The following is a 144,179-nucleotide window of genomic DNA, read 5'->3' on the forward strand; positions in this document are numbered from 1 at the left end:
ATCACTGAGGAAAATGACTTTGCTAAGGTGGGAAAAAAAGTAATGGAATGTAAGGTTTTAATTTAACAAGTTTTAAAAAACATTAATTTCTTGATCCTTTTTGGTATTTTGTAATGAGGTGGCATTGTAGTGGCCCGTGCTGAGGATTCCGCCTTATGACTGCTCTAGGATAAAATGAAGTTTATTTGGGGCATGAGAAGTGAGTGGAGGCAGAGAAAGAGAGGGGACAGAGAAGGACATGGGGTGGGGGAGCCAGGCAGGAACATGGAGGGTGGGGATGGGGGGGAAGAGAGAGGAAAGGAAGAGCAGGAAGAAGGAAGAGGAGGAGGAGGAGAAAGGGGGGAAGGCCTTTTGCAAACCAGGCTCTTATCTGGCGAAGTTAGGTAACTTTTGGGCGGAGCCTAGAAGAAATGCCAGCAGGGCCAAGTCCTTTTCTTCGGTTCTGTGTCCACTTAAAGTTTTTTGTTGAAGAGGTCAGCTCAGGAAGTTTGGAAAAGTCATGGAACACTTGCCCCTCAGGAAGGGAGAGGCTCATTAACATTCCTCAGACCACAGGAGGGGGAACAGACCTACACAGGTGGAGACACATTCCAAAGGACGGACCATTGGCCACCTGTCTCGTTCCCTAATGACCAATCAGTTTAAAAGTCACACTGCTCTGCCAATCACATTGTGCCTAATGGCGGCTGCCCTGATGACTGTATAAAGGCCCGCTGGACGAGCTGGGTGTGGTCGTTCTCTCCCCATGTGCAGGGCGACCTCAGCATGCTGGATTAAATAAAACTCCTCTTGCTTTTGCATCAATTCCAGTCTCCACCTTGTTCAGTCATGGGTCTCTGAAAAGTTAAGGCCTGCCAGAATCTTACACTCTCATCCTCAAATCTTTGACTTTGGACTTTATTTAAAATGTACTTTTCCTAGTCACTTGTGAAACTAAAAGAGACAAGGAGAGGTGAAGGTGTCAACAAAAGTCAGAGGAAGGGGTACAGGCTGTACCTGAGCCAACCCTTATCCAAACTCCCTCAGCTCTCTCCTCCCTGACCCCTCCCACTGGCCTGTCTGGAGCTGAGCAAACACTCCGTTTCTGACCACTCAAGGTCACAACCCTAGGATGACCTTCCTCCCACAAAGTGCCTCCCTGCGTGAGCAAACACAAGACTGCACGGAAAGAACTCGCTGTTTGTTCCACTGGACACCTGAGGCAGGGTCTCCATTCTCCCCGTTCGCGCCTTAGTAAACCCAGGTGGACATCAATAAACCAAGCCTCCCCCAGCCCTTCCATGCCTTCGAATGAATAGAGGAGACAGGTAAAAGATGGGACTGTTGTCCAAAAACGGATTACAGAAAAACTCGTCCGAACATGGAACAAAAAGCAAAAGGCTAGGCATGAGGGGGAGAAAACTAAAGAGCGGACCCGGGATGGAGGATGGGGAGTCTGCCTGGTGGGAATCCCGGAGAGAAGAGCAATGAGGCCATCACAGACGTTCTCACACTCCCAGTAACTACCTGGTCACCCGTGTTGGGAGTGGGATTCACGGAAACACATATTTCTTTGTAATAACACACAAAAAAGAACCTTAAACAATAATCCTAAAATCTTCCAGAGAAGAAAACAACAAATAAAAGCAAAGGAGTAAACAAAGAAAAAAGAGGGGGGGAAGGGGGTTGTACAATGATTCTTGGGTGTACATCTAAATATTTGGGACATTAACTATGATAGATTTTTAACCAAGTCTAAGTTGTTCCTTGTTGATCTCCAGTGCTATGAACTGGGCCAGACACGCACAGCAACTTTGAATTGTTGGACTCAAAGGAAGATTCTGAAATAGTTGAATGTGAAAAAGGTAAAATAAGGGAAAACTATATATTCATGAACTCCAGGAAAAGCACAACGTCCTTTGGGGGAGGGGTCTAGCTACAGAGTGCCCCACATGTTGCTTTGTTTTATTTTCATACTTTCAGGTAAATTTTATTTCTCAGCATTTACCAATGTACTTCCTGCTAATCTTTTTTACTTTATTATTTTAAAAAAAACTTGGACATAAATTTTAAAATATTCACCGAAACTGACCAGACCCAAAGACTCTACAACTTAATGAACATCCATAGCTGGCATTCACAATGGAAGCTGTGAGGCTTCGCACTAAATCTTAGTTTCATTTTCAAATGTGTTTTATGCATTTTCCGCCACCAAAGTGAAAATAATCTGTGACAGCTCATTCAGCTTCGCAGTCTCTTTCCTAACTCGTGTGTGTCACCTGCAGTCCTTACGCAGCCCCTACATTTAGACTTCCCTGTTCTTTTATGTTATACTATAGCCGTATGTGCATTTGTTTACATATATGCATATAGCATTGGCCAGATTCTGCATGAGAAAAACCATGAGGTTCGTTCTTTCTGAGACTGTGTGACCACATACAGTCTAAGTCCATGCATTTCCTTGCAAACTTTTTAGCTTCATTTTCTGTAGAGCTGACTGATATTCCATTATATGTATTTCATACATATACACATATACATGTGTGTTGTATCTATAAGTGTATATGTATTATATATAGTTGTATATAGTTACATATTTAGATTAGGCGATATGTAAAATTTATTTTATAATTTATATATGCACATATTATATATATAATTTATATGTATATACCAAATTTCACTGTCTATTCATCTGTTGATGTGCAGTGAGGTTAATTTCGATTCTTTGCTATAGTGAAGAAAGTGGGATGCAAATCTATGGTAGGGTATGGAGTTCTCTGGACATATGACCAGGAGTAAACAGCTAGATCATATGGTAATTACATTTTTAACTTTTAGAGAAAAATTTAAACTGATGTTCAAAATGGCTATATCAAATTGTACCCCACAGCAGTGATAAGGTGTCCTGGGGTTTTACTGCTGTGAGCAGATACCATAAATGAAGGCAAGTCTTCTAAGGACAACATTTAATTGGGGCCGGCTTACAGGTTCAGAGGTTCAGTCCATTATCATCAAGGTGGGGAGCAAGGCAGCATCCAGGCAGGCATGGTGCAGTTTTACATGTCATCTGAATTCTACCGGAAGACTGGCTCCCAGGCAGCTAGGACAATTATCAAAGCCCACAACCACAAGGCCACGCCTACTCCAACAAGGCCACACCTTCCAAAAGGGCCACTCCCTGCGCCAAGTGTATACAAACCATTACTTAAGGACTCCTTCCTCTCCACACCCTCTCCAAGGCTGCCATACTTGTTGATGGTAGCCATTCTGACTGGGGTGAGGTGGTATCTCAAAGTACTTTTAATCTGCATTTCCCTGGTGACCTGGGACATTGAATACTTTTTGGGGGGAGCCATTGGTTATTCATTTGTCTTTGAATTTTTGAATGCTGTCTATTCAGTTCACGTCCCCATTCATCAATTGATCATTTTATTCCCTTGGTGCTTGACTTCTGCAATACTTCATACACCCTAGGCATTAGCTGGGCCTCAAGTAAAGCTGGTTAAGATTTCTCCCTTTCTGTGGACTATGTGCTTTGCTGATTGTTCCCTTTGCTGTACAGAAACTTTTTATTTTGATAGAATCCCATCTGTTGATACTTGAAGATAATTTCTGTTCTGTTGGTGTCCTACTAAAATGTTTGTGCCTACCCCAGTATCTTGAAACGTACCCCCTCTATTTTATTTTGAAAATTTCAGTGCTTCCATTTCTGGCACAATAGTACTATCAAAAATGAACAATGAAACAAATCCATCTTTTGGCTAAAGATTTAAACAAAAAAAAATGACTTAACTGCAGGGGGAAAGGAAGGAGAGGAACAGGAACAGGGCACAGGGAAGCAGAGCTGTCATTTGTTACTGACAGAGAAATGGGAGCATACACACAGCATCTAGGATACAATTACTTACCGTGGGAGGCAGACCCATATGGGGTCAAATAGCTGAACGGGGACGGTGGACAGTGAAAAGGTTTCTGAATGTGCAAGCAAAACTTAACTCATAACCAAATGTGTAATGAATCTGGGTGTTTCCATGTTAGCTCAAGCAGCTTCACAGCAGCTGTTTTCCTGGATGCACAATACCGTGTATGCCATCAATACCACATGGATCTCACTAACTGCGTGAAGCACCATGGTTCACGCCAAAAAGCAGGGTGTGCTATGAGCCGCAGTGTTTCTACTGTACATATGAGCGTTCTGCCCATTTAAAGCGTTGGGAGAAATAAAAGTCTTTTTTTCCGTCACCATTCCTCAAATTAGCATGTCTTTGAATTGCACTAGGTTAGAATGCTTGGCTTTAAACACTGTAGGCCCCACAAGATGGAACTTGTAACCAAACCAATAGCGTGAGGTGTCCACATAATAATGAAGGAATCAGTTCCTGCATGATGTTCTCCGACCTCCACACTTGTGCTGTGGCTAGGACAACCTCTACCCTCATCTACATACAAAGTAAATACACCTAAGAAATGCGGTCTGACCCGTTGATGAGTTTCCTAAGAAAGAAATCATTCAATATCTTTTGGTTTGGGACTGGAATAGAACTTCCAACACTTCCTGAAATCATTCAATTTGTACTATGTGTTTATGTAAGGCAATGTTCTCAGGGTCGATGATCATAAAATCAAAACATCAGGACTGAAAAGCCTTAACAATGCTGTGCATCCTGCACTATCAAATATTCAGCCAATATTTAATTATTTAGGTAAAAATAAACATCTCCATCTAATTAGTATACAAATTTGCTGTTTACTAAAAGTAAAACTCAACATTAAGACCCATCCATAACTCCAGTTTCAGACCTGATGCCCTCTTCTGAACTTCATAAGTATCAGGTACTTGTGTGATACACATATGTAGGCCAAAAAAATTTTTTTAAAATAAACAAATAAATTCATACCCTTAAAGTCATTTAAAAATAGTAAAATTATGTGTACCAAAAATTGTTTTAAAATTTCTGTTAAAGAAAAAAAAAGGATTGTTGATGTATATGTCTGTGTGTGAATCTGTGCACGTGTGTGCAAATGTCCTTGGGAGGCTGAGACATCACATCCCTTGAAGCTGGAGTTACAAATGCTTGTGTTGTGACCTGCCTAACACGTGTGTTGCTGGGTCTGCCTGCTAAGGTTACTGCCGCTGCTATCCTCCAATCATCAGAGGACTACTGAGGCGTTTAGCCTCCTGAGTGGAGCAGCCACTGGATTCTGACTCTCCAGTGCACAGATAGCCTGTTATTGTTGAACCACCCTGCCCTTGTGTAAGTTAACCTAATGAATTCTTTTATTACATATATCCATTAGTTCTGGAGTTGTAGAATGCCCCGTCCAATAGTGTCTGGCTTCTTGGTCAACATCCACAAATCCTACTCCCTTCCCTGTAGTAACTGGAACTTACTTAGGGAAGAATTAAGCCGACGGAATCGAGCCAACTATCCCTCCAGGTGTGGGGACACCTGCATGGTTCTTCTACGTAATTCAAACATCCCTACTGCCACAACCACCAAAAGTTTCTTTGTTCTTGACTGACAAGAATCCCTCCACTCCCATATTTTTCCTAGTGTGTCGGTTCTGTCTTCTTGAGCTTGTGCTTGGGACTGGTGACACAAATAGGTATTTCTGTCATAAGAAACTTTCCAGGGTAAGGTTCCTTTATTAAGAAACCAAGCAACATGGGTCATCAAATCTGAAGGACCCTACTATCCTGGACACATCTGCTCATGAAGTTGGTGTAAGCTTTACAGGACATCAGCCATGTGCCATGTGTGTGCCATGTGTGTGGAGACAAGGAACAAAATGATGTCTGGAGTCCCAAGAAGCTTTCATGCTGGTTGGAGGAGAAAATAAACATCCCAAGTGAACACGAGATCAGGTGCAGCAGATGCTGTGAGAAATCAGGTCAAGGGTGCAGATAGGGACTAAAGGGTCTGAAAATAGGAGCAGAAGGTGCTCAGAAAGGGTGTAGCAGACTTGGGAATGTCACAGGAAGTATCCCAGGCATAGGACACAACAGCCAGGGGCGGCCCCAAATGAAAGCTTGTTTGCTGATTTCAAGGGAAGACACCAGAGTCAGCATGCCAAGAGTTTAGTCAACATGGGGAGAGGGTGGACGGTGAGAACCGAGAAGCTGGGGGACTAGCCAGGGTGAGAAGCCTGTGGAAGAACTAGATGGCAAGGATTAATGTCATCTTGGAGAAAACCGTGGACTAGTAAAGAAAATCTGAGGCTGTCAGGGGTAGGGGTAGGATTCCCTGCACGAGGGTATCACCATTCCACAAGCTGGGAGACCTCAGTAAGAGTAAAGGCAGCCAGGCCAGGCGGTGGTGGCGCACGCCTGTAATCCCAGCACTCTGGGAGGCAGAGGCAGGCAGATTTCTGAGTTTGAGGCCCAGCATGGTCTACAGAGTGAGTTCCAGGACAGCCAGGGCTACACAGAGAAACCCTGTCTTGAAAGAAAAAACAAAAACAAAAACAAACAAACAAACAAAAAATCCAAAAAAAAAAAAAAAAAAAAAAAGAGCAAAGGCAGCCAAAGGCAGGCATTCATTCCCTTCTGCTTCCAGTCCGCCTGTTCTGCCAAACTCTCACTCCTTTAGAAAACTTAGTTTTCTAAGTTGATTATCTCAGGTTGTTTTCTTAACAGCAACAGAAAACTAAGATAAAACCTTTCCCCAGAAATTCAAAGTTTAGAGGTATCAACCATTTACCCACCTGGTTGAGTGGCTTGGGTAGAAAGATAGTAGCTAGGGAAATATTAAGTGTTAACTAGGGAGAAACCACATCTGTGTGGTTCAAGTCCAAAGCCAGGTGTAGACCTGCAGACAGGGCCGCCTGGCACCCTGCTTGGCTAAGTAAGAGGGTGTAAGAGTAGGTGAGGCTCCTGAGTATTCCCAGAAGTCCTAACTGAATTCAGAAGTAGCTTGAGTCACTGTGAGCTAGCCAGCTGATGTGTCTTCTTTCTCCATGTTTCCTTTGGCGTTTCTTCTTCATAGAGCCCCTGGTGGTGTGAGCATTCACTGTCCAATCTGTGCTAACTAATCACAGCTGATAAGGCTTCCACGATGTAGGTAGTTGTTCCCTTAGAAGAAGCACATGCTGTTCCCTGAAACCATCTCTGGAATGGTCTCCAGGCTCTTTACTGACCCACAGGCATTGGAGTTTTGGTGGGGGACACTGCAGTAGCAATGGCAATTGGGCAGAACCCGTGAATTTGAGAGTCTCTTCCGTATGTGTAGTGTAGGTCATGCAGAGAGGCATCCTGGTGGCAGTGTTTCAGGGGAGCAGGAGAAAGGCTGTGAATGGAGCCCGAAGTTCAGTGTCCAGGACCCAAATGCAAATGGTTACCAAGTGTTGCGAGTGGTGGGGAAGCGCATCACAGTGAGTTCTGTAATAAGTCGCACTATTGGCTATACTATGAAGGGCTTGCAACTCCACCTCCGCCCCCCCCCCCAGCTATTTCAAAAGCATAAAGTATGCACACCTTAATATATTTTTAATCTCTAAAAATACCTTTATTACAAATGTTAAAACAGAAACAATATAAGATGGCAGTTCAGGTACCCTGCCAGGCGGGCGGCGGCAAGGAGCCAGTGTTCAAACTGCATAATGGAAAATATCAACATCCCACCCCTTGGCTCGGTTCATGCGCAGGGCGAGGTTCCAAAGCATGCAACAGTGCAGGTGTGTGCCCTGTGCACGCAGGTTTCTGTGTTTTCCAACTCAGTCTTCTTCCCTCAACCCTTTCACCACCTCTGGAATTCTGCTTTCCAGCTTACCAGGCATCGACAACCTACTCTAAGAATGTTCTTGTCATCTGCTGCCATCCAGATCTGATTACTCTGAGAAAAGGAACAAACATTGCCTTCCAGGCATCAGGCTGCAGGGACATCCTGTGCAGTCCCAGATACCAGGCTGCAGGGGGCATCCTGTACAGTCTCACAGCACCAATTCCAACTCCACCCTGCATCAGACAGCTATGCTGTTCTGACTAGTTTTCTGTCAACTTGACATAAGCGTAAGTCATTCCAGAGAAGAAACTTCTATTAAGGAAAACACTTCCAAGGAAAGCCTGTAGGGCATTTTAACCAGTGATAAATAGCGGAGGGCCCAACACACTGAGTTGGGCTGGCAGTCCTGATTCTATAAGAAAGCAGGCCAAGTAGGCCAGAGGAACCCAATTAAGTAGCACTCCTCCATGGCACATGCATCAGCTCCTGCCTCCAGATTCCTGCCCTGACGTCCTTCAATGACGAACAGTGGAAACTTAGGTCAGATAAACCTTTTCCTCCCCAAGTTGCTTGAGTCATGGTGTTTTCTCACAGCAACAATGACCCTTCCTAGAGCATGGGCTCAACCTGCAATCAAACCATGTTTACTGCTCACCGGGTTTTTTCTTTTTTCCTGATTAGACTGTATGTTGGTAAAGACTGCTCTCCTGAAAAAAACCACAATTACCACAGAGATGGTGTTTTGCTTTCAAGCAAAGATTTACAAAGCACCTCTTAAGTGGATACTTTCACTTGGAGGCTGAACTGCTGTGTGTCTTGACTCTTAGTCACCTGATCCTGGTCATGTGTGAGAATGGGCAGTTTTAGACACGCAACATTTGCAGCTCCAGAGTTGGACTAGCTAAGCTGTGATTAGATATGAGGTCTTCCCTGGCATAAAGAGAGACTTAACTCCATAGTGGCTGTCAGCACATTTGCTGTGATTTGAAAATGTTATTAAGAATTACTTTTAGAGAGTGAAGCACCTTCCATTTTCCTGTTTCTGGCTAGGACCACTAGGCTTTTCCTTGCGAGAACCTGCACTCAACTGTCCCCTCCTGGAGGCTCCTCTACACATGCTGGAGAAGTCTTTTCTGGACAGGCGACACTGGCTCAAACTAGAGCCTATTTATCCAGTCCCATGGGAATGATGGCTTTAAACACTGGCCAGAGGTGCCCACGTCCCAGTGTGCATGCCGTGCCAATAGTTGTCAGAGCTCAAACTCAAGGGCCTGTGAGCTGTAAACTGCAAGTTTTGGTTCCTGCTCTTGCCCCACCTGCTCCGTGCTCGCGCTCAGACACTCCTGGTTTCTCCCATCTCCTCACCATCAAACCAGCAGACAGCGATCATTCTCAGCCACAGCTACCCCAAGGTGCTAGAAGACTTTAAAAAATCTTTTTCTTGCCAGGCGGTGGTGGTGCACGCCTGTAATCCCAGCACTCTGGGAGGCAGAGGCAGGAGGATTTCTGAGTTCGAGGCCAGCCTGGTCTACAGAGTGAGTTCCAGGATAGCCAGGGCCACACTACATTCTAAGCCAAATACAGTCTTGAAGCTAACAGCCAGAGCAGGTTCTAGGCTGAGGTTAAGCGTGTGTAGAGGGATAGGCCAAGAACAAAGCTAAGTCTTCAAGACATTCACACTGCCCTCAACCTCCACAACACAAGCTCAGTTGAGAGTGACACTAAGCTAAGACTCATCTGTTGGATGAATGGCAGAAAATAAACAATGGCAGAATGGTTTTGTTTTTCTTGGGCACAAAGGTGATATTATTTCATACTCTGGCTCATTGAGTCCTGCTTTTCGAAAGCTAACATGAGGTGTAGAAACTTGGGACCTCTACTTCAAGTTAGTATCTGACAAATGCCTGCTATCTTCAAAGGACAGAGAATGTGTTGAGATGCCCAGGACCAGTCTCTCTAATGTGTGAAGCATGCATTTATGAATACAACATGGACAGGGGACTAAATGTAAACAGTCCAGGACACCACAAAACTGACCAGCACTTTTTGTTTACAACGCAGTGTGAATCTGCTAGTTTAGGCCAGTTTCCTCACCCATGAGATGTGAAGGTTGAAACAGGAGATGGCCAGAAAGAAGACACAACCCCATCTGGGGTCAAGACCTAGGTCCCTAGCTCTGACAATTATGATGGGAAAAACCTAGTGTGTTACTTAGGAGGGCGTCTCTGGAAGATCTTGATGCAACTCTGACACCCCAGCTAACTTAAATATGTCGTTGAACAAACCCCCTAACAATACCCAGGGCAGTCTCCTCTCTAAAATATACATTCCAGCGTAGAATTTGTTGAAGTAACACAGTTGAAGAGTGGTCATTAATGTGACCTACCTTGCCAAGCCCCACCCCACCCCACTGATGTACTAGCATGCAGGGCTCCCAGTACACTAGTGAAATATTCGATGACTGAGCTGCATCCCTACCCTTCCCCCTCAATCCTGCTTCTCTCTCGTCCCTTTAGCCCAAGGTCACACATCTAAAGTACTATGAGAAACATCAACCAGGATTTAAAATGCAAGAAACCAATGGCATCAGCAGGCAGATGACTTATTTACACAGCTACTGTGTGTCTCAAGAGTATTCAGAGAAGATTGTGGTTAAATGAAACCCTATGGGCAGTGTCTATGACTGTTCTCTGGTGTGAGACCGCTGTCAAACTGGATCCACTGTGCTGGCTCCTTGAGCTTGGAATTTTCACATTCAGAGCTGTGAGAACCACTCTCCAACACTTCTACTGGGTCAATGTCATAGCAGCCCGTGTTACTCAGAATCTGTCACAGTAGCAGCACTCTTGTAGTTTTTGGTGGTGACTGAACCCTAGCTGAGCTCTGGGCCTGAACAGCACAGAACATTTAAAGATCCCAGTCTTATCCTAACCACGTCTAACTTCCTGGTTACTAGAAGATAAATCTTAATACCTGGAAGTCAGGCAGGGTAGCACACACCCATAATTACACTTGGCAGAAGAGTCAGGAGTTCAAGCCCATCCTCAACTACACAGTGCATTGAGACTAGTCCAGTCTACATGAGTCTCCCAAACAGAATGCATCAAGAGGGGAAGCAATGCCCACACTTCTAAGTAAATGCACTCCCCCGTTCCTTGTGCTGAAGCTCTTCCCAAGGACCACACCCATTTGTCTGGCTCTTACCATGTTGAGAATACTTACTTACCATGTTGAGAATGTGACAGGAGAAACCAGATTAAGAGGGCACTGTAACAACAACCTGGTCATATCCTCTGTGTGTGGGGATGGGAGTAGGGGGTGTGGCAGCAGAGGTAAGCTCCAGTAAACAGTAAATGCTTGGAGCCCTAATTGGCCCAGCACTACTAGAAAAGATGCCTGGATGCACAGTGGTGATAAACACAGGCCAAGATCACTGAGCCAGAAAGACGACCCTGCTGTGCCTGCCTCCCACTCATATCTACAATAAATGTTCACAGAACATCAGATTTTGTCACTTCCCCAAAGTCAACAATAATTCCAACAGCTGCAGTAAGTATTTCCATTAAGTATACACATTACTTATAGAACCTGCTTTACAGCTTAGCTGGTTAAGAAACCAAGATTTGGCATGTTTACTACATCCTACAGACATGGCCACACTTTAGTCTGGATTGAGTATTTCTACTTCAGGAATGTCAAGTGATCCTGCCCCTAGCCCAAGGATCCTGTGTGCTGCAGCACAATCCAACAGGGTCCCTGGGACACTTTCTCACAGCTCTCTAGATGCTTCCCTAGCCCAGGCTGGGGTGAGTCAGCCACCTTGTGGACATTTTTATGTTAACAGTGTCTCTCTCTATGTCTCAGCTGTTTTCTATACTAAGGGTGTTTTTAAGGAACTCTTTTGTGGTGGACATTTATATGGGGTTTGTCCACTGGTTGAGATTCCCCTCTGACCACTCATGTTACAGTGTGTGGAAAGTAACACGGCTTGCCTTCTGCACTGTGGTAGCCAGACAGAAAGAATTAAAAAAAAAAAAAAAAATCTTTGCTACGAATGCTACCTGCTTCAAACTACTTTAGTACAACTTACAGTTCTTTTGGAAGTGAAGGAAACACTAAACCTGAGATTTGAAATAGTATAATTTCTTCCTTTATATTTGCCTTAATATTACATGAAGTATAATCAGCCCTATTTTGGGGAGTCCCCTAAAGGCATAAACTGCTGTTATGTTTATTCTTTGGTTTCTAGACAAAAAGACAACCCTGTACTAGAAAAGCAAGCCTTTGCTAAATAAAAAGCAGTCTCCAGTTTTGTTGGGGTTGGCCAGGGAAATGTACCCTTTAGTAACAACTCCCAATCATTAACACAGTATGTTAACAAAAATTAAAAAAAAAAAAAAAACACTAAAAAGTTAACTAATTTAGCATAATTATTATTCAATGTTATGTAAAACACAAGGTAAAATTCTAGTCCACAAACTGTAATATAGAATTTAATTTTATCGTATTTTTATGAAGTATGCGAAATCAAAGACAAGGATACATGCAACGGGCACATCCCACAGAAGACATCTACAATGGTTTACATTTCCTTTTTATTTATTCCTAGAAACTGCCCGTATTGCAGAGTTTTCATGGATGAAATATGGAACTGAGCAGATTCCTTTTTCTACAAAATTGTGGTATAAACTTGCTCAATTTTCTATCTTATTGCTAATAACCCTTACAGGCGCACAGTTTGTAAAGTAAACCCCTTAAGGACTGAATGTGTAGAGCATGCTGCAAGGTACAAGAAATAAGCTAAAACCGAGCTTTTACATAAACCTACATCTGGACCGACACACTACTGAACACTGGCAAACATTTATCACGACACAGGGAGAAATTAATAGAAGGCAATACAGCTCAGTCCTGAAAAGGCTAAGTAGAAACACTAAAATATTATGTTTCTAACCATCCATCCCAAGTAACAGTGCTTGAAAAATAAATCAAAGGTGACACAGAAAATCACACATTTGTTCAATACTCACCAGAAACACAGCTGCTTTGGAAAACAATGTCTGTTAATTTGGTTAATAATCAAATAACATTTTCTTTCAAACAGGAATCTCTCCCCACAAAAAGATTTTGATTAAATAACTAGTGGATTAATTATTAAAAATTGCACTGGAAATTTCTCTGTGGTTGGACACAGACCAATTTCTCTAAAGACAAAAAGCAGTACTGGCACCCTGTCATACCTGGGCCCTAGGACCTGGAGGCTGAGGCAGAACTTTCAAGAATGCCCTGAGGGGCTACACGGGTGAGACCCTTGCCTCCTTAAAAAAACAAACAAAAAGTCTTAGCAAATAAACTTGAGACCCTGGAATTGACCCCAGGGCCACACAGAAAAGAAACAAAACCATCAAGGTTAAGCTGAAGGCATAATGACAGCTGGCTCTGCAGGTTAGCTGTAGATAAGGACGGTGTCAGGGCTTAAGAGCGGACAGCAGCAAGTTCAAAACCCCACTAGTGCTCGGCTCTGCAACTGTACAAAGGTTATCCTACAGGTTCTGGCCTGCCTTCCAATCTCTTGACAAATTCAAGGAGCTAAAGGACATGGTGGGTCTCAGATTCTGCATTTAGACATGTTTTAAGAAGCTGTGTAGACATACTCTAAACAGAATGGAAAAACACACCCACACACTGCAGCTGAAGAATTCCCGTTCTGAGAAGATACGAGGATAAAGGACCAGCATCTGCGACAGCATCAACAGGGAGGGAACATTCCACAGTAACTGGGGACAAGACTCTTGTACATCATATATTGAAATTGATTTACAAATCCACAAAAAGGACTTTTAATAAAAGCAGCTGACAAAGAACTATTAATAACACGGTAAAACAGACACATCTGTTCATACTATTCTGCGGTAGGAGTCTGACATAGAACCATAGGAAAATGCCTTTATTGATACATTCTTGAACTTTGTAAAAAAACAAACAAACAGGAAAACGACTTATACTCTAATTGTTTCAATTCTTACTAAATTAAACAAAAGAACCGAAATGAGATATAAGCATTTTAAAAAGTCAAAGTTCATTTTAATAAAGCCATGAACTTGAAAACTTACTTTAAGCTACAAAGCTGGGTAAGGAATAGTTTGTTCTTCAAAAGCATCTCATCTGTTCCCAGTTAACGACCTAACTAAATCCTAAGTCTAGGACCTCAGAAAGCACGGCGGCACTGCAGAGTGCTCAGGCTCTGAGCAGCTCGCAGGGTCTGGCTTCCATCGCAACTGAGGAGTGATGCTTAGAGAGAAGCAGATCTGAAGGAAAACCAAGAACAGTTACTGCAAAGACAGGTAAGGCCACAGTGAGCTCTGCCCTGGACCACTGAGACAGCCTGGAGGTCTGAGGTGGGGAATGGGTGGACTGCAGCTGATCTGAAGAGAAATAGCCACAACAGCTAGTGTAGTGCAGCCTGGGGTAGATTAGATGGCTGTCACCAACACGGTTTACAGGTGGCCTTCCCCTTGACAAACTGAGGAGGCGGCGGTTAGATGTTCAGAGTGGCACTTACAGTGGTACAGTCTATGAGACGGCGAGTGAAAGCAGCGAAGCTGGAAAGCAATGGTCCTGACAGAGGAGTCTAAGGATCTACGTGAAAACTTTCAGAAGCCCAGAGAGCCAGAGAGACCCCAGAAGATGCCACAGAAGTTACAGTCTGCATTCGGAAGGTACTAGTGGCTCCTGTTTTAAGGGACAGTAAAAGCTTACCACAATCTAGAGGTAGTTTTTACTTGAGGATGATGGTATCACTAGACTGTGTCCTTTAACATCACATATGTGGTTCTTGTACTAAATGTAGCCCAATGAGTCTGCTGCAATTCCCAAAAACTGAACAAGGCATTACCAAAGTGCAGGGATGAAAACAAAATAAAACTGGCAATATTAACACACAGGCCAACACACAAGCCTGAATGCAAGCAAAGCTTAACTAAAAAGGAAAAAAAAAGTTGGACAGAACATTTCTACTGAAGGAAAGAAACAGAGGGGCAAAGAGGAAAATGGGAATATAAGTTACATTTGTATTTTTATAAACTTACAACTATCTGTCTCTAAGGTACTGTCTTCTGGCTACTTAGTTCAGTTTATTATCATCTAATAAAAGTCATCTTATGGTCTTAAGTTTAAAATTATAATGATGTTCTGGCTAGGCTAAAAAAAAACCAACCAAACAAACAAAAAACAAAAAAAAAAGGAAAAAAAATACAATAAATCATCCTGCAGAGACTTTCCTCATTTTACCCTATGGGCACCATCTTGGTAGCAAATAATTCTCATGATATTTTTTGTCATTTGCCAACAAGGTGGGAAACACCCTGTTAAATGTAATCACTGGGAACATTCCAAGTAAAGATAAAATGTTTAACTTACACATAATACAAGTTATGTACAAGATTTGGGGGAAAGGGAAGCCTGAACACAGCCTGGAACACATGAACTGGAGAACAGGCAGAGGCCACAGCCTTCACACGGCGGTGCTGAGTGCCACGAACTCAGAGACACTAAATGGCCCACGGAGCTCTGTGAGCATCGCTTAGATCACCACTATAAATACATTAAAAAAGGGAAAACACAGAAATAACTCCCAACAGTGTCTGAGGACAGACTAAGCTAACATACATTGCATGTACTGCAGGCAAGGCAGAGGCATTTTTAAAGCTTTGCAGACTTCATATAATCTTAAAAAAAATATGCAGGCTTTTACAAAATTTGACTTGCTGAAATCAAAATAATTCCAACTTATGAAAAAGTCATTAAGACTTCAGCTTAAAAAAAGTTCCAGCCTTAGACCACAAGAACCTGGAAGTGTTTGGTACTCAGATTGAACAAGCATGGTCAGGCTCGAACCTGAATGTACTTTAGAGCCTACCCTCAAAGGGTGGGGAGCGAATCCTGTTTGGTAACTACATACTGTGATATAAAAAAGGCGTGGTGAAATGTACCTTTTACTAAAGCTTGTGCAAGTCCCTTGGTCCATCAATCTATGTTAGGTTTGTGTCTTCTAGCTTGACCTGTGCTCCAGCCATGCATCTATTTCCTGACCGTTAAATCACAATCAAACCAAAAACAACCAAAAAGGGGTGTGTGTGAGAGACAGACAGCTGAAAACCTGGATTTCCAACAGCCTGGACATTTGATGTTCACTTTTACTGTGGCTTCTGCATTTCACATCTGCACTTGCAGTTTTGAATAGATCGCCTGGTATGAAACGTTTCCCCAAGAAACCACAAAAGATTGTTCACTTTATCCTTGCCTTTTTCTGTCAACTTTTTGCCGCATTCAAGTCAATTTAAGTCCCAGCAAAAAGACGGTAGTTAGGACACCACAGTGGCTGTGGACGATGTGACACTGGTAGAATTTGTGCTGGCATTTGTGTAGTTCCCTTCGCTGTTTGTGTTTGACTCATTGGTGGGCACTTGGCTGGAGTTGGCTCTGAGAATCGCTCCTGCAGCGCTGCAGTGCGGCCTTGGCCCTGGTTCTGGTGTGTACGTAAAGGTAAGGCTGGTGGAGTAAATGATTCCATCATTACGGACCAAAGTTACTGGAACCTGGACTGGCTGCCGGACCCATCTCCAACCTTCTCGGAATGCAGAAATGTCTGGGACCACGCAGAGCATGCTCTCTCCACATCTGAGGAGGAAACACACACCACTTAGAAGCACTTTCAAGGCAAACACAGCTCTGCATGGACAGTCCGGTGCCCACACCCTCCCAACCCTGGGTGACAGGACAGCTCTCTCAGTACCTGTACATTGTTTCAGCTTCCACATCCCCAAACCACACTCGTAAGTTTGGAGTGAAGTTTTGTCCTGTGAGTTCAAGCATTGCTACATCCCCGCCGCCATTCAACTGCAATTTAGAAAAACCACGTAAGACAGATTCCCACTTTTCACTGAAGAACACAGCTTGGGTTATATACTTGCTTTCATTTTCATGAAGTTAACAAGTTCAGATTTATAAAAACATCTGTTAAATGAAATGACTACAAAGCTAGCTGAAATTATAGCAAGATAACATTCAATGTGATTTAAGCTTCCTTCAGTGTAAACATACTGCTTCTATTTTTATTTTCTATCAATAGCACATGTAATAAGAACCCAAATTGTAACATTTACCCCACCCCCAAAAAAAAGATCACAGAACGTTTATAGCAAGTTATAGCTAAGAACAGCAATAAAGATTAAAGTCACCTTCCAACTGAACAATCTCACCTGAAGACTTTCTACGACAGGCACAGGAGTGACTGGGGCAAGGACAGGGCCCATTCCCTCATAGAATGTATACTCTGCCTTATCTGTGCTAATGATTGTCCAGGAAGCTCCATCGTTTATCATTTCTTTATTTTGTTCTTTTGGACATGGAGTGGCCTTAAGAAAAACAAATGTCCATTGAGTTTTATAAACATCATAGTCCAAGAGAATTTACCACATTCACCTACTTGAGTTAACAGGGAGAGAACTTAGAACAATCTGGGAACATCCTAATATGCTTAATCCCTACAGTAATGCAAACAGGGTGTTAATACGAGGCTCACAGGCAGTTTTTCTAGAACAGAAACACTTCAGTGATACATTAAGTCACACCTCATGGCCATCACTCATAGTGTAGCATTACTATACTTCATTAGTGGGTCAGCACCCAATGTGAAATGCAAATGGATTCACTAAGAAAGAGAATCACCAGAGAGACCTATAAGTCTGCAGAACTAGTAGGAGCTTTGTCACTTCCAGAAAGAAACAAGGGCTGAATTGGCAGCCCCCAACCCTGACCTGGGATCTCACTTCCAAGGTGACTCTGATAGTAGGTTATGAAGAGTTCAGCATGAACCCACAGCAATCCTACTATGGTGTGGTAAGTGTGTCCTAACTGTGGATAACTAAAATGTACACCTGAAAGTAGCCGAGTAACACAGCTACATATTAGCACTTAAATTATGTCAGTGTTACTACTGAGGGACCCCATTATAAAGTTCAACCCTCTTGTTGAATGCTCTCTCTCTCTCTTCTCTCTCCTCTCTCTCTCTCTCTCTCTCTCTCTCTCTCTCTCTCTCTCTCTCTCTCTCTCTCTCTCTTTCTCTCTCTCTCACACACACACACACACACACACACACACACACACACACACGCGCGCGCGCGCGCACACACGTCATTTTGGGGGACTTATTAAATACCAGTGGTGCTCCACTGTGTTCCAAGGCTCTCTGAATGCCAGATTAAGAATCCTGGAACTTGGGGTGGGTGGGAGGACAGGGGGAGAGACGGGGGCTTGCAGGACTTTCGGGGAGTGGGGGGCTAGAAAAGGGGAAATCATTTGAAATGTGAATAAAAAATATATCGAATAAAAAAAAAAAAAAAAGAATCCTGGAACTTGCTGTAAATAACTTCCCTAAGAATACTCTCATAGTCTTGAGTTCTTTGAGGCAGGATCCTGGGCATGCTTGAGGGCAGTGTGTTAAGAACCAATGAACCTAAGCTAACATAGGAACCCAGCTTCCTGTATGTGGATATAATTAGCAGCCAATGAGAAGTATGTCTCTGTAAACTGCCAAGCCATTAGTTTTTCAGCACATTTTCATCGGTCATTGCTATTCTGCAATGCTGCGGACTGAATGGGGACCATGAAGGCAGTCATCACTGAGCAGCAACCATCCTGTTTGCACAGCTTGGATTGCAGTAGTCATTTTATAACATACCTGAAATTGGATTATTCTTTCTTGAGAAAGGCACAAGTACATCCTCTCTGTATCCTTAAGGTAAAACGCACACTTGTGGAGCTGTGATACAGGGTCGTCTGCATCCAGTAATGCTGTCTGCTTATCAACTTTCCTAATTATCTGTATTTCAACAATTTAAAAAAAGTCGGTTATCCACATACAGTCTTTATTTTGTACACTGTTACAGTCCATAGTATATACTACATAACAACATATTAGTCATTTGTCCTATACCTACACATTAAGAAACATTTATAAACAATGTTAGAAATAAGTCTACATTTTACAAACATGTATTACATGTTTAAAAGTATTATAACAGCCCTTCAAAGAATACATTTAAAAAAAATAGGGCAGGCAGTCATTTGCTGTCTACACTAGTGCTTTTATTAACGCACACAAGAATTGTCTGAGTTCTTGACTAAAAATGCCTTACCCACTATGATTTGTCTGAGGTTTGATATTCTGTACTTCTAAAAAAATGTTTAGTGTTATGAATGCTGTTAACAAACAAAAGTATTTTGATTGGCAGGTTCTGCCGATCTTTTCATTAATATACAAAGTAAATACCATAGGAAAACATCCACAGCAGGCACTAGCAGAAATTATAATGGGATTAAATATTAACATATTACAAGTCCAGCATGCTCACTGGAAAATGCGGTCAGGGAAGTGACAAAGGCCTTAATAGCTGGAAGATAAGCCTAGAGAAGGCAGGCTGCCTGTCATCCTGCCGATACGCTGCAACTATTATAGTCTAGACTCTCAACTGTAAAGTTATTTTCGTTGCTACTTCATAACTGTAATTTTGCTAGTTATGAACCGAAATACTAGTATCTGACATACAAGATATGTGGTATTCAACCCTCTCAAAGGGGTTCCAACCAATGGGTTAGGACCCAAAGTTTCCTTTGTAACTGCTTTCCAAGGCCACCAAGGACCTCCGGGCAGGTGACCCTCATGCATTTCTTCTCCGCGGTGACCTGACGAGGGCCTGACTTGGATGTTTTTCCTGGAGCAATGTCTGCTCTAACAGACCTTTACAGTGCCACACACGCCACAGCTACTCACATTTCCATTATGATATTGAGTGTGCATCTTAAGCTTACCTTAAGAAAAGCACAAGTTTGAAATTTTTTTCAATGTAAGGGAAAAATATAATGCCTTACAGTTTCACTACCTGATGGACAAGAAGGCCATCCTGTGCCTTGTTCCTAAAGAAATGCCAATGCTCCTACCTAATTTTAAACAAAAGTCTTATTCTAGTTACATAACAAAATGATGCTTGTGTGTCCAGGCTACTGAAAGCTTGCTTGGTCTTACATCCAGATATAGCCAGTAACACACAAATACAGTGTATCTGCATCATCATAAAGAAAAAAATGACAATCACACAACCAAAAAATAAACCCACACCCAATTAATTAAAATAGTGTAGGAGTTAATCAGCAATTAACTTCTAACAGGAACTTTAAGAACACAATTGGATTGTGCCAATAGCTACTAGGAATAATAAGAGGGGCACTGCATTTTCACATTAAAAAACATAAAAACTGAGCTACATTTTTCTACCCTCCCTTGACTGTTTTTGTCCCACATTCATTACAGTAGAGTCAGGTCTTACCAATCTTGGCAGTGCCATGCCAGTGACGGAGCACACAAGCTTGACAGTCTGCCCGTAATGGATGTAACCGTCTCTGACTGTGAACTCCTCGCCTTCTGATTCATCGTCATCCACTGCAGTGGGTGTGGAAAACAGATCAAATGGTTATACTTTAACAACTTAACATATTCATAGGTTATATTACCACAAGAAGGAAAATATATTATTTTTACATTAAAAATACCAAATGTACATTTTATACTCACAGAGATGAATGTAAAATGCTCCCCACTGTTGTGAACTAGCGTGGAAATTCCCTCCTTCTACATGAAGATATCTGGTACTAACTGTCTGGGATCGAAGCCGATTAAACAACGCCACCTTTGTTCCTGAGGCAATGCACACTGCCAAGACAGAAGGAAGGATTCCTATTTAAATTTGTGGGGAAGGAGTTCACAAAAGAAGGGACTTTTGCAAGGCAAATTATATTTTTTTTACAATAATGTAAATAACAAACAGATTCTGGTGGCAAACATTTTAGCCTTCCAAGATAGGGAATAGTTTAAAAACAAACAAACAAATAAAACCAAGGTCTATCTCTCTACAGTATTATCAAGATAATGACATAAAAGGGGTTTTTTGAATGGTTTTTTTTACTAGTTTTATTTCTTTTTAATTAATTTCATTTTAAGTTAGTTTAGGCTTTCCAAAAGGCTTAAGTTAGAAGAAAAATAATACGAAGAACTTTTTTGTGTTCATCACCCAGCCTTCCCAGATGTCAGCATCTCACTGAGAGCAACACAGGACATTTAATGCAATGATAATTATTAGATGGGAAATTACCTTAAAAACAACAAATGCTTAATGCTAGATAATTCATTAAAGTAACACTCAACCATTTAAATTATGTATGCATAAATTCCTGCGATATTACTGAATGAAAAGGCCAACATGAGACACTCTATCTCTACACACTGTGGTCCTACTAAGCAACAGTGCAAGAGTGCCTGCCCCCCCCCCCCCACCCCATGTGCTATCATCCAGTCAGCCAGCACTACTGCATCATGATTTTAGGGAGTTCTGCTATCTCCCAAATGCCATACAGTATTGTATTATATGAAAAGTAATAATTATTTTATAATTTACAAGTAAAATTTTAAAACGAAGATGTACTTTATGTGTAAAAAATGCATCTACATAAAAAAATCCTAAAAATGCAACAAGTTCTTTGCATTAAAAATATCAATACAAACAAAATCAAAGAACTTAAAAAGAGCCAGGAGGTGGTGGCGCAGGCCTGTAATCCCAGCACTCTGGGAGGCGGAGGCAGAGCCAGGCTGATTTCTGAATTCAAGGCCAGCCTGGTCTACAGAGTGAGTGCCAGGCAGCCAGGGCTATACAGAGAAACCCTGCCTCGAAAAAAAAACAAATCCAGAAAAACCAAAAGACAAAACAAACAAACAAAATAACTTAAAAAAATAAAAGAGTCTCCCATTCCATTTTTTATTATTATAGACACACAGTAGTATTCACATATGATGTAAAATGTCTAGGGTTACATCAAACTAAAAATAAGCACAAAGGCAAGCAGACTGTGATGAACAATAGCGTGTGATAAAATAAGACTGGTCTGAAATCAGTGTCACTACTCAATTAGGGTTTCCACTTAATGAGTAATTCTATTTGCTTTTCCTCCTATAATACTAAATTCATATGAATAAAGACTTGACTGGAAATGTGTGTGTGTTGTACGCGCATGCCATAAAAGTGCATGTTTAGCCGGTTGACTATAAAGGCCAAAAAATGACCTTTTCTAATATCACTGGTCTATCAAATACTATTGATTTATACAATGCAAATGTAAATTATAATAATTATAATAATACAAATATTACTCTGCAAATTAGTAACCAATCAATTGTTTATCTAATCTGTTGGCTATACTTAAATCAAGTAGTTGTATGTTGAAGTTCTTCATTGATAAACCCTTTGTCTAAATATGTGGAAATTAGAAATAGAAGAAGCAGAAACACAGTACTTTGTGTACCTTAATGAAGTCACAGTCACTAAACTCTGGTTACAAGTTGCTCAGGAGCCTTCGGAGTAACTTAAACAAACTGCTGAACTTAACTATAGTCTTAACAGGACAAAAAGAAGGTGTAACCAGATGCTCTATGATTTCTAACTAGTGAAATGACCAGCTGATTTTAAGTCTTTAGTCACCGGGCCATGGAAAAAGTGAGGCACAGAAACATGGGACCAGTCAAATCCAGAATATGGAAATTCCATCAGATTTAAAATGACCGTGTTTCTTTAACTAGTAACTGATATCAAAGGGGTAGGGAGGCAAGAACAGAAAAACTATTACAGATTAAAACTTACAGGTTTTATTTAATTTTATGTTTGACCATGTCGACTACAAATGGAACAAAACATTACAGTGATTATAAAAAAGCCATTGCTGAGATAATATGATTAATCTACTCACGGAATAAATATTAAATGGCATGAAAGAAAGGGATGTCAACTTTGTGAGATATGATGCTTAAAAACCAAAAGCCAAGCATGAGGAGTCACTACCTCAAAAGTGAGTTAGTGAGAGGAGAGGATGCGGACTGCCATGCGCGCAGGGCAGGGTCTGCGCCCACAGAACTGAGCCATGAAACTGCTGCGGGAGGGGAGACGGCTGCATTAGGCTGCTCTCTTCCTTTTACTTACATTTCAAAGTTTATTAATTTACAAACGTAAGAGAAGAAGACCAGACAACCAACTCAAGTTTGTTGAAATGTAGACTCACTGGGCTGGAGAGATGGATCAGTGGTTAAGAGCACTGATTGCTCTTCCAGAGGTCCTGAGTTCAATTCCCAGCAACCACATGGTGGCTCACAACTATCAGTAAGGGGACCCAATGCCTTCTTCTGGTCTGTCTGTAGACAGCTACAGTGTGTATTCATATAAATAATTAAATCTGCCAACGAAACAGCAGTTTCTGCCTTGGAGCCCTTTAGATATTTGGTTTAGTGGCTTACCTGGTTTCCCAGAGCACACTTTTAATGTGGGTAATTCTGTCATTCTGAAAGGATTGATGCTTCTGGAATCTTGGACACTGTAGGACATTTAGCATCACTGGCTCAAAGCATTATCTACCTACCTAGCCACTCTGACAGAAGGAGCAAAAAACAAAAACAAACAAACAAAAAACCCTCCAGTTGCCCAAATGCCACTGGAAACAGTAAGAAACCACTCTAAAGCAATCCTAATATAGCAGCTGAGATTCTCAGAATACTATAACTGAGACTCAATTACTTCATTAGGTCAGACAATACCCATTTATATTTAAATTTAAAACAGTAAGGCCAAAAACTAGTAGTTAACAATGAACTGGTTACTGACAGAACAACCTTTAAATGTTAAAGTTTGTCTGTCTCATTCACATAAAATGAGAACTGGGAACAAATAAGGAACCGTGAGCATACGCACAGTCAGCATTTTTCAATGACTGCTTCTTTTTGGAAGGTTTGGAGATGACCTTTATCCGCTTGCTGAGGAACACACCAATGTCATCACTGTTGCCATAGAACATCTTCACAGACAACATGAAGTGTTTTCTCTTGTCTGAATCAGATATGTACAATGTTTTGGCTGTACAGTAGTTCTGTGGAAGAAAAACAAAGTGGTAACAGCAGGCAACCCTCGGTGGGTATGCACCTTCAGCTCAGAATGGCGCGACTACATCTGATCTGATCGGACATGAGTGATAAACACTGTGCTCTAAGAGGAATCTTAAGGAATTTAAAAAGAAAATACAATGAGGAGTGGAAGGCAGGCTCATGAGAGGCCAGCCTCTTCCTAAGATAAAGGTCAGCAACAGCAAACCACTCAGCTTAGGAGCCAAGATTGGGGAGCTTTAGTCCAGAAAGCTGGACTTTAGTCTAGCAGCCCTAGACCTTGTGGGGATGGTGCTACATCTGGCCCTCAGTGTTCCACTGTGGGAGCTGAACCTTGCGACCATCAGCACAGCTGCCCCTCGGCTGGGTAGAAAATTAGTGTGTTTGTTGTTCTAGGTCTTCAGCTTAGTTTCCCCAGACAATCCATGTCTACCTAAGACAGGGAGCAGAGGAAAAGCACAGTTGGGCGCACTATCTAAGTCCACTCAAAAGAGCTGCCCAGAAAATAAGCCAAGTATCTAGGAGCCAAGCTCTGCTGGCTGTGGATAAGGCAGCACTTGAGGCCTTGGTCTTCCCAAGTGTGACCGTGGACACAAAAGGCAGCAAAGCAAGCAACACTGGCTGAGACCCGTCCAGGTGTCTACAAAAATGACCACAACATTTAAAAACCAAAACCGTGGGGCTGGAGAAATGACTTAGCAGTTAAGAGCAATGTCTACTCTTCCAGAGACTGACCCTGAGTTCAGTCCCCAGCGCTCACATGGTGGCGTGCTCTGATGCCATCTTCTGTCATGCAGGTACACATACAGATAGACACTCAAAATAAGCAAATAAATAATCTTTTAAAAAATAAAAACCTATGATCCATATTTACTTTGTTTTATATAGTTTGTTTCACAGAATCACCACTCAATGTTACAGCAATTATTTGATTTTTGTAGTTAAAAATTGATGACTATCTGTAACAAAAGGCTATCATAATTTTATTTTATATATATATATATATATATATGCCTACTGGTTGTAGTTTCAAAAGAGCTCCTACGAGGTTTCTGTTTATACAACTGAAGGCTGTGGTCACCACATATGAACTAAGGGCGAGAGTGTCAGACCAGATGGGCGCATAAACCGTCCTGGGATTGTTTAGGGCTATACTAAAGAACTATTTTAAAAATAGACAGATAACCTTTGTTTAAAAAGTTTATTCATACACTCTCCAAAAGAAACAAGTTTAAGGGCACAAAAGAAAACATGCATTTGTTAAAATGTTTAAAATGCTACAACTTCATCTGTAGGTAACAGCTCTAAAATTCCCCTATTTTCTTAATCACTGTGAACTAAGGGGCCGGGGCCAAGATACTGACCTCTTTTACCAAAAAGGGTAAATGATGTCTAAGTTTTATTTGAACTAATTCTGCTGTGTGTTCCTTTTAAAATGCAGAACAAGTACCACTCATTAGAAAGTAGTTAGTGAATTCTAGGTGTCTGTTCTTAAAATTTTACCAATACAGTTTGTTAGTAATAGATACACTACAATAGTTTGTCACCATAACAAAGTTACTTAAGAAAATTAAAATGTGATTTTGAACATTCTAAATTTTGAAAAGCCTTGCTGTGCAGGAGGCAAAATAAGACAATAGCAATAAAAATTAAATATAAATAAACTGTCCCTTGCAGTGGTGGTACCCTTACAGACTCAGATGTGGCAGATATCCACACATAGATAGGCTCATCGTATTTTTTGAACACTAGCTAAAGGTCAAAATTGGAACTGTTCTGCTTTGGAAGATAGGATAAAGTCAATGTACTACAGCAGACAGTCATAGAACAAAACTAAGACTTGTATCTAAACACGGGAACTGCATCCTGATGGGAAGGCCTAAGATCAGATCCGTTAGTTAATTTTGGGCACTAGCATTATTTCTGCATGCAGAAAGAGAAAGTACTGTGAAGCATATGCAAACCACGAAGAGGGGCTGGCGAGGCAGCTCAGGGAAGCCTCTGCTGCCCAGCTTTCAGACACTCCCTTTGGGCCTTATGTAATAAGGTCTAACACAGGACAGAAGGAAGGGCCTCATGTAGAGATAGCCCCCAAGGAACTCAGTACTAGGATCCACGGAGGGACGATCAATGATGCTATTGATTGGGTGGCTTTAGTCATTTACCTTCCTGAAAGCTAGAACTGGTTAAAATCGCTTCTCGGCCTTTTGGCTAAGATCAAAGGTAGAACTGGTAAAAGTGAGAATAAACTTCAACCAACACAGTTACAATTGGTAGCTAGATCCCTGGCTGTTTTTTTATTAACTGCCCATCTATTAAAGAACCGAATGTCTAGGTGTGCAGTGTGCTGTATGTAACTCCAGCATTTAACAGGAGAGTGAATCGACCTGTATTTTTTTAAAGCTCAGGGGTCATAATAATGTAAAATGGCTTACTGCTCTACTCTCTAACAACAAGCACTCACTATCCTAATAAATACCACACCAAGCCTTATTAAATCCATGGTCAATACACGCTATTGACTAAAAACTATAAAGACCTAATGACAAATATCCAGATTTAAAGGCTAGGTTTGAGGTCTTCTTAAACATGACTAAATATGATTATGAATGCAAACTCCTAGATTACCACCCTCTGCATTCCTGTCCTCGTGTCAAATACAAAATGAATATCAGAATAGCCAACTATGGACTACTAAATAAGGAAGCACCTTTTGTTTGATACTTTGGATGCTAGTCACTGAAATCAGAATCATTTTCTTTTTCTTTTTTTGGATTTGGTTTTTTTCAGAGACAGGGTTTCTCTGTATAGCCCTGGCTGTCCTGGAACTCACTCTGTAGACCAGGCTGGCCTCGAACTAAGAAATCCACCTGCCTCTGTCTCCCAGAGTGCTGGGATTACAGGTATGTGCCACCACTGCCCGGCCAGAATCATTTTCAAAACTTTAATATTAAGATAAAATGCTGAATTAGTAAGTATAATAAATGAACAAACTGTCCTTCTGAACTAAAGTAGTATACTGTTAGTGCTTTACGAATTCACAAAACTGTCAGAAAGCCAGTAGTAGAGCATTCTCTGCGTAACGTGTGTTCTGGACTGATGTTGGTTAGCCAAAGCCACTCTGCCCAGACCTAGGCTCTATCATTTGTCAGCAGCTACTTTCCAACAGGGAATGAATGAAAGATAGGAAGAGAGAATAAACCAAAGCAGAGAGACGCACTTTGATTACTATCTGGGTATTACAATACTGCCAGGCAGAAAATGAGGGATTAGTCTTCCAGTAGAAACCTGACTTACAACTAAGACAGCCAGGAAACTGGAGGCCTCCTGATGCTGCCTTAAATGCCAACATGCACACTCTATGAGTCAACAGGCCATAGCTGTCCTGAAGGAATACGTGTGATTCTGATATACACATTTAAACAGTTGCTGTTAAAAGCACTTAAAAAATAAGTGCAATAAACACTGGTATGGAAAAAAACTAAAATAAATATTGTAAGAATGAATGCAGATTATATTTTGAATTTACCTTCCCTTCCAAGTTTAGCTGCTGCATTTCTTGGTCACTATTTCCTATTCCAATAAATGCACAGGGTTGAGACTCCTGTTCAGAACAACCATCTCGTTCCATTTGTTCTTTTTTTTTCTTCCAACCACTGCCCATAAGATACACACAAGGAGGAGGGCAAAAAAACCTGGGGAAAAAAAGTGCCAGAAAAAAATTAAATTCAAGATCATACCTCATTTTTTAAATATATGAATTCAAAATCCTATTTCACTATACTAACTTGGTTCCTAGCAAAAAGCATTTTGGTCATTTATAAAGCAAATCATCAAATCAAAAGGACTGAAATAAAGACTTATCTGTTGTTATCTGTTCTAATAAAATCTGAAACTTATACCATCAGTTAGACTGGTCCTGCTTTAAGCAGAACTGTAAATTCTCACAGCTCACAGCTCAAAGCTCTGAACTACTCTACAAGACTTTGGCAAACAAGATATAAGTCATAATAGATCACTACAGAATCTGTGATTACTAAGTTCTAGCCAAAGCAAGAGCATCATTAATTTTAATGCTATTCTTGTTATACTACATTTAACTTTATTTGGCAATTTACCTGGAAAATAGTATTAAAGAAGGCAACAAAGGAAAAAGACAAACAGACGGCTTGATGTGAGTCCGGCAGAGTCCATGGTTTGTGTACCTTAGCCCTAAACACCTGGTTTCAGGACTGAGAAACATCTTGGACACCCCCCCCCCAAAAAAACAACAACAACAAAAAAAAACAAAACCCCCCAAAAAAAAACCCAACATTGTATTGTTTCGGCTCACGATTATTAACAGATTTGGTCTTCTGTATGCCAAACAGCACCTTCCCAAGTTCTCTCACATACAATGACTCTGTCATAGCCTAACAATGGAACTATAAATTTATCTCTTATGTAGGGCAGAATGTACTTGCCCAATGATATGTTATACACCTTTGCCTAATGATACCCACTGATACATACACATACCTTAAAATGTCTGGGTCCTGTCCCTGTTTAAAGACGCCTGCGAATTTTTAAAGATGCCTGCAAACTCAAATGACTAGTAACAAGGCACACAGTATAAACAATGAACTAGGTCTGCAGTTAACATGTAAGAGTATCTCTTATACAAAGACCTACCTTTCTTCTCCTTTCTTAAAACAAAAGGGCCTCATGGTAATTCCTACATTATGAACAGTTATGAATACAGGAAAGTGTTTCTTGATTCTGCTAATCCCACTAAAAGCAAACAGCCTAACTGTAACAACTACCTGTGCCAAGTTCCACTCATAAGAAGGCAACAGGGAAAGATGACCAGGCATGTGGATATGTGCTAACTTACACTGCTGAGCTGTGAGCACATGGGCCTCCTGTTGGCCAGTGACACACTAGTCAATGGATACTGAGAATCAAATTTAGTCTGAAACTCAGACTAAGAAAAGTAAGTTGTGTTGCTGAGCATAGTGTACTTGAGATACAGAGGCAGGCAGATTTCTGTGAATTTGATTGAGGCCAATCTAGTCTACACAGTGAGTTCCAGGATAGTCAGAACTATACAGAGATACGCAAACAATATACAACTATACAGAGATACACAGAAAGAAATACGCAAACAAACAAATAAAATATGTGACCATGCATAACGTCTCGGGTTTCTGAGGTAAGCGGCTTGCTTCCTCTTCAGCAAACCAAGGACAGCATGGACTTAAGAGCCTCCAAATGTACCGGCACCTTCTTTACTCAACCCTATCAGGTGACTTTGCAAGTAACGTACGAGAAGGGAGCTGAGATTATTTAGTATTTATTAGTTCTTCAAATACTTAGTATACCCCCAGGTACCAAGAACACAACAACAAAATAAAAAAAAAAATCGCTATCCTCATGGAACTTACACACTAATAGGAGGGGGTGGGGAGAGGATGGGTATAAAGCTAATATAAAAATAGAGACTTTGTTAGCAAGTACTAAGTACTTACAAAATAAAGCAAGGATAGGGTAGCTAAAATACAGACTGCCTGAGGCAGCCAGGGAAAACTTTGCGGCATTTAAAGTTAAAGGAAGACAAAACCCAGAAGCAATGGCTGGATAGAAAAAGGGGATCAACCATGGAGAGGACGTTGGGGGCAAAAAGGTTGAGTAGACCAAGTGTGTCCTGGAGAGGAAAGAGTGTGGAGCAGCGCAGTAAGACTCTGGGTGTTTCTGTAATACCTAATTAAGCCACACAAAACAAGAGGAGCTTTCATGCTCACACTTGGGGCCAAGAGTATCAAGGTCACAGCCCAGGTACTAGGCCCAGGTCCATGTCACGCCAAGTTTGTAGCGATGCTTATACTGGCTGGACATGTTTTGTAACTGGCTCAGTTTACTTCTATACCAGGGATCTCTCAGGCTTTTAATGCTAGTGGCTACCAAGTGCATAGCAAGACACATCTCAAATGCCTAGGCTAATACGCTCTCAGGAACTTCATCCCATGTTAGTATTTTATTGGACAATGAATATTAAAACTCCTTGGTGAATTGGTATTATCATTATCAAATCTGAATGATTTGATATTAATAATGATTAATACATTATCACAAAATATACTTTTATTTCATATCTGAAGGCTATAGCACACAGAAATGATAAAGGAATGAATATTTGGAATATTCATGGAAGTGCAGTAAAAATAAAAAATTAACACAAGAAATTAACAGCATAAAATTAGTCAAACAGATTAAAATTCTCTATATAAAATTCTGATCAAAACCAGGCATTGGTGGTACATGCCTTTAAATCCAGCCACTCACAGGCAAGGAAGGCAGATTTCTGTGAGTTTGAGGCTAGCCTAGACTATTATTCAGTGAGTTCCAGAACATAAACAAGGCTATAGGGATATATCCTGACAAAACAAAAATAAACAACCCATTGATCAAGATTCTACCTTGAAAAAAATTCAAGAATACAATAAAAACAAAGACTTCCCAATACTTTCCAATAGTCTATGCAAAAGCCCATATAATAATTAAACAATTAAAATGCATTTCTGTGTTTGAAACTGTCAAGCTTCTAACAGTCCTGTCAAACATTGTAGCCTTTTTTCTTTCCTTTCTTTTCGCATCTTTTAACTGACAAGCAATGCTATTCTCTCCCACTTGGTGGCGATATGTACACATTTAAGATTTTACTCATTGCAAAATTTAGTATTTTAGTGAATGATTTAACAATCCTTTCACCTCAAATCCTGTGAACATACATGGAAAATCAAGAACCAAGATTCACAAAGGGCTTTTATTTATTTAGCTTGGTGTGACAATTAAGTTTAGTTAGACAAAACCCAAACTTGTCACCACTGAAGGAACATGTGGGAGCTCCTGGTACATCAATTACCCCAGTTAACACTTTACATTTTAATACACATGATTCAAAAGACAATGGAGAGTAGTTACTATAACATCTTCATTCTTTTTCTTGGTGGCCAAAAGCTAAATTCTTCAAGTACTGAATAGGAGGTTATGGATGGACTAAGCCATATCTAAGGGAAGGTTTAAAACAACAGGGCAGTGCAGTAAATAAAGGCAATCGCTAAAGCGCTTATGGTTCTTGATAAGCCACCGTATCCCTGTGGTCCTGCATTTGCTAAAATGACTAGCACACCCTTATGACTTCAGAAGGTCTTAGCCATCCATCATAAAATTAAACGCCACATGACTCTGTGTAGGTCCTTTTGCACTGGCATCTAACATAATTTAAAAAGGGGCAAGTAAAGAAAGTAATCTAACTGATAAGAGGCTTTGTTAAAACTCCAGAGAATGAAAGAAAAGCAGAGCCATCACTTCCTGTGTTTGAAGCCGACCGAGTGACTAGTGTGCTTGCCCTGTGCTTCAGAGAGCTCCAGCCTGGCGGGTCTCACCTTGTCAAGGAAGGATGGGATGACACTGAGTGAGGTACACAGGGACTATGCTTTTTGAGGTACCTTTAATTCCTCAGCCCTGACACCCTGCTGTTGCTAACCCACAAAAGGGGTTAGGGTCAACACAACACCCAGTATACAGCACACGCCTGTGGGATTTTACTTCATAGAAATAGCTTAATGTGAATTTCTATTTTTTGGAACTACAAAAATAAAAGAATTTTTAAAACCCTGGAATTAGTTGTAGGAGTTCCAAAGCTGGTACCAAGGATAACAACCAAATGAAGCCAAGGCATGTATATGCAGATTTCCTTATCTTCATTTCCCTTAAAATGAATATTAAAACCCTAATACTGGTAGACTACTTCTCTGGTTCAAGACCAGAGTCGCTAGGCAACCTTCTCTATTTCACCTCAAAAAGCATAATTGGCCTTAAACATAGCATTCTTGAGTGGTGAGAAGCATTCCTGTTTTGCTTAGAAAAAACAACTGACTAGTGTGAACTCAGGTTCCCAAAAAAGGTCACACCCATGTCACCAAGGCTGATTGATTATAATGCCACAACTGTGGAGAATTGGAATGTTGCAAACTCAGGGCTAAATTCTCTTGGGTTATCTTTAGTCTCAACAGTCATTTACCTGTGCCTGACCTAAGAGCCTCGTGGCTCTCATATAAAATCTTCTAGAAATATTAGCAGACTACTAGCTTTCACCAACTCAATAGCCAATGATGCTATCAGACAGCAGTATAACCCTTCTCTATAACCCACTTAACAAAGAAAGATTTCTTGATTTACAACTTTTTGTTCTGTAACTTTACAAACTATATTCTCATTATGACACAGCATTTGAGGTGACCTAAATCTGTGTTCCTGAGCCATGACCATTTACACTTAGCTCTATGTTAACACATACAACATACACATACTAAGTTTTCTTATTAAAAACCCTAACCTAGAAATTCATCTACGGCCAACATAAACAAAGAGTTGGTTATTCGCATCAACTTCTATGTTTAGGTAAAAAAAAAAAAAAATCAATAATCAAGTTTCACATGTCAAGTAAAACAAAACAGGGCTGGGGCTGGAGCTCATTAAAGAATACTTTAATAAGAGAAGGGCCTAGGACTCCACCCCTGCTGCACACCCCACCCCACCCCACACTGAAGAGAAAATTTTAAAGAGCTGAATACCAACACTCGGCTGGGCTGTGAGGATGCTAAATATTATTTCCATTTCATTTTACTATGCATCCTTTTTGAGGATAATCATCAATTCAATAACTTCCTTTTCAGCTCAGAGATCAATCAAGGACTCCTGATTACATATCATGTAAAGTAATTTAATTATACATTTATATTTCTCTACTTTTGCTCATATGCCATTTCCTTTGTCACAGATTCCTTTTATTCTTTTAACAGACTCACACTTTCATTCCTTCTGGCCAATTCCCAAAACTTTGATCAGTAACCCCCTCACTTCCCCAAAAGCAGGATCTCTTTACTCAATAATACTTAAACAAAAACTGCTGTCTGAAAGACAAGGTACCTTATAGCACCTGGAATCAGGTGACAACAGCAGAGGTGAAGTGCTGAGCCAACAATGACCTGGTCCAGCAGGCCAGGTTAGCTAGCTGCCACGCCCACCCTGTGATAACTGCGGCTGTGTGATGTGTGGGATGTGACCATGTGGTAGAACATGTGCTGTGTGTACACAAAACTCTGGGTTTGAGCTTTAACACCAACTTTGAAACAAAACTCTGATCAACAAGAAGTCCATAATCAATCCAAACAAAATGATACGAGTTTCATGAAAAAGACTACATAGAAACGACATTCATTCAATAATCATCTTTATAGGTAATTTATATAATGATCAATTAGGTTTGAGTATATGAAGATTTGTCTTTTCCTTAGAGGGCCCTTGCAGTGCAACCCAGGAACTCTTAGGCACAAGGAATGCTTGACCTGCCCTCTAAAGCAGATGGGACTGCAGGTGCACTGTGCTGTCATGTTCAGAGTATAGGGCAGATGAACTTTGTTCAAGCAGTTGGAAGCTCGGAATTCTTAGGCCTTACTTGTGTGCAAATATGTGCCTGCGTGCCAACCTCCCTACTGTGGCACTGGGAAGTGAACCCAGAGCCCTGTTTACATGGCTCTTATCACTGAGCTACATCCCCAGACTTCTTGAAAAAGATTTAATTTTGTGTGTGAAGGCATGTATGTGCCACATGTGTACGGATGGCCATGGGGGCCACAAGAAGATGCCAGTTCCCCTGGAGCTGGAGCTATAGCCAGGCACAGTGAGCACTGGGAGCCGGACCTAAGAGTCTCTGTGAGAGCAGCAAGTGCTCTGAACTGCCGAGCCACCTCTCCAGCCCCATTCCCTGACTTTTTTGAGTCAGAGTCAAAGTTGATCACACTGGCCTTGCTACTCTATAACCCAGAGAAGTTTTGAACTTTCCATCCTCCTGCCTCAGCCTCTCCAAGAGCCAGGATTGTATAACTCACAATTGCCTCATCCTTTTTAAAAAGGCCTGGGGTGGGGTGGGAGGGTGCACTTGTTTATACTTTAGCCCCAAAAGAAAAGACACTTTGCAAATGTGAATGTGTCATTGAGATGCATGGAACACAGTTTCAAAACAAACAGACTTAATTTTGTAAAATTTGAGATGTGGCCTGATGGTATTCACTAAGTTTTCTGATTTGAACATGCTGCAATTCACTTTTTCTCCCCTTTAAGAGTTAACTCCCCTCTTACCTACTTTTTCTTTTCTACTATGCAAATAAACCCAGGAATAGAAACAAGTCTCAGACATAAATATAAATCATTTGCAAATTATAAAATAAGCACTATTTGTCCCAAATACTCAATAATCTTACCGTTTTTCATTTCCGTACGACTTCTGTGCAACTTTTGCATGAAGAATGAGTACTGTTTGATCCCCTCGTTCTTTTAAATAATTTCGCATAGCTTCCCTGAAATCAAATATTAAATATTACTATTGTAGGGATGGTGTTTTGTCAAAATCTTCTTTCTCTCTACAGTTGATGAGAGGAATGCTTATGAACACTTTTTTAAACAAACAAACCTAAACACAAACCCTGATACAACTGCATGAGCTACCTTAAAGAATCCTGTGCAAAGGCAAACACAGACCACTTTCCCTCTGCATTTTGGTTGTTAAAATACAATTAACATTTACACTAGTAATGTAATCAGCTGACTTTCTCTATAGCTTATCTTGCTCCTCTACCCTTTCACTTAAGTCACGACAAAACATCAAATCACCCGAACTTCTACAGCTTGGTCCCAACTAACAGTCTCCCAAAGGATTTTGTTAAATATATTAAAAAGATGCTAATTGAAAATTGTATTACTTGGAAATGAAAACTGCCATACTTATTAAGTATATGTTTTATAAAAATTTCAATGTCTATTTATTTACCCAAGTTAAATGCCACACAGGAAGGAAAGAAACTCCACAGATTTAAGCAGAATCTCAATTCTTGAGATGTTTTACACATCACAAAATGAAAGTCAGATAACCAAGGAATATTTTTAATAAATTTAAATTATATTTAAATTACATTATTAATAAAGACAATCCAAATGACAGTAATAAGCTGTCAAGCTGTCAAACTGTCAATTGTCATAAAGTCATTAAATATAGGGAATTACAGATTTGTGTCACTTGTACACTAAACTCCCTGGACAAACCACATAGTCTCACCCAGCTTTTACTCTTCAGAATCTAAATACTGGAGCTAACACAACTGCCTGGCTCAGGGTGATTAAAGGGGTCTAATGAGAAAATCTAAATGGCATTTATTTTTACTGAGGAAAATGTTTTAGCTGCAAGGCATGAAAAGTGACACACAGTGTAGGCAGAGAGACTGGACCTCTTCCACTGACGGGAACACAACAGAACGGAGCAGCGCACTACTAGCAAAGGTGTGCACAGTCTGAGCTGAGGCGTGATGTCCACTTAGGTCAGGGAGTAAGGGCAAAGAACCATGCACATGACCTCAGTACTGAGCAGACCAGCAGGCAATGGCAGAGGCGCTGAGGTGTAACTATGGGACAGTGCAAAGAATAAGATGGGGGCAGAGATTATAAAATAAAAAACAGCAGCTGAGGATGTGGGGTGGTGGCTAAAACCTTTCCAAGAGGGCCAGATTCTAGAACTCATCTAAATGTGAGGTGAACAGGGTTAGCCACCTGTGATTCCTGCCTTAAAGGCAGAGCAGGAGATCTCTGGAGCAAGACCGGAATACTGGCAAATTTGGATTTGATTAAAAGTCCCTGGCTCAAAAGAATGAAAGTGGAAGAGGATTGAGGAAGATTCCATAATATACATGAAAAAAGGACAAACCAAAACAAGAGAAAAACAAAAGTCGAGAGAAAGACAATATCCTGTCAAAATCTGTACACAAGTCCCATGCATGGAATTTGAAAGCAGCTATATACTTAAAAAGAATTAACTGCAATACATTTTCTAAATTAAATTCTGCTTACAGTATAATCTCTGCCATGTCACTTAGTAATGAGTTGCTTATGTTTACCAGGTTATGTGTCTGCTTTTCTTATCTTCCCAGACACACAACAAAGGCTTCCAGTAACGAACGCTCTGCCTCAAGTCCTTTTACCTGATACCCAGGCTGGCCTGCAGGGCCCAGGCAGAGCTGCCTTTTTCTGCTGCAATGGGAGAGTTAATCCTGCAGAGAACTGATGTGGCACTAGGAAGGGAAGGGAGAAATAAGACTCTGTCTGGGAGGGGGGGGGTAAGGTATGGGGAGACAACATTTGGGATATTTAAAAAAAAAAAAAAAAAAAAAAGGCTGAAACTGAGAAGCAAGGCTGTGCTAGTTAACTCTTCTAAACAAGTATATAAATATAACCAACTGCCTTGAGGGGACATGACCAGACACAGTTAAGTTACTTTCCTGCAGAAGAGGCAGGAATCAAAGCTAGGTAGGTAGTTTAGCTATTTCAAGGACAAAGTTATACTACTAGTAGTACAATGGCTAAGTCACATCTCAGCTATGAAACAAAGTCTAAGTTTTAACTCTGTTACTTCTGAATCTCAAGTTTGTCTCCTCCGGGAAATTATTGGAAAAGGGAAAAAAATAGGTGAGTTAGCCGGGAACCCTGACAAGTAGCTCCTGCCAGCAAGCTATGGGTGTCATCATTGTCCTTGTAAAGAGCATTCCAAGCTCTGAACTATGTATCTGTGCTGCAGGAGGATCAGAGAGTAGCATGGGGACACCCATGAAAGCGTTGTTGTAGGCATGCTGGTAGAAGACTAGGGGTGCACACTGCCTTATGCTTTTGACGTAAGCCTCAATGCGCTGTGAGCAAGAATGTTCCGAGGAACAAGTTGTCTGCATAGGCTGACCCAGCAAACCAAAGATGTGGGGAGGTTGAAATTTGCTATTTCAGAGTCTAATTACAATCTATTTGGGGCTATCATTAATCTACTAAAAGGTCATATCCCCATTACCACCTTTGTGCTGGCTCCTGCTACTAGCCAGATTTAGAATGTATTAACTTAACAAAACCAAGATTTTCTACCAATCAAAAGACTGCAAGTGTTGTCAGATGACATACAAGGCAGCTTATCTCCCATCTTGCTGTAACCTGCTTCCCTTGTGTAACTATGTATTTTCTAAATATCTTGATTTATAACTTTCTTTGTTTTGTTACCATAACAACTCCATAAGACTCCTTTCATGTTAGCATGTTGTATTTGGAGACCTTAATGTTTCTGAGCCATGGTCACTTATATTTTGCTATAGATTAAACCTGTCTTTCATTCCTTTAAGGTGAAAGCTTTTCATTCAACTCTGTACAGCTTATCTACCAAATCTATAAGCACATTTATACATGCTTGTCTTACTTAATATAAGAATGAATTAAAACATAAGAACCGCATTGTTCTACAGAGAAGGAAGGGGGCCAGACAGGTGGCTCAGCAAACGGAGGTGCTTGTCTGCAAGCCTGACAGCTCTAAGAGAATCTCGTCCTGAAAGTTGTCCACTGATCTCCAGACATAGCCACTGATATGTGCCCCACCAGCAATGACAAATTAGAGAGGGGGGGTGGGAGAGAGAAGGGAGGGGTTGTGGGGGTGGGGTCTGATTACTAAACACTGTTGAAACATCAACCTAGCTTAAGTCAACAAAAATACATGGGTGATGTGTCTCAGGCATGGGATTTTAAGAGCACAGAGATGCCTCCATGAAAGAGATAGGCTTTGTTGAAAAGTACTACTCCTAGTAACAGACAACAGATATTTTGAGCAAGAGAATATATAATCATTCTAGCAATTATACAAACTAAAATAATGGTAAACCTCACAAAGAAACTCCTCTGCTACTCAACATACTCTAGTTAGCAGCTCCTAGTTTGCAGTTAAAGGAGGAGAACAATAACAACACTATCTCTGAAAGAATGTGTAGGCTTCTATCCCTGGGACCCGTAAGATTCCCTTTTCTCAAACTGTCTTCTGACTTCCACAAGCACAGTGTAGCATGCACTCACTCGCACGTACGCACAGATGCACAGGCACACACACATATAAATGCAATTCTTAAAAAGCAAATTCAGTCATGTTGAATAGTGTAGTCTTTACTCCACTTATTTGTGCTTTTAACTGAAAATTTAGATCATGTATACAAAATACCCTAGGCCTCATTTAAGAAAGACTCTCCCACTAATACTGTTTACTTTGGGAAATAATAAGACAGAACACGGCAGGGGAGGCTTTGAAAGTTCCTTAAGATAAGCCACGGCCCCCACATTATACTCTCTACAACACAGTGGAAACAAACTTTTTAAAATATTTTTTGCCAAATAAAACATTGTTTTGCAACAGCAGAATCACTTCAGAGGATAATAAAACTTCAAAGTTGGTATTAGATGGCACTAAATTTGAGATAGAAATTATTAAGAAAATATCCTAATTTCAAGTTTCTATTTAGTAAAACTAATTTACTTAATTACTCCAGAATTGATTATTGGTTTTCAATTTACATTTGCCATTAGACTCGTTTGATAAGTTTGCATAGGCAATGAAGACATCTGCAGTTAGCTTTCCTTTAAAGAGAAACAAAATGTAATCAAATTCTCCAGCAACAGATATGCTAGTCTCCCAGGTTATCTCCTATGTAAAAAGGGTACTAACATGCTAAGGGTTTTAATGAGATACTGTTGACCTACCATATGGTGGCTTTAGCACCAACACACTCCACCATACTGCAACAAAGGGACATCCTCAGTGTCCCAAAAGCTCTTCTTCTGGGTCTGAAATCCCTTTCCCATTCCAGGAAACAACAATACTCATCTGCATCCTGCCAGTAAGAGCAGCTATTTTCTAGAACTTGTGTATGTAGAGTTCATTCTTTTTATGAACTTCTGAATAGAAATCTTTGTTCACATAGTGTGTTATCTATAGTTGTGCTTTTAGTAGCATATGGGCACTGCCTACCTTAGGCAACAGTATTCTGTCCTCGGAATGAACTAGATCCTCTCTCCCAACCTTTAGGAAGGGAGCTAAGGATTCTTGTTCCTTAAGCACTCTGTAGAGCCCAGCATTGAAGGCAGCTGAGTCTGAGCTCCTGCAATACACACTTCTGGGCTGGTCTGGATTAATTTTCTTCTCACTGAAGATTCGATGTGCAGCTTCTTTCTCTGTGTGGCTGCCTGAGCTCTCCTGCTTCCAGCACCCCACACAGTTCTTGCCCCTCTACTGAGCTGTGTGGTGGATGGAGCTCAGAGGGCCTCGTCTTACTCCTCTGTTCTTGAGCTGTTTTGTAGAAAACTGAGTTTCTTGGAAGTTTCAGTCTTTAACTCTATTCGGCGACAGTGAGGTGAAACCAAAGCAGAATTTAGTCTGGGCATAACTACAAAGACAGACTTGACTATGGGATGGATTTTTATTCTGACTATTGAAAACAGGCACAATTCATAGCCTGCCATCACTGTTAGATGTGGTGTGTTTCCAGTTTCTCCCCTCAGTTGTGGGTAGCTTTCTCACGTGTGTATGTGTGCAGAAGACTGGCAAAGACTGCACTGCAGATGTGTACCGTTGCCCCACTCCTGAGATCTTCAGGAGACACATTCACTGAGTGCTCTCCTGAAGAAGTTATCTCCACCCCCTTGTCACCTCCTTAATAACAGTTCTGCAATAGATTAAGTAGAAACACTGAGACAGACAAACAAATACCTCAATATAAATTACCTCTTTTCCAAAATCCTTAGGACCAGAAGTATTTCAGATTATAGAGGGCTTAATTGATTTTATATTTTGGAATATTTTCATAGATTTAATATTTGGGCATCCTAAATCCATGTTCCAAAATCTGAAACTTTTAAAGCCATTATGCTGTAACTTAAAAGGGGGCTCTGGGGCACATCAGACTTCACCTTTTCAGATTATGAATGTTCACTGTAGAGGGATGGAGAGATGGCTCAGTGGTTAAGAGCACAGACTGCTCTTAAGATCCTGAGTTCATATCCAGCAACCACATGGTGCTCACAACCCTCTATCTGTAATATATCTGATGCTCTCTTCTGGTGTGCCTGAAGATAGCTACAGTGTACTCATACGCAAAATATACCTTTAAAAAAATAAATGTTCATTGTTTACAGATTGATTTTAGGGTTTTAATATGTTTTATCATCATTCCTTGATTAAGATGTCCGAAATTTGTCTTCACACCATCTTCTGTGTTTATCATTTTTAATACAATTTTCTTCCCCCAATCCTTCCTTTCTTTGTTTCCTCTGATGTCATTATGCAGACTTGGATGGCCTGGGACTCTCACTATGTAGGTCAGGTTGATGTTGAACTCACAGAGATCTCTGTTTCTTCCTCCTGAGTATAGTACTAAATAAAGGTATATACCACCATGCGCAACCCACAACTGTCTTCAATAAATATCTTAATAGTGGTAATTTTTTGGTAGTAGCTTAAGCAGCCATCAGTATGAACCAAGAAGAAAGGGAATACACCACCACCACAGAGCTATTACAGAGAACTCTGCAAGTCTAAGGCATCGTGGGGTTTAAAGCATGCAGGAGAACAGTAAAGGGAGATCTCAGTTTAGGTTTTAAAGAAAAAGAGAATCACAATCTCTCTCTCCCCCTCCCTCCCTAGAAATTTAATTAACAAAAAAAGTCAATGCTGAGGAATGAAACTGTAAAACCACGGGTTTCTTTATTTTATAATTTTTAAGTTAATTCTTTGAAATATATTAAGAATATATACTGTAAAATTAACTTACATAAATAGAACACTGTATATTATCATAAAATAAGTAAATCTTAGGCTTTATTTTAAAATGATAGGAGAAAGTACTTGAATATTCATTTCAAAAAGCATCTATTAAATCTCTCATCACATCAAAGTCTGATTGGTTAAACATAGTCGCAGCTGTAACTGAGTTTCTAAGACTACTTTTCTCAGAGCAGCTCATATCAGTGTCTACAACGACAGGCTCTGTATTGCAGTCAGTGGTTAAGTGGCAGCATATTGCTTACCTAGTTAGTCGCTTAGGTGGAGGCCGCTCGCCAAACTTCCTGGAAAAAATTAAAGAAATAAAGTAAATAAGCTGTCAGATAAATACCACAATAAAGGCATTAGAAAACGTTTCTTATGACTTATCAATCTTAATTATGAACAGTAAAAGAAAAATCCCACAGCAATCAATGCCCAGAAATAACAAAATACAAAGAGCTCTTAAAAACAAAGGCAGTGGGGCTAGAGAAGGCTCAGCAGTAACAACACTTGCTGCTTTTGCCAAGTCAGCTCACAATTAACTGTAACGGCATGTCACTTAAAAAACTAACACAACCAATTCAAATACCAAAAGGAGGAAGGTGGACCAGACAAGTGCTGTGAGTGCAGAACAGAACAACTGAGGACGCACCCCCTAAGCCAGAGAGAAAGAAGCGTGGCCTCTGCCCCTGCTGCTGCACGGCAGCACTTTGGAAGCACATTAATGAACTGAAAAGCAGGTGCAAAACACGCAAGAAATCTCTTGTCAATGGAGTCAGAGCTTAAAGTAATTCTATTTTTCTTAATTTTACAAATTTTCTCCATCATCTTGAAATAGAATTAAAAGGAATTGAAGGCAAGCAACACCAGTGAGCTACTTGAAGGAAAAGTGAAAACACTAACAACCCAAACTTCTATAAACAGTATTTAATTATAATAAAGCACTAGGAGTTCTCAGCAATCACTTAAGAAAGTGCTAGACAGAGCAAGCTAACTCATAATTCAAAGTATTTGCCAATATTCATCAGTATACATCTTTGTTATCCCATGATAACAAAGAGCATAAATAAAGCACAAGTGAGACCAGGACTGAGTGGGAAGGTGCCTGGTAACTGAAGGAGAACCACAGCAGCAGGAAACCCATGTAATGTCTGCATCACATTTGGCCCTCATCAGCTGTTACTTATAGAGCAGCTACTCTAGGTATAGGAATGTCACAACAGAAAGAACAAGAGGCACATACCCATGCCGTGCCCTTTTGGAACTTATGCACAATCAGGGCAAACAGTTAAGGAGATGTTAGTGTGTTCACATTCATAATATAACAGCAAAATTTTAGGAAAATTTATCTGTCTGAAAATGACATTTTGTTATTGATATTTGTTTGTTATGAGACAGGGTCTCATGAATCCCAGGCTGGTCTCCAACTTAGCAGGTAGTTGACAGTCTTGAACTTTTGATCCACATGCTTCTACCTCCATGATCAGTTTTATTCAATACTTTGGAATCAAACCCAGGGCCTTGTGTATACTAAGCAAGAACCCTACCAACTAGGAGATATTTCCAGCCTTGAATGTACATTTTAAGTAAACATGCAATTTATTTTTAAAGAGTTTACTCACTTTGGGCGCAGAAAACAAACCTTCGAAAAAGACACTATCAGGAGCTAGGGTATGGCCTCACAATGAAATTCTCTAACTTTGTAGCCTCAAAAAAAAGTATAATCAGACTGTGGGCAAACTATTTGAGTTGTGTGTGCCACTGAATGGAGCGGAGTGTAGCTCAGTGGTAGAATGTGTACTTAGCTAGTATGCATGAAGCCCGAGGTTGATCTGCAGGAATCCCACTCCCCATAAAATGCGGCAATAGAGAGATGGCATGGGTCTGAGTTAAGTCATATTTACTGAATGCCACTCATGCAATGCAATAAGATACAGTGTCACTTTTATTACAGTACACTGAAGATGTAAACCTTAAATTTTAAGGTGAGGAACAAATTCAAACTGTCAAACAAACAAAATCAGAAACTGACCCAATTAAAGAAACCAAAAAACAAATAAAAACAAACAGACAAACCCATGCAATATATGATTTAGGATGTTTTCCAGTTGTAAAAGACATTAGAAAATTAACAGTATCTGAATAAAACAGATCAATTTCCTAATTTTGATTACCATTCTTACTTCTAGAAATACTATAGTATTTAGAGAAAAATCTGATGCTGGCATTTTATCTTCAAATGCTTCAAGGATAAGGAATCATCTGTGTGTTCATCATAAATATGTGTAGACAGATATATACATGAAAATGTGGTCAATGTTCTCACTTGAGGTATCTGGGTGACTATTCCAGAAACTGGTATCACAACACAACAAAAGGCCTGGCCTAGGGAAATGAATAATCAGCTCTTCATCAAAACTTTGGCCTGTCTTTGCTGACTGCAGAACTTGGTGGTGGTGAAAACTATCAAAAATCACCCAGCGGGATGATATATAGTAGGCCTTGTGGCCAACTTGTTGGCACAGCTTTTACACTATTAGTTCAATTATGTAGTAATAGCTGTAGATTAAGAGCTTGTTAATACCCGGGTAAAGGATATGAGCAGAGAAGCAAACAGTCATCCACTGTTAGGAGTTTAAGTATGGGTAATCCTTTCAAACACAATTTGGCAATGTCTATTCTAATTCAAGGTGTGTATATCTTTGACTTAGTCTTTCAATGCTAGTAATTTACATACAGGTTGCTAATTTGGTCCATGTAAAGAAATTCTTAAAGATGTTCAATTAAACATTATCTGTATCAATAAAAGGCTCTCCAAACTACACATATCATTAGGAATCCATTGGTTACCCAACAGCTCCCATGTACTACCATATATACAGTGAGAACATTAATTCATCATTTCTGAATCAATCTGTGAATACAAATGTAACACACCTACATATGACTTTCATTTACAAAATTATCAGTGTTGATAAAAATTCCATTTTGCTCTATAATGGATTACAGAGAATAAGACTTTCTCCTCATTATTTCTTCAGTTTCATAAATGTATCCAGCAAAATCAAAGTTACTCTAAAACCATTCTCAAGAGATTTCTAGACTCCAAGAACAACAAACATTCTAGTCCTTATTTAAGGACAACTTATATTTCCCAAAGAAGAAACATAAAACAACTTAAAAACCATTAAAAAGGTCTGATCCTAACTTGTTACTAACTTCTTCAGAAAGTGCCATGCGATGAGGAGGTACAGTCAGGCAGCCTTGGGAAAGGCTCTGTGCTGAGAGCACTGACTCTTAACTCTAATGCAAACTAGTAGCATGACTGTTCTACTGCTGTGAAGAGGTACCATGACCAAGGCAGCAACTCTAACAGAATGCATTTAACTGGGGGCTTGCTCACAGTTTCAGAGGGTTATACATTCTCATCGTGGCAGGAGACACGCAGGCATGATGCTGGAGCTGTAGCGGAGAGTTTTACTCCCGATTTCATAGAAGCATAGAGGCATGCAGGCAGAGAGACACTGGGCTTGGCATCAGCTTTTGAAACTTCAAAGCCCATGACCAGTGACACAACTCCTCCAACAAGGCCACATCCCTCCAAAAAATCCTGTGTGTACCACCTGGACAGCCACCTTGACAGCCACCATGACTAGCCTCACAAAGCACCAATAGTGCCCCAGCCTTCCAAGTTTCGAGACTCATATCCAGTTAATCCGACAGTAATAGCTGTCGCCCAAAAGAAAGTGAAAGAATCTACCAGCTGTTCAGTCCGTGAAGTGGATGCCTCAGCTGGTCTTTAGTATGTTACAATCCCAAAGACGGAGGCTCTAAGAGTGAGAAAGGAGCAAGGACAAGCTGTCTAGAGCAACAGCTTCTTCCTTCCTTATCCTAATTAAGCTGCTGTGAGAAGGTGGCACCAGGTTAAAGCTGGGTCTTATGGTATTATGACCTCAAGTGATAGAGATTTCAGGTGGGTTTTCTACCCCAAATCTAATTAACTAAAAATATCTCATAGGTGTGCCCAGTAGCTTGGGTTTCCAGTTAATTCCAGATGAAGTCAAACTGATAACTAAGAATAGCCATTACATATGGATTAACATCCAGAATACACAACGAATTCCTATATCTCAACAGAAAGCCTAATGAAAAATCACATAGAGATTTCTTTGTAAGGTAAACAAATGAGCAATATACTCTGAAATATGTTTTAAATCTCTAAGAAAGGAAATACAATACAAATCAAAGCCATAATGAGATGACACTACATACCCATTAGGATGGCTAATAAAAAACATACAGGTAAGAATATAAAATATCCCAGCTGCTATACAAAACAGTATGATTTACCAAAACATGAAAGAGAATTACTACATGATACAACTCCTCTTTCAGGCACATACTCAAAACAAGTGAAAGCAAATCCTCAGAGGGGGTACAAACTGCACAATAGCATTATTAACAATTGCTTACTACTTAGAAAGTAGAAAGAACCCATAATACCCATTGACAATTAGGTGGACAAACAAAATGTGTTATATACAAAAAGACATTATTTGGCCTAATGGAGGTCAATACTGGCATATATTACATACATGAATCTTGAAGAAATGCCACACATATAAGTTGAGAAGTAGCCAGGCAGTGGTGGTGCATGCCTTTAATCCTAGCACTTGGGAGGCAGAGGCAGGTGAATTTCTGAGCTCAAGGGCAGCCTGATCTGCAGAGTAAGTTCCAGGACAGCTGGGGCTATACAGAGAAACCCTGTATCAAAAAAAACCTAAGCAAGTTGACAAGTAGTATTGAGATCCCTAGAGTAATAAAATTCAGAGAGAGAAAGCAAAATTGTGACTGTAAGGAACACATGTGCCTGTGGTCAGAAGATACTTTATAAATGTTTGATGAATATTTCTTGAATACAACAGCTTCTATAAAATATATCTTATGACAATTAAAACACTAAATTCTTTCCAACCCTATTATCATGCTTTAAGTGCTACCAAGGAATGCAAAACCAGGTATCAAATAAAAGACAAAGACCATGAAGCCTTATCTACACAAATGATAATTCATTATTGCAAATAAAATATAGAGGTGGCTGTTTATTGGGCACCTTAGCTTTCTGTGGTGGTCTGAATAAGAATATCCCCCACAGGCTCATATATTTGAATGCTTTTTCCGCAGGGACTGGCACTGTTTGAAAGGATTAGAAGGATTAGGAGGTGGGACTTCGCTGGAGTAGGTGTGATCTTCTTGGAGGAAGTTTGTCACTGGAGGGTGGGCTGTGAGGTTTCAAAAGTCCATGCATCAGGATGTAGCTCTCAACTACTACATCAGTGCTGCCATGCTTCCCACCATAGTTAATAACTAACCCTCTGAAATTGTAAGCCAGCCCCCAACTGTTTTCTTTTATAATGTTGCTTTGGTCATGGTATCTCCTCTCAGCAATAGAACACTGACTAAGACACTTTTAAACGCCAGAATTTCATTCTAAAGAAAAGAGATAACATAACAGAGCAATTGGAAACCTGCTCTAACTCCACAGAGCTAAGAAGTTACAGATAGGGGACATGGTTCAAGTCTGAATCCCAAACCAAGTGATTTCTCTTTCTACAGTTTCATCAAGAGACCTCAAAGTTGGTGGTATTTTTGACTCACAAGGCAGAGCTTTCTACTACATTTTTCCTAAAGATTTATTTTTAATTTAAGTATATGAGTGTTTGTATGTGTGCATGTATATACATCATGTGTACCAAAGAGGCCAAGAGGGCATCAAATCCCCTGAAGCTGGAGTTACAGGCAGCTGTGAGTCACCCAATGTGGGTGGCTGGGAACCAAGGATGTTCTGACAGAGCAGCAAGTATTCCTAACCACTGTGCCATCTCTCCAGTCCAGCCAGCCCCTAACTTCTAATTACATACCGATCATACAAAGACAATGAGAAAGCACCATAAAAAAACTATAAGGACATCATTTTTATTTTTATTTTTAGCATCTCCTTGCTTTCTGGCCATAAAATGCCCTTTTCTTCTTTGTGTTAATACTCATTTGCTTATGCCATTATACTATATTTAATCTTTCTGGGGGAAAGTTCTTCAACAAAGCATTTTTTAGTAAATGAGAATTACATTCTAATGAAATATTATAGTAACCAATGAAACTATGAAGACTGGCATATAGTTAAATAAGCCAGAATTATTCACTTGTATAGTGTAAGTAACCTAGAAATAGTTTCCACAATGAGCCAGACTTATACAATGGCATTTTAGGCTATCCTTTTATGCTGGCCAAATTTTATGGCAGATATGCACATGGACAGCATTGTAATATTGTTCTAGACACATTAAACATTGACTGAAATACAGATAATGTCAAAACATCTAAAATGGACCAAGACATTCTCTTCATTTGGTTCTGGTATAGCTGAAGAAGCCTCAGCCATTTGTGTTCTCCTATTCAAACTGACCAGACATAAGGACTCAGGAGGCAAGTTTCTCAGTTCCCTCTTTCTGGACTGTGTGTGTGGCAAAAGACAGACTAAGACAGCCTGTGGTAAAAGAAGCACCAAAAGGCCAACAAGGTCCTTATTCTGAAGGTGGTGTTTTGTCCTGGGTCAATCTTCTACGATTTAAGATTTATTTCCTAGCATCCTGGTGACTGACTCTTGTTGGTCTACCCACTTTTTGTTTGACCTACCTGAGACCTGTCTGAGACACAAAGGTTGATCTCAGCCAATGTTCGCAGTATTGAGCTACAGGAAGAATACAGAACAGTCTTTTGTTTGTTTAAACTGCAAATAATAGGGAGTGGGGTAGGCCTGGAGAGGACAAAAAGGGAAAGGAGTCAGAGACACTGGAACCAAGAGAGCAGCAACAAAAGAGAAGAGAAAAAGACTTTTAAGGAGCGTCAGATCTACTGAGTCAACGGAAGCAAGAGTGATGGAGAATCCAGTAGCTATAAAGGCAATTGTCCATCTCCTAACAAACCATATCTGGTCAATCCCAAATATGGAAATGTTTTAGTTGGATACAGCTTTTCTTCTGTGGGATGTGAAAAAGATCACAATCAGTTTCCCTATAAGTAGTATCTTTTCACTTCAAGGAAATGCTTCAATTATTAAGCGAGCTAGTTTCAAGTTCCACTCTAGTAAAGCCCCTGTTTTCCCAGTATTCTCTAACTTCAGCCTCCACGTCTGTGAAATGGGAATGCTGAGTCCCGGTAGAGCATGGCTAATAAGTGCAAAGCACTTAACAGAGAACATACCACTTTCTGTCAGTAAGTAACACACTGAAGCCTTTCTAGCCTTTACAGCAGGGTTCTCAACCTTCCTGATGCAATGACCCTTTTATACAGTTCTTCATGTTGTGGTGACCCTAACCATAAAATTATTTTCACTGCTACTTCATAACTGTAATTGTGCTACTGTTATAAATCATAATGGTAAATATCTGTGTCTTCTGATGATCTTAGGCAGCTAAGGGTTGTTCAAGCCCCCAGTGAGTTTGAGAACTGCTCCTTTAGGTTGTTCAAGCCCCCAGTGAGTTTGAGAACTGCTCCTTTAGTTACTTGCCCAGCATGGTGCTTGGGCAGGAGAACTGCCCCCAACCATTGCCACACACATAGTGCCCCCCCCCCCATGTACACGTGCACACAGGTCTCCATAGTTGATGGCTTCTGACAGGGATACAGCTAGAGAAAGAATTGCCTTCCCTTGGGGGGATGGTCACTACGAGTTTGACCATGCTTCAGTGAGTATATGGACAACACAAAACAGACTTTTCCCCCCTTTTCTTTTGAGGGGTAGGGGTTACAATGGGAAGGGGGTGTACATGGGAGGAAGGTCTGGGAGAAGGCTGTGATCAGAGTGCATGATGTGAGAGTCTCAAATAATCAATAAAAGAAAAAATTAGAAAAAAAGATAAGCTATGTTATCTCAAAAGTATTTGATGAAAGAAATTATGGCTTTTACAATTATCTAAGGAGAGCATCTACCCTGTCTTCCACAAACTTATGTCAAAAAAGGGGAAAATACTAGGTCATAAAGCTTGTGATTCTAACAGCAAAACCCCACTATTATCCATAAACATACCTGTGATCTAAGATATTATAGTATCTTAAAGTATAAAAAAATTATAGAATTAAGTGTTGATTATGCCCATGACTACTGGGTCACGGAGAGATTTCTAAAATCATACCTTTTAATCCACGCCATGGCACTTCAAGAACATGTTAAGGTAAGTCAACAGCTTGGAACACTTCGAAGCACCTCAAAACACCTCAGCAGTGTATCTGTATCATTCTCCTTTCCTTTTGAGATCATAATGGTTCCGAAGAACTATAATGCATCCATTTGAATTGATAGTCTCATAATTTCAATAACTTAAAAACAAAAACAAAAAATAAATAAATAAGGACTTAAGTGTTTGTTTATTAAGGTGCACTGTGTTAACTGCTGTGTTACAACTGTGTTTTCTATGATTTAAAAAAGCAAAGAGCCACTGCAGCACTTGCTTTATACAGATGCTTCTCTAACAGTCCCACAAATTTGTGTCTTAATTGCTTCCTCTACCTATTGTCCTAGTCATCTCATCTGACTCATCAATATTCTTTGTAAAACCCTTCATATAATCAGCCAATGAGCACTATTTAGTGTTGCCCACACACAGTCTTAGGAAATGCTCTTGAACACTAATGAACTCAAAGAAGATCATGGGAGCTCTGCTGATTCACAGCTTGGCAAACAACCCATAGCGTGTGTCTGGGGTCTGAAGGGGAAGGAACAGTCTTAGAGACTGTATCCTCACACAACCTGAGTCTTAACACTACATCTGGGAAACTAAGTGTCAGAACAGACTGAACCAGCAGCCAAGTGGACAGAAAGTGCTTGATTTTGCTTATGTGGAGGTTGTGCTTGTGTAGAAGTGGGCTTGTATGGAGGTGGGGCTTGGTCACAGAAGTCTTTATCAGGTGCTGTAAAATAAGGAGAAATCTATGCCTCAGAATGGCTTCAGTGTTACTCTGTGAACACCCTAGCAGATACCTGGCCTTTCTCTTCACTCTGACCCACCTTTTAAAATACAAAACATTAAAAATACCTCATAATTAAGCTATAGTAATAAATTCACATATTGTATTTTTGTATCTATAAGAATTTACTATCTTTACTACAAATTTAATACAGAAAGAATACTGCAAACCTGTATTGCTCAAAACAATATTGATAACTTATCAATGAATATATGCATTTATTGTTGTGAAGCAATTTAAGTTATTTCAATATGACTTTTAATGAAGCTAGGCCATAAGGCAAGTTTCTAAAGAGAGTAAATGAGGAAGGATGGTAAGACTCTGGGCACATAGCTGGGCGTGGTAGCACACGCCTTCAATCCCAGCACTTGGGAGGCAGAGGCAAACTCAGAGATTTCTGAGTTTGAGGCCAGCCTGGTCTACAGAGTGAGTTCTAGGACAGCCAGGGCTACACATAGAAACCCTGTCTCAACCCCCCCTGCCCCCCACCACAAAAAAGACTGTGGGCACATGAAGGCCTGGTGAAGGATGGAATTAGGCTAAGTCTATGCTAAGGAGAAAGTGAAGCTACTCCTGTTTGAAAATACTCAAGTCCAGTGTCAGATGATGACACATCTCAAAATTTAGATTTTTGCAGAAACACAGATTATAATGTAGATCCTACAGAAAGCTGATAATAAGCTAACATATAAGAAGAACTAGTGAGAAACAGACCCAAAGGACACGGTCCAATGAAAGTCCTGTCTGCAGCCACAACATCTTTTCAAACTAATGATTTTCCCGTATTAGTGGCCCGCAGGCCCTCCTACTCCTGGCTCAAAACAAGCTAGTGGTGCTTATGTGCACAGGTTCTGTCCCCTCCAGGAAGAATGCTATATTGTTTCCTGCAAATAAATGCATCCTACACACAGGATACCAGAAGAATGCTGCTGAAACAGTTCCTCTTCCACTGAGAGTAAGGGGAGTGAACCACTGGAAAACCAGCAAAAATATAAGTACATTAGAGGACAAAGAATAAAAGCATAGGTCTACTGGACTTACTGCCTCATTCTGTTAGAAGAGCCCTGTTTTAAAGAAGCCAGCATCTGTATTCAAATGACTGACCTAAAGAGAACACATAGAAATTATATTGAATTTTATAGCTAGAATTTCAGAATGTCCCTACTAAATCACAAAACTGTTTGTTGTTTTCTCTGCAATCCTTCAGAGAGAGCAGCTCTAGAGCTGGTGTGTGTTGTACAATGCTAAAACAATTAATGGCACCCTACACCATCCTGACCCCTCCTTTGATAGGTAAGAGACCAGGACCATGTAGTGATAGTGTAGGCTTGTAGTGTTACAATTTCATGAAAATACTTCTTGATCCCAAATAAACTGGTGAGGTCACAATTCAAAGTAAAATCAATAAATAGTTTAGTTTGAGATCACTTAAGAATATGTACCTAACCTGCTATCCTACTGTGTACTCAGTACTAAGTTTAAATTGCCCTTAAGAGAAAATTACTATAGCTGGTCTTGGTGGCACATGCCTTTTATCCCAGCACTCAAGAGGCAGAACCAGGGTGATCTTTGAATTCAAGGCCAGCCTGGCCAACAATGTGAGCTCCAGTACAGCCAGAACTAAAGAGAGAAATCCTGTCGGACGGAGGGCAGAGGGAAGGAGGACACACCTTACTATACCCTTGATAACCTCAGCTAATGCATACCACCTTTCTCTTAAATATGTACTCTTCTATGCCCCCGAGCCAAAATTGTGTGTGTGTGTGTGTGTGTGTGTGTGTGTGTGTATTGTAATCATTTGCTGAAAGCAGCTTAAATGTTCGTTGGAAGCAACTTTACACAACAAATACTGGTCAAATATGTTGTAAGTGAAAATGTGTTTACAGGTGTCTCACTTTTCCAAGTGCTTCCTGGTTAGTTTGGGATCAGTAAAGTTTCTTCCCTTATAAAGCTCTGTTCAATGTTTCTGTAAAGAATTCCTCATCCCTTTTCTATGCATGCTTTCTGTACTGTTCAAGGCAAAGCCCTCCGTGAGGGACAGCAATGAGGACACATGAACATAGACAGAGGGACATCAAGGCAAGCACAGACACAGCAAACAAGATTCCAGATAGATGAGTAAATAAATACACACTGCAGTTAGGCAGAAGATTCTGGGACTGAAGTGGAGAATTCAGACTTGGGCTCATTTTTGATCAAACTAATAATCCAAGAGTCCCTTGATGCATCATCATCAACAGTTTGGTGTTCTCTAATGCCATCTTTAATTTTTCAACTCATACCGCTGCTGAATCTTAGAAAAGACTAGAGAAATAGGGCAGTCATTGATCTAATTACCAAATATAAAAACCACCCTAACATTGCTATAGTAATTTTTCTTAGAAATAACTAGAAGAAACCAATCAAGCAAATAAATTTATTTCTCAACATGCTGATATAGTAACAATATAATTATATAATTGCTTCTCATGAAAATTGATCAGTTTTATACTTAAAAATCATATAAATAGCTTGTATGTTATGTTACACCAAGAGTCTGTATGCATATTTAATAAGCCAGTAGAATGACAGAATTATATTTAATGAAGTCAGAAACTTGGTGCCTGCAAATGAAACCCAATTTTCTCATGAAGTTTTATTGTTGCTTTAAACTATCTGGTTTGGGGATTAAAAGGCTGGTTCAAAGCGTAAGAACAATTGTTGCTTTTGCAACAAGGGGATCCGGGCTTGACTCCTAGCACCCAAATAGCAGCTCACAATAGCAACTCCAGTACCGGGAGAACTAATGCCTGCTTCTAACCTCCACAGGCACCAGTTATACACATGGTACATGTACATAAATATGGGCAAAACATTCATACATACAAAATAATTAAAATGAATGTGAAAAAGTTTAAATCATGTAGCTTTTGCTAAATTTTAGCTATCAAATCAAAAGTTACTATGAACCCCTGTTGCAGGATTTTTTTCCCTGTTCAATCACATTAGGGCAGTGGAAGGCCTGTGATTGGATAGGAAAAAAGAGGCGGAGCTAGGAGTTGGGGGGGAGACACAGAGGTTAGGTCACAGGAGAGGGAAGGAGAATGGAGTTCAACATGGTGTTATCAAGAGGTTAAAATAACTGGGTTAAGGCTTTAATATTTTCAATTGTCTCTGAAATTATTTATTGGCATCTTGTAATTATGATTTTATTGATACACAAATCTAATTGGTTAACTATTAAGCCTTAAGAGTCTACCAAGTAATTAGGTAGTGAGGTGGCAGATCACGGTGTGTGTGGGGTGTTGCATGGTAGTGAGATGAACTTTGGGGTGGGGTGGGCAAGCCTGAGAGATGGGTAGCAGAGGGACCTCCCAGTGAGACGCACCGGGCAGGAGTTGAATGTGTCAGCTCTCTTTTAATATTTCCGGCAACAAAACCCCTCCCCCAAAAAAGTGACCCTGAAAGGCAGATGCAAAGACATTTCCTCGGCTTGTCTAATGGACAAATCCTCTCCTTGCAAGGAAAAAAATCAATGTGAAAGGTGAAGTTATGTTCTTAGGTAACAGAGAAGAGAAAGTGGGGACAGAGCCTCAGATAGTTAGGACACTAAAAGAAGACCATAGGCATCAGCAAAAAAACTCACAAATTCAGTCCAGGAAATAACTAGGCAATTCAGAATCTGAGAAGAAACTACTTATTCCAAAACTACTGGCAGGATAAAAAAAATCCAAAACTGAACTATGTCAATGTTTGGTAACCAAGAGGACAACACAAGCAAGAAACCAAGACACTCTGTGTGGTCTTCATGACAGCTGAAAAATTCCTGCAGAATTATTGCAATCAAGGGTTTAAAAATCTACTAAAACAAGAAAATGAAAGGATTATTTTAAAATATCTTCCCCAGGGCAGGCCTGGTGATGCACACCTTTAATCCCAGCAGTCAGGAGGCATAGGCAGAAGCAGGCAGATCTCTAAAAAAATTCTAGCCTATCCAGAGCTACACAGAGCTACATAGACTGTCTCAAAAAAATACTATGAAAATGTTTGTGATGTTTACTTCATCTTCTTTCAGTAGATACAGAAACACATTTTCAAGCCAGTTTTTACATCCTACTTTTAATCTTACTCTCATAAACCTGTTGTTTAACAAAGTCTAAAATACATTAAGCACTAATAAATGCCAAGTGATAATGTAGCATAGTGTGTTTATTCTGAACACGTCAATGTCAGCTCAATGATGCTGAGTGAGCATATGTGGCATGCTTTACAATACAGCAGGCACACGGCATCTGTTAACACAAATGAAAAATATTTATCAATGACTCTTCTAGATGGGATGGGGGAAGCACATTGCCAAAAGATATTAGACTCTAAAATAAAGCTGGCATATCCACTTTTACATTCTTTATTATTTTAAGATTTATTTATTTATTATATGTAAGTACACTATAATAATTCAGACACCCCAGAAGAGGCCATCAGATCTCATTACGGATGGTTGTGAGCCACCAGGTGGTTGCTGGGATTTGAACTCAGGACCTACGGAAAAACAGTCAGTGCTCTTAACCGCTGGGCCATCTCTCCGGCCCTACTTTTACATTCTTTAAAAAATTAACTCAGGATATTGGGACTCTTGGGGGTTATGTTTAATTGTACGGATACAGATGTATAACGAACAACTTTGTATACATGAAGACATGCTGTGGTGAAAGTGTCAGGACATCAACAATTTAAAAAGAAAATTAGATTAATAAATAAGGCATCCTTCTTGACAACAGAATTTTGGTTACAAGTGAGCCTCTGTATCTGAGAGTTCCATGTCAGCACATGAAAACTAACCTACCTGGATAAAAGATAGTTTAGAATAGAACTGGAAATGTGGCTTGGGGGTTAAAATCTAAGTTTAACTTCCAGTACACACACAGAGCAACCAGTTCCAAGGAATCCAGCCCTCTGGCCTCTAAGGTACCTACACTCGTGTGTGCATGCCTGTGTACACACTACACATTTTGAGATTGATTTAATTTTTCACTATATTCTACAAACTAACAGTATTATTCCACATTCAAGTAATTAAACAATAACAGCAATTTCGCCTAAAGTACGCTCCCCAGCTCCGCTCACAAACATAACGCAGTTCTTAGCAGATGCTGTCTCCTAATAGGACAAGAAAAGTTCAAACTAGAGGCCTACTCCTACTCAATACAGAAACCTGTACCATCATCTCTAGAGCTAGGGCACTATATATATAGTTAGCAGGCTTAAAAGCATGCATGCCTTTAAATATATAACCAACTATCAAGTTAGTGGGGCCTGTCGAGTAAAGTGCTTGCTGAAGGACAGAATTCAAACAAGGCGGGATCCTAGAGACAGGAGCTGATCCAAAAGCATGAAGGGGCTTCTTACTGGCTCACTCATGGCTCTGCTCAGCCTGCTTGTTTTCTTCTTCTTTTTTAAAGAAATTATTTAGTTTATGTATATGAGCACACAATCATTATCCTCAGACACCAGAAGAGAGCATCAGATCCCACTACAGATGGTTATGAGCCACCATGTGGTTGCTGGGAACTAAACTCAGGACCTCTGGTAGAGCACTTATTGCTCTTAACAGCTGAGCCCTCTCTCCAGCCCCGGCCTTCTTTCTTATAGAGCCCAGGACCACCAGCACAGGGACAGCACCACCCACCAAGGGCTGGCCTCCTTCTCCCGCATCAATCACTAAGAAAATGCCTACAGCATGATCTTATGGAGCCATTTTCTCAACTGGGGTTCCCCCTTCTTTCACACATGACTCTAGCTTATGTCAAGCTGACACAAGACAGTAAGAGCAATAACTACTTTAAAAACAAACTTTAATCCTCTATCAACAATAATCTCACTCTGCATATTATACCCTAAAAGATCTAACTGCATAAAGCCAGAGCTTATGCAATACAGAAACTTGTACCATCATCTCTAGAGCTAGGGAACTTTTTCCACCAACAAGGTTTAAAATACAAGTTCCGGGGGCTGAAGAGATAGCTCAGTGGTTAAGAGAACTAACAACGAGGGAGAGAATCCCTGCGGCCATACTTCACTAGGTACTGTATCACCCTGAGCTTTAGATCTCTGGGAGTGCAAACTGCCAGAGGTCTGCCTGCGCCCAGGACCTGAGGGCATAGGTGGTTCATCTCCCAGCTGGTAGGTCGTGGGGCCTGTATCCTTGGCGGAGAACAGCAGAGGGAGCAACTCCCGTGGCCATCTTTGTGGCTTGCCAGGGCATAAAAACATCACTAGGTACTGTATTATCCCGAGCTTAAGATCTCTGGGGGTGCAAGTCTCCAGGGGTCTGCCAGCGCTCAGGACCTGAGAACATAGGCGGTTTGTCTGCAAGCCAGTCGGTCATGGGGCCTGTATCCTACGTGAGAATCAACAGAGGAGTGACCCCCCACTCACCATCTTTCCTCCATAACAGAGGAGAACACCTGGTTCACCTTGACAACCCAAGTATAACATTTCTTGAGAGACTGAGCAGGGCGCCAAAGGCACAAAAGAGGAAGGCAGCATATCAGTAATCTGTTCCAGAGGAAACCCAGTCATCCAGTGTCCTGGAAATAGCCCTAAAGGTCCACAATAGGTTGTGGCACCAGCCAGTGACAATAAGACCATCTAACACCAGTGAGAACTAAATGGCTAAAGGCAAGAGAAGGAACGTTACTAACAGAAACCAAGGCATTATGGCAGCATCTGAACCCAACTCTCCAACAACAGCAAGTCCTGGATACCCCAATACACCAGAAAAACAAGAGTTGGATTAAAAAGCACTGGTAAGGATGCTGCTAGAGGAACACATGAAGGACATAAATAAATCTCTTAAAGAAATTCAGGAGAAAAATGATCAAAAGCTAGAAGCCCTTACAAGGGAAACACAAAAATCACTTAAAGAAATTCAGGACAATATGGGTCAGAAGTTTGTAGCCAATAAGGAGGAAATGCAAAAATCACTTAAAAAAATACAGGAGAACTTTGATCAACAGGCAGAAGTCATGAAAGAGGAAACACAAAAATCTCTCAAAGTATTAGAGAAAAACACAAAACAAGCAAATGACGGAACTGAGCAAAAACTTCCAGGATCTGAAAACAGAAGTAGAAACAACTAAGAAATCACAAAGGGAGACAACTTTGGAGATGGAAAACCTTGGGATGAAATCAGGAACCATAGATGCAAATATCAACAACAGAATACAAGAGATAGAAGAATCTCAGATGCCGAACATACCATAGAAACCATGGACTCAACAGTCAAAGAAAATGCAAAATGCAAAAGCTTGTAACCCAAAACATCCAGGAAATCCAGGACACAATGAGAAAGGCAAATCTAAGGATTATAGGCATTGATGAGAGTGAAGATTTACAACTTAAAGAGCCAGCAAATATCTTCAACAAAATTATGGAAGAAAACTTCTCTAACCTAAAGAGAGAGATGCCCATGAATATACAAGAAGCCTACAGAACTCCAAACAGATTGGACCAGAACAGAACTATCTCCCTTCACATAATAATCAAAACCCCAAATGTACTAAACAAAGAGAGAATACTTAGGGCAGTAAGAGAAAAAGGGCAAGTAACATATAAAGACCTATCAGAATTTCACCAGATCCTGGGCGGAGCTCATGCAGACTCTAAGAGAACACAAATGCCAGCCAAGACTACTATACCCAAGGAAACTCTCAATCACTATAGATGCAGAAACCAAGATATTCCATGACAAAACCAAATTTACACAATATCTTTCCACAAACCCAGCCCTACAAAGGATAATAGGGGGAAAACACCATTATAACGAGGGAACTATACCCTGGAAAAAGCAGGATATTAAGCTTCTTTCATCAAACCCAAAAGAAGATAACCACACAAGTCTAAAATTAACATCAAAACTGATGGGAAGCAATAAACACTACTCCTTAATATCTCTTAACATCAATGGACTCAATTCCCCCAATAAAAAGACATAGACTAACAGACTGGTTATGTAAACAGGACCCAACATTTTGCTGCATACAGGAAACACACCTCAGTGTCAAAGACAAAAACTACCTTAGAGTAAAAGGCTGGAAGACAATTCTACAAGCAAATGGTCTCAGGAAACAAGCCCGAGTTGCCATTCTAATATCAGATAAAATTGACTTTCAACCTAATGTCATCAAAAGAGACATGGAAGGTCACTTCTTGCTGGTCAAAGGGAAAATCCAACAAGAAGAACTCTCAATCCTGAACATCTATCTATGCTCTAAATACAAGGGTGCCCTCATTCATAAAAGAAACTTTACTAAAGCTCAAAGCACACATTGCACCTAACACAATAATTGTGGGTGACTTCAACACTCCACTCTCATCAATGAACCGATCAGGAAAACAAAAACTAAACAGGGAGACAGCGAAACTAATTGAAGCTTTGGACCAATTGGATTTAACACACACACACACACACACACACACACACACAGAGAGAGAGAGAGAGAGAGAGAGAGAGAGAGAGAGAGAGAGAGAGAGAGAGAGACTTTTCATCCCAAAGCAAAAGAATATACCTTTTTCTCAGCACCTCACGGTACCTTCTCCAAAATCGATCATATAGTTGGTCACAAGACCTCAACAAATATAAGATTGAAATAATCCCATGCCTCCTATCAGATCACTATGGAGTAAAAGTGGTATTTAATAACAATAAAAACAACAGAAAGCCCACATATACATGGAAACTGAACAATACTCTACTCAATGATACCTTGATAAAGGAAGAAATAAAGAAATCAAAGATTTTTTAGAATTTAACAAAACTGAAGGCACAACATACACAAATCTATGGGACACAATGAAAGCAGTGCTAAGAGGAAAAATCATAGCTTTGAGTGCCTCCAAAAAGAAATTCGAGAGAGCATACACTAGAAGGTTAATGGAACAACTGAAAGCCCTGGAACAAAAGGAAGCTAATTCACCCAGGAGAAGGAGAAGACAGGAAATCAAATTCAGAGCTGAAATCAATCAAGTAGAAACCAAGAGAACCATACAAAGAATCAACAAAACCAGGAGCTGGTACTTTGAAAAAAAAAAAATCATCAAGATAGATAAACCCTTAGCCAGACTAACCAAAGGGCGCAGAGAAAGTATCCAAATTAACAAAATTAGAAATGAAAAGGGAGATATAACAACAGAAACTGAGGAAATTCAAAAAATCATCAGATCCTACTACAAAAGCCTGTACTCAACACAACTGGAGAATCTGGAGGAAAAGAACAATTTTTTAGACAGATACCAAATACCAAAATTAAACCAGGATCAAATAGATCATCTAAACAGACCCATAACCCCTAAAGAAATAGAAGGGGTCATAGATAGCCTTCTGACCAAAAAAAAGCACAGGACCAGATGGTTTCAGTGCAGAATTCTATCAGACCTTCAAAGAAGACTTAACATCAATACTCTTCAAACTATTCCACCAAATAGAAACAGAAGGAACACTACCCAACTCCTTCTACGACGCCACAATTACGCTGATACCAAAACCACACAAAGATCCAACTAAGAAAGAATTTCAGGCCAATTTCCCTTATGAATATCAATGCAAAAATACTCAATAAAATTCTTGCCCACCGAATCCAAGGACACATCAAAAGATCATCCACCAGGATCAAGTAGGCTTCATCCCAGGGATGCAGGGATGGTTCGATATAAGGAAATCTATCAATGCAATCCACTATATAAACAAACTCAAAGAAAAAAAACCACATGATCATTTTATTAGATGCTGAAAAGGCATTTGTCAAAATTCAGCATCCTTTCATGCTAAAAGTCTTGGAAAGGACAGGAATTTAAGGTCCATATCTAAACATAGTAAAAGCAATATACAGCAAACCGGTAGCCAACATCAAACTAAATGGAGAGAAACTTGAAGCAATCCCCACTAAACTCACTGACACTAAACTCACTGACACACTGAAACTAATTGAAAAGAAACTGGGGAAGACCCTTGAGGACATGGGCACAGGGGAAAAGTTCCTGAATAGAACACCAATAGCTTATGCTCTAGGATCAAGAATTGACAAATGGGACCTCATAAAACTACAAAGTTTCTGTAAGGCAAAGGACACTGTCAAAAGGACAAAACATCAACCAACAGATTGGGAAAGGATCTTCACCAACCCTAAATCTGACAGAGGGCTAATATCTAATATATACAGAGAACTCAAGAAGGTAGAACCTAGAGAACCAAATAACCCCATTAAAAAGTGGGGTACTGAGCTAAACAAAAATTTTTCACATGAAGAACTTCGGAGGGCTGAGAAACATCTTAAGAAATGTTCAACATCATTAATCATTAGGGAAATGCAAATCAAAACAACCCTGAGATTTCACCTCATACCAGTCAGAATGGCTAAGGTCAAAAACTCAGGAGACAGCAGGTGCTGGCGAGAGTGGAGAAAGAGGAACACTCCTCTACTGCTGGTGGGATTGTAAAATGGTGCAACCACTTTGGAAATCAGTCTGGAGGTTCCTCAGAAAACTGGGCATGGCACTTCCAGAGGACCCTGCTATACCACTCCTGGGCATATACCCAGAGGATTCCCCAGCATGTAATAAGGACACATGCTCCACTACGTTCATAGCAGCCCTATTTGTAGTAGGCCAGAAGCTGGAAACAACCCAAGTGTCCCTCAACAGAGGAATGGATACAAAAAATGTGGTATATCTACACAATGGAGTACTATTCAGCCATTAGAAACAATGAATTCATGAAATTCTTAGACAAATGGATGGAGCTGGAGAACATCATAGTAAGTGAGGTAACCCAGTCTCAAAAGATCAATCATGGTATGCACTCACTGATAAGTGGATATTAACCTAGAAACTTGGAATACCCTAGAAATAATCCACATATTAAATGATGTCCAAAAAGAACAGAGGAGTGGCCCCTGGTTCTGGAAAGACTCAACGCAACAGTATAAGGGAATACCAGAACAGGGAAGTGGGATGGAGTAGATTGAACAGGGGGAGGGAAGAGGGCTTGTGGAACTTGAGGCAAGTGGAGACCCAGAAAAGGGGAAATCATTTGATATGTAAATAAAGAACACATAGAATAAAAAAAAAAAAAAAAGAATCCAGCTCCCCCTCCAAAAAAAAAGAGAGCTAACAACTCTTGCAGGAGCCAGCATCCACATGTTGGCTCACAACCATCCAGCCCCAGAGGATCCTTTGCCCTATTGTGGCCCCCAAGGCCACGGTATGCATGTCCTTAATAACATGAAGGGAGGACCCTCAAGTCTTCTATCTTTGATTTGTCCTTTTAAGAAGCATCAAACAAAGCAGGGGTGGGGGGTGGTGCACGCCTGTAATCCCAGCACTCTGGGAGGCAGAGGCAGGCAGATTTCTGAATTCGAGGCTAGCCTGGTCTACAGAGTGAGTTCCAGGACAGCCAGGGCTATACAGAGAAAACCCCTTCAGAACCCACCTTTAAGAGTTCTACTGATGATGGTGTAATGGTGACATATACCTTTAGTCCCAGCACTCAGGAGGAAAAGGCAAGCAGATCTCTGAGTTCAAGGCTAGCCTGGTCTAAAGATCAAGTTCCAGGACAGCCAGGGCTACACAGCAGAAGTTCTGTCTCAAAAAAGGAGTTCCAATGATGAAGTCATAAAAATAGAAATTGGGGCTGGAGAAACAATTTGGTAGGTACCAGCACCTAAAAAGTGAGCATGGTGACACATGCTTGTTGTGTCCTAGTACTAGGGAATGGATACAGGCAAATTCCTAGGGATCACTGACCAGCAGGCCCCCAAATACTTGACCAGTACCAGACAGTTCCAAATACTGTTTCAAAAGCAAAAACAAAACAAACAAAAAACAATGGATGTTGTCTGAGGAGCAACACCAGAGATTGTCCTCTGGCCTTCACATGAACACAAACCTACATCCACATGCACTACCACTCACTGTAAGACCCCCAAAAACCGAGGGCGCCTCAGCACCCCACAACTCGGAAGGTGACACCCAAATCACTCGCGAGAAATGGTCTTGATGCAGTAACATGAGAATTTCTTTATTCCAGAATTCTGGGTTCCACAGCCATACACTGTGCAGGGGTAGAGAACTGTGGACCCCGAGTGGCGAACTGCGACAGCTTTTATAAGTTTACAACAAAGCCCGCAAATCACAAACCAATCATTTCTTAGCATGGAGAGCCCGTGAAGTGTGAGCCAATCAATTTGTACCACTCCATAGTTTTAGGCCAATCAGTTTAAATTATCGGGCGCTCAGTGGACCAATTAGTTTCCTATTTTCTTGGAGTCTATAGCTGCGTGAACTCCTGGATAGGGGTAATGGCGTAAGCAGTTTACAGAAGCAAGATAAGCTTAGCTCATTTCCAGTTACCTTGTGGGGCCAGGATCACCTATTCAAGGCCTTTTTGCCTAGCTCTGAACAAAGGGCGGGCTCTGGAATGTGAAGTGTTTGGGGCTCCTTAGAAGGCTGGAGTTAGGCTGTATTTTCTATTCTTTCACCACCAACACCACTCAACACATGCACATGCACACACAATTGGATATGTGCATATACACATACAAAACTTCATCTTGTGATATAAAGTATATGATGGCATTCAAGATATTATTTGCCAGGGAGTGGTGGCGCACACCTGTAATCCCAGCACTCTGGGAGACTGCAGCAGGTGGATTTCTGAGTTCAAGGCCAGCCTGGTCTACAGAGTGAGTTCCAGGACAGCCAGGGCTACACAGAGAAACCCTGTCTCGAAAAAACCAAAATCCAAAAAACATAACAAAATAAAACAAAACAAACAAACAAAAAAAAAAACCTGGTTTTATTCAAAAGCAGCAAAAGCCAAATGGATGTACAAAAAAGAATAAATGCCCCCAACATAAAGTATAGTTTTGTTTTGTTTAAAAACACTCCATCACCACTTCATAGCTTTCATCTTCCACACTCGGAACCATTACTGTTTGTTTACTTCCTCTGACTCAATTCTTCAACTTGCACAAATTACACAGTTGTCACCGGTTACTGTAACTGTATTGTCAGGTTCTTGGTTCTTAGAAGCTATAAATCTGCCAGGCACTAAGCTTCTCATCCCCTCTACAGTATGTGACTCAGTGACCAGGCAAGGCCTCTACTCATTTCTGGAGTGTCACACTGCTGAGGCCTTACCCTGCTGTTATTACCAGTTTCCACTCACTCCTGCCTTGCATGCTGGTGCTCCCAGGAGTTTCTGCTTAGTTCTCCACAGGATCTTGGTCTAATTACTACCTACTAGTCTTCAAATAGGTTTTTCAAATCTTGACCACTCTCAAGCTGGATCCCATACATAACTGATAACTGGTCACTGAATACCTTCACATAGTTCTCCTGAATCAGCCTTCAGTTCTCAAGTTCTTAGTCAACTGACCCAAAACTTCTCCCAGCATTAACTTAACTCCTCTGTTCCTTTATGTCAGCGCCACCTACCGGGCAGGTGACACCAATGAGCACTTGGACTCCATATAAAACATTGGAATCTCCCCCCCCCCCCTTTTTGACAAATTTAAGGGTTCTTTAACTGTACTCACTCTCTGAACTGGCCCAATTAACTATGTCAGAAAGATAAAACCTTACCCTCTCTCCCCAAGATACAACTCATCTTTGTACTATCTCAAAACATCACTGGATTGCTTTTATATATATGATCAAGAAAAGATCCAAATAGACTGAAAATTTCTAGTTATTTCAACTATCAAGTCTACAGTGTTTTTAGAAATCTTTGCAAGTGATTTTTTAAGAGCACAAATATATATGGATATCCAAAATTTCTTGTTTTTAAAATTTTCCAATGGTAGAAGTCAAACACATTGAAAACTAGGGAAAGTAACCCTATTATTAGTAAGTAAAAATCTCCATCAAAGCTTCACTATATGCCGGTGGTGGCACACAACTTTAATAACAGTGTTCAGGAGGCAGAGGCAGGCAAATCTGAGTTCAAAGCCAGTCTGGTCTACAGAAAGAGTTCCTGGATGGACAGGGCTATACAAGAAACCAAAAAAGCTTTACTATGAACTGAAAAGATGGTTTTGTAACTGTAAATGCCAGCATGGCTGCATTCTGAACGCCTCCCCCAGCACAATGAAGCCTGCCTTAATTCTATCACAAGCCACCCTCAAAGCACTAAATAGAAGTTGCCATCTGATTAAGTGGAAATGAAAATAGCACAGACAGCAATAGGCCTATAATCCCAGCTGAGGTAGCAAAAAGCTCCTAGATTCAAAGTCTACCTGAGGTTAATTAATTGAAAGGCCCTGTCTGAAATAATATGGGGGCGGGGGGGGGGGGGGTGTTGATGAAAGTAAAAAGTCTAAACAAGCAGCTAAAAAATTCCTGAAAGGATGACGGGGAAGAAAGAATAAATATCCCGGGACTGAAGAAGAGTATTTGTCCATTAGCTGAAGTGTGATTAAGCATACATGGCTCCAACTGTGGGAAGCACTTATCTACATCATATTCCGTTGCCAGGCATTCCAAAGTATGGAGCTGGTGTGACCAGGAAATCGCCCAACTCAAACATGAACTTCAGGAAGTACTGCTCAGGAACAGCACCAGAAAAGCCGCCTGCTAGATGGGAACAATATTGTCAATTTCCCTAGTGAGCTCAGGGAATCAACCACAACAGCATCCCAAATGCTTCAGAAGTTTTAATTATTCATATAAACTGGCCAAGAAATTAAAGTTAAATGTTACACAAAGGGATCTCTACCCTGTTAATATTTTCTGGCTAATTATTCTCATTGCTAGTCTATAACCGCTATGTTAAAATTTGATAATGAATCATACCATAACTCACTGGGAATTCTTCTGTATCTAATAACTACAATTCACAGAAATTGTTCTTTTTATAAGGAATAAAAATCCTTCTGGAATATGTCTCGTATAATGAAACATCAAATGTTAGTCTCTGTCTGAACACTTTAAACTACTAGGAAAGTATATAAAACTAAAATAGATTTTTTTTAAATTTACTTAAAAAGAAAAGGGAGGGCTAGAGAGATGGCTCAGTGGTTAAGAGCATTGACCGCTCTTCCAGAGGTCCTGAGTTCAATTCCCAGCAACCACATGGTGGCTCAAGACCATCTGTAATGGGATCAGATGCCCTCTTCTGGTGTGTCTGAAGACAGCAACAGTGCACTCACATACATTAAATAAATAAATGAATGAATGAATGAATCTTTCAAAAGGGCAGAAGGGGAGAAGAGTTGAAGGTACAGCTAAATGGCAAGAGTGCTTGGCTAGCATGTGCAAGAACAGGTTCAAGGCCAAGCACACCAAAAATTAAGTTAGCTATTTAAGTAATTATCATCTCTATTTTTCCTTCATAACCTGTTTTCAGAATATGTTCAGTACTGGAAGTTTTACAATATGAAGTCATGTTAAGCTCTGACTTTACATATGGTACAAGGCTTTCACAAACAGCAAGCATAGTTCTGTGTGTGTGCGTTTGTGTGTGTGTGTGTATGCGCGTGAGCGTGCGCAAAGACTGGACAGTATAGTATGGCTGCACTCACTTTTGATTTCCTGACTAGCCTGGGATTCCATGCTCAACGTAGGCTGGGAGTTCACCTTGACCAAATGTCAAGTACACTCTGAGCACTCCACCCTAGGATAAAAATTCCTGCTGTCACCTACTTCCCTATTATGCCCTAAAGTCAGATTCCTGCCCTTAGTCAGGAATTGTCCTCCAGTTAATGTCAAGTGGCATGACACTCCAATATGGCTCTGTACAAGTTATGGCAGTTTTAAACTGCCTGAAGTGGGTGCTGGGAACTGAATTTGGGTCTTCTGCAAGAGCAGTCTGTGCCCCTAACCACTGAGCCATCTTTCCAATCGCTCTGGTAATTTTTTAGTTTTGCATCTCAGTATGTGTTTGGGAGGCCATTTGTGGAAAGAACATAAGCTAAGAGTCACGAGATACATTATGCTCACCCCTATTGATTTTGGCATGCTAAGGAGCTAGACACTACCTCTAACAGCATGTTAATTAAAGGCATTGCTATGAAGAATCATTCAGTATTTTCATAATTTTGTACTTTAGGTACCATTGCTTTCTGCTGTTTTCATACAGGGGTGGGGATCTTTTTTGTTTGTTTGGTTTTGGGTTTTTTTTGTTGTTGTTGTTTTTTGGGATTTGGTTTTTTGTTTTGTTTTTTTCCCCCCGAGACAGGGTTTCTCTGTGTAGCCCTGGCTGTCCTGGAACTCACTCTGTAAACCAGGCTGGCCTTGAACTCAGAAATCCGCCTGCCTCTGCCTCCCAGAGTGCTGGGATTACAGGCGTGAGCCACCACTGCCCGGCTGAGGATCTTTAATGTAGCTCATCCTTGCTACAGATTTATGTGCCACCATACTTAATTGGCCTTCTTGGTCACACTGTCAGTTTTACCTAAAACTGTTTTATTCATGTCATTTTACAGTCTTTGCTGTTGAACTTGTTGTTTTTATAAGACAGCAGCTGTGGATGTGGTCTAAAAACTGATGAGCCTCTAGTGATATGCCTTTGTGGAAGTGTGAAAGGCTCCTTACAAACAGTAGCCACAGCTGCCGTGAATGCTGTGTTTGTGGTTTGGGAAGGGGGCACAAATCAAGTGTGTTTCTGCCTTGGTCATCTTAATGCTGGTCCTTTCTTTGCCACTGAAGGAATTTGGAACATTTGCTTGAATGTTTTAATGCTTTTTTTTCTCTCTGGATACAAAGTCTGATGTGAAGGTCAGACATTTTATGGGACTTGTTTCTGTCTTCTAGTAGTGATACTCAGCTGCTGTGTGTGACAGACAGCATTGTGTCTACTGTGCAACGTTATGGACACTGAGTTATTTGGAACAGAACATTTTTCTATTTGGAAAAAATCATTGTAATAGCTAAAATAACTTACTTTTCCTCAGAGATTGAAAGATTGGAGTTTTACAATGATATTTAAAATCAAAGTAATTATAAAATAATATATTATAAATATATAAGTAAAATAACATAAATATATATAAATCATTACACATATACATACATATATATATATATATATATTCTGCTTATGTGTATGTGTCAAAATAGACAGTTTTCCCAAACAAAAAGATTCTTAGTGCATGCCTTTTATCCCATCACTTGGGACGCAGAGGCAGGAGGATCTCTGTGAGTTTGAGGCCAACTTAGGTCTACAGAGGGAGTTCCAGAACAGTCACAAATACATAGAGAAACCTTGTTTAAAAACCCAAAACAAACAACAATCCTAGACTTAAATCTGTGTATCTATCAACATACATATCTGTCTGTCTGTCTATGTATCATCATCTGTCTGTTTTTGAGACAGGACTGGCCTGTAACTCACTATGTAGTCCAGGCTGGCCTCTGTCTCTGCCTTTAGAGACAGAGAAGCTCAGAGTGAAGGTTAAGCTCATTGTTCCTCCAGGTCTAAGAATTCCTAAATTAAGCAGGTGACCCACCCAGCAGTCTGAGCAGTAGAGCCAAGGAGGGCCAGAGGACTTTGCGGGAACTCAGCCTGGAGTCTGGGGGGGGAGGGACTTACCCAAACTGTTAAAAGGTCTGACTGCCATTAATTAAAGTTGGGGGCCTCAATTAGCCTAGTTCTTTTCGCCCCTTCCCCATCTATCCCTCAGCTTCTGTTCCAACAACCCAGTTCATAGTAGCTTCAGGGAACTACAGAATACAACAATAACTCTAGGTTCAGGAAATCTAACGCCCTCTTCTGGACTCCTGAGGTATCTGCATGCACAGATACACACACACACACACACACACACACACACACACACACACACACACACACACACACGTAAAAATTAACCTTTTTGAGAACCAAACCAACACAGAGACCCACAAGTGGACAGTATGCAGAGAATGAAAGACTCTGAAGCACAGTCCTAAGTGAGATACCTTTATCAAACCCCTCTTTTCAAGGTTCAGAGATCTCTGAGGAAGAGCCAGAAACGATGAGTGACTCAAAGAAATCCTGTCTTCTAGACACAGTAGGACTGATGCATAGGTGAACTTAAGAGACTGAGGCACCATGCAGTTTGCACAGGTTCAAGCCAGAGGGGTCCCAGCACCGGGACAGGGAAGTAGACATGGGCTTCCATCCCTCACCAAATGGCTATGTACAACTGATACACATAGGAGGAAAAGGAAAAAGTTGTTGTCTCCAGTGGCCTCATAGCACTCACTAGCTGACATAAAATGACATGATATTTTTACGGACATTTTATTTTATTTTGGTTTGTTGGGCTTTTTGTTTTGTCCTATTGCATGTTTGTTTTGATTTTCATATTTGTGGGACTTTGTGTGTTTCTTGTTTTTGTTGTTTTAAAGAGAGAAAGAGAACAAATATAAAGTTGGGTAGGTAGAGATATAGAAGGCTCTGAGAAGGACTGGGGGAAAGGAAACATTTCATACATAAATATTGTATGAAAAAATGTTTTCAATTTAAAAAGTAAAAAAAAACTGCTGGAAATAGCTACATAGAAAACATAAAAGGCTTTTACTTTATGTTACAAATTTTATCTTAAAATTTTTTTAAAATCATGCTAAGTATGGAGTCCTAATTTCTAATATTTACAGTAATTTACCAGTTACACTTAGAAAATATAAAAGTTCTTACTGAGAAAAAAAGACTTCCACAGAAAAATAAATTTATAAATGCAACTCATAAATAAAATGTAAATGGACAATAACTACAGTTTAAAAGTAGAAATTCCACCTTAAAATATGTTTTTCATTTCCATACATGCACAGATATATTTATGGCAACAATATTTACGTGGAGAAATAAGATAGCCAGAAAGCACCTCCAAGCAGCCATTATGAATCATGGGCAAGCACACCTCCCATACCCACAGCAACACGTGGAAGGCTGTTTAGTGACCAAGGCAGAAGAACAATGTGCTGCTTAATACTGTCCAGTTTATACAACGGGAGGTGAGGACTGATAAAATACAACACCTAATGAGAAGACCACCGATGCTTATCGACACATGCTAGAGTCTGGAAGACTGCGGCCATCACACAGCGGGGCAGCTCCACAGTTCCATTCACTTTTCAGTATTGTATCACCTGGGGAACTGGGAATCTCCAAAGTTTGAAAGGATTCATACACATTTAAATGTTACTGTGTTTAATTTAGGACTATGACTTTTCTTGGTTGCATTTTGCTAGTTTTGTAGTATTATGAATACCACATGTGCTGGACTTACTCAACACACACAAGTATACCCAAACTTCTAAGAGTCAAAAAACACTTGGATATGGTGGCTCACCCTGTAATCACAGCAATGGGGAAGTACTGAAGCCAGTTCAAAACTACTATAGATATCACATTAGCTTCAGGTCAGCCTGAGCTAGAGGAGGATCCCTTCTCAAAACAACAACATCATCATCAATAATAACAACAACAGCAACCCATAACTAAATACATCAAAAATATTTCAAAATAATAATAAAGAAAATAATTTTCAGGTTGGAAAGAAACTTATCCCACTGAGATTTAGCATATTATCTCTGAGGGTTAGGACTTACATGTGTAGAGAAACTACATACTTCACAACAACTTGGTTTATAGTTAATATATGTCTGATGTCTTCTTAAAAAAAAAAAAAAAAAAAAAATCAAGAGCCGGGCGTGGTGGTGCACGCCTGTAATCCCAGCACTTGGGAGGCAGAGGCAGGCAGATTTCTGAGTTCGAGACAGCCTGGTACAGAGTGAGTTCCAGGACAGCCAGGGCTACACAGAGAAACCCTGTCTCAAAAAACAAAAAACAAAACAACAACAAAAAAAAAAACACACAAAACTTTAGGGTGGAAGTGACAGTCACATAATTTTATAATCTCTCCAAAGAGGAGTAGTTTGATTAGACTAGCCTAATCAAAATCGACAGATATAATTCACAATAAAACTAGGCTACCAAGTATCCCTACAATCCCCCCCCCCCCCACCAAATGCTAAGAGAGGAAGAAAATGCCAGGAGCCACAGACTACAGGATGGCATTGGGGGATTGGGGGTAGTTAAGACAGTGACAGTCTAACTGCAGGATGAGGAAGACCTCTCAATATGGCAGCTGCAGTAAGGAAGGAGTAAGACACCTGGAAGAATAAGATCTGGCCATCAATGAAACAAGAAAGAGAACAGAAGGAAGTGAGAGAGACGTAAAGACAGGAGCCAATAGATAATATTTCCCAGGGAACAATGGAGGATCAGAGGAAGGCAGGCCAGCAGCAGGTACGCAGCTTACAGAAGGCAGACACGGATGCAGGTATAAAGCAGATAGCTGGTGGACAAAGTCAGTTTGCAGAGCAGACAGTGGGAGGTTTTGGGTATTTTGTTTTTTGTTTTTTGTTTTTTGGTGTTTTGGATTTGGTTTTTTCAAGACAGGGTTTCTCTGTATAGCCCTGGCTGTCCTGGAGCTCGCTCTGTAGACCAGGCTGGCCTCGAACTCAGAAATCCACCTGCCTCTGCCTCCCAGAGTGCTGGGATTACAGGTGTGTGCCTCTACCACCGTTGGGGGGGGGGGAGTTTTAGAAATACAGATCTAGCACCAAAAGTACTAACAGATAGAGCGCAATAAATAAAGCAAAAAGGAGACAAAGAGAATTCACATTTTTGACAATAGAGGAATATCAAAGGAAAGCTCATGTACAAGCAAGTGGTTTGCTGCAGTTATTCAGAGATATAAAGACATTGTAAGCCGGGACGAGTGCCTGACATAGTCGTCTTAAGTTTTTTGTTTTTAAATAGAAAGTGTAATAAAGATAAATTCTGCTATTTCAGCACTCTTTAATTATAAACACTATGTGATCAAATACAACTTTAAATGCATTTCTAGGTTTGATAGCAATCTAATAAAAAAGAATACTATCGTCATTCCTTAAAGTATTCTAACCAAATTTACTTAAACCCAGAACTTCCAGACAAGTACCCAGTACAGGGTTGGGAAATGCAACCCAACAGACAGAAACAGAGTAGTGTGTGAGGCTAAAATACTCTGGCCTTCAACTCTCCATGAGATGGAAATAGATGTCGCCTGTACTAAAGGCCAGCCTGGTCTACAGAGTGAGTTCCAGGACAGCCAGGGCTATACAGAGAAACCCTGTCTCGAAAACAAAACAAAACAAAACACCAAAAGAAGAAGGAGGAGGAGGAGGAGGAGGAGGAGGAGGAGAAGAAGGAGATGAAGGAGACGGAGGAGAAGGAGGAGGAGGAGGAGGAGGAGGAGGAGGAGGAGGAGGAGGAGAAGGAGAAGGAGGAGGAGGAGAAGGAGGAGAAGGAGGAGAAGGAGGAGGAGGAGGAGGAGGAGGAGGAGAAGGAGAAGAAGGAGGAGGAGGAGGAGGAAGAAGAAGGAAGAAGAAGGAAGAAGAAGAAGAAGAAGAAGAAGAAGAAGAAGAAGAAGAAGAAGAAGAAGAAGAAGAAGAAGAAGGAGGAGGAGGAGGAGGAGGAGGAGGAGGAGGAGGAGGAGGAGGAGGAGGAGGAGGAGGAGGAAGAAGGAAGAAGGAGGAAGGAGGAAGAAGGAAGAAGGAAGAAGGAAGAAGGAAGAAGGAAGAAGAAGAAGAAGAAGAAGAAGAAGAAGGAAGAAGGAAGAAGGAAGAAGGAAGAAGGAAGAAGGAAGAAGGAAGAAGGAAGAAGGAAGAAGGAAGAAGGAAGAAGGAAGAAGAAGAAGAAGAAGAAGAAGAAGAAGAAGAAGAAGAAGAAAGAAGAAGGAAGAAGAAGAAGAAGGAAGAAGGAAGAAGAAGAAGGAAGAAGAAGAAGAAGAAGAAGAAGAAGAAGAAGAAGAAGAAGAAGAAGAAGAAGAAGAAGAAGAAGAAGAAGAAGAAGAAGAAGAAGAAGAAGAAGAAACAACAACTTCCAGGAGTATGTAATCTGTAGAATGCTTGCCTCAAGGATTGTACTAAGGATTCTGTCAACTCCCTGATCTTTTTACTATTACTATTTTATTGCACGTTTGGATGTTTTACCTACAAGTATGTCAGTGTATCACTTGTATCTGGTGCAAATGAAGGCCAGAAGAGGACACTGACCTATGGAACTGAATTTACAGATATTTATGGGCTATGATACCTATGGATCTTGGGAATCAAACCCAGGTCCAAAGCAATAAATGTGTTCTTAATTACTGAGTCATCTATCTAGCCCACCCTCCATCTTTTTAATATTGATGGCTATCTGTTGACATTTTAATGAAATAAAATGTTAATATTTGCATTTATTAAAAAATTAAAGAATATACTCACAAATATTAACAAGTTATTTCTTATTATAAAACTATAAATGGCTCACTCTAAGATATTTATATTAGTTTTTAATTTTTTTGTAAAATTTTTTCCAATCAGCAAAAGAATAAAGCACATACTAATGTAACATTAGTCCTTAAGAAAAACTTCCAGGAGCCAGGCGGTGGTGGCAGAGGCTGGTGAATTTCTGAGTTCGAGGCCTGTCTGGTCTACAGAGTGAGTTCCAGGACAGCCAGGGCTATACAGAGAAACCAAAAAGAAAGGAAAGAAAGGAAAGAAAAGAAAGGAAGAAAGAAAGGAAGGAAGGAAGGAAGGAAGGAAGGAAGGAAGGAAGGAAGGAAGGAAGGAAGAAAGAAAGAAAGAAAGAAAGAAAGAAAGAAAGAAAGAAAGAAAGAAAGAAAGAAAGAAAGAAAGAAAGAAAGACTGACTGACTTACAGGTGTATGTAATCTGTAGAATGCTTGCCTCAAGGGCACAAGGCCAGGGGTTTGAAAGAAAAAGAGAGGTTCAGCTACACAAAGTAACTATGGAAAGAGTCAAGACACAACTAACAGATAAATCTAGGTTTAAATTTGGCCCACACCTTTAGTCCCTGGACTCAAAAGGCAGATGGAGGTGGATCTCTGAATTCAGGCCAACATGGTCTTCAGAGTAAGTGCTTATATAATTTAACAATTACCTAATTTACCGATTTCCAGGAATTACAACTAAGAAACCACAGGTTTAAATAAATGACATGTCACTAAATGTGTGCAAAATGTGTACTGAATACAATAGAGTAGGCCAAGTTAAAGAATGGATGTCAATATTGATGAAATAACCCTTACAAGGGACAACTAACCAGTTTTGTTACAAAAACAAAACAAAAACAAAAAAACTACACCAGTGAACCAGCAATCCATTTAGTCAAATGAAAGAAAGAAATTATTATTAGACTGTAAGTAATTTATCAAATCCTATGACCACTAAGTTTGAATGCCAGAATGAATTTAATCCACTTCTTTGGCATCTGCATAAGCAGAGATGACACACACAAAAGACCTAATAACTCCATAGTTAAGAGCAGTGTCTTAGCACATACACCAGAAGAATGGATGGTGCATGTTCAACATCAAGTTTATAAGCTAGTAAGTAAGCTTTTCAGCATAAAATTTTAAGTTGCAGAGTTTTTCCAGGTAAGAGTCTCTCTTTCACCCTCTGCCCTTCCATCTTCTAGGGACAGCCAGGAGCAAACTAAGACTGTAGAGAGGAGAGGAATGAGGCAGGAGGAATTATGTCCTCCGTGAGTAAGAAGGTATGCAGTATGGAGGCCATACTCCTGAGAGGCCACTTTAGCCAGTCAGAAATATGCATCCCAAGCCGGGGGGTGGTGGCGCACACCTGTAATCCCAGCACTTGGGAGGCAGAGCCAGGCGGATTTCTGAGTTCAAGGCCAGCCTGGACTACAGAGTGAGTTCCAGGACAGCCAGGGCTATACAGAGAAACCCTGTCTGGGGGGGGGGGGGGAAGAAAATGCATTCTAAGTAGTATCAAGACTAAATAAAAGACCTCAGTTGGATGTGGGATTCATGACTATAAACCCACTGTTGGGAAAACTAAGGCAGGAGGCTAAGCCAGAGACCAGTCTACACTACAGTAGCAATTCACAGCCAGCCAGCCAGCCTTACACTGTAAATTGCTGTCTCCAATACAAAACGGCAGTACAGGACTGTAGTGCTGGCAAGAGGGAGGCTGAGGTAGATGGACTGCAGTGGATTTGAGCAGCCTGGGATAAATAATCAAGGCCAACTTGGACTACACATTGAGACCTTGTTTCAAAAGAAAAATAAAGCCAAGGTGACAGCAGAGAAGGAAGACCGGACAAGTGCACAGCATGAGGGTAGTGTCTCCACTTGGCTCATGTGCATCTTGGTCCACACAAATAAAGGCCCTGACACAGGAACAGATCACTAAGTGGCAGGAATTAAAAAAAAATAAAAAGAGTGAAAGCACAAGCACATATCTCACCCAAGACACACACACACACACACACACACACACACTAACGAGAAGGATCTCAGTCACTGAACCTCTCAACCTAACCACCAGTCAAGTATCCAAGCTGCCTGTGGCTGATAAAATAAGGATTTTAGAACATGAAATTAGTTAAGATCTTTTCCAGTTCCCTGAATCTAATAGGTTCTATATACAATGTATACCACTCAGGATGCAGTTACCATCATGAGGCATACTACTGAACAACACAGAGACTAGAAAAGTGATGAGAATACAGAAGGTGGGTCAAAACCTCATAGCCCATTGTTCTGGTAGACCCTGCTTCATCACCTTCTACCAAGATCTTTAAGAAACACACCATTCCACTCTCCTCCTTTAAAACAATCCACAGTGTAACCAACAAAAAAGCCTCTGGCAAAAGGCTATTATCTATGGGACATAGTCTAACAGTGCTCCATTTTCTATTTTTTTTAACACTCAGGGTTTTTTTATTTGATAGGTTTCCTATTACACTTCAAACAGTACAGTAAGGTCCATTTCAAACAGTACAGTAAGGAAATGCAGAATGGTGAGTATAATCCAAGAGTAAGTTTATATATGCATCATTTAAGTAGAAAATCGTCTCTGCAGACTCCAGCTTTATCACTTAGACCAAGTGCCACCTAGTGGCAAGTGTTACATATTATTAAATCCTTTTCAGGCACAGCCATTAGTACAGCTAGTAATCTGGAAGATGGACTGTGTTATTAGAGACATATAAAACAGCTCCAGTCCTTTGGGGGGGTCACAGAAAGATTAGACAGACAGACAATCAATACAAACAAATCTACACCTGCAGAACGATGTTAACTGTCACAGCGAGACAAGCATAAGTGAGTATTTTGATATTTCCTAAATAACTTAAAACATTCTGATATTCCATATTCTCTCATCTGAAAATTCCACATTACAAAAAGGGGGAAATTAAACTATTTCTTAAACATCTACTTCCAAAACTGAGCAAGGTATTTTATATCCTTCCTTTACTGTATTTAATACTCACACCAACACTTAACATGTTCGTTACAATCTACTTTAGTGACACACAGCACACTGATTCCATAGTTCCCTATACGTACATGCCTTAGAAAAGGCTGTTTTGCCTTATGTTTCCCTTATCATCGCCACCAATTCCAACCTACTTTACAGCTTACAACCAGCCTTGGATCAACTAAAACCTGCACCTACTCTCTGAATCCCTCACTTGGCTTGACAAGTATCTCCAAAGAGCCCAAACTACACACATTTGTGGCTTAATTAAAACTCCCTATCTTTACTATAAGCCCATCTTTACTATAAGCCCATCTTTACTATAAACACCTCTCAATCAATAGTTTCCATGCCAAAAAAAAAAAAAAAAAAAAAAAGGTTAATTCTGTACCAAGTTCCTAATCCTTACACCAGTTGGAGTAAGCAGAAACATGGAGGTCCCAACACTATACACAGACATGCACCTCAGTCCTGGCTACAATTTCTCTTATTATCCTGATACTTCCCACTAAACCATGTCCAACACAGCATGCTGGACACTTTTAGGAGACTGTCACAGTGGGGTTAACTTAGAAGTGCTCAATCTGAACTGTCTCTTTCCTACACTTATTAATGAACCGTATTAAGGGAAGAACCTAGCTTCATTCATTTCCCTAGTTGTCATGTCTTGAGACCTCCATGTTTCTGCTTGCTCCAACTGGTGTAAGGATTAGGAACTTGGTACAGAATCAACCATTTTTTTGGCATGGAAACTATTCTCACACCTAGAACCAAAAATAGGATTTGAATCAATATGCCTGCATGAGACCTTCATGAACTTGCAGAAAAGGGGGACAAAACCTTTGTTCTAAGACAAACCAGTCTGTTATTTTACAAAGGCCTATAACATCAGCTCTATACTTCATAATACAGTTTGTTTATACTTTCTACCATGTTCAGAAAGTACATACTTTCATAGGAGACTTTTATGAAAAACTATTTTAGCAATCTAGACTATCATGTAATTAACAATGCAAATTAGCTCTAGCGCCCACAAAACATATAGGGATCTTATTAGTGATCTTTGTAGTGTTAATGTATTTTATCTCACATACATCAGATACAGACAGCACTCAGTTCATGCCTTTGAAACTTACAATGCATAAGGTTTGCCTTTTCTTTTTATATACAAGCTTAACATAGTTAAGCTATACCCAATACTGCCTGAGAGATTGCCAATCTGACTGAACAGATGCTGTGCCTCTGTGCATTTTGTCAACCCAACAAATTTATACAAATATTTACACAGACAATTACTGCCACTTATACTTCCCCACCCCCATTAATCTGTAATATATGCTTGAAAATACATTCTTTCAGACCATTAGACTATCATTTTATTCACCAAAGCAGGCCTAATGAGGCATAAGCAACATCATGATATAACACCAGACTCTCAGAGGCATCCAGAACTACTGATAGTATCTGAACAATAGTAGCAGCTTTCGTTTATGATTGTAGTTGTCCAAGCATATCCATGAGCAGCAAGAAGTAAACCCCAAAGTTGGGGGTGACTCAATGACAACAGCCCTGGTGAAGCAGTAATTTACCAAATATGCCTGCTCGAAATGTCAAAGCCATATCTCAAGGGTTGCAGCCCCATGTACTAAACACACTGCTGCCTTCCTAAAACATGGTCCACAAACCACAGGATGCAATAGGAAAGTATAGGGTGAGCTTTGTGCATAAAGGGTGATCAAGGAAACTAAGTAAAAGAGCTCCATATTTTACTATTTACAAATCACTCACACTTTGTTTTATTAGACCTTTATACTTTCACATATAAAACAGTCACAATGTGCCTGGCAGGTAAATACAATGAAAGCATAATTCCCTATTGTACAACTAATGATGAAGAAATTACCAGTGAGCAATCTTTCCTAAAGATGAATTTCCCTATAAATCATTAATTTGAGTCTGTGGCATGGATAAAAACCAAAGTGTACACAGTGCCCTAAGGTTTATACATCTAAGAATTGAAAAACTTAAAAATGAACTAGCTGGGCCTCGTAGTAACATATCTATAAAGCCAGTAGATCATGAGTTTAAGTCAGCGTGGGCTACAGCGTGGGTGTGTGTTCCTAAGTGTAAATATGTGAGGAAGTCAAGTCAAAGGACAACTTCTGGTGTCATTCTTCAGGCACTATCCATTTTTTTTTCTTTTGTAATAAGTCTCAGTCTGTCCCTGTCTCTCTCTCTCTCTCTGAAACCTTTCACCAAGGTGACTAAGATGACTGGCCAATAGAGCCCCAAGGATCTACTGTCTTAACTTCCCCAAAGTTGGGGTGCCAGCATTTGAGACTCATGGATTCTAAGCACTAAAATCTAAGCTATCTCCCAGGCCAAAAGTCTTGTCTTTGAATAAATAATAACCTCTTAAGAGCTATTTGATAAACACACACATAAAATCACAATGTGGAATGTACACTTGTCATTATTGAACAAATTTTCTAAGGTCTAAAAGGTATTTTTATGAACCTCATTATGTTTTCTAATACTATAATGACAGCCTGAAGCTGAAAACACCAATTTCCTTGGGTACCCAGCAACCGTTTCCTAACAGTATCATAGAAATGCATAAGTATCATTGTTTAAGAAGAGATTGATTGACTGACTGATTGAATGAATGAATGATTGTGAGTACATTGTCACTCTTTTCAGACTAGAAGAGGGCATCTGATCCCATTACAGAGGGTTATGGCCCACCATGTGGTTGCTAGGAACTGAACTCAGGACCTCTAGAAGAGCAGTCAGTGCTCTTAACCACTGAGACATCTCTCCAGCCCCATGAGTATCTTATTACAAGAGTAATTTAAATATACTAAATTCAGACTATAGTCAGTTACATTCATGTTTTAAAGTAATGTAAATCTTCTGCTTAAAATTTTTTTCTGACTCCCTATCAAGTACTGGACACACTTGTGAATAATATATAAACGATTAAAAGGAAATGATTTGAGTATAATAATTACACTAAATTTAGTAACATACTTCCTAGAGAAAATTATACCAGGGCTGAGGAGATGGCTCACTGGTTGGGGTGCCGACTGCTCTTCCTAGGACCCAAATTCAAATCCTAGCACCCACATGGCAGTTCACAACTGTGTGTAGCTCTTGTGTAGATCTGACATTCACACACAGACATATATGCAGGCAAAACCCTGATACACAGAGAACAAAAGTAAAATTTTTAAAAGCACCAAAACAAATAAAACAATACAAAAATTAAAATAAAAGAGAATTACACCAATCATGACACATACCAGCAGCATGGAACTTAGCCTGGCATATCTTATTAGACTATTCCTTGACCTCAGAGTCTCAAAGAATAACCTATATTTTGTTTCAAATTTGGGGAGGTATTAAACTGCTGGGCCTATGTTAGTTGGAACTCCAAGTTCTTAAATATGAGCATTAAGATAAAGGAAGGAGCTGGGCAGTGGTGGCACATGCCTGTAATCCCAGCACTTTGGGAGGCAGAGGCAGGCGGATTTCTGAGTTCGAGGCTAGCCTGGTCTACAGAGAGAGTTCCAGGACAGCCAGAGCTCTACAGAGAAATCCTGTCTCGAAAAAACAAAATAATAAAATAAAATAAAATAAAGGAAGGACAATTTAGTTGAAGGCATTATGAAATAGCTATGAAGAACCTGCCATGATAGAACCTTCACCTATTATTTCATTTAACTGTCACAACCCTTTAACTTGGGAATAATTACCTTGCAACTGTTGGGAGAGGAAAGAATAGGCCAGCCTGAAAATACTATACAGATTTAAGGGGAAAGAAAAACAGAATTGGAACCCAGCACAGAGCAAATAGACCTTCGAAGCCCTCTAGCCGGCTGCCTCTCCTGGTGAAGGCTGCAGGGGGAGCCATTGAAAGCTTTTTAAACAAGTGATTCACTGCTCAAGAAACACTGCAGTTGCCATGGGGAGGCTACAGCATCTAGAGGTGAATCTAGAAGGGAAAAGGAGCCTGTGGTAAAATAGGTGAGAAGTGATGCCAGCGTGCACTGTGTCATTACAGATTAAAGGGGTTCCTTAGGACATAGAACTATCAGTTCTTAGTAATTAGAAAAACAGTAAAGGCTCAGTTATTAGCACACATGTGATCCCAGCATTAAGAGGCGTAGGCAGGTGATCTTAAGTACCAGGGCAGCCTAGGCTGCATGGTGCAACCTGTCTCAATGGTTCAGAAGTAAAGTGAGAGAGAGAGAGACGAAGCCCAAAACTGACTGGGAAACTAGATGACACCTGACTATCAACTATCAAAATAAAGGAACAATGGGTTTCATCAGGAAGTATCTACAGATACTAGTGATCAGAGATTACTCTTCAAAACATCAAAAAGAAAATAAGGCAGATATAAAAGTTTTCAAGCTAAGAGTGCAAAAAAAAAAACCCCTTTTTTTTAAAGGTATTACAATAAATTTTTAAAAATTAAAGTATAAGAAATAAAGTATTACTACATACAGAAATCATAAATGGCATTCCATAATTTTACAATGTGTCAATTTGATATATCTTCCATCTTTTACACAAGCTTGCTTTTGCTTGACCCTCTCCCTCTAAATTTATATCTTTTATACAAACTACAATAATACATAGTTGGTTTTTTCTTTCATTCCACTGTCACTCCTGTAACTTGCCAAGAGCTTAGTTCATAACCTCCTACTTGACTTCCTATAAAGTGACCTACTTCACATCAGCTCATTCCAGTAACAGTTCCTACACCAGCACACTGTCCATCCAAGGGGGGGCTCTGCAAACCCTAGGGTGCACCTCTACACATGCGGCAAGTTATTCCATTCCCATTCTGCACAGTTAGGAAGCTGGCAGAGGAAACAAAATATCTTGGAAATAATCACAAAGCCAAACGCCAAAAATAACAATTTTTAGTCAATCCATGAGAAAATACTGCCCCTAGCTGAAATAACATGAATTTAGTATTAGGAGGAAGCAAAATGCAAAATAGTGCTTGCTTTCAAGCCAAGTCTTATTTCTAAAACTTAGTGAACCTCAGAATTAAAACATGCAAGACCTTTAAACATAACCATTTTCTTCTAACGCCGGACTCATCCATAACGCCAAAGATTATCTAATGAATTACATCTGGCAGGAGCAGCTTTTTACTTTTTTATTTTACCCATGTAAGAGACCATAGAAGCCTGTGAGTATACATCAAGAAGTAACATATAAAAACCTAACTGTTTAAAACTGAGTGCCTAGAAGTATGTGATAGAATGATTCCCTGCAAACATGTTGGGGTAATAAGTTTAAAGTTAAAATAATCAATACTCAGAATGTTTCCCAGTCACTGTTCGTTTTATATTTCCAAATGCCCTGCTGTCTAAGTTAAGGGACCGTTTTTATTTCATAAAAATTCTTACACTCCTCACCCTTCTGGCTAAGATTATACTATTATCTTAGTCTCACACACTTAGAAACAACACAAGTTGTAAAGCTAACTTTATGGTGTCTTTGTTATCATTATTAAATGCACACACAAATCAGAACAAACTACATACCATTATTATGCAGCATTTGGGCTGTGGTCACGACCAGAACCAGTGTGTGTGCCCAATTTTAACCTCGAGTTATGCGCTAAGTATGAGACAAATGCAAATCCTCACAACTCCGTGTATTGTTCATAAAATGTGGTTTATACTGAAAGTATTCAGCCCATAAATTCTAATAACCACGTTTTTAAGAAGCTTTCCAAAGTGCCAACATTCCTTAGATCTCATCGTCTACATCCTCGTCAACAGTTCTTTGTGCACAACTTTATACAGAGATGAAGCTGCATGCGATTTTATGGGTAATGTATCTTCTAAGAGTAGTGATCAACAATACATTCGGTTTTAACAACCCTGACTTATTTGGACAGATACAAAAATTCAGGCCATTAGTATACAATATCCTACACCACACCCCCAGCCACCACCCAAGCTTTTAACATCACCATAGCAATAAGAGCTGAAAACAACTTAATGCTCCTGTAACACAAGGAAGTACCTTTAAGATAACCAAACTAAAAGCTACCTGTCTTTGGACTGCCTGTAATTAATGTATTCCACAAAGATCCTCAAAGCAGTATTCATCAAACCAAAAACCACACTCTGCTCTTTGGCACCTGATTCCCAACTTGCCACACATCCACAGATGTAAAAAGCACAAACTACATACTCAAACTGCAAATTCAAACAATCATAAATGGTAAACTCATTTAAATTATGAAGAAGCAAGCCATTTGATCAAATTCCCAAACCAGATGTCTCCTCCCTATAAAGCAGTAATTAAAACTGTAGATACAGATTCCAGAAAAAAAACGATAAACTTCTCCATCCCAACATTCACAAGTTTTCAACATCAAAATTCACTCACCTCCTATTCACATTAAGCGAATATCCACAGAGAATAACTGAAACTATTCTCCATCACCTATAGGGGAAAAAAGCCCCTTTGAGCCTACTTCTAACAGTCTTAAAATATCCCCCCACCCCCGCCCTCAGGTAACCCAGGTGCAAGGCTACTGCAGATGCCCTTGGCCTGGGCCGTCAGGAGCCAAGGATGGGAGCGCAATAACCATCAAGAAATCTAGATCCTTTTCCAGCGCTACTGTTACCAGGCAAAGCAATCGCGGGCCCAGAAAGATGGCAAAGAAAAGTGGGGTCGTTTTAATCCCAAGAGAAAAAGGCGCATAGGGGTGCGTAGGGGTGTGATCCCGAGAGAAAGGGGTGCGGAGGAAAGGAGGGGCGCGAAGGAGCAAACTTAAGTATCCCGAGCATCTCCCAGACTCAAACAACAAAAGCAAACCCGAGAGTCTGTGTGCACTTAGAAGCACCAGATGGAGTCCCGGGGGCTGAGACAGTTCAACAGACAGGCACAGTGGGCAGTGGATAAATCAAGCAGGCAGTGACGCGAGGGGAAGGGGATGCTAAGAGAATGAGACACTACCCTGGGGAGGCAAAGCCCCTGGGGGTGACTAAGGACCAAAGAAAAAAAGGTGAGAGGGGATACACACCAGAAAGACAATGGAAGAAAGAACGGCAGGAATCGTGCCAGGGCTGTGGCAGGTCACCCGGCTACTGAGGAGAGGGATACAACAAAGGGGCACGGGAGGAGGGACGGTGGAGTGGAGGTGCGGACGGGATGCGGGGCGCGCAGCGGCTCCCACCGAGAGCCTAAGGCGGCGAAACAAAGGGCCGGGGGCAGAGTCGCGGGGGGCAGCGCGCAGAGACAAAGCGCTCGGGCGCCCAGGGCAGCGGCTGGGCGGACAGGCGACGCGGGCCACGGGGAACAAAGCTGCGCTGGGATCCCGGCCAGGCCCGCCGAGGGGGCGCGCGACGGGCACGGTGCCCACGGCCCCGCGCGCCGGCCGCACTCCGCCCGCAGCCGCCGGCCTCGTCGCCGCCCGCCCTCACGCGCCGGAGCCCCGCTCCACCGCGGCGCACCGCGAGCCCCGCACCAGCCCGCGCGGCCGCGTCTCCGCCCGCGCCGCCGCCGCCGCCACTGCCGGAGCCCGGGCGCGCCGCGCAGCCCCGGCCCGCCGCCGGCCGCGGACGGTCAGACGCCCGCAACTTTCCCGGTTCCCAGCACTCGCTGCCCCCTCAGACTTACCCTGTCACAACAGGCGCCATCTTCCACAAACTCTCGCCAAAACTCCAACCCTCGCGAGATTCCCCCCGCCGCCTTTCCCTGCTCCTCTCCCCCGCCCCTTCCCTCGGCCTTGCTGATCGCTGCCACCCGGCCCCCGCGCCGTCTTTCCCCGCTTCGCCGCCGCCAGGAGCCAGCCACCTCGCGCCGCCCGCGGACTGAGGGATCTGTTCACTGCCTTCCCTGGAAACCTACCCCGACGATGGAGCATGCGCAGGCCGCTCCTCCGCGGGCGAGCCCTCCATGTAGTCCATGGGGAGCGCTCCGGTTATCCGGGTTTTGGGACGCGCCCTCGGGGACGTACGTGGAGACTGAGGAAAACCGGAGGGCATTACTACGGGGACCAGGACTAGAGGGGTCAGGAGGCGGGGCCCACGCGCCGGGAGGAGGGGTCCTGGGAAAATGTGAGCGTTTCACAGGCCCAGACGAGACGCCTCCTCAAGTGGGTGTTTTCCAGTGGCTTCCCGCTCGCCGCGGGTTCCCAGCCCTTTTCATTCATTCCGACGGGCGCGGGACACCTCCCTTATGCTAATCTCGGTATCAGGTGCCCGGGCGGCGGAGACCGGACGGAGATCCGGTGCCCGGGACCTGGCAGCGACTGTCTCCATTCATTTGCTCCCGCACTCCGCGCACACGTGGCGGGACAGGCGTGTTTACGGCGTGGCCTGACCCTCTCCCCCAGAGCTCTGCACGCGTCAAGCTCTGTGGCTTTCGCCGCTTCTCCCCGACGCGAGATGAGGTCATCCCGAGGTCAGCCTCTGGCAAAGGCGCCCCCGCCCACCCCGAGATGTCCACCTTGCACCCACGCGTCACACAGCCCCGAATGCTTGCTTCTCCCCAGGGCCACCACTACGTGCCACACTCCAAACTTGGGAGCGAGCTGCCCGCCGAGCTCCGGCTGCCTAGGATCTCATGGCAGCAGCCAGCTTGCAGGATGGAGGTGCTGCCTAAAAGCAGCTCCTCCGGTGGTGGCCTGACTGTGTCGCCCGCTGCTTGCCGGGGACACCTCCTAGGCAGGTGGCGGCCCGAGCCCTGCCCCTCCCCTCCCCTACCTGCCATCCTCCCTGCTCCCCCTCCCGGCCCTTTGCTTTCCAAGAGATTCCCAGCTCCGGCACTGCCTCCCGCAGGGAGCCACAAAACCCGGAAAACTGGACTCGGTCGCCCGAAACCCGCTCCGAAGCGCCGCAGGATTGGCGCGGCGCGCTCGCGCCACTGCGCATGTGCGCAATGCGGGCAGCCGAATCTCACGCTACACCTCCTCCCGACCGCCTTCCACCGCTCGGCACAGACACAACACGGGCCGTGGGAAATTTCCTAAACCTCGCGAGAACGCGCTCCCCTACCCACCCCCGGGCGCTGGGCGTGCGCCCTAAATCTCGCGGAGCGGGGCCCCGACAGGTGTTCGTCCCGTGCGGCTCCCGGCGCGCGTGCCCGGGCGCGGAAGGCCGGGTCGGGCTGGCCCGCGGGGCGGGGCGGTGGGCGCGTGGCGGGGAGCGGCGGGCGGAGGCCGTCCTGGCACACTCACGCACGCGCCGGGGAGGCTTCCTGTCGCCCTCCGGAGCCTGGTACTTTCCTGAAATGTGACAGACGCGGTGCCCCCCGCCTCCGGGAGCTGACAGACAGCCCCGTGTCGGCTTTGAGTCATGCATCTGAGTCACCTAGTCTGGCCTCCACTTCACTTGCTTTACAAGTTTGGATTCCCTTAACTATTCTAGCAATGGGTGGGTTTTTTTTTTTTTTTCTCTTTGTAATGCCTTCGGTGGCTTTGTGAGCTGCGCAAGGCTCTGGGAAAGCTGAGCCTTGCGATCGCACGCGTTTGCATTGTGGTCCGAGGACACGGTTTAAATAGCTTCCCCTTAGTCTGTTCCTAACCTTTAAAGGAATCCTACATACATACCAGTTTCTCTCTCCCCTCTTCCCCAGTATGACTTAAAATGCCAGTTTTGTTTCCTTCCTCTTTCTTTACTTCTGTAGTAAGCATCCCATTTTAGTTACTGTTTCATCAGATAGTGGCTGCTGGTCTCCACGCACCCCTTGAATTATTTACTTGCCCAAGAGGTGTCAGAACTTTCTTCAGTCTGCCACTTTTCAGATTGGCATGGTGCTGTGTAGGACTACTATCTTGCTGGCATCATGCACCCACAAAGACAGTGAACCCTCTAATAACTAATGTCACCTGGTTGAAATAAAGCTTTGCTTACTGAAGGTTTCTAAGGGTATGCAATGTTTGCCTATTGCTTTGATTATTTACTTCACATTTTAAAAAGGACGTATGCTCATTTAATACGCTATGTCAAAACAAGTCTCATCCAGATCAAGAGAGTGCTGCAGAAACAAACGCCTTTAAACATTTCCTCAATGATTTTTAGACCTAGCGTGGTCTGTGACTCTGTTAGACAAAAGGCCATGAGACCTTGGAAAGCTTTGTTAGTCATAAAAACTAATCTCAACACATCAGCTCCACCTACAGTGTTTTTCCTTTCTCAATAATGCCAGTTCCTTTGCTCTCACGTAAGAGGACCTTGGAATTACTTTTGCTTTTTTTTTTCTTTTATATCACACACCCAGGATTGCACTGATAAGAAAAATCTTGCTAGTCAGATCTATTAGTCTATTTTCTAATCGGTAATATGTAAAGAAAGGAAGCTAATATTGCTCCCAGCTTTGGAGGGTACAGGAGAAAATGATGCTAACATCTGTTTGGCTGTCGAAAGTCCTCCCTAACAGATGGTGTCATAATCATAGAACTGTGTGCATACAGAAGAGTTCACATGGACTGGAAGATTGGAAACCAGAGGCAGAACAGGAGCCGGGTTTATTCTTGTTAGAATGACCTTTTTTTTATATGTGTGGGTGTGCACAGGCCATGGCACGTATGGAGGGCAAAAAACAACTTGCTAAGTTTATTCTCACCTACTATGTCTTTGATTGCCAGATTTTGGTGCCCTGATTATCTGCCACAAGGCCCAACTTCTTGAAAATTCAACCACTTCTCGTGTTGGGCTCCGAGACAGTGCAAGAACTTGGGATCACAAGTGAAGTATTTTCAAATCACGTACTATATATGCCTTCAAAGTAGACCTAGGTCCTACCTCCTCAGCAACTAGCTTCATCTAACCCATCTGTCTGTTTCCCCACCTGGTCTGCAGGTTGTCTCCACAATGATCTTCCTTTCTTCCACCCCACCCCCACCCAACCCGAGTCTCTTCACAGGGGACCACGCCCCCTCATCCTCTGAGACTCCACAGGTTTTTCCATTTCACTACGAACTTAGAACTTAAGATTTGGCTGCCAAGCTCTCCCAACTGACTCCCTCAGTTCCTCCCCTTCCTTCACTTGATGCCCCCCACACACCCCCTACCCCTGCCTACTGCCCTCCTTGAAGCTCAGGGGGCACAGTAAGCACTCTCAACACCCAAGCCTGTGCCCTTTCTATGACCTGCAGTGTTCTCCTGTCACACATACAGAAGGAAGACTTTCGAAGTCTTTAGGTAAATGTCACACCCTGGTAGAGTGACTCCCACGCCTCGTTCTTCTTATGTGCTTTGTTTCTGTCCATCTTCAAGCCTTGGGTCCTGGACCATCACCTGATGTGAGGTAGGTAGTCAGTATTTGCAGGTGGGATGGAGGGGAGATAGGGAATCTCTGGGGGCAGAGTGATGATTTTAAAGGATAGAAGTAAGAATATTTGAAAGTAGCAGATGGGGTGTGTGTGGAGGATGGGGGGCCCATTTACAGATAAACCAGTAAGTAGGGGTCTACTTTTAAGAGTTTTCCTGCTCTCCTTGTGAGCCCCTCAGGAAAGAAAAGATCTACTAATGGATGACAAAGAAATAGATACTTCCATGGGTGGCTCGTGGGATTAAAAATATGGTGTCTGTGGAAATTGCTTGTGCATATTTGTCACTGTGTGTTACTCATACAACTCAGTGTGGTTTATGCTGCACGTGTACTAACGTATTTGTTAAGTTACTTGTATGTCTCGGCACTTCTGATGGTCAAACAATAGACTGGGCCCCTCCTGCACATCAGTAAGACATGTCTTTTTTTTTTTTTTTTTTTTTTTTTTTAGTGTTTTTCCTGTACTTGTGTGTCTGAATGCATGGGCATGGAGATCAAAGGACAACCTTGTCGTGCTCATCAGTCACTTAGTCTGACACAGGGTCTCTTGTTTTTCTCTTGCATAATCCAAGCAAGCTGGGCCGTGAGCATTCAGGATTGTCTGTCTCTGCCTCCCATTTTCCCATAAGAGCACTGGGATTACAGGTGCTCGACGTAGAGTCTGGTTTAACTTGAGTTTGGGGACATTGGACTCGGGTCCTCATCCAGCAAGTGTTTTTATTCACTGAGCCTTCTCTCTCAGCCCAGGGTTTTGCTTTGCTTTGCTTTAATCAAGAAAAAAAAAAATTGAGGAATGTAATAGTATGTATCTGGTTTTTAAGTAAAACCTACTCTTTAGGTACTTAGCTGGAAGTTTCAATCACAAGCAAACAGTGATAGATAACATGTAATATAGAAAATGGTTCTGGGAACAATGTAATTGTATGTGTGTGTCTGCTAAGTCAGAAATACTTTTCATATACTTATGTGATAGAATCACATAGTTTCAACAACAAGCAACCAGCGACATATAAGTGTCTCCTGGTCTGTCTGTTCCTAACACGGCTCTCTTAAACCCTCTGAATTTGTGCCAAGTGCATATAATGTCTACTCAAAATATAAAACCGAGGAAAAATAAAAGAAAAAGGTTATAAATGTTCAAGAGAGCAGAGAGGAGAGAAAGAGAGAGGGGAGAGAGAGATAGATAGATAGAGAGAGAGAGAGAGAGAGAGAGAGAGGCCAGATTTGTTTCTCTGTTTATTTCACTGGAATCCTTTTCCAATGTTATGCATGTGATGTGCTATCTCAGTGGAACTGAAATGGAAGAACTACTCCTAGTCCATTTGGCTCAACCCAAGTGTTTTACAAAACTGGCTGACACGAAGGGACTTCAGGCCCCCCTTGCCCCTGACCAGCAGAATCTACAGACAAATCACTGCAAGCCTAGGGTGACAGGACTGGAGCAGGATGGAAGAAGACCTTTGAGTGTGTCTCACCTTTTGAGAAACAGCAGGAAGGAACAGAGGTATACAAGCACAACAGACAGCAAGCTATGAGTGTGAAGAGACTTACATTCAGGAGAACCCCAGTTAGATGACCAATACATAGAGAAGAAATGCCCTACATCCACAAAGGGTGAATAAGCAGGGACCTAGGACAACTACAATCCATAAACACGAGTTCCATCAGACACACTTCTGTGTCCATGTCAATGCTGCATTATTCATAACAGCAAGGAGCCAGTCTCGATGCCCATCACTAGATGAGCGCATAATGAAATCGTGGTCCATACACAATGGAATTTGTTCAGTCTAAAGAAAAAGGAAATCATTAAGTATGCAGGAAAATGAATAGGTCTGCAAAATACATTACATGAGGTAACCCCAACTCAGAAAGACAAATATTAAATTTCTCATATACGACTCCTAGCTTACATTTATACATATGCGTATACATGGGTATACATGTGGGCATGCAATATGAAATTACAAAGGAGACCAGATGAGAAAAGGAAGGGAAGTGGAGGCAGAGCAGCTCAGGCCATAAGACTCAGGTGACACCAAAGGGGAAAAGTGGCTAGGAACTGCAAGGTCACAGGGAGAGGAGGACAGAAGAATTAGCAAAGATAAAGTTTGTTTGAAAATGCTGGAATGAAACCCAATATTGTCTACTTGAAAATTCAAAAGATTCATTGTAAAAGGACGGGGGCTGGAGAACTGTCTCAGAGCTTAGGAGGCCTGGCTGTTCCTCCAGAGGACCTGGGTTCCTAACACTCACGTGGTGACTTACAACGTTCTGTAACTCCAGTTCTACAAGATCCAGTGCCTTCTTCTGGCCTGCAGAGGCACAAGGCTCACAGATGATGTATCTGCATGCAGGCAGGCAAACTACCCACACACATATTTTTTAAAAAGCGTTTAGCGTACGTCACTAAAGCTCTCAGTGAGTGAGTGGCCTGTGCCTAGGAGCTGCTGTGTGTGGACCCTCAGATGGGAAACATGCTGACGCAGCGGCCTGGTCCAGGCTGGGAGAGTTTATAGTAAAGCATGAGGATCACCTTTCCCTACCAAGTTTTCATTTCAGGGCTGCTGGCGTATTGTTTCTTTCTACAACCCAATGAATGAAATATTTAAATAGGAAAGGAATGAGTCTGGAAGTCTCTGACATGTCCAGTGGGCAAGGAAAACAGTTGGGTAGCTCATTAACACATGTAACATTCAGTACTGCTTTTATTCATTCCTTCTCTCTGTCTCAGGAGGGTGTCACTAGGAAGTCCTGACTGGCTGGAATTCGCTGTCAACCAAGCTGCTTTTGAACCTACTTTTGCCTCCCAATGAGGCTAATGTTGCTTTTTATCCTAAACTCAAGTTGTATCATGATTCCTACATTACCTTGCTCTCTCTTTCTCCTCTCTCCCTCTCTCCAACTGTCTGAATTTTCTCTCTCCTTATGCACAAACTCTTTCTCTCCCTCCTCCCCTCTATCTCCCTCTCCATGGAGACTTCACTGACCTCCTGTGAGATCAGAGAATCCACCAGAGAGCTACCCCAATAAACCTGCCTTTATATACCTTAAACAAATAATAATAGGGGGCTAGAGAGATGGCTTAATGGTATAAGAGCACTGACTGCTCTTCCAGAGGACCTGGGTTCAATTCCCAGCAACCACATAATGGCTCACAACCATCCATAATGAGATCTGATGCCCTCTTCTGGTGTGTCTAAAGACAGCTACAATCGCTTCTCGGCCTTTTGGCTAAGATCAAGTGTAAAGACAGCTGCAGTGTACTTACATATAATAAATAAATAAATAAATAAATACAATAAATAAATCTTTAAAAAAAATAATAAGAAAGAGTCCCACATTAATGAACCATACCCCCAATGCTGCTAAGCTTTCATAGCTATAAGCCAATGATTTTAACCTCTAAGGTCTGTCTCTCCCTGTAAAATGGAGGTGATATTGCCAAAGTCATAGAGCTGTTCTGGGGAATCAAAGTGTTGCTTTAGGTGAATAATACCATGAGATTAAGTCAGTAAGTCCAAGGCGAAACATTCTTGCCAAAATCTTTCTAAAGCACAAAGTATTCTGAGCATCTCAAAAACCCATTTTAAGATAACCAAATATCCAGATAAGTGTTAGTTTGTCTCTTTAGCATATCCCATTCAGAAATGGGCCTCAAGTAATTGAGAAAACCTACTATAGATGACTAGTGAATACCTCTGAGTATATGAAGTAGGCATCCTGCCATCGGTCGCATAGAATGGGGACTCTGTACCTAAAAGACTTCCTGGAGGGTAGGGGATAGCTCAGTTAGAATGCATACCAGATTATCATGAGGGCCAGAGCTCAATACTCAAGTACCCATGTAAAATCTAGACACGCGCTGGGCAGTGGTGGCGCACGCCTGTAATCCCAGCACTCTGGGAGGCAGAGCCAGGCAGATTTCTGGGTTCGAGGCCAGCCTGGTCTACAGAGTGAGTTCCAGGACAGCCAGGGCTACACAGAGAAACCATGTCTTGGAAGAAAAAACCAAATCCAAAAAAAAAAAAAAATCTAGACACATTCTTGCACATACACATACACACACACTATACTAGCTGGGAAGAAAGATTTCTAGCCAGTTTTAGGGGATCTGCAAGTTCCACATTCAAAAAGAGACCATGTTTCAAAATTCAGAATGAGAAACAACTAATGCCAAGCACTGGCTTCTATGTGTGCACACATGCACACACAAGCTTGTACACACATGGCCTATTTCCCATTCATCCTCACAACTCCCTTGTGTTTATAGCATCGTCTCTATTGTTTCCTAGTATATGTTAATCAAATTCACCCGAGACTGGAAGTGTAGAGGATGTCATTAGGCCATGCAATTCTGTACGGAATGTGAGCGCTAACTCCAATAAAGAACAAGAGAAAGCTGGAAGTCACAAAATGGGCGAGCTTGAGAGATGTGATAAACTGAGCTTGCTCAGCTGAACTTGAGAAAAGAAAACAAACACCTACCCTTTCTTTCCAGTTACGTCTGAGTTTTCACCAGATTCTTTGGCCCTAGCGATTTGACTTGGGGGGGTGGGGGGCGCTGGTTTACTTTTTGCTTAGCTTGCTGAGGTTCAACCATGCTAGGAGGCAAAATGGGGAAGCAGGCCAGTTGCTCTAGCTGAGCGCAGCATGGACGGAATCAAGTGTGTACTCTATAGCAAGCATAATTGTGTGTACTCTAAAGCAAGCAAATATTATCTGTCAGAGGTTGCAACAGCAAATTAATAGGAAGAAAATGTTTCCACATATGTCTCATTCTTTTCGTAACGTAAGTGATATAAAGGCAGTTAAAACTAAAAAGTAATACCAGGGGAGCCATAAAATTCTAGCTATCCCTTCATAGAGGCATATATTTAAATCCTGACTTGCTGGGCTTTCCCCTTTATGTCCTATATCATATACTGCACTCGTTTTTGGGTTTTGCATTGTGTCAGTGTTAAATGTCCACAGTTTGAAGAAACAACTTGTCCACTGTAAACAGGTTCATTTTTTTCCTAATCTGCAAATGGGGAGCATAGGGTTTGAAATATTACCTGATTTACCAGATACTCAAGATTCTTTCCCCCACGCCACAGCCACATTCATTATAAGCAATTACATAGAAACAACTGTCCTTAAGTGAGGCCGTCGAGTTTAATTTTATATTGGCACACTTGCTTTTGAGACGTCGACTGTTGGGCTCAGCAGTTAAGTGCTTGTTGAGAAAGTGTGAGGATCTGAGTTTGGATTCCCTCAAAACCATGGATGCCTGGCCCATCTGTAATTCTAGCTTCTGAAGGCAAAGCAAGGGGATCCTCACAGCAAGCTTGCTAGGAGACCGGCCATATTCGAGCTCTGGGTTTGATTTATAGACTCCGCCCACTTCAAGGAAGATTGTAGAATAGAGGGTGATTCCTGACATAAACCTTCGCTCTCCTCATTGCATGTAAAAGCACACACATGTATGTACACCTTCAACTCAAACACAACCACATGCATACACAGAAAGGGATTTTTTAAAAGGTTAACTGTGGTTATAAACCAAGTTGTTATAGTGGAAAACAGGCCTTATATTTCCTTCTCTGCACTGTGTTATGGTTAAGCTTCTGTCTTGAATGTGAGGGTGGACTTTCCCAGTTTCATGGCATGCCTTGCAGAAAGGGTTTAGATCTTACATATTGTGTCCTAATGAGAGGCATCAGCCTGCAGCAGAGAGAATGTTGTGGCCAGCATCTTTGTCCAAAACCAACGGAGTAATAAGAAGCTTAATCTCAGAAAACATCTATTCATACAATAATAACAAATAGTGAGTTTTCAAACAATTCCTGTGACCTTTTCACTGTCAAAGTCAGTGTACTAACTGGTCCCCTCCTGAAACATCACTGCCAGAGTTGTGTTCTGTCACTTTCAATAGTAGCTGTTGACATTATGCAATTCATGGTATCACTACGTAGGAATTCCTAAAAAATATTGTTGTATTTGTTTTTATTTTATGTGTAAGGGTGTTTTGCTTGCGTGTATATCTGTGTACCATGAATGTGCCCAGTGCTCACAGGAGAACAAGTGCTCCTAACATCTGAGCCATCTCTCCAGCCACAACATGTAACAATATTTGTTTGTCTGTTTCTGGTTCTTCAAGATAAGGATACTCTGTATAGCCCTGGCTGTCTAGAAACTCACTCTTATAGACCAAGCTGGCCTCAAGATTCACCTGCTTCTGCTTCCAGAGTTGGTGGGATTAAAGGCATGCACCATCACACCTACATATAGGAATTCTTAAAGATATATTTTTATTATTTTTAAAATTATGTGTGTGTATATAGGTGTTCCTATGGCCCAGGAGTGTCAGATTGTCCCTTAGACCTGAGTAGTAGGCAGTTGCAAGCTGCCTGATGTGGGTGCTGGGAATTGAACTCGGGTCCTCTGGAAGAGTAGTACTTGCTCTTAGTACTTTCACCAGACCCCCATGAAGGGACTTTTAAAAGGAGCTCTTGAAACTATTGAAAAAAAGAAAGGAAGAGCTGGGTAGTGGTGGTAGCACACGCCTGTTATCCCAGCACTTGGGAGGCAGAAGCAGGCGGATTTCTGAGTTCGAGGCCAGCCTGGTCTACAGAGTGAGTTCCAAGACAACCAGGGCTACACAGAGAAACCCTGTCAAAAGAAAGAAAGAAAGAAAGAGAGGGGGGGGAGAAAGAAAGAAAGAAAGAAAGAAAGGAAGGAAGGAAGGAAGGAAGGAAGGAAGGAAGGAAAGAAAGAAAGAAAGAAAGAAAAGAAAGAAAGAAAGAAAGAAAGAAAGAAAGAAAGAAAGAAAGAAAGAAAGAAAGAAAGAAAGAAAGAAAGAAAGAAAGAAAGAAAGGAAAGAAAGAGAGCGAGCTTTTAGTCTCTTACTCTCTTGTTCTCTCTTGCCCTCTTGGGCTCTTCCCTTCCCCCTTCTCCATGCCCTAAATAAGCTCTATTCTATACTAAAAGAAAAAAAGAAAGAAAGAAAAGAAAGAAAGAAGAGAAAAGAAAAAAGAAAAGAAAGAAAGGGAGCAAGAGAGAGAGATAAAATAAAAAGAAATAAATAAGTAAAAGCCTCTGGTAATTTCCAACTGGACTCTGGGTAACTCATGAGCACAGACGTCCTGCTACAGAGTATCCTTGAAAAGCCTCACTACAGCTAGTGACCCAGTCATTAGAAAATGTATTAGAGAATTGGCTTAAAAGAATCCTTAAGGACTGTGTTAGGATTTATAACTGATATAGCCCTATATAATTTTTGCTGCTTAAATGATTATTTAAATATTATCATGATTAGCATCCTGTAATAGGTAAAATAAATTATACTGAAGTGGAAGGAATATTCCACCAGTGGAAAAAACATTTCTTAAGCTCGTAACTACAAATTGCCTCCCTTCTAAGTACTTTGGAAAGATTTGGAAATTTATTCATGCCTTTTTTTTTTCTTCCAGTTTTCCAAACACGTGGCCTAAACTCTACCCTCAGAATTACTTTTGACTTCCCTGAGAGTTATAAATTACCGTCTGGGAAAAGCATTTGGCTCCTAGTTTTCAATGTACTCTCAATTTCTCCAGTAATGTTCTTATGAAATGCAAATCTGGTGTTCATCAAGCAGTTATACCTACAGAGAGCATCATATTTTCCTTCACCAGCAAATCTAAGTCTTTTATTTTTAACTAGCATGGCTATATCTATATTTGCATGGTACTTTCCAAGTTCCCGAAATAAGCAATAATCATAGAATCTAAAGCAAGAAGAGAAGGACGTGAAAACCGAAAGATAACTTCTGAAGAACGGGTTCTGTGCAGATGTAATTTGCTGTATGCAGTAGAGAGTTTCTGAAAAGATGTGTGCCAAGTCTGCAACTGTTTTCTGTTCTAAAAGATGCTAGGGCCGGACATGTGGCTGGGTGGTGGAGAGCTCTTGCCTAGTTATGTATGAGGCCCTGGGCTTAATCCCCAGCAGTACAATAAAGAATGAATGCGTGCCGTGGCGTACCGTCTGCAAACTCATAAGTATCACTGCAGCATCTTCATTGTCCCAGGCCCTCACAGGAGCATCAGTCATCTCTGTCAATCCTCAGGACAGGGCTGAGGATAAAGAACTTTCTCCATTTCCATAGAATACGCTCAGAAAATATGCTCAATGTACTCTTGGAAGTAGAATGGATGACCCAAGGACTCTTCTTTATTTAGGAACTATAGATATGTACATTACCTTATTATAAACTAGTAGGAATATTTAATGTCAACATTTTGTCATCAGATTATAATATTTATGTACTGGCTCTGTGTGTGCACAGGCACACATATACCATAGTGAACTCCTGGAGGTGAGAGGACATCTTTTGGGAGGTAGTTCTCTTCCCTTCCACCTTGCTGTTTCTGCTGCCCTGCTTACTGGAGGCTAGCCCTTACACTTCCAAGTGACTTTCCTGTCTCCCTCTCCCACCTCACTGGGGAATTTCTGGGACAGCAGGTGCACATCACTGCATCCGGCTTGTCTCCATGGGTACCAGGGATTGAATCAGGAGGCAATCAAGAGGTTCATGCCAAACCATCTCACCAGCCCCAGACTATAACTTTAACAAATTATGTGCCGAAGTACAAAGGATAAGGGGAGGCAGGAAATGTATAATTTTTTTTAAATTAGCTCTTGGATTTGTTTTAAATATTTGAACTAATAACACTGAGAAACTGAGATGTCTGGCAGCCAAGGCGAGAACATGGCCTAACGCACACTTAGGGGTTTTTGTTTTTGTTTTTTATTATGTTGGTTACTTAAAGAAAATATTTCCCCAATATCATCATGAGGAAAAATATATAATAGCTCCTATAAATAAGGACACAAAGGCTCACATAAATAATTTATAAATATATTAACTATATGATGGCTCAAAGCAAGCACCTATAGAGTGTGTGTGAACAAACTTGTCTGTCTCCAACCTACAAAAGAACTTCTAGAAGAAACTAACAGCCCAGCTCATGTTTGCAGGTAGAGAACTGGGATGTTGTCTGTATCATCAGTAAGACGAGGATACACTTTACCACTCCACCCACCATTGTACAGAATGCTCTAACCAAAGCAATTAGGTGAGAAATGGCACATTGGAGTGATGTGCTGGAAACAAAACCAATATACAACAGTCAAATGTAGTCGATGTATTTGAGAGTCTAGGGAGGTCGTAGGGATTCAAGACAAGGTTTCTCTGTGTAGTCTCTGGTTGTTCTGGAACTCAATCTGTAGACGCGATCTTCCTCGAACTCAGAGAGCCTCCTGTCTCTGCCTCTCACATGCTGGAATTAAAGGCATGCACCACCACAGTCTGGCTTAGTCAATATATTTGTAATGAACACTGAGAATGTAATTAAGAAAACAATCTAAGCCAGGCAGTGGTGGTGCATGCCTTTAATCCCAGCACTTGGGAGGCAGAGGCAGGTGGATTTCTGAGTTTGAGGCAAGCCTGGTCTACAGAGTTCCAAGACAGCCAGGGCTATACAGAGAAACCCTGTCTCGAAAAAACAAACAAAAAATAAATAAATAAATTAAATAAAGAGAGAAAATAATCTAAGACAAGAATACTAATATATGTCTGTTATTGCAGAACTTACAAGGCTGAGGCAGAAGGAATTTGAAATTGAAGTAAAAGACCTATTTACATAGGGAGTCAGTTGGTAGATAGATAGACAGATAGATAGATAGATAGATCTAAATTGCAATAGCATCAAGAGGAATAAAGTACTCAAGTGTATGTCTTGTAATCTGAAAACTACAAAACATCACTAAATAAAACTCCAGAAGAGCCAAGTAGAAAGACTGTGCTGTGTGCTCAAGGGTCACAGGATGCTGCCATCCAGGTGGCAAGGTTCTCGACTGAGCTATAGGGTCAATGCAGTCCTCAGCATATGACAGCACAAAATAAATGTGACAACATTTTAGGTACACATTTGGAAAAAGGTGGAGTGATACTGAAGAAGACACGAGACTTCTCTGGGCTTCACACACCAATGTACCCACACACATGCATATACTGCAGTAAAAAGTGAAAACTACGTCTCACACAACGGAGGAAGCATTTGCAAACAATTCATTTGATATGAGCCTAGTATATAGAATAAGGCAAAAATTCTTAAAATTGAATAATAAAAAGACAACTCCAACAGGTGAGCTAGCTAGCCCAGTGAGTAAAGGCGCCTGCCACCAAGCCTTTCAGTAGGGCTGGTCTGACTCCCTCAAGCTGTCCTCTGACCTCTAATGTTTGTACTGTGTAAGTGTGCGCATGCGCATGCGCGCACACATACACAAATATTTTTAAAAGACAATTCAATTTTAAAATGGGCAAGGAAGGCCTAGGGAAATAGCATGCAGGAAGCTCTGAAAGAAGGAGGGAGAAGATTAGAAAACCAGAGAGGAAGGAAGGGCTGGAGGTGTGACTGGTGAGAGAAGCCTTGCTGAGAGTGTGTTTCATTCCTAGTACGTCAAAACAAAAGGATGCAGCTAGATATCCCTCCCCCAATATGCAAATAACCATTGTATTTTTAAGTGTTCAGTGGCATCATCAGCATCATTAGTGCTAAGAAGGCAGCCATGAAAGAGTGAGGAAGACAAGGGCCAAAACCTGGCAAGGCTTGAAAGTCCCATACTCAGCTGATAGGGCTGCAGAGCAACGTAGCCATTTTGAGATCACACCGGCAGTTCCTCAAAAGGCTAAGGCAGACTTTCTAAATGACTCACGGAGTTCACACTCAGGTATGAAACCAAAGAGAACCGAAAACATGAAATATATGTCCATGCAAAAGCATAAATGTTCATGGCAGTACTATTAATAATGTCTAAAAATATGAAACTGTAAATGCATACTCACTGATGAATCCATAAATCGAGTGTGATATGTCCAGAAAAATGGACTATTAGGCCACTAAGAAATTATTGATGGTCATTACAAACTCCTAAAACTATGCTATACATAAGGAGCAAATTACAAGAAGATACTGTAGAATATGGCTCTAAAGTCCAGAATCTATACAGACAGTAGATTAATACAGACAGAAGACTGGCTGTCTAAATAAACCAAAGAGATATTTAGAGCTAGAGAGAGACGTAGAGATGGAGCTATAGAGAGATAGATAGGACGGATGGATGGATGGATGGATGGATGGATGGATGGATGGATGGATCAATAGGTTAGATAAAAATAATAACTACCACATGGTACCCAGCTTGAGTCAGGGGTGATAAAAACTGACTGTAGTGACAAGTGTACAAATGTGTCAACACACTAAAAAAATCACCAAATGTGCACTGTGGTCTCTTTTGTCTTGTAAAACAGTGCTTCAGGAACCCCAGGCTGGCCTGGAACTCGATATTGCCTAAATCCTCCTTCTCCATCTTCAAAGACCAGGGATTACAAACTGTACCACCACGCCCACTTTCTGCAGTGCTGGGATTGCACCTCGGCCTTTGAGCACGCTACCAACTGAGCTATACCCTACCCCTGAGCATTCATCTTAAATCATCAAATGATATAGCTTGGGAAACAGACCTCACTAAAGTTGTTAAAAAGACAGGCAGACAGAATAGGAGAAAGGAAGGGGGGGAAAGTTATACTTCATTCAGTTAAATGATTTAAAATGTCATTATGCGCTTTGCCTCGATGGGGCAATAAATAAATAATGGAATGAACTCTACAGAAAACCCATGAACAGTCATTACTTTGTTGATCCATCCCTGATTCTCACACTAAAATTGAGATACCTGGAGCTCACTGATTTGGATAGACCTGCTGGTTATCAGACCCAGGGGCCCTCCCTGCCTCCCAACCCTGCAATTACAGGTGTGGGCCACACGCCATGGCTCCTGGCTTTTTATGTAGGTGCTTAGGATAGAAAAGTTCTCCAGCTTTCTCGGTGAGTGCTTTTTTCTTTCTTTTTTTCTTTCCTTTTCTTTTTGTTTTGTTTTGGGTTTGTTTTTGGTTTTTTTGTTTTTGTTTTGTTTTTTTGGGTTTTTTTTGGCTTTTTGAGACAAGGTTTCTCTGTATAGCCCTAGCTGTCATGTCAGTAGACCAGGCTGTCCTCAAACTCAAAAATCCACCTGCCTCTGCCTCTCAAGTGCTGGAATTAAAGACATGCACCACCACTGCCCGCTTGGCAGTGCTTTCTTGACTGAGCCATCTCCTCATATTAAATATATATATATAATGGGTGGAATTATTAATCATTAACTTAATTCAAGTGAATTTATAGGACATGTTCTTTGTAGCCCTTCTTTATCCCTAAGACTTCTGTGCCCCCTTTTAAGGAAGTTATGCCTCAGAGAAATTAGGAAGGAAGTTATGACCCAGAGAAATTAAGTAACTTTCCTAAATAAACTCACACAAATGGTTCCAGATAGTTCCAGCTTGAATGCTGGGTCCCACTCCAGCCTTTCTCTATTATAGCTTTGTACCTGGAACTTAAGATATTCTGGAATCCAGAGGCTTTGGTATTCCTCTCCGGACACAGCCTTGCTCCAGGCCCAGAGAGAACTCTGAGGGCTTTATCGACAATTCCCCAGGAAGAACATTTTTCAACGTTCTCTTCTTTGATATTCCCTCTACCAGATATTCCCTCTATGTCTTTAAAAGCCATCTCTGCAAACGTATTCCTTTAATCTTGCATTTTAAATAACTTCAGCATATTCCATTGAGTCCCAGTCCCATACTAAAGTTTTTCTAACAATGCTCCAGTTACAGGGAGGAAAAAACCCAACGTTTGTTTTTAAAACCACAACTACATTTTAAATGGGCAATACCTGCATATGGAACAAAATTTAAATGTAGAGAAAAGAATATTTATATTTGTCAGGTTTAGCAAATAAAAGTACAAGACATCATTTCAGTAAATATCATGTGCACCTTTAGTGAGGTGTTTTATTTTGTTTTATTTTTATTTTATTATTATTATTTTTTTTTTACCTAGGACAAGATCAACATAGTTGAGATCAAAGACATTTTCTTTGATTTGGAAATAACTGGGGTTGTAATCCAGGAACGCACAGACTTAAGCCTACTTTAAAATGTGCCTGAGGCTTTCCAAAGAGAAAGAGGGCTTACACCTGGTGTAAGTCATAAGAGGTTGGAGACTCCCTTACTGGTGAGAGGTGCTTGGCCCTGACAGAAGCCTTCTACAGAGAAAAGGGATTGAACATGGTTTTAGTGTTTGAAAAGTTGGGTATGGATTTCTTACGCAGATGGTCTGGAGAGGCTAACAACATTTCAAAGGTCAAGTGGTCTGTGAGGAGAAGTTGTCTATAGCCCAGGTCAAAGGTTCATGTGCAGAAAAGTCTGGGTTCTGGTTAACAGTAACTTCTTGACTTCATTTTAAATGCCCAGAACCAATGATATCCCCATTTTTAACTGTTTCTTCCTAGACGATATACATTTATCCTATGTGTTTTTTGTGGGGTTTTTGTTTTTTTGTTTTTGTTTTTGTTTTTTTGGTTTTTCGAGACAGGGTTTCTCTGTGTAGCCCTGGCTGTCCTGGAACTCTGTAGTCCAGGCTGGCCTCGAACTCAGAAATCCGCCTGCCTCTGCCTCCCAAGTGCTGGGATTACAGGCGTGCGCCACCACGCCAGGCTCCATTTATCCCATGTGTTATTTGATGTATACTTAAACTAATGTTATCTACTGTTTCTCTCACATCATTTATTTATTCATTTGTGTATTCACAACCAAGGGTTAAACCTAGGATCTCACAGATTGCTCAAGTACTCTACCATTGAGCTACATCTCCCAACAGTTGAAGTGAAAGTTTAATATTGTCCTTTATCTGGCAACACTCCGCGAACAGAAAAGTCAGACTCTCTCTGGTCACGTTCTGTCTGCCTCAGAAAAAGTTATCATGATCAGTTTCGTGAGTAACATTCCAGGAATGTTCTGCTCCACCCCTATCCCATCCCCGCCTCTGGTTTTTCTCTATGTAGGGCTGGCCATTCTGGAATTCACTCTGTAGACCAGGCTGGCCCGGACTCAGAAATTCACCTGCCTCTGCCTCCCAAGTGCTAGGATTAAAGGTGTGCGCCACCACACTTGGCTTTCAGGAATATTCTGTAACCAACTTTGGTCTCTAACAATGAAAGTCATCAGTCCCAGGACAGAATAACTTTTTACTTATAGTAATCAAAGAATCTGAAGGAGAAAAATGATGTTGCTTTTAGCCATGAGAGATTTAACCCAACATAAGATTGTGGTGCAAGAAAGAAGGCCAGAGTTTAGATAGTGCTAGTTGAGAACGTTTTTTTTTACTTGCCTTAACTCCTGAGATCACCTGTCAGTCGGGATATTAACCATGACACTCAGCTCACGTGTCTGGTACAAAGCAGACATGCAGAGATCAATGTAGCCCTGTAATCCTGGAACTTGCTCTGTAGGTCAGGCTATAGATCAGTAGATATGAGATCCCTTTCTGTCTGGATGCTTTAGGGAGATTTCTTTCTGTCTGGATGCTTTAGGGTGATTTTCTTTAAAGGTTAACAGTGAAGATCTCTGCCTAGGACCACAGGCTAGATAAACTCACTCTATCTCAAAACCTTCTGAATTGACCATCAGGCAGTTTTACCAAATATGCATATATTATCAAATATGCCTGATGGCCTCATTTAGCTCACCTCCCTTTCATCTTACTGACTTTTTCCCTGACGTTTATTAACTCAAAAATAATATGTGTTGAATGCTTACTATGAGACGGGGACTGGGACAAGGGCTGAACTGGAAGAGGGGCTGGTCTTGGGGAAGTTGCATTAAGAATTCAAATATGGGGCACGGTGTGGTGGTGCAGGACCTTAATCCCAGCACTCCTGAGGGCCAGGCAGGTGGGTCTCTGTGAGTTACCGGCCAGCCTGGTCTACAAAGTTCTAGGACACCAAGAACAACGTATGACACATGTGAGGGATTTTCAGTGATGATAAAGCCATGCAAGTAATGAAACAAGAGCAGAGAGATGCTAGGTGAAAGTTAAGATGAGCAACGTACTTTAAGTCTGCACTCCAATAGGAAGGTTGCCAGACGCACAAGCAGAAAACAATAACCCTCAATTTTGAGTTCACTTGATAAACTCCAGCACTCAGTTGACACTACACTTTTTCATGAGGTATGGGTTTGGCTGTTTCTACTGTTCTTTGGTGAAAGCTAAGTTAGCTTTTGTATTACAGACTCCCTTGATTGGATGTGCACATACCCTCTGCTATGTAAGCATCAGATGCTCTTTATCCCTATTTGAGCGGTGAAATGGGAATCCAAAATGCAACGGATATATCCTGGGATACCCAGGTCAGATGCCGACAAAGATTAAGGATGGAGATGTCTAATAGCTCTGTGAAGAGCTGGCTCCTTGGTACAGCATGAGGTTCAAACTCCAGGACTTCAGAGAGGAGACAAGGAACAGCAGGAAGAGGGAAGGACAGAAAGAGACGGTAAAGATGGTTCTCTTCTCAAACCCTTCGGTACCACTTCCACTGTTTGCCAAGCCCTGCTTTGGCATTGTAGAATCGACTTTAAATACGAGCTAAACACAGCACAAGGAGTCGGATATGTGAACGAACTTGGATATAACTGCGGCACAAGTGTTCTCGAGGCCCTACTTTCGCCTTACAGATGACACATCGCCCATACTAACACTCAGGGGATAATTATCCACCCATGATGCTGATGGGTACCAGATTCTTCTAAAGCAGCCTTGGCTCTGTCTTCTGGGAAGTCGCTCACTGTTCCCTGCTTGCACCGGGCGAGCTTCACAGGGCTCCTAAGAAGAACCTCTACTTTCCCTTGTCCCTCCCAGAGATACAGCGCATTCTCAGGATGATTAAAACCCAGCAGCCTAAGATGCTAGTCCACCCAGGCTTCTCAGAATCGGCTATTGAAACCAAAACTGAAACATCATGGAGGTGGGAAGGTCGACTCATTAGAGTAGGTGATCCTGCCAGTTCCTGTAGAGCTATTCTGAGTGTTGATGCTTTTAAAAATAGGCATGAGATTCATGGTAGATCCTCTAGATAAGGCTGTTCTTCTAAACACATTTTGAAGAAATAGTAGATTCAGAGACTTTTAAAATTTACTGAGGGCTAAAGTGAGAAATCACAAGGTGTCCTCATGTCTGGCTTAACTGTTCTTCACTCTCATGTCAACCTGTGTGTGTGTGTGTGTGTGTGTGTTAACGTACTCGAGTGCCTGTTTCTTTCTCCTGTTCTTTTCTGGGATAAAGATGAACTGTTCACATAGGCTAGTGCACACACTAGGAGGCTCTCTAAAGCTTTCTTACCCTACCTTTTCTCTTTGAAGCTTGACCCCTGCAGCACAGCCCAACGCCATCCTCCTCAGAACCATCCTCAGCATCCAGCCCCTGAACACTGCCTGGTGGGATCTCACTGACTACACTGGTTGGATGTTCCTGATGAAATGATGCGAGACTGTGCTCCTTTCTCTAGCACTGTCCACCTTGAATCAGTCTCCACTGTTGTGTCAGGTTTACAACTTTGAGCTTAGGTTTATAGCCATTTATATACAGGCCAGAAAGCTTCCTCCCAATGTTTTTAGTCAACAGGTATGAGTGGTTTAAAAAGATATTTGGGGCCGGGTGGTGGTGGCACACGCCTGTAATCCCAGCACTCTGGGAGGCAGAGGCAGGTGGATTTCTGAGTTCTAGGCCAGCCTGGTCTACAGAGTGAGTTCCAGGACAGCCAGGGCTATACAGAGAAACCCTGTCTCAAAAAAACCAAATCCAAAAAAACCAAAAAAAAAAAAAAAAAAAAAAAAGATATTTGGGGCTGGGGTTGGGGCTCAGTGGTAGGGTGTTTACCTAGCATGTGAAAGGCCCCTAGCATGAATGTCACCTCCCCCCCACTGTGTACACACACACACACACACACACACACACACACCACTGCTTCCAACAGAGTCTTTTTAATAGCTCATCTTCACCGACTGTCAAGGGATTGTTTTCTTCTGGAGACACTCAACCAACATGGGATTGTGCTCTGCCCATCTACAAATCCCCTGCAGGGCTTGTGAAACAACAGGCCATAATCCCCTCATGAAAACACACACGGGCTATTTGTGCTCATGCTTGGTCCAAATATTACAATTGTTTCTGGAGTTCTGCCACATTCCTCTCTAGATGGTCATTTGGGAGAGCTTGTTTATAATGTGTGTTTTGAATGAAATTTTAAAATTCCAAGACCACAGGATGTAAGACTCAATTGTGGGTTAAACTTCATTTTTGCATTTTTTCTCCCAAAGAGGACCTACTTACATTACAACAGTGAACAGGGAATAGAAAACAGGGCAAAGGTATGTTTTGGGTTTCGTTTCAAGGATCAGCATTTGAAAGAATATGAGAAGCATGTGCTACCTTTAATGATTAGGGAAAGTCGTTTCAAAATGGCCTGTAGCATTTGGTTGTTGGTTCAGGTGAATTAAAACATTAAGTGAGTTTATAGAAACCAGAACAGTTTCTTTAGTGCTTGTGTGAATTTTGATGTTAAAATCACAGACAAAGCCCTTGAACTCCAAGACTGCATCTCCCTCCTCCTCACAGAGTCAAGCTTATTGAAACGAGCAGTGGGGCAGAACTCATTTAGAAGCTGGAAAAAAAATTGAAGTATAAAAGCTTTTATAGGTCTCTTTCTTTTCTATTAAACTCTGGGCTTTTCCCTTATGGTCTTTGTTTATTTTCTGAGCTGATGCTAATTTGGGAACCCTGTGAAATTTTATGGGAAAAAGTGAACTTTTAAAATAAATTAAGATTTCTTGCATTTAAGTACAACTTGAAGAATTTTTTTTAACATTATGAATGATAGACAATAAACTGCTGTGTCTGGATTTCTTGGTTTTTCTGCTGGGCACCTCGGCCTTTGCTGGTTGGATCTATTGTTTACTTTCAGGTACTTATGAGGTACCACAGCAGATATAGCGCTTGGAAATGAACGCCCACAAATCCGAAGAACACCCCGGCCACCACTGGCGGGTGGATTTCTCCGCAAGCTGTTTCGGTTTACTTTCTCTCCATAAATCGTACGTACGTTCGCACGAGCACTCCAGCGATTTCTATGACATAGCCTTTCTGGAATTCCATAAACACAGGATATCCAACATGGGCTAACCACTTGTCTAGAAAAGAAAATAAGCAGACGGTTGCCCGCAGAACACAGCTTACATTCGGGCCTCGGAGTCCGCCAAGAAGCGATTGCATCGAGTCCCTGTCTGAATGATATTCCAACCTGGAAAGCGACAGAGTTCTTTGCAATGGCTGTATCTTATGAGTTACAGAATGAGTTACAGCCTCCAAATTAAGGACTTATTTTATTGTTGATCCTGATCATCAGAGTGATGTAGGGAACCACTGTTCATCCTAAGTACAAAGGAAAATACTCTACCTAGAAAAAAATAGGATAAAAACAATAAAATGAAATAATTTAATATTTAATAAAGTAAACCATTTGTTGAGGGGGCTATTTAGCTGTTCATCTATGACATGCCTCCTTAAAGCCTTTATAAAACATTAGGAAATAAATACTACCCTTCTTGGCTAAACTACTGACTAGTTTTGAGCTTAACACAGTCCTAAAATAAGGACACCAGCCCCAATCCCAGGCTTAGCAGCTAGCTTCGTGGAGTTTTATAGTAATAGAGTAGAGTGGAGTTTTATAGTAATGTCTCCTCTCAGCTACTTAATACTCTAAAATAAAGGGGGGTGGGGGGTGGCAGTACAGCCAGAATTGAGGCAGGTAGGACTTGACAACCTTGCATTTCTGTAACTCCAGTGGGAGATCACTGTGCTAAATATTACTCACTTTTTCTGTTCTACGGGTGGAGTCACTGAAACTGCCAATTCTAGGGCTCAGACAGTTCCTGTAAAAGCAGCCTTCAATTCCTCACAAAGACTTTGGTGGAGGAAGGAGCGCTGGCTTCATTTGTCTTTCTGGACTTACTGGGCTCGTTAATTCAGGTGATCTCTGATAATCGTGCTAAGTGTGGTGGAGCCATTTTCTCAGTTATCCTCGTCTGATAAGCATTGCGGGGAGTGGAAGGAGCTACGGCCATTATGTAATTACGCCATCCCAGTAGCTTCGCGCCACACACTGCAGCACCGCCCCTCGGGTGCAGACCTGGCTGAGCAGTCCTTACTCTTCCACTCTAGTCTGCCATCTTCTCCTGCAGTCCGCCTTTCCTTTCACAGTTCATCTGCTTTTGTTTGCTTGCTTTGGTGTTTTGGAAATAGGGCCTTACTAATACCCCAGCCTAGCCTGAAACAATTCTCCAGTTTCAGTTTCTCAGTTCTGGAATCATTGGTGTGTAGTGACTACCCCCAACTCACCAGGCCATCTGGAATGATCTTTCAAAAATACAAGCCATGCCTCACCACCACTCCCTGACTGACAGACAACAGTATCTTTTCCTGTCATGCAGCTTTCTTCCAAGCTCAGAGTAGATTGGTCCAGAAGGGGAGTTGGTTGCCAGGAGTTGGTGGCCATCTGTGACCTTTAATGGCTATTATCACTTGCATGGTATAATATTCTAGTGTGATTCCACCCATGGTGGGTGTAAGGACACAGTCAGGGATGTCTATAGACATCAGTAGAAAACTTATATTCATCTTTAAGAAGACCCAGCCTTAGCCGGGCAGTGGTGGCATATGCCTTTAATCCCAGCACTTGAAAGGCAGATTTCTGAGTTTGAGGCCAGGTCTACAGAGTGAGCCCCAGGACAGGGTGCTGAATACACTGAGGGAATCTCTGGCATTTCTACCACAATGGAGAAAGCTGGGCTCATGTGAAAGGGTGGACCCAAAGGTCCAACATTTCTGCCCCTTAGCTGATTGATGTCCGTATCTGAGGTGTCTGAGTCATGGCCACCAACAGTGCTTTTTGCACCAATTGCTTAGCATTCCCAGCTAGCCATCAATGACAGTTTTGACATCATGAGGGGAATCATGGCCATGGTATAAGATATCACTGTCCCTTGGAAGACTGTAGGTGGCTCCATGGAAAGGACTAGAACATCATCCTGGTAGCTGCTGGCACCAACTACCCCGGGGCCAGATGATCCCTGAGCTCAATGAGAAACTCGTCAGTGTGGCCAGATATGTGCCTACTCTGAGTGGGCCACTCGTGGATCTGACCTGACACCTGGACTAAGATTTCAAAAATGGTAGTGACATAGCTGGAGTGGTGGCTTAGAAGTTAAGAGCACTGGCTGCTCTTCCAGAGGACCTGGGTTTGGTTCTCAGCGCCCAATGGTGATTCACAACCATCAGTAGCTACAGTTCTAGGAAATCTGATGCTCTCTTCTGGATTTCTTGAACCCAAGACATCCATGTAGTGCCCACACATACAGACAAGACTCATATGCACATGAAATACAAATCAATCTAGCCAGGCAACCGTGCCTTTAATCCCAGCACTTGGGAGGTAGAGGCAGGTGGATTTCTGAGTTCAAGGCCAGCCTGGTCTACAGAGTGAGTTCTAGGACAGCCAAGGCTACAGAGAAATCATGCATGGAAAGGTCTTCTAAAGGGCTTACTGCTCTATACTGAGAACCAGGCTGTGTCCTGAGAATTTAGCAGCAATATCTACTCTTCTGGTGTTGGGATTGACTTTGCCCTTAATAAAAAACTATCTCAGGCATATTGCCAGATTTGACCATGTATTTGGCACATCAATAGGACAGCAGAGTTTATAGTTGGCATGTCCTTCAATGAGTTACACTGCCTGGCCCACTATTTTTTTTTTCCAGAAAAAGCTTGAAAGGAGGAGAGATGTCCTTAGCTGTAGAGACTCCCTGCTCCAACTGAGGACCTCAACATATGAGAATCTCCCCTCCCTTGTTTCTACTCCAGAAACAGAATTGTCTGATTGCTCAGATTTCACAGTGAAGTCCAACACACACACACACACACACACACACAGAGAGAGAGAGAGAGAGAGAGAGAGTGAGAGAGACAGAGAGACAGAGACAGACAGAGACAGACAGAGACAGAGAGACAAAGACAAAGAGAGACAGAGATAGAGACAAAAACAGAGCAGAGATGGGAGAACAGAGAAAGACAGAGACAGAAAGACAACAGATTTATGTTACTCTGAGATTTAAAATTCCCCATACATTTGCCTATTATTTTTGTTATCTCTTGAACACTGTGCCATCATAATTAGCATTGAAAATCTGCTAACAAAAAGGCCATGTGCAATCTTATGGGAAGCAAAGAGCCTGGGAGCTCAGGGCACAGTTCCAGATGCCAGAGATGGGGTGGATTATGACAGCTGGCCAAGCAGATGCCTGGGCATCTGTGGGTAGGAAAGGAGACTGTTCAGGCCCGACTGGTGCCTGAGGAGCCCCTGTAGAAGACTGTAACAGACCTGTAAAGCCCCTTCAAGGTATGGTTTCTGGACACTTCTTCAGCCTCTGGCCTCTCTTTCACTCTCCTCCTTGTAGCTTATGCCCCACCCAAATATCCAGAATCATATTCTGATGTGTATTCCAAGGAAGAAAACCCAGTATAAGCGGCAGCTGCTCGTCCGCATCCACTGGTGTATAGTCCACGGTAGTCAAAGATATAGGAGCAGTGCTGTTGAAGAATAAAGAAAAGAGCTGTGCCATATGGACTGGGGAGGTAGCTAACGGAGGGAACTCACCCTGGGTCCAAGCCACAGCAAGCCAACCCCAACACACACCACACTAAACAACTGTACATTCTTTCTCTATCTTATATACAAGTCTTCATATAGAGAGAGATACAGGCATACACAGTAGAGTATTATTTCTCTGTAAAACTCAGGACATGAGTGTCTTAATGCCAGTAATCCCAAGGTTTAGGAGGCAGAAGTAAAAGCATTATTCTAAACTCCAAGGCCAGCCTATATATAGTAAGAGCCAGTCTTTAGATTGGGCTAAAGAGTGAGATTTTGCATCAAAAACATACAAAAAAAATAAATAAAAAGTAAACTATTACAAACAATTAGTAAGCCCGGCATGGTGGCACACGCCTTTAATCCAAGCACTTGGGAGGCAGAGGCAGGCAGATTTCTTAGTTCAAGGCTAGCTTGGTCTACAGAGTGAGTTCCAGGACAGCCAGGGCTACACAGAGAAACCCTGTCTGGAAAAAAACAAAACAAAACATAACAAAACAAAAACAATTAGTAAGTCCTGGCATTTGAAATAACAAAGACGAACCTTGACAGCTATGTACTAAGTGAATGATGGCACATCCTGCAATCCCAGCAGTCGGGACTCAGAGGCAGGAGGATCAGGAGATCAAGGCCAACCTACATCCAAAACAACAATAACTAACCAACTAGCTAAATAATGGAACAGAGGAAAGTAAATGCCATCTAACTGGCATTTCCATGGGGAATCTAACAGGTTGGACTCTCAGAGAAGCAGAGGGTCATACAGTGGCGGGAAGGCTGGGAGTTGAGAGATGCTATCAAAGACACACACTTTCACGTAGACACAAGAATTAATGCAAAAAGAGACGTGGGAGGCCTTGAAATGGGACTGGGTGGATGGGGAGTGGGTATATATGGGAGGCCTTGGAGGGATGAAAAGGAATGGAGAAATGTTTTAATTAAATTACAATCTCAAAGATAGAGCAAAAGCCAAATCAGCAACAAAACAAACAGAAAAGAAAACCAGCAAGTTCTTGAGGCCTAAGATACAGCATGGCACCCATAACTAAACACACTGTTGTGAACCTAAAATCTGCTAAGAATATAGGGCTATACACACACACACACACACACACACACACAGAGAGAGAGAGAGAGAGAGAGAGAGAGAGAGAGAGAGAGAGAGAGAGGACACTGTGAGGTGACAGATCTGTTAGCTAACCCGGACTATAGTAATCATTTCACACTGTTTGTGCACAACAAACGATCTCATTGTACACGTTAAAATTGTGCAAGTTGCCAATTCTCTCTCAACTAGGGTAGAAAGAAAAAGTAAAACCTTAAAAAGGGAAGCAAACTGGGTGGTGGTGCACACCTTTAATCCCAGCACTTGGGAGGCAGAGGCAGAGACAGGCAGATTTCTGAGTTCGAGGCCAGCCTGGTCTACAGAGTAAGTTCTAGGACAGCCAGGGCTACACAGAGAAATCTGTCTTAAAAAAACAAAAAAAGAAAAAAAGAAAGAAAGGAAGGAAGGAAGATAAAAGAAAAACCAACCAACCAAATAAGCAAAAAACAAACCACAAACTCTATCACTAGATGTGGGATACCTAGAGACGGAGCATACCTAGAGGGTAGAAACTTTGTGTTTTACCATCCACTTCCTCTGAAGGAGGACCTGAGCCTGCTTGTCAATTCATGCAATTCCCCGGGAAACATTTTCCCACCACAGCTCATTTCTTTCTTTCTTTGTTTCTTTCTTTCTCTTTCCTTCCTTCCTTCCTTCCTTCCTTTCTTTCTTTTTTCTCTTTCTTTCCTTCCTTCCTTCCTTCTCTTTCTTTCTTTCTTTTTTTTCTTCACTTCCTCTGAAGGAGGACCTGAGCCTGCTTGTCAATTCATGCAATTCCCCGGGAAACATTTTCCCACCACAGCTCATTTCTTTCTTTGTTTCTTTCTTTGTTTCTTTCTTTCTCTTTCCTTCCTTCCTTCCTTCCTTCCTTCCTTCCTTCCTTCCTTCCTTCCTTCCTTCCTTCCTTCCTTCCTTCCTTCCTTTCTTTCTTTCTTTCTTTCTTTCTCTTTCTTTCCTTCCTTCCTTCCTTCTTTCTTTCTTTCTTTTTTTGGTTTTTTTGGATTTGGTTTTTTCCCCCAGGGTTTCTCTGTGTAGCCCTGGCTGTCCTGAAACTCACTCTGTAGACCAGGCTGGCCTTGAACTCAGAAATCCGCCTGCCTCTGCCTCCCAGTGTGCTGGGATTACAGAGTGCACCACCGCCACCCGGCCACAGCTGATTTCTTAATTCTCCCCCTTTATACTGAAGTTTATACCTTTTTAAAAGTACCAAATCCACAAGCACTGCTATCGAACCACAACCCCAGCCCTGAAGCTCCAACAGGAGCTAAAAGTATTTCTGATTTTTAAATGACAACTATGCCACAACATCTTTCAACAGCCTTTGTAAAATTGGCAGTTTTCTACATGCAGTGAAAATCAATGTTGGCAAGTCTGTGTGCGTGCACACTTGTCTGTGGTAAACCATCTATCAGTGTCGCTCACGGCCTCTACCAGAGAAGCTTCTGTGTGTGGTGGGTGGCAGTTAATGCAGAGACTAAAACCTGGTCACAGTGCAGACATCAAGTGTCTGTTGAGTGGCCAGCCCTAATGGAGCATTAGAATCATCCCATCCAAGGTTCAGAGACTACCACAGATTTGAGAGCAGAAAGAATGCAAGAGGCCAAGTGGACAAGGCTATGAAACTGTCTTCTGGACACAACATAGCTTTTGCAAACAGAACTCGGGGCAGCAGTGGTTACTCTACACAAGCTGCACAAGACTGGGCCCACCCACACGCCATCACTGATGGAGGAAGGGCTCAAGATGCAGGAGCTACAGGCAATTAATGGCTTAATGGTGGCAAGGAGATGGGGCTTCTCGGCGTAATCATGGGTGAGGTACCCTTGCTCAGTAAATAACCCCAACCCATGCTCAACCTATCAAGCAACCCCAATTAAATACAGTAAAGCCCAAATTAAACACACCTGGGCACAAGAAATTAGGAAAAGACACTGTTGGACATGAGAGATTCCACTGAAGGGAGATGGGAGTGAGAGAGGTTAATGAGGGTTTTGATCAAAGTCACACACACACACACACACACACACACACACACACACACATGAATGAAATTGAGAAAGAATAAATAACTTTTTAAAACTCAAAGCCTACGAGAAATGCACTAACCCACAGCCGGGACAAGAATTGGAATACAGTGCGTATCCATGTCAGCTTCCCCATACTGATCGCTTCAGACTCTGAACTATTCCAGAAAGATCCACGTTCACTTTCTGTCTTTTCCATATGTATGCATTTGTTCCTCTGCAACACTTCTTAACCACATTCTATCAACACGTAAGTAATAAGCAGAAGGCAAACCTTCCTAAGCAAATACTCATTTGCTCTCAAGACAAACAGGGAAATGTCTTTTGTTTTGTTTCTGTAATGAAGGGCGATTTTCCTTACTATCTCTCTGCATCCTTGGAAGAAGACCAGTTGGCCTCAACCAGACATAAAACTGCCAGTATTTATGTTTTTCATTTAGAATTCTATTCTGAACAAAGGAGATTCCAAAATAAATAGGAATATTTGTAGTTACTACAATACCTAAATGAAAATATATTAAATCATCCATTTTTAGGGATATCTAGGGTGTGCTTTTTGATGAACTGGAGAGAGACTGACAGAATGTGGGAGCTTCCAAGAGGGCATAGGATTTCTGGAGCTAAATTTGAGTTGTTTTGTGGCAGAATGGGACAGCTGTTTGCACCTGTCTTCCCTTTGTTTTCGGGCTAGCATTATCTATTCCAGGGTCCTAGGACATGTGGCATAAAGCTTTGGTTTCAAGTAGTCACTAGCACAGAAGCTTGAACAGACTTGAAATTCCTTTTAAGGGGCGAAATTGGCCAAAGCTTTTGTGTTACATGTAACATTGCTTTTCACAGCAGTTAAAGTAGGCTGAAGTGAAGGGGCGTACTGGTGTCTCATTCTCACAGAGGCAAAATCATACAGTGCACGCGCACACACACATATGATACATATTTATATAAATATATGTATATACATTATATAGATAGATGTCAGAAGCTAATGTAGGTGTTTGATCAAAGCGCATTACACACTTGAATGAAATTGAGAAGGAATAAATACTTTTTAAAAGATCACATTGAGCAAGTCTGTTAGTAGTGCACCAACTCACAGCCCAGGCAAGAATTGGAATACAGTCCCTATCCACATCAGCTTTAGACTCTAGATTATTCCAGAAAGATTCACATTCATGTTTTGCCCTTTCTATACGTATTCATTTGTTTCTCTGCAATTCTTCTAAAATATATGTATATAATGTACATATATGTACACATATATACACATTTGTATATATATATACAACATTTCTAATATATATATATGTATATATAATTTGATATTTGCCTTTAACATTACACTAGTCTTCCTTGCTCTGTGAGATCAGCTATCCAAAGTTATCAGTTAAATGGGTGATATAGAACATTTGAATTAGAAATTTCTAATAGAGAATGCCAAGTTAAATAAATGAGATCCAACAGCTCATCCAAAGACTCTCTGTTACTTGGGATGGTCCAGTGGATAGACTAACCACTCATTCAGATGTATTCTCTCAATCTATTTACCATTCTTATACCAATCCCAAATAGTAACATGGAAAATGTGCTTTTGTGGATAAATTTGAGATTGCTTTCTAAATTGAGAAATAGATTGACCAGGGGAAGAAGGCATACACCTTTAACCCCTATGCTCAGAAGGCAGAGGCAGGCAGGCGGGGTGCTGAGATTTTTGACGCCAGTCTAGCCTACAGAGTAAGTTCCAGTAGAAACCCTATCTATTGAAAGAAAAAAACAGAACAAAAAAGTGAAATCCCAGACCGGAGTCACTGCTCCTTTCTCCACCTTCACAGTCAGGAAAAAATGGGAACCAAATTCATGGCCATGTTCTGTAATCCATTAACTCACGCCCTGCAGCTCTTCCCACTTGATACTTAAAAGCTCATACACAATCTCAAGTACTTTTAGAGCGGTAGTTCTCCGCTCTTCGACCCTATAATACAGTTCCTCATGTTGTGGTGACCTCTTCCCAACCAATTCTACTTCATAACTAGTTTTGCAACCATTAGGAATCGCAATGTTAATATCTGATATGCAGGATATCTGATAGGCAGAGGGGTTACAACCCCAGAGGGGTTACAACCTACTGGTTGAGAATCGCTGTTTTAGAAGTTGAAAATACAAATTCAAAATAATAAGTGTACTGGTTCTTACCTATAAGCCAACATTTGAGAAGCCGAAGTTAGGCAGACGCAGTTCTGGGCTACGCAGTAAATTCCACAACCGCAGGAGCTACAGAGTGGGACCCAGTCTCAATTTGCAGAATATTTTGAGGAAAGTCACGGGATCCCATTTCCTCTTTCTAAATAGAGATGCTAATGCCACGGATTCCCTAGATAGGGAAATAACAGTAGAGCAGGATTGCTCCAGAATTGTTTGTTAGTATCCGTAGGGCGGACTGATCCACACAAGGTAATGGGGTTGGGGGCTGGTTATGTTCACAAACTCTTGCTGTAAGTGTAAGCCATATAAACTCTTTACACCCCAAGTTTGGCCATAGTGTTTTATCACAGCAACACAAAGCAAACTAGGAAGCACAAGGCTGCAATCCACCTACTTATAAAGCTGAGGCTGGAGGCTTGCAAACTTCTGGCCAGCATAGAGAGAACCACCTCCCACAAAATTTCCTCTGACCACTACATGTGTGGAGACAGACAGACAGACAAACACACACAGAGAGACATACACACACACACACCATTGTAGGGGTCCAGGAATTACTGAAAGAACACCCCAGACTTGAATGTTTGGAAAGATAGTGTTTAATCTGCAGAAACAGCCTGCATTCAGGGATCAACTATCCAAGCAAAATGGTGGCCACATGGGAAGCTGACCCTTTTAAAACCAGTTAGGGGTTTTCCAGTTGTGGTTGGGTCACCTTCATCAGGATCGTTTGAGCTATAAGGTATGTGATATTTGGACATTTCTGATTGGTTTATACCTCAAGGAAGAGGTCACCTTATAGGGACTTCCCCATATCATATCTGTTGTAATGTCTGGGCAGTTGCTGATCAGCTGCCTGGTTTTTTTCAGTTTTTCAGAGAAGCCCGGGCTGTTCTCAAAAATCAAAGCTTAAGGCCTAACACGGCTGCCTGTTTTAAAATGAAGAGAATTAGGTCCTCTCAACACACACTAAAATGCACAAAGAAAGTCTGTGGGTAAAAACATGTCTTTGAAGATATGGAAAAGAGGGCCATGGTTGCATGTGTCTTTAATCTCAGAACGATGAAGGTAGAGGCAGGCAGATCTCTATGAGTCAGAGGCCAGCCTGGTCTACAAAGTGTGTTTCAGAATAGCCAATGCTTCACAGAGAAACCTGGTCTCAAAAAATAAAATATAAAAACTAAAATAAAGAAGAAAAATAATTTGTATTTTGAAAACAATCTAGTCCATTCTAATATAAAACATATCCTGTAAAGTTGATTTAATATGTTATAATTTAAAATATTTTGGGGGCAAATAAGGTGGTTAGAGTTAGGGTCTTTTTACATAGTTCTGGCTGTCCTGGAACTCCCTATGAAGACTAGGCTGGACTAAATCCAGCTGCCTCTACCTTCCGAAGAGTGCTGGGACAAAGGGCATGTCCTACCACACCCAGAATAACTTAAATTGCTTAAATTCTTCTTTGAATTGAAAATGTATCAGTCCACAATTTAAAACAAAGCAAGCCAGCAAACAAACAAAAAAACGTTGTCTCCATACTTAATTTTAAGAAGGAACTTAAAATTCAAGTGTGACCTCAGTGGCTGAAGAATTTGACTTTGGCTCAAAAGTTTCTTCTAGAAGAAGTAAACTCACCAGACTTAAACATGTTTCTTCCCAAGGCTTTATTCTACTCAGTGACCCTCCAGTCCCTTGAAAACTTCTTTTTAGGTAAGTCATAGGTAGAAATTCCATCAGGGAGTAAAGGCAAAGGAAGATTAGGATGAAGGTGCTTATTTATCGCTTGTAGAACTCTTGTTTGGTGAAACTGTGTATAAATTTGCTAAGACCCTGTGGGCGGAGGCTGGTCAGATGAATCATCTGGTAAATGCATTTGCAACCAGGACTGACCACCTCAGTTTGGTGTCCAGAATCCACAAGAAGGGAGCCATCTACCCACAAGTTAGTCTCTGACCTCCACTTGCATGGGTAGGCATGCACCCAGTTCCTTCCCTCCCTCCCTCCCTCCCTCCCTCCCTCCCTCCCTCCCTCCTTCCATCCCTCCCTCTCTCCCTCCCTCCCTCCCTCCCTCTTCCTCTCCAGCCCAACCCTCTTCTTCCTCTCCCTTCCCCCCCTTTCCATTTTTGCTTTTCAAAACAGGGTTTCTCTGTGTAGCCCTGGCTGTCCTGGAACTGACTCTGTAGACCAGCCTGGCCTCTAAGTCTCAGTCAGGCTCATAGCGCTATTCCTGCCTATGCCACCGCCTGTGTACTGAAATCTAAGGTATGCACCTCCTCCACCCAGCTTGATACACTATTTTTTTTAAAGGACATTGTGTCATAGAAAACTAAGGACAAACAGGTAGGCAGCTGACCTGCTTCCAAGGACTGGTGCGGTGTCCCTAGAACAAGAGTTCTATCATGGAGATTGTATATTGATCCCATACTCCAAATTTCCTGCTGTTCACTGGTTGTTCTGTAAGCTCCCAGAAGAGGCTCTATAAAGGTATAGCACAGAAGAACCTGGTGGTCTAGACCTGTAATCCCACCTACAGGAAACTTGGTAGGAAAACCCCAAATTCAAGCCTGGGGCAGACTTAAAAACAAGTTCATTTCTAGTCTCAAGCAATCTATTGAGATTCTGCCTTAAAAGCAAATCGAAAAGAAGAGGAGGAGGATGGAGGAGGGAACGGGAGGAGCTGGGGATGGAGCTCAGGGATAGAGTATGTGCCTAATACACACAGGCCCCTGGAAGCTACCCAGAACAGAGCGGAACTTTCTCTTTGTCAAACCCATCATGAATATTAACCAAGACTTGGAAAAAGATCCCAGGAAACCTTGGGTGTGTGTCCTTCAATGGAGTCTTAAGGGCTTTGGCACAGACCTCCTGAGAATTTTTTGATTCTATAAGGGTGTGTCCTTTGGTTGTCTTGGGTAGATTGTCATGCTGGTTTTTTGTTTGTTTGCTTGTTTTTTTGGTTGTCTTTTTTTTTTTAAATAATTTTTACGGATAAAGTTAAATTGTAGAAAACTACTAACAGTGCAGACAAGTCCTGTCTGCAGCAGTCCCTATGACTCTTGTTCTGGAAGCACACATGCATTGCATCTCATTGTTTTGGGTCGATGATTGGAAACTTTATGCATTTCACACTGTGTGCTTTTAGGTGATGTTTCACGCATCACTTTAATTCCTTTCAGCATTTCAGATTTCCTGCGCATATCTTCACAATGTCTTCCAGCATCGCTGGGTTGCTCATGAATTATCATGCTGAATAAGTTCTTTAGTGCAAGTTCATCTTAATATTTGTGAGAGTGTTGTGATTTTTACTTTCTGAAAATTGTATTCATCACCCTGTCTGTAGAGGAAAAGCTGAACTGAAGATGAATCAGAAGCTGTAAAACATATGTGGTAAAATACCTAGACAGTCAAGGCAGCAGGAGAGGGGAAACGGGGTGGAATTGTTGGAATTCTGTTTAGAATGTTGGTATAGTGGTGGTCTCGTTCATTTTGGTATATCCAGTCCCTAGCATGCAATAGCTGTACAGCAGATATTCTTCAAGGAGCTCAGTTGGAAACCAAGACAGACAGACAAGTGAGCATGTGAGTATGTGTGCATGTGCAAGAATGTGCGCACACACACACACACACACACACACACACCACTCCCCACTAAGGAATAAGCAGCAACTAGAAGGAGGGAAAAAACATGATGGCATCACATGAAAACAACTTGGAAAGCTACCACATGTGCTGACTCCAACTTTTAAGAACTTGATGGAAACCTTTGGGGGAAAGAACACATTTACAAAGACCAATGATGCCTTCAAAGCCTTCCTCTGGGCTTTGGAAGCAAGGACCAGGAGGGCATGTCTCTGAGCGGAGAAGCAAGAGCTGGTAAGGATAAACACACCAACCTTGCCTTGTCCTTCCTCCATCACTGTTGTCCAGATAGCGTTAGTCCCTGAGGAGGAAGACAGGCCTCCTGTGTCATTAAAGGCTGCACGTGCTCACACAGCACATTTTCCATGGCGTGGGCCTGACTTTCTTGGGAACTTATAGCTTGGCTAGGCTGGCACGTTACCTTCTCAACTCCCAGGGGAAACCCACAAAGGCCAACTATTGGAGAACCTTGGCCCACAGCCCCGAGGCTTAAAGCCCAGGGCTGGTCCCAGGAGAGAAGAGAGACTTGTGTCTAGTTGGGTTAAACAGCCTGGCAGAAATTTTGAAATCATGAACTTTTCAATTCCATCACTGCTGGGTTTTCATGAATGTGAACATTGCAGCAAGGAACTAGAATAAAATATTGTCAAGTATGACTTCTTGCCAAAAATGGTGTACCATCAAAAATAGGATATCAACTAGGAAGATAAATCATAACCAGTTTCATAGACTGAAGAAAGACAGAATTATAGGACCATTTTCAATACAAAGGGAAGGGGTTTTCTTTAAAGGCACAACAGGGACACAAAGCCTAACATCTTGTTTGCATTTTAGAGTTTTGTTTTTACTAGAGTTTCATATAGAATTGGCTGGTCTTAAACTTGTTATATAACCCAGGATGAACTTGTGACTCTCCTGCCTCTACCTCTAGAGTGCTGGGATCACAGATATACATCATTATGCACTGTGAGTGGAATCCAGGTACTAGTATTTACTTGGCAAGCACCTTGCTAACTGAGCTATATCTGCAAACCCCAAGTTTTCCTCCCTTGCTCATAGAGTTGTCTTAGTCAATGTTCTATTGCTGTAGAGGAACACTATGACCACGGGCAACCCTTACAAAGGAAAGTATTTCATCTTGGCTTGTCTGTAGTTTCAGGCAGGCAGACATGGTGCTGGAGAAGGACCTGAGAACTGTATATCTGATTCGCAGACAGCACACACACACACACACACACAGAGAGAGACAGAGAGAGAGACAGAGAGAGAGACAGAGAGACAGAGAGAGAGAGAGAGAGAGAGAGAGAGAGAGAGAGAGAGAGAGTTGGGTTTCTGAAACCCCAAAGCCTACCTATCCCCAGTGACAAACTTCCTTCAAAAATGCCATACTCACTCCAATAAATTAGCCAAACCTCCTAATCCTTTCAAACTGTATCATGCCTACAGACCAAGTATTTAAATCTATTAGCCTATGGGTGCCATTCTTGTGCAAACCACCACATCTATAAACAGCAACCAAATATACGAAGTTCTGAGGAGGCAAAGATGAGTATTTTTTTTTCCATTTAAATTATTCTATTTCTCCCAATCAGCAAGCCTATGGCGGTGGCAGGGGGTGAGGAGCAGGACCCAACAGAGTTTCAACGTGTTAAAAGCAAAGCAGGCATGAATCTGGAGCCTCCATCACAGTGGACTACCCATAGATAGTCTCTTGCAGCTTCCTGTGGAGTGTGTCGCTTCGGGGAGTCAGTTTCACCAGAAGCTATAGCATCTGTACTCACACCCAGACAACTCAGCCTGAGCAAGGACACAGAACACCTCATGTGGCATCCCCTGATTTCTAGAGCTTTGTTTCTGTCACCTGAATGGAAAGGATTCTTTGAGCACAGAACGTTAGGAGTTGTTGACAGTATTATTGGTGCTGGGATTTGAACCCAGGCCTTTATGGATACCTGGATTAAGCACATATCCACCACTGAGCTACATTCACCAGACCCCAAAGTACACTCCTCAAATTAACAACAGCTTTGCATGTGTGCATTGTTCTCAGCATCTCCTTGGGGCCATACAGACTGTGGTTAGAACAGGAGGTGACATCTGTCATGTGTCAGACCTGCCTGGGTAGTTTTCCTCTGATTCGCCTTGTTGCTTATCCTCCTGATGAAGCCTCATTCTCCTGGTTCTAATCTCTTCTTCAGAATCACAAACACGGTCCCCCTACCTTACCAGGCTGTGGGGAGGAAGAAGCCCTAGAAGGCTACACGCCATCCCTAGGGAAAATGGAATTCTGCCTGCTCTCAACCTGCCAAAGACTGGACACACCTGCGGTTCGAGTGTGTCCATTACATCCGTTACATCCATTTTTCCTTCCATCTTCCTTAGTTGAGACAAGGTTTTCCTTTGTCCCAAGCTTGTCTGAACCTTATAATCCTCCTGCCTCAGCCTCCTGAGTGCTGAAATTACAGGTGTACACTGTCATGGCATGCCGAGTCTTAAGCATTTCAGCAGAGTCTAGTTAGGATGCCAAAGCAGCAGTCCTTCTCCCCACAAGTCGCACAGGGATGGGCTATAAGAAGAGAGATGCTCGAGGCGGCCATGCCTGAGATCACCTATCATCCGCTTGCCTATTTTTTGTTCTTGAGTAAGGTATGTGAACTGAATTTTTGCAGTTTCTTCCAGTGAATATCAGTGACGGCACCTAACTCATTGGTTAATTGTAAATATTAAATGGCAGTTTGACTGTCTCCCAATCATCCTGCCTTCTTCTCCACCCACTTTAGTGCTTTAGAAATGCCCCCCTTTCAATAACAAACAAACAAACAAACAAACAAAAAAGTACCATCACCAACAACAAAACCTTTTCCTATGTTCTTCTTTGATTTGGTCCCCAATTTTCTCCATTGTCCAACAAATACCTACACGGCCCTATCTATTATGTACTCCTAGGGTTTAGGAATGCAGCATTGACCAAAGTCATCCACATTCTGGTTCTTGAGTTTGTGTGTGGGGTAGGGCAGGGCACAGAAGACACAGAGACATGTGGTTCATGTAGACAGGAAGTTAGGAGATGGCAACAATTATAGGAAAATAAAGCCGAGAAGAAGAGTAGGACAGATTCGGGATGGGGCTTGTGTGTGTGAGGAGAAAGTGTTACATCTAAGTAAAGACCCGCAGATGGCCTGAGAAGAAATGGGTCCCCTCAACCACCAGAGAAGAGAAGGTGGAATAGAGTCCTAGGAAAATGTAAGTGGAAAGCTGTGTCTGAACTGTTTTCATGGAGGCTAGAACTGAGGTGGACCAAGCCCTGAAAGGCTGCAGTGCTGACCCCTGAGAACAGCATGACCTCTTCCCAGTCTTCTGAAAGCACGGGAGGCAGGGAGACAACCTTATGAAGAGTGGCCAGGCTGATTCCTGGGGACTTTTCTGAAAAAGGAAGGACCATTCTGGAACAAACTGGCTTCAAAGGACTTCCCTGAACTTAGCTTTCCTTGTAGAGTCACCTGAGAATAGAGTCTCAGTGAGGGACTGTGTATCCTGGGTCACCCCGTGGGCATGTCTAGGGTAGGGGGCTTGTCCTAGGTAAGTTTTTAGGTACGGGAAGACCCAGACCACTGTGGGTGGTGCTATTCCCTGGGCCACAGGCCCCAGATCCTGAAGGAGTGGAGAGATCAAACTGAGGTCAAGTGAGTGAGCGCGTCCTTTCTCTCTGCCCCCGACTGGGGCATTCTATGGCTAGCTGTGTAAGTTCATGTCACCTTGAAGTCTTTGCAATAATCAGCCGTAACTTAAAATTGTGAGTTAAAACTAAACCCTTTCTCCCCTAACTTGGCTTTTGCTAGGATAATTTTTTTTGGTTTGATTGGTTTTGTTTTCAAAATAGTTTTTCATTTGTTGGTTTGTTTATTTGTTGTTGTTTTGTTTGTTTGGTTGTTTTTGGTTTTTGTTGTTTTTTGTTTGGTTGTTTTTTCAAGAGTTTCTCTGTGTAGTCCTGGCTGTGTTTGTTTGTTTTTTTAGTTTTAGCTGTCCTGAAACTCACTCTGTAGACCAGGCTGGCCTTGAACTCACAGAGATCCACTCGCCTCGGCCTCCTGAGTGCTGGGATCCAAGGCATGTGCCACTGCCACCCAGCTTGTTAGGACATTTTATCACAGCAACAGATGTGAAACTAGAACCCAGGGTAACATCATTTATGCCTTTTTTATTTTCACTTTTCAGAAGGCCTTGGAGATCTTCACCTCTCACTAAGCTTCTCCACTACTACTAGGCCTGAAAGGGCTCGTGCTTCTGCTGCTAGCCCAGCCAGGGACCGGAAGCCCTCTTTCCTCAGCTTGCTGTTACCTGACTCCATCTAAGGTCTCTAGCCAACCTTGGTAAGCAAGGGGCTTGGTGGGGAAAGTCACTTGACTTTTATAAAGTGGCAACTACCATGGGGCTTTGTGTAATTAAACCTAAACGCTGTTTTAGCCCCACAGAGCTCCGATGAGGTAAGAATTCTCTTGAATGTCAACTCAGGAAGTTTTACCCAAGCAAAAAGAGGGTGGGAGTTGGAGGCTTGCCAAATCAGGAAATGTGAATTAACAGACAGGGAACTTAAGAAAAACCGGGACTGAAGCAACAGACGAGAGGGGAAGAGGGAGAGAGTAGAGGCTGCTCTGCTCATGAGGGAACTTGGAAAAGCCAGGCTGACTTTCATTTCACATAAGGTTTGCTGGACGACACTTCCTTTTGATGGCAGGCTGCTCTGAGAAACTTAAACGGAGCAACCTCAAACTTAATGCAGTCCCTAGGAAAGGGAACAGCAAGCTTTACCCAGCATGCTAACTTCCATGGCGGGTGTAGGCATGGGACGTGTTCTCTTGGGGTTAGTGGGCGTCCTGCTTTACACCCCAAATCTATCTACCGGAAGCGTGCTGTGCAGCGCATGGTTTTACACAGTGGCCGTATTGTACAGATCATGGACAGGATGGCTGCCCATCACCTTTCCCCCAGCTTTGGGCCTGCCTCACCTATCACCTTTCTCCCGGTGTTGGGCTTGCCTCATGGTTTCAAACATGCCTGCCATGCTGTAAGAACAGGACAGAAAGCCCTGTTTCTGAGGAGGTGGGTTGAGGAACAGAGCCGAATGAATCATTTTGAGAAAAAAATAGAGGCAAACCACAGGTTTATCTGTTACCGAATCAGAAAGGGGTTTTAGAAAACAAAATTAGCTTTTTAATTTTTTTTCTTCATGACTAATAATATCTCCTCATTGTACCTAGAAACAGAATTCAGTGCAAGCAATTTTGTCCCAAGAGGGCTTGGGGAGATGCTTCAGTGGATAGCCGGCTTGCTGTGCAAACGTGAAGATCTGAACTCTGGATCCGAGCATCTGCTTAGAAGCCGGTTGTGGTGACTGACGTCTGTGGCCCCAGCACCAGGAAGCAGGCACAGGAAGATCCCTGGGGCTTGCCTGACCAAGCCAGTCTAGCCAACTTTGCAAGGCCTGGTTCAGTGAGAATCTCTGTCTCAAAATATAAGTAGATGTGCCAGTCATGGTAACACATGCCTTTAATCCCAGCATGTAGGAAGCAGAGGCAGGGGGATCTCTAGGAGTTCAAGGCCAGCCTGATCTATACAACAAGTTCCAGGTCCAGGCTAGTCAGGTCTATAGAGTGAGACCCTATTCCCTCCCCACCCCCACCCCAGACATGGTTTCTCTGTATAGCCCTGGCTTGTCCTGGAACTCACTCTGTAGACCAAGCTGGCCTTGAACTCAGAAATCTGCCTGCTTTGCCTCCCAAATGCTGGGATTAAAGGCATGCGCCCTACTGCCCCGTTAGACCCTGTCTTAAAAAATTGGGTAGAAACGGTTGCTGTGCAGGTGTGAGGACCTGAGTGGGGGGGGGGGGCCCAGAAGCTACAAAAAAGTCAGAAACACAGTGTGAACATCTGAACTCTGACTGCTGCTGTGGACAGATATAGGAGCTGAGACAGGAGAGTCCTGTGGAAGCACTCGGACGTGATTCAGAACATCAACATAAATAAATAAACAAACAACAAACTGAGACCCTGTCTTCACAAAGTGGAAGGCGAGGACCAATACCCAAGGCTTTACCTAATCGCTTGTGTCCTGAGCACGTGTGTGCCTGCACGCGAGCACATGCACATGTGCGCATCGCATCCTGACAGAAAGACAAAGAATGAGCTGTAGCTCCGCAGAGGAAGACTCCTGGCATCAACTTCAGGCCAGGGCACGTACACGTGCATATGCACTCATATATATACTGTGCAAACGCACGTACATGTAGACACACATTTAAAGAAAAACGGCTTTCATTTTGTTTCATTTTTGTTTTGGCTTGCTTATTCTGGTTTTTAGTTTTGCCCTGGAGGCCCTCCCTTTCTACTCCTCGTTGGTCCTTTTACTTCCTTCCTAGACTCACGACTGGTTAGGGATGCCTTAGCTAGGAAATGTTTAAGGACCAAAGCAAATGATTCCAGGCACCAGCAGCCCAGGGACCTGGAATCTACCGTAGGCACGTGTGCACAGCCATAGGCAAATGCCCATTGTGCCTGTGCTCACATATATACATGTGGTTTCACACTGTACAGCAGCAAGAGTATTCGGAGTAAATGAGAGGACACCTAGACTTGTGTGTTGAAGTCTCCTAGGCTTTTCCAAAGTAAAGTCTGGCTTTCACAAAGGGGACCGGGTAGATACAGCATCCCACACTGATTCTTCCTAGGTGTGATAAGAGGATAAGAAGTGTGCTCAGAAAGGACAAGGTCATTGTTCGCAGAGTCTAGTGTCTGAGATTTAGTTAATTTTTAATCTCAGAGGTCCCACTCTGAAGTTTCTGAGTCAGTTGTCTAGAGTAGGATATCCGTGGAGATTTTAATAGCCACCCAGTGTAGGCTGAGGAGCAGTAGCATTCACTATGGGCCCCTTTCCATGCAGTGCTTAGACTATCCATCCTATGGCAAGTATGTCTTTCTCAGCTGAAGGTCTGGGTCCTTCCTAAGAGTAAACACCGGCCCTGTAGCTTAAGACAGAGTCATTGTCCTGAATGAAACTTCCCTGAAGTCTGGCTGAGAAGGAAGCAAGACAGGTTGTGACTTTCTAGCAGGAAGCCACATGTCATTTGTCACTTGCCATGAGTGAGGTACAAGATCTTCACACCAGCTGCCTGGGCCAGGTCGCTCACAGGTCTTCCAGAGAACCCCATTTCCAACCTTCATCCACAACCCCATGCTTAATTTTCCCAGGACCGACTTACTTCTAGAACAGCCTTAAGAAGCTGAATATCATGGGGGTGGGGGTGGGAACCAAAACCTGACGCAGAGCTGAAATGGTCATGTTTAAAATGTCCAAGGACTGAGCACACATTCATCAAACAAATAGATGAAATGTGTCATAGACACAATTCCCAAATGTGGGGGTTTGTTTTACTTTTTTGTATAGGAAAAGCTTTACTTCATGGATGAAACCAAAGGCTTGTGTCCATTTACCTGCACGGCCCCACCCCTTCCTTACATGCTCGGTCACATTCTTTCAAGGCCCTACCTCTGCCTGATGTCACCTCCCTACCTGGCTGCTGTCTCCTTTTTTTCAGCTCTGATTGACTGGATAAGACACACTGGTGTTTCGGTTTCTTAGCTCCAAAGAAAGAAAATTATGAAAAAACCTTGTAAGCCAGACATGGTGGAAGATAGATACCTATAATGTCAGCACTAGAGATGTAGAGGCAAGAGTTCAAGGCCACCCTTGGCTCCATTGTGAATTGAGGCTAGTCTGTAATGAAAGGAAGGAAGCCTGTCTTCAAAAGCAAACAACTCTATAATAGCAAACCAGAGGCTTCCAGCTGTTTGACAAGGCATTGAGATTCATGTATGAGTTCTTGTGGCGTCACCTATGCAGTCTTGACAGAAGGAGAAGCAGAGGGCACATGCTTTATTTCCCTTCATTGCTGGCTAATTACAAAACAGATTTGTTAAAGTTTTGGCCCAAATTAAAAGTCCAAAGCTCAAAAAAGAGACCAAAGAGAGTGACATAATTTCCTATGACTCTTCCCTTAGGGCATCCTGGTGTTGGGGAGAATGACTCAGGGCCCAGAAATGAAACAAAACAGAACAATTTCCAATACTGATGATTTTGGTCCATAACCTTCACCCAGGAAAGGATGATATTCGTGGGGAGAGGAGGAATAAAGGAACAAGAAAACAAGACTTGTTTTCTCACTGGGCAGACAATAAGATAAGAAAGAAATTCAAGCCAGATCCTAATGTGTTTATCTGTTTCTATTTCTCTCTATACGTGCACATTAAGATCCCCCCAAGTTCTTGGAATATGATGTAGTGGTTTAGAAGCTTATCCTTTTGGAAGTTTGCTTTTATTATTATGGGGTTGGAAGACCTTTTCACTTTGACTTCTGCAAACAACTACTCCTCTCTTGAAATCGTAATTCCTCATAATGCTGTGCTTCAGGAAGTTCATTCCTCTACCTCCAAGAATAGGATACACTCAAAAGTTTTTCTTGCTCAGTGAATGAAAAAAAGAGGAACTAAAAGGAAGACATGTCTGTTCCTAAGGGGTTGAGGTCTTTATTATAGCTGTAAGGGAGAGAGCAAAGGCAGGGACGTGGGGAAGAGTTCAGAGTGAACTGGGCCATGGAGGAGTTCAGGGCTGGGGGATGAAGGGAGAGAGAGAAAGAGGAGAGGGAGAGATGAGACTCAGACCAAGAAGCCAAGAGATGGGTAGGGGGCAGGGTATGCCAGCTGGGATAGCTATGTAATAAGTCTGGAGATGCTGAAAGGGGCTGGCAGATGGGATCTGCTTTGACAAGTTAATATGCACCTCAATTAGCTATTTAAGACCTAACAGTCAGGCAATGTTAGAGTACTGATACTAGTATATAATGTATGTTAATTCTTTGCATTAAAAACATTTGAAGGAACATAGTGATTATTCTGACAGACACCACAAGGCAGATCCTGACCTAGGAATTTGTTAATCAGGCTACTCAGACAGACAGACAGACACACACACTCACACACACACACACACACACACACACACACACACACACACACACACACGGATTTGGGGCAAATGAAGTTCACTAAGTTGATCTAGAGCTCCACTGAATTCTACTGAAGCCTGGGAAGAAAGTGCTCCCCATTTTCAGCTCTCCTTGAGCTTCTGGGAGAAGAGATAATCTGTTATCAGGAAGCATCTGGCTTAAAGCCACAGGACTTCAGCAAGAGCTGATAGAGAGATTCAGATTATGGGCAGAATCTAAGGAATCTAGGAAATGCCCTTGGAATTCCTTGGTAGAATCTGACCTGAGAATCAGGTTTCCACCAGTTTCCTTAACTGATGCCTCCAGGGATACCTGACCTTGAACTCTGCACCCTGTGCTCTCTCCTGAAGGTCACACGTCTCTGCCGCCGTCTCTTGATGGCTTCAGGACAGGCTACCCCAAAGCCCAGAACCCTGGCATTTGGAAGGAAGCTGCAGAAGCAGGAAGACCACTCTACCTTCTATTCCCACCCCAAGCACAGCGTAGCAGCATCATTGATTAACTAAACACAGATATATTGAGCCTCACTGGGACCAGACTGTGAATAAAACCACGTATGTCTGTAGAGTTTAAAATATGGCGGGACGTTAAAGATACAGTGTTACAAATAAATAGAAAAATGGAGCCATCGCTGGTTCTGTGAGGCAGAAGTTGCTTCCCTTCAACATCTGCTTGTTTCTTAGCTCAGGTAGAAAGGTGGACTACATTTCTCAGCCTATGTTGCAATGGGTCTGGGAAGAGCCTGGCCCTGTGCCTGTGAAGGAAGGTTGAGCAGTAAAATGGAACCCTAGCGGCAGCCTATTAGATGAGCAACTGTGGTCTAGATTTCACATGTCTGTTGCATCAGCTTTGTGGTCATCAACATACATGTTATATAAATAATTCACATATATACATATCACAGAAGTGGAGCACAGATTTTTTTTTTTTAAAAGCTCAAAATCGGAGAATCTGACATAATCTGAAGAAACAAAGAAGACTTCCTCTCAGGAATTCTGAAGATAAATAGCACTTCACTGGAATCAAAAGAAGTAGACAGGGCAGGGCTGGAGAGATGGCTCGGTGGGTAAAACCACTGATTGTTCTTCCGGAGGTGCTGAGTTCAATTCTCAGCAATCACGTGGTGACTCCCAACCATCTCTAATGGGATCTGATGACCTCTTTTGGTGTGTTTGAAGATAGCTGCAGTGTACTTCTATACATAAAATACATAAATAATTCTAAAAAAAATACTAGACAGGTCAAGAACAAGAAATCTCTAACAAGAAGACGGGAAAAGAGAACTTGATGTGTGTTGATGTGTGATGTGTGTTTGAAGGAGAAGTTAAAAAAAAAATCCCTATAGGATTCTGGGAAATTTGGTGGCTGATAAATTTGGCCCAGGAGAACACGTTTTTTGTTTTTGTTTTTTTTGTTTGTTTTGTTTTTTCCGAGACAGGGTTTCTCTGTATAGCCTTGGCTGTCCTGTAACTCACTCTGTAGACCAGGCTGGCCTCGAACTCAGAAATCCGCCTGCCTCTGCCTCCCAGAGTGCTGGGATTACCGGCGTGCGCCACCACCGCCCGGGAGGAGAACACGATTTGAGGAGAAGACAGTGAGAGCATTTGGATGAGTGAAGTTTATGAAGCCCAGGATTGTGCAGATGTTGAAATGCTAAATGATAGGATTCTGTGTCAGGTAGAGCCTGGGAAGCCAGCTGCACGTGGATAATCGTTACAACAAGGGAGAGAGAAGGTGGAAATAGCGCTCCGAGGAAAGGAAACAGCGACATGTCAGGGAGTGAGTGCAGAACAGACTCCTACTGAATGCCAATACAAGAGAAGGATCTAGAACGAAAATTTCAAAGAAAGCTCAGAAGAAGCCAGAGAGAACTGGCTGAGAAAGGAGGTCTAGAGCCCGAGGCAAAGCTGCACACTCACCTCACCGCGCAGTATTAATTTAGGTAAAAGAAGAGCAAAAGTTTCGGTGACACTTTTGAATAAGAGGAAGGATTATAGGGTGGAAAAAGCTGAGGGTGGTCATAGACATTGCTAGAGGTCACCTACAAGTTCAGGTAGAGAAGTTCTTACTCGGTGACACGTTTACAAATTCTGGCTAAAACCGTCCACTCAGTACTTTCCCCTTTTCTCTTTTAAACCGCGCAGGGAACCGGAGCCTCCTCTGCCGGACACGCCCTCCGCCCCCCGCCCCAGGCCGTGTGAGTACAGCTTTGCCCAATTTGCGCTCAGTGCCCGGTGCGTCACGTGCTTGGTGTGGCAGAGCATCCAGGGTCTTCAGGTGCCGTTTAGGTCTGTGCTGCCGTCAGGGTAAGGCGGAAAGTGGAAGGAACTGGAGAGCAGAGTCAAAGATTCCATTGTAGCGACACAAATATCATTTGCACTCCAAGTTCCCTTCGCTGCGGTTTCCTCCGTTCCCTTTGATTCTGCAAAGTTGTTGAAAGCTGATAGCGTTTGGAATCATTTCAATAACCAAAAAAGGATCCGGCCACTTCCCTCTCCTCTTCCTCTTTACCCGCTATTCATTTTTCTCAGTTCTCTTACCTTTTTGCCCGTGGGCTTAGCTTCCCCATTCTCCACTTCCTAAAGTCCAAATTAGCACTTCTGGTCGGCATAGCATATTGACTTTAGGGGATTATGAAAATGCTTCCCTGGCCTTCTCTTCTGCCTTCATTCCTCTCTCCCTTAAAACCCAAACCAAACAAAAAGGAGAACTAAAAATCCTTTTTGATTCTCTCTTCATATCTCAGCACATCTCCCACCAAGGAATCTTTCTGTCTCCTGCTTGGTCTTGACTTATTCCTTGGTGGTTTATTTCTGTGTACTTCTACCTTTAAAATGGTTTCTTTCTTCTCTGTTTCCTCCAGGGTACAAGGCCACCTGATATTTTCTTCCCTTTCCAAGTACTGTGTTGTGTTGGGTAAATGACAATGTCTCTCCTGGTATAACTTCTTCCTTGTTTTTTCTTTATTGTTCTGTCTTAGATACCATTGTGAATCATAAAAGGAAAAAAGACATTTACATCAAAAACAGATAAAATAGTTTTCCAAAAAAAAAAAGCGGTCATAGTGAGCAGGTGTATACATTAACACAGACAAGTGGTGGTGGGCTTTCCCAGAAGAAGAATAGATTTGGGAAACCAGAAAGGCTCCATGGGGGAGAAGAGACCGGGTCCCCTGGAAATGCAAAGGTATAAGAAGGTAGCATTTTGAGAAACACTTTTTTCTTTTCTTTTTTCTTTTCTTTTTTCTTTTCTTCTTTTCTTTTCTTCCTTCTCCTCCTCTTCCTCCTCCTCCTTCTTCTTTTGGCTTTTTTAACACAGGGTTTCTCTGTATAGCCCTGGTTGTCCTGGAACTCACTCTGCAGACCAAGCTGGCCTGGAACTCAGGTAATCAATCTGCCTGCCTCTGCCTCCCAAGAGCAGGGATTCCACCACCACCTGGTGAGAAACACTTTTCAAAGACAAAGGAGGTGGGGCTCTTTCTATGGATTTGCAAAGCATCACCATTATCACCAAGCACCTTCATGCAAGTTGTGTGAAGACTCAACTGCCCTGACTGGACAGATTGCCTGAGCTGCTGGGTGACAGGTAGTAGTTTCTTTTTGTACTCTTGAGGCAACATTTCTTTGTTAATTTATGTATTTATTCATTTTAACATCCCGATCTCCTCCCAGCTCCACTCTACAAATCCCTCTCCCCACTTCCCCCCTCCTCCCCTTCTCCTTAGAGAAGGCTAAGTACCACCCACCCCAGGGCATCCAGTCACAGCAAGACAAAGCCAGAAGGACTGAGACTCCTACTGAGACCTGACAAGGCAGTCCAGTCAGGGGAAGAGGAGCCTTTCTTTGGCAGGCTACAGAGTGAGAGATGGGCTCCTCTCCAGCTGTTAGGGGACCAGTCAGCTAACAGTTAAAGTCTTGATTCTGTAAGAGGATGAAGAAGATAATTGCCCAACAATCTGCATTGATAACATCTATACAGAGAGAAGAGCTAGACGTACCTTTTATTTTAAAGTTTTACCCTCAAGCTTAATTTCTCAACAAATCCAGGTGGGCCTATTAGAACAGAGCAGAGTGGTATTTATGCAGATAGACTCCACAAAGCACCTACACACTCAGGGTTCACTTTTAAGCGTAATACACACTTGGCTCTGTATGATCCTTAGCCACAGCGAAGGGACCTGGAATATTTTTTCTTCCAGAAGCAGAAGGAAAGACACCCTTCTGGGAAGTATGAGACAGCCCGACAGACAGGAGAGTGAACCAGGAGTCTAATTGGTGAACCAGGAGATATGACTGTGCACCAGATAGATCCTATCTTGTAATAGGATCAGACGGTGAGCCGTACAGAAAAGAGCGTGGGGGAAGAAGAGAGACAAGCACAGAAGGGAGGGGGCAGGGGAGATAGAAGAGGGGAGAAGGATGAGGAGGAAGGAAGGGGGAAAGAGGAAGAAGCTGACTGAGGATGCTGAAAGCTAAGAGGTGGGTAGAGAAGCCAAGGCCCAGCCAGGTAGACAACTAGACTTGCATGGGATGAATGACCAGAGCTATCATATAATAGCAAAAGGAAGGAAAATGAAGGCTGCTCCGAAAGGCCTGGTGGTGTGGCCTGTGCGTTCTCACTTCCCGGCCAGCCAACCTTTCACATGAGCACACGTCTCTACTGCTTTTGTCAAGAACTGAATTCAGATTAGCTTTGCATACCAATCTGTATCCATAACCTGGTAATCCCATCAGAGTCAAATATATCAAAACCAAATCTCAGACAATGCAGGTCATTTAGGTGGCAGACCTGGCCTGGTCATCTCTTTGGTTCCCCTGAGCAGTGGAGCACACATTTAATCCCAGCACTTTGGAGGTGGAGACTGGTAGATCTCTGTGAGTTCAAAGCTGGCCTGGTATACACAGTGAGTCCCAGGACCTCCAGGGCTACATAGAGAAACCATGTCTCAAAAAACCAACCAATCAACAACCAACAATCAACCAGCCAACCAACTAAATAAATAAATATTAAATTACAGCACAATCAAGGAAATGGCTTCAGTGAGTCTCAGCTTCTGGCTGACAGCCTGCTGAGCTTCTGTGTTGATGGAGGACACTGGTCTGCTAGATTAATATGATTATTTTGATTTTTCAAGACAGGGTTTCTCTATGTAGCTCTAGCTGTTCTGGAAGTTGCTCTGTAGACCGGGGTGGCCTTGAACTCAGAGATCAAGTCTTCAGACTTCAATTCTTATGACTACGAAGATTTCCTTTTTATTTCCTGAGACCATTTTTCACAGATATAAGATGGGTTAATGTCAGTTTAAGTGTAACATTGCTAGCTAATTACTAATTCCTCCCTCCCTCCCTCCCTCTCCCCCGCCCCCCCCCTCTCTTTTCCTTTTTGGAACTTTCAAGACAGAGTTTCTCTGTATAGCCCTGGCTGTCCTAGAACTCACTCTGTAGAGCAGGCTGGCCTTGAACTCAGAAATCAGCCTGTCTCTGCCCCCCAAATTCTGGGATTAAAGGCATGCACTACCACCGCCTGGCCTCCAAGCTATTTCTAAATGTACGTTTCTGCCATCTTCTAAACAAAATGGCTAAAAGCTGGGTGAGTAAAACAATGGTCTCTTTCATTATGTGTGGATTAGATACAATAGTTCAGAAATTGTCTGTCAATGAAATAACCGCCCCCCTTTTCTGCAAGGATATGCTTCAAGACCCTTATAGATGCCTGATGCCCCAGAGGGTCTTGAGCCTTGTATGTTGCCTTGATGCTTTTTTCTATATACCCTTGTATTGCCTCAGAGTACCAGTTGGCTTGTCCTTCCCTGTTGTATGCTTTCGGACCCTCTTTGTCCCATTACTCTTGTAGGACCATTTGAAGTAGGTTAGGGGTTGCCTTAACACCAGAGCTCTGACAGCACAAACTATCCACCTGAAAACGGACAGCTACTAACAGGAGGGCAACATATACAGCCTGAATACACTGACAGAGAGAACTCATTCCCCAGGCAAGATGGAGTCCTGAGGTAAACGATTGCATCACGCTGCTCAGGGTAGTTCAAAAGTCTGATTCATATGAATTCTTTGTTTCTGGAATTTTCCATTTAATAGTTTTCAGTCTGCGGTTGACTGTTAAGTGACGGGAACCCTGGAAAGCAAAACCCCAGATAAGCAGAGACTACTGTCTCTAAAATTCCATATCACTTTTTCCTATTATCTTCTGAAATTTTTCTGCATGAAGGCATCTCATCAGTCCTGCCAATCACACCCCAATTTCTCCAGAAACGAGGCTTAGTCAGGAAGCTGGGCATCTCTCTCTCTCTCTCTCTCTCTCTCTCTCTCTCTCTCTCTCTTTCTCTCTCTCTCTCTCTCTCTCTCTCCTTCCTGCTCCATTCCTTTCTTTATTCCTTTATTTATTTATCTCTTTATTTATTATAATTTTTCAGCAGCCAGAGATCCTTCTGTCCCATTTTTACTTCCAAAAGCAGGGTTGGGCTGTGGCTTTGGCAGTGGAGGGTGTGGTTTCAACGGGGTTGGCCAGGCAAGGGAAAATAAACACTACAACATGTGGTTTTGATGACAGTTCAGCGTCTAGAGACCATCCCACATCCTTAGGATCTCCATGTTTATGCAGAGAATATCTCTAACTGGTTTAGAGCTATTCATGGGATGAGGAGAGAGAGAGAAAATACAAACCATGGAATGTAAAATAAGAAGAGCTCTTAAAGACCAGCAAGTCTAGCTTACTGCTACCGTTCATAAGAGAAACTGAGGCTTGGGAAGGCTAAGTACTTGTGAGAGGTCAGTCACCTAATAACCAAGTTGGTTTCTGAACCTTCCGCTCAACTATTCCCCAAAAGCAAAGTTTGAAAGACCATTCTTGGCAGGTGTCAAGGCACTGACTGAGTGACATACTCGTAGCCTGGATTCAAAGGGGTGTGGGTGGACAGAGTAGGGGCAGAGCTATATCGTGACCTCCATGATCTATCAGGGAAGAAAGGCTTCTCTTAGGAACCAAAGGGTCCATGACAGGAAGCTACTTTGCAAAGACTGGGAAACACAGAGCCTTCTGGGTAGATGCTGTGGCAAAATGGGATATCTGTTGTGGGAACATATTTGGAGTGTTTGAAGAGAGTATGTGTGTAGAGCATTGTGAAAGAATGACACAGAGGTTTGGACAGAGGCGAGAGAAAAAGGAGCGGGTGGCCCAGCTCTTCCGGTGTGCACACTACAGCTGTGGATGTCGCTGACTTTCCGCTGCATGCTTTGGAGGCCACTGGAGAGTTTTGAGTGCAGAAGCCCAATCGTAACTATTGTGTAGAGAATGGACTAGAAAGTCCCTTGCTGGCAGGGAGGCCAGCAAGGCCTGCTAGCAGTGTGTACATGCAGCACTACCATAGGCGAGGTGAGGAGAAGGAGACAGATTCCAGTATTCAAGGAAGGTGCTGTATTCCCAGTCTTGAGACTCGATGTCCCCACTCAGGGGGTGAGGGTGTGATTCATAGAGAAACAGACTTCCAAGGCCTTTTAAACCCAATTATAAGAATTTTTATATTAATATTGTTTTGAGCCATGTGATTGTTTAAAATAGAATTCCTGTTTGTAAATTCTGAGGTTCCCCCCTTATCTCTCCCATTATTATACTTTGAGATAAAAAATAATTACAAGAAAACAACAGAGTCCAGTATTTTCATAAAACTCAAGGAGCAGCTTTCGGTGTATGCTCTGAAGTCAACATAGACTTAGCTCAGCTTCACGTATAGTCCCTACGCTTACTTCTCTACACAGGGGCACATTTCAGTGGGTTTTCTTTTTTCTTTTTTCCATCATAACCAAGGATGTGGAACCCAATCAACGAAATATACTCTATAAAAATGAAGCAGAAAATTTGGAAAATAGTTTCCATGTTGAAGGTTGCAATAGCTGCTTTTAATATTTTTTAACTAAGCAGAAATCCCTGATAAACATTCAGTGGGCTGGAGCCTAATCTGAGCGCACGAATTCTGTTTCATTTGCAGTTTGGCCACGGGCTCTGTGATTCCATGTGCTGTCCTGACTTATCCAGCTCAGAACATTTCCCCAAATGTGGAAAAGTATTAAGCATGACATAAAACTCAGGGAACAAGCCAAGAAGCTCCAGCTCAAATGTCCCTGTAACATCAGTGGCTGTCACTGTATACTCCCGGCTTGTCCCACATGCTTTAAATATGTCAAACGTAATCCATGAAGCAAGCATGCGAGCTCAACTTTGTTATCAAGAAAACTCAGCCTGAAGCCACAGCTAGTGCATCCAAGGCAGGGAAGAAAGCAGGCCTGGCAATGAGGCCTTTCAATATGCCTGTTTTTATGACCTGGTCACGGCTGACTTTGACGAGGAAAGACATTTGTATATGAATTCACACTCAAGTCCAAAGTCTGATTTGCTCTCTGTCTGCTTGTGCTGATGCTGTTCCCTCTTTTTTTTTTTCTTTTTTTTTTTTTTTTTTTGTTTTTTTTCTTATTTTGGTACAGGGTTTCTCAGCCCTGGCTGTCCTGGAACTCAATCTGTAGACCGGGCTGGCCTTGAACTCAGACATCCACCTGCCTCTGCCTCCCAAGCACTGGGATTAAAGGCATGTGCCACCTCTGCCGGTGCCGCTTTTCCCTCTTAAAGACCCTGGAGTAAACTTTCTGCATTGACTTGGTGTCTCTTAGACTGAGCAATGCCTGAAACGCTTCAATGAAAAACAAAAACAATCAAAAGGGTTTTAAAAAATTAAGTATGTCTTCACAGAACTTAACTTTGTTTATGAAAGTTATGAGTAAGCACAGTAAAACTACTTATACATTCCTTATACTTTTAAACTGGGCAGTGAAAGAAAACAAAATTTTTACAGAAGTATTAAAATGTGCTGGGTGGTGGTGAACACCTTTAATCCCAACAGAGGCAGAGATAGGTCAGTCTCTGAGTTCAAGGCCAGCCTGGTCTACAGAGTGAGTTCCAGGACAGTCAGGGCTACACAGAGAAACCCTGTCTCGAAAGAAGTCAAGAGAGAGTATGTGCACTTTTCTGTGTATGCTTTCTTGAGTGTTTACGTTCTGATGCTGGAGATCAGTGATGGGTGCCTTCCTGTCGCCCTCATTGACTTATGTTAAGACAGGATCTCCCACTGATCCTGGAACTTAACCTTTTATAGCTAGACTGGCTGGCCAGCTCAACCTATGATCTGCCAGGGTCATCCTTCCCCACTCCCACCAGTGTTAGGGTTACAGCCTTGCATTACAGCCCTGACTGCAGGCACTGGGAATCAGAACTCAGACCCTCATGCCTGCATCCCAAGCCTGTACTACTGACCATTCTTCTTCTCCTATTTGTTTTTGGGAGTGTTGGAGATTGGACCATGGCTGCCATGCATGGGAGGCCAGCATTGTCACACAGTTTTCCCATTTGGCCCTTCAGATGCAGCTCCACCACCATTTTTTTTCCTCTTCTTCCTACCTATAAGGTTTCGCCCCTATGTCCAGTGTAATACTATTTGGTCTGAAACGATGCAGACTTATATTATCTGACACCATTCTTTTGTGTTATCCCCATGAGTAGGCACCGCTGCAAAAAAAAAAAAAAAAAAACAAAAACAAAAAACAAAAACAAAACTAAGATGAAACAAAAGCTTAGTAGCAAATGGTGGTAGCAACACTGGTGAACCAGTTTAACCAGTGCCTGGTCATTCAGCTGATCCAGTCAACGATCTTAGATATCTCAAGAATGAAAACAAAAGTAAATTTCATTTTATGAAGAAAGTTTGTTGACCTACACATCTAGGTTGCTATGTGTTTAACAAACTCCATTTAGGGAAAAGTTACAGTAGTGCGTGCTAAATGGTTTCAGATTTAAGGAAGAGATGGCTTTCCTCCATGGAATGTCTCCCTCACACATAGTATGGAGCACAAGACAATTAGCTCAAAGAGTACATTAATTTTATTGACACTGGTTTGAAAAGATGCCAATATCTACTAAGGGTCAAAAGACACATGTCAGAATCAGCAACAGGACTCCAGCACCTCCTTGCCTACATACGTTGTTCAGAGCAGCTTCACTCACTGGAGACGAAAGCTGGAAGGCACCCAAATGTCTATCACTAAATGAAGGGATAAACAAAATGTGGCACACACACACACACACACACACACACACACACACACACACGGGGAATATTAATTAGCCATACAAAGGAGAGGCCTTGAATACCAGGCTAAGTGAAATAAGGCAGGCAGAGAGCAAATAGCACATGCGTCCACTTTTACAAGGTATGTAGAACTGTCAGATTCACAGAAACAGAAACAGAATAGGCAGTACTGAGAGCTGGGGAGAACTGGCTGTTACTGCTTAGCGGGTATAGAGTTTCTGTTTGTGATGATGAATGCGTTTGGAAGGACTGGAGGAGGCTCCCCATTATGGACATGATAAACATCACTAAACTATATACATAAAAGCACTTAAAGGACTTAAAATGATAAATCTGATGCTAGATATAGTTTACCACAATGAAATGTTAAGAGGAAGAATGGAGGAAAAGATGCAATAGATGTGTGTGTGTGTACATGCATGTGCATGTGTATGTATCTCCAATGTGTGCAAATTATACATACAGATTAGTGAATGTAGAGGAAAATTTCTGTGGGGTATATTCTCTTCCACTAAGGAGAGAGGTTGAATCCACACCCCCAAGATAGATATCAAAGGTATAACCGCTGTCCTGGGTTCATTTCTGTTGCAGTGATAAAATAGCCTGATAAAACAACCCAGGGGAGGAAGGGCTTATTTCACAGTTAATATAGCTTATCACAGCAAGAAAGTCATAGTAGCAGAAGCCCAAAGCGGCCAGACCTATGACGTCCTCAGCCAAGAGTGAAGAAAAATGCTGGGTGGTGGTGGCACATGCCTGTAATGCCAGCACTTGGGAGGCAGAGGCAGGCAGATTTCTGATTTCATGGCCAGCCTGGTCTACAGAGTGAGTTCCAGGACAGCCAAGGGCTACACAGAGAAACCCTGTCTTGAAAAAATCCAAAAAAAAAAAAAAAAAAAAAAGAGTGAAGAGAAACAAATGCGTGCGTGCTTCCTGCGTGCTTCGTGCGTGCTCGCTTATGCTCAATTTTGTCTCTCCACTATCACTTGCTTCAGGAGCCCTCCTTAGGGGTGATGCCACCCACAATGGGACCCACAAAGTCTTAAAACTTTCCTCAGCCAGGTGGTGGTGTCACATGCCTTTAACCCCAGAACTTGGGAGGCAGAGGCAGATGGATCTCAGGTCAGTTCAAGGACAGCTTGGTCTACAGAGTAAGTCCAAGAACAGTCAGAGCTGGACAGAGAAAAATCTGACTCAAAAAAATATAAAATAAAATAAACAAACAAAAAAGACTTTCATCTAGAGACACTCCCACAAGACAACCCAAGATAAATAATCCCGAGTGAGGCTCTTTTCCTACATGATTCTAGGCTGTATCAAATTGATAGCTTAAATTGACCATCACACCCCTATAACTTCACAATGTGGCTGTATTTGGATAAGGACCATGGGAGTATAGTTACTTATGAGCTCACTCTGGGGTGGAATAAGTCTGGAGTTCAGGATGGCTCCTGTTTGTAAGAAAACACAGTCAGGAGAGCAGAGACGGGTAACACCCCCTGAGGTGATAGGGGGGGTGATGTGTTAATAAAGCCAAGAAAGCCCCAGAATTGTCAGAAGTTCTCCCTAAACCCGGCAGAGAAAGAAAGGGCTGCCTAGGCGTGGCCCCAGGGGCAGTGAATTCAGGTTCCCAATGGCCACAACTGTGAGATGTTGAACAAGTGTCTGTTTTTATAAGCTGCTTGTTTTGGGATACTGGACTGGAAGAGGGCTAGGAAAGCAGCATCACGGGCTTTATTTATTTTTGCTTACATTTGTGCTATTAGGGCTTGAACACTGGATATGGTTTCTTCCTCTAGCTCCTCCTAAACTCACGGGTATGTGAAAGTTAAGGCTTCGATGTAAAGGCTGGTGAAATGGCTTGGTTACTGAGCAAACCTGTGACTTGCGTTTCATCCCTAGACACTAATGTAAAAATGGAAGGAGACTTCTGAACTCTGCAAAATTGTCCTCTGACCTCTACCAAGCACAGACGCACAAGTTTTTTTTTTTTCCGAGACAGAGTTTCCCTGTGTAGCCCTGGCTGTCCTGGAACTCACTCTGTAGACCAGGCTGGCCTTGAACTCAGAAATCCACCTGCCTCTGCCTCCGCCTCCCAAGTGCTGGGATTAAAGGCAAGGGCCACCACCGCCCAGCTGTCACAAGTCTTTTCTATAATAAGAAAGACAAATCCCCAAGGTGATAGCGGTACACATCTGCCAGAACGGCTAAATGCAAAGGACCCACCAAGGTCAGTAGGGAGGCAAAAGAACTGGAATCCCCATGCACTGGAGGGGATGGCAATGCGCTGGATCTGTAAACAGACATGCCTGAGCACCAGGGAGCCCATGATCGCTGAGAAAGCTGAGCACAAAAAATACCTGTGTCTCACCAAGCAGCCCATCGCCCCCTTTCCCAAGACAGGATTTCTCAGTGTAGCCTTCACACTTACTCTGTAGACCAGGCTGTCCTCAAAATCAAAGATCCACCTTTCTCTGTCTCCCAGCTGCTGGGATTAAAGGCGTGCTCCACCACCAGCCTGCACCAGTGCCATTCTTAAAAGGACAGACGTATTCTACAAGTTCCTCCTAAGGCATTCCAACTGCTTAGAACCGGCCACACCCTAGAGCCCACCAGCTACACAATGAGCAGCGACGTTTAAATAAACTGTGGCGTACTCACAGAACCGAATACCTGGTAGGATAAGAAAAAAAAAACAGGCTAATACTCTACAAGGTAACAGGAGGAAGGCCATAAATTTGGTCAACATTATGTTGAAGAAAAGAAACTGGATGCAAAATGTATATACCACAAAATTTTGATTATATAGAGTTTAAATGTAGTTAAAAACTATCTCTTGGTGTTCTTATTGTCACTCTTGTAAGGGGGGATAGAACATATAAGAAATGATTTGCTGACCTGTGCCATTTGAGTACTTTTTTGCATGCAGGTTACAGTTCAATAAAATGACTATTTTAAAAGGACATTTAAAAATCATTTGTTTTGGGCTGGAGAGATGGCTCAGCAGTTAAGAGCAATGACTGCTCTTCCAGAGATCCCGAGTTCAAATCCCAGCAACGACCTGGTGGTTCATAACCCTCTGTAATGGGATCAGATGCCCTCTTCTGGTGTGTCTGAAGACAGCTACGGTGTACTTACATATAATAAATAAATTAATCTTAAAAAAAATCATTTGTTTTGATGTTGGACTTTGCTGGATTCCGTTAGTCCCCCGAGAGTCCCCCAGAGTTCATGGCTCCCATCTCTGTCTTTCTTTATTTAAAAATGTATTAAAATATTCACTCCTACTGCAACGCACTGAGGTAGCAAAATCTATCCTCCCTGTAGGTGGGCAACAGCTATTCCGAAAGCCTAGAGAACTGTCTAGAAACTATCGTAGCTTTCTATGAATCCTCAAGGCTCCTTCCTATCAGGGCTTCACATTCCCTCCTTGGCTTCTGTAGAAAACTGTTTTGACATAGTGGTTACCTCCCAGCTGGTGCTTCTGGCTTTTACCCAAGAAAATCCTACTTGTTGATCTCTGGTCTCTTGCTTTCCCCAGCTGTTCTTAATCTTTGAACTCTTTTTGTTTGTTTGTTTGTTTGTTTTTGCGACAGGGTTTCTCTGTATAGTCCTGGCTGTCCTGGTACTCACTCTGTAGACTAGGCTGGCCTCAAACTCAGAAATCCGCCTGCCTCTGCCTCCCAAGTGCTGGGATTAAAGGCATGCACCACCACCGCCCGGCTAACCTTTGAACTCTTAATCTGCCATTTTGGATACATTGGATTCTTCCTGGCTCCGTTTGCCTATCACTTCCTTAAGAATGCAAGAAAATACAAATTCTTCCAATCCCCATGTCTAGCTCATGGGCCATTCACTATCATACATGTTAAATATGAGTGTTGTTACATCCCAACATGATAACGGTTATTTTCTCCTTTTGTATAGACAGCATTTGTATTGGGTACAAATATTTGAGAACAAACATTTCTTTCCGACTCCAATAACACATAAACAAATATCATCGCTATCATTCTGCCTTATGGGGACTAACTATGTCAAAAGGCAAGAAAAGCAAATTGGAATTTCAAGTATGGAAAAAGAAAAGACAAGATGGTGAGGTGGCTCAGCGGGTAAAGGCTGCCAAGGCTGACCATTTGAGTCTGAGCTACCATGTGGGTGCTGGGAATTGAACTCAAGACCTCTGGAAGAGCAGTCAGTGCTCTTAACCACTGAGCCATCTCTCCAGCCCCGACTCTTTGAGTCTGATCCCCATAACCCATATGATGGAAGGAAAGAATCAATGTCCATTCATGGCCCTCTGACCTCTACACGTGCACTATGACAAATCCCCCTAGCAAGAAAGAAAGAAAGAAAGAAAAGTGAAGTTACTATTACTCAATGATGCTAGAAATCCCAATTAAAAAATGCTAGAGCCAATGACAAGCTTGGCAGAGTGAGGACGAGATAAATATTTTTTAAATCAACAAATTCTTCTTATATGAGTAATGGTTATACATTGAAATTATTAAAAATGCTTTAAAATAGCATCATGATAATATTTAATAAGAGAAGCTTAGGATCTGTCTGAAGAAAGCACTAAAATTTCATTATGGGAAATAAAGTCTATTCTGAATAACTAGATATGAATTCCAAAGTGCTGGACTGGAAAAATACCATGGAAATAAAATCTTTCCCCATTTAATAGAGAAACGTTATTGAATCAAGTAAAGAAATCCCACTGAGGACCTGGTAAATGAAAAGGAAAAAATAAAAGAAAATTTAAAAGTTGTCAGGAGAATATTGCACAAAATAATAAATCCAAAACAAATACTACCCACGTGGTTCAGGAAAAAACTACAGCATCTGCGCTACTATTTATCATGTGAGTTTTTATCCAATCATTTTCTTTCTTAATCTACATAGATCTTTCTTTATAAAATGTCAATATACAGTCTTGTGGGCAAAATCTTTCTGAACCTGTGGGTCCAATAATCTCAATTAACTTGAGAGCATCTTGCTTTTAATTTTAACATATTTTATAACATATTTCTGTATCTGTATGACATTGTAGTCTTTGTAGCATAAGTCTAATGCAGTGCTGAATGTATTTGTAAAACCTGATGGTCACTAATCAATTACAAGTTTCTACTTCACTCCGAGTAAATTTTTCTGTATAAGAAAAGATTAATAAAGATAGCTGGTCTCATCATTTATTTTTAAAATGCACTGTGAAGTGTATGTAATAAAAATGGCAGAGGCGCTAGGCGGCACAGAACCTAATTACTGTACCTAGGAGAGAGAGGCCAGAAGACCATGCGGTAGAGGCCAGCCTGAGCTACAGGAGATCCTGTCTCAGACAAAGCTTGTCCCATAGGTAGTAGATAATAACTGGACAGTGTCAGAGGACAGGTGCTCATACACGACCCTCTTTGAGCATCTGCTCTGTTGCTCTGAGTGAATTTTTTTCTTCCCTTTAGTCAGAGAGTCAGACAACACACATAGATGCTACACTGACTTAGAGAAAGAATGTGGTGCAAGGGCACCTTTACTGCTCGCACGGACCCAGTAATTACAGGACGGAAGGGCCGTCCATTTGCTTTGGAGGCTCTGCTTTTTCCATTTCTCTGTGTCTACATGTGTCGCAATCCAGACAGATTACATGTGCACTGTGTCTTTGTCGATGTCAGTGGTACCGCCTTGAACCGTCCTTCCAAACACACGGGCCTCTGGAAGACATCGGAGACCCAATCTATAGCAGTACTATGGTAGCCCGACAGCCCCAAACCAATTCATACCCTGTGTGAAAACTTCAAGAAGAGGACCACTGAGACTGGGCAAAAGGCCCACTCTTGAAAGGTAGCATGGCTTTAACAGATGTTTCTGGATCTTATATCATCAGTGTGCTACGTGCAAACACTCCAGGAAAAGCCCATTCCAACATGTTCTGTCATAATCACTTTAATGCATTCATTCATTCATTCATTCATTCATTGATGGTAGCATTGTGAGTCTAGGGCCCTTGCTCAAGAAATCATCTGTTATGATGATTTCAGATCTCAGGTTTTTCTTTCTCCCTCTCTCCAGGGCTGGGAACTGAACCCAGACCCTCACATATTCTGGGCAAGAATCCTGCCACCAAGCCACAGCCTAAGTGTCCTCTCAGCTATCTCTTCTGCATGCCCTTCCTTGCATCTCTAGTTCCTGGGGGCTGGCGCTTGGTTGGTAATCCTAAACCTACCTGGATGGATTCTTCTAACGTCTGCCTGAGGATCGGGGAAGAAGCAGTCTGATGCATACAATAATTTTGAAAACAGAGATGAGCTAAGTCTCTGCATGACAAAGGGCAATGAATGCCCCAGGAGAGAAGGAAGAGAAAAGAAAGGGGTGATGGTGTCAGGCAGAAAACAAGGCAGAACGATATCTGCATTTCAGATAAACAAGTAACTTCCAGCAGATCCTATGCAATGCTTTGGGGACAGTCATGTTAAGAATTATCTGTCATTCATCTGAAGCTCAACCTTAATGGGGCCTCTCTTTCCGTTTTGCTCGCTGGCTTTCTCTTGTCCTGTCTTTTTATTTACTAAATCTGGCAGCTCCAAGAAGGAAAGGACAGACACGCCTTGCCCACCCAGTCCTGTCACTTGCCAAGGCTCACAGGAAAGGCTCCTGGGGACTCTGTATTCGGCCACTTAAATTTCTGCTGAGGTCATTTGATTTTCCTTAGGATAACATCCTTTACAAGAAAAAATTTGCACAGCTGTAAACTACATTTTACATTTCCTTTAAAAAAAAATTGCTTGGCTTTCAAGGGCACCAGGATGAAAACGGAGACTGAAACAGTGTAACACTATCAGGGAGACAGTTACGCTGAGGCTGTCCCATACTCGAGGCTCTGCCCTATCCAGGATTTCTTCCCCTCCTGTTTTGCCTGTGCTCGCTGCTTCTCTCGTCTGCTCTGTCTCTCTCAGCCTGGGATTCCTGCTTGGCATCAGCTTGTACTGCAGATCCAATGCACTCTGGGCCAAATTTCGAAGGATCTTTCTTGATTAATCTGAGCCTAAAGTATTAACCTGTTCCTAGTCCAGATGCAGAGTTCCTCAACGAGACTTTTGTGAGCCTGACAATGTAACTTTTATTTGTGCCTCTCTGTACAAAGTGTTACCAGCGTTTGCTCTATGTCACTGTTTTTCCTCAGTAACCAAGAAAAGCAACAAAACAAAGTACAGCTAAGTGCTTATTCAGAAAGAAATCGCAGATTGTTGCTTAAACCTGCTCCAGGCAGCAGATACAGACTCTTGAGTGATGTGGAAAATATGGGAAGTACTTGGCTGGTATGCAAACCCCAAGCGGATCTGCCGTGATGGCAAAGGGAGAAATGGGGGCCCCCACAGTCAAATGCATTTCTGTGTCACTGAGCACGGCCCTGCTGCTGGCTTTTGGAGGACCGAAGTCTCCGAAGAGAGACTGTTAGCTCATTGCGTACGGGCAGGAGGCGAAGATTTGCTTCAAGGACTGTCCTCAATTGTTGGCTGATTGATTGAAAAAGGCAAATGTGGCCGCCCATCCCTGCCAAGTGTTTGCTTCTGGCCGGGCTCTCTCTGGGTATCTGGAGTGTGGACGCTCTGTGGCATCACCTGCTGCTTTGTGGGGACGAAGCTGGCGTCTTGCAGCCGCTGCCACTCGTTGTCCCCGGCTGTCCTGAGTGTATAAACCCTGCCGCCCCCATCTGCCCAGCCACCTGCCTCCCTGTCTTTAAATATCTCCCTGCAACTCCACCCACGGGCCTCTCAGTGCTGCCACAGTGGGCTTTCCCAAGCTACAATGAAAATGCCCGCACCTCATTTTTCTGTACAAGTGGAAAGCACGCATTTGAACCGAGTCAGCTTGCCATTTACTGACTTTGTCACTTAGCAGCTCAGGAACCTCTGGCCCCAGCACTCTGAACAATGCTCCAAACTTTAGAGTTCTTGCGGTGTGCAAAGCCTGTATCTCGCACCGGACATACCTAATTTTGTTTTATCCCCACATGAAAGCTATGAGATACACGATCACCCTTTTTGTTTCACAGACAAGAAAGCTGAGGCTGTGAAGCTAAGGAACATGAAGAAGGTGATGATAAAGCTAATAAGGTTGGAACCCAAAGGGTCAGGCTGAGGGTCTAGAATCTTTTTTTTTTTTTTTTTTTTTTTTTTTTGGACAGGGATTTTCTGTGTATCCTCAGCTATCTGGAAACATGGGAACGTGTTCTGTAAACCAGGCTGGTCTCAAAGTCAGAAATTTGCCTGTGT

At 42.1% G+C, this 144,179-nt stretch overlaps 1 protein-coding gene across 4 annotated transcripts; it reads right to left on the reverse strand.

Annotated features, from left to right (window-relative positions):
* Positions 1-12,183: 12,183 nt before the first annotated feature.
* Rbpj (recombination signal binding protein for immunoglobulin kappa J region) lies at positions 12,184-82,888 on the reverse strand. Of its 4 annotated transcripts, XM_052198275.1 has the most exons (12): positions 82,420-82,470; positions 48,634-48,817; positions 40,702-40,740; positions 34,041-34,136; positions 27,266-27,431; positions 23,549-23,723; positions 20,335-20,472; positions 20,090-20,202; positions 18,445-18,585; positions 16,964-17,119; positions 16,498-16,601; positions 12,184-16,382 (listed from the first exon to the last, which is right to left on the reverse strand). In XM_052198275.1, exons 2-12 carry the CDS (start codon positions 48,648-48,650, stop codon positions 16,067-16,069), a joined length of 1,461 nt encoding a protein of 486 aa, XP_052054235.1. In that variant the 5' UTR covers positions 48,651-48,817; positions 82,420-82,470; the 3' UTR covers positions 12,184-16,066. The 4 variants fall into 4 exon arrangements, with proteins under 4 accessions (XP_052054235.1, XP_052054233.1, XP_052054234.1 ...); XM_052198273.1 differs by lacking the exons at positions 48,634-48,817; positions 82,420-82,470 and adding an exon at positions 82,651-82,888; XM_052198274.1 differs by lacking the exon at positions 48,634-48,817 and having other exon boundaries at positions 82,420-82,521.
* Positions 82,889-144,179: the final 61,291 nt, after the last annotated feature.

This window comes from Apodemus sylvaticus, chromosome 11 (genome assembly GCF_947179515.1).
Source record: "Apodemus sylvaticus chromosome 11, mApoSyl1.1, whole genome shotgun sequence".
NCBI classification, from domain to species: Eukaryota; Metazoa; Chordata; class Mammalia; order Rodentia; family Muridae; genus Apodemus; species Apodemus sylvaticus.

Bases quoted from the DNA above. Each gene is read 5' to 3' on its own strand.
- Rbpj (XM_052198273.1), bottom strand. From the start codon at position 82,787: ATGCCCTCCGGTTTTCCTCAGTCTCCACGTACGTCCCCGAGGGCGCGT. The intron at 40,741-82,650 runs GTAGGTTTCCAG...AATTTTTTCCAG, and splicing joins GCGCATGCTCCATCGTCGGG to GAAGTTTGGCGAGCGGCCTC. The intron at 23,724-27,265 runs GTAAATTCAAAA...TTTCTTCCACAG, and splicing joins AGCTAAACTTGGAAGGGAAG to AACTACTGTACAGCCAAAAC.